The sequence below is a fragment of the Geotrypetes seraphini genome, chromosome 3 (assembly GCF_902459505.1).
Source record: "Geotrypetes seraphini chromosome 3, aGeoSer1.1, whole genome shotgun sequence".
Classification (NCBI taxonomy): Eukaryota; Metazoa; Chordata; class Amphibia; order Gymnophiona; family Dermophiidae; genus Geotrypetes; species Geotrypetes seraphini.
Genome location: NC_047086.1, coordinates 399,853,978 through 399,998,156, shown reverse-complemented (window position 1 = coordinate 399,998,156; position 144,179 = coordinate 399,853,978). Strand labels below are relative to the sequence as shown.

The 144,179-nt window shown below is 44.1% G+C and overlaps 3 protein-coding genes across 6 annotated transcripts in view; 1 reads left to right on the top strand and 2 right to left on the bottom strand.

Annotated features, from left to right (window-relative positions):
- Positions 1-62,153, bottom strand: part of BTBD9 (BTB domain containing 9) — a 493,330-nt gene extending 431,177 nt beyond the window's left edge. For 2 of the 4 annotated variants that reach the window (XM_033936335.1, XM_033936334.1), the window contains exons 1-4: positions 61,747-62,153; positions 47,868-48,079; positions 12,433-12,796; positions 10,187-10,451 (exon numbers count right to left, since the gene is read on the bottom strand). In XM_033936335.1, coding sequence (XP_033792226.1) covers positions 10,187-10,451; positions 12,433-12,796; positions 47,868-48,052 — 814 coding nt within the window. In that variant the 5' untranslated portion in view covers positions 48,053-48,079; positions 61,747-62,153. The remainder of the gene's footprint in view (positions 1-10,186; positions 10,452-12,432; positions 12,797-47,867; positions 48,080-61,746) is intronic. The other 2 variants (XM_033936336.1, XM_033936337.1) reach the window with 2 other exon arrangements.
- Positions 62,154-62,316: 163 nt separating this feature from the next.
- On the top strand, positions 62,317-64,466 carry KDM8 (lysine demethylase 8). The gene has a single exon (XM_033936338.1). It carries the CDS (start codon positions 62,471-62,473, stop codon positions 63,671-63,673), a length of 1,203 nt encoding a protein of 400 aa, XP_033792229.1. The 5' UTR covers positions 62,317-62,470; the 3' UTR covers positions 63,674-64,466.
- Positions 64,467-74,570: 10,104 nt separating this feature from the next.
- GLO1 (glyoxalase I) lies at positions 74,571-138,922 on the bottom strand. The gene is made up of 6 exons (XM_033937416.1): positions 138,767-138,922; positions 133,589-133,671; positions 123,681-123,821; positions 109,052-109,116; positions 89,889-89,978; positions 74,571-75,725 (listed from the first exon to the last, which is right to left on the bottom strand). Exons 1-6 carry the CDS (start codon positions 138,845-138,847, stop codon positions 75,637-75,639), a joined length of 549 nt encoding a protein of 182 aa, XP_033793307.1. The 5' UTR covers positions 138,848-138,922; the 3' UTR covers positions 74,571-75,636.
- Between the last annotated feature and the right edge of the window lie 5,257 nt (positions 138,923-144,179).

The following is a 144,179-nucleotide window of genomic DNA, read 5'->3' as shown; positions in this document are numbered from 1 at the left end:
ACCATAGTGACATGCAATGACAGCATCTTAAAATACTTTTTTTTGAAAAGTCTACACTAACAGAATCAATTAGGTGATTTCATTCTACTTCATATAAGAAACATATTATTTGGTGGCAAAAGTAAATATATATGAGATATATCAGAAGAAGTCCGAGATACAATTTTCTGTATTTTTCTGGGTCTAGAAAGAAAAAATATCAAAACATTTCTCTTAATTTCTTCCCAGTCAGTAAGATATTTTTTGAAAGATCTGAAATCCTATCATACTAAGACATCACATAAAGGCACCGATGTGTTAATAAGAAAAGGCAAACGATAATGGCCATTCCTATGTGTCTTTAGAAACTACTACACAAATCCTGCAAACATTGTGCTGACATTACATCTGCCCAAGCTCGACCTTAGCTCTTCCCTTAAGCACGCCTGATCTAGAAATACACACCGTCTTGCGTCAGACCTACTTTTATGCATGACCTAATTTTATGAGGCATTTCATACATATAAAGCAACATTTTACACAGAGAAATGTTTATAAAATTCTCTCTTATAAACCTTATTTCAACTTCTTATTTTGCTGAATAAATTATATACTATTCAAAATCAACAATTCGGTTTAGTGTCTTCTTATTGAAATATATCACATACCAGTAAACCCTTCTCTAAGAGTACACGGTACTCACAGTGACATGATGGAGGAGAAAAGTACTTTTTACTAACTTAGTTTTGCCTTTCTAAATTCGAGGCTGGGATTCACTGGACACTAACTGAAATCAATTGGATTTATTTGCACTCATAAAGCCTTTAATTGGCAGATGGTGAAACAGCTGGTTTACGTAATTTGATGTGCCAAGTAGCAGGCATTTGGCGATGCAGATCTCCCGTAAGAGCCATAGAAGACACATGTTGCTTCTGAGCAACAATGCCAAATAAAAAGTTAAGAACGGTGCTAGAGAGAGAGTATGGATCGCCTGGCCATAACTTTCGACTTAAGGTCTTCATATTTACAGAAGGGTAGGAGCAGTCTGACCTTTGAGATTCTAGCTGGACATTATACAGGAAATACAGAAGAAAAGAGCGACGAGAATAGTTTTTAGAAGTCAGAAGAAAATTAAAATAAATGAGCTACTATATTTCTAAAACACCTTATATAAGGTATTTGTTGTCGGACTTAATAGTAAATGTAAGATTTTCCGGGAAGTCTGAATTCTCTAACTTCAAAGATTCCAGAGAGTATGACCGACGTTGAACACTCTAGGACAAGGGTAGGCAATTCCGGTCCTCGAGAGCCGGAGCCAGGTCAGGTTTTCAGGATATTCACAATAAATATGCATGAGATAGATCAGCATCTCATGCAAATCCATCTCATTCATATTCATTGTGGATATCCTGAAAACCTGACCTGGCTCCGGCTCTCGAGGACCGGAATTGCCTACCCCTGCTCAAGGATAATGCTATATGTATAATTAGGCAGTACAGGATGATAGGGGCGATCCCAAAATCCAGAGAGCAAGAAAGTCCTCGAGGCAGTAACATATAAGAATTTGAAGTTGGTATAAAACAATGCATGTAGGCAGTTACTAGTGCTAAAATGATGCTACACTGTACTGATGGACAGACTTTCGATGAGACTACACATATAAGTTTATTTCCAGATCTGGAGGCTGTACCTCCAAAAAATATAAACAGCATGGTGACGGCCCAGAGAAAATCTACCAAAATGGTGCAATCTCCACTAAAAATGCTATGAGACATAGGGGCCTAAATGTAAAAACGCTACAGGAGAAGACAAGGGAGATTTAAAAAGAGGACGTGCATAACAAGCAAAGTTTATCAGTGGAAAATGAATTGTAGATCAAGGTTAGGACCCGACATAGGGCTCTGAGGGGGTCGAGTTAAAAGCAATACTAGACATAACTAGACCCAGAGGTCCTAGCAGAAGCATTTATGCTTATGAAGCAGTGTCTTGTTGATCAGATAAGTGTGGTAGGGCATAGTCCAGAAAGGCCATGGGAACCTAGGTGGTAGGATGATCATGTGACAGTCACACAGATGCTTGCATCTGTTTGGATTACTGTGGGATCTTGGGGAGGAGAATGCTAGTTATAAATCAAAGATGAACTTCATGTCAAGCTACCCAGAGTACCCTGGAGGAAAATGACAAAAAATAGCAAACATATCTTATGGCTGACGGATGGGATTTACTCTTGCCAGTGTAGCCAGGAATAGCTAGGATAGACTGGATGGCCCATTTAGTCTTTTTGTTAGCGTTAGTGCTGGTGATCCCTAAAAGATAATTCATGAGCTACTCAAACCTAGTTTTGCTGGTAGAAAATTTAGAACAAAGTTGCAGGTGACCAGAGAGAAAACAGAGCAGGATAGGCTGGAGTTTCATATTTAGAATATTAGAAAATTTGATGGAAAATTTTACAATGTTGTAGGTGACTGTGAAAACGTCACCGTTTTTCTTTATTGGATGTGAATTCAGCTTATTATTACATGGAAAATGTAATGTATACAATTTCTCAACAAAATGTTTAACAAAACTGGGGCTCAGGCTTGCTCTAGAAAAATATAAAATTACCCTCATGCAGACACATTTACATTACACTAGAGATTTCTATTTCGCCAGTGCCTTGCGGTTCAAGGCGGATTACAAAAGAATTACAAAGAACGTATTACATGAAGAAGATATCTGGTAATTTCTAGAGGAGATAAGGAGTAGATGAGGTTGCTTTGGGGAATCGGGAAGGGGGAAGTAGCTAGCGGTATTAGGGGGAAATTCTGTAAATAGTATCTAAAAAGAGAGGCCTCTCTCTTGTCAATCACACTTAGATGTCTATTATGGAATCACTCCAAGTTTCCAAGTTTATTAGGTTTTTATATACCGCCTATCAAGATTATCTAAGCGGTTTTACAATCAGGTACTCAAGTATTTTTCCCTACCTGTCCCGGTGGGCTCACAATTTATCTAACGTACCTGAGGCTATGGAGGACTGAGTGACTTGCCCAGGGTCACAAGGAGCAGCGCGGGGTTTGAACCCACAACCCCAGGGTGCTGAGGCTGTAGCTTCAACCACTGCGCCACACACTCTTCCTCCTAACTTAGGCACCTGTAATATAGGCCAGGGTTTTATAGGCACCTAAGTCATTAAGAAAATCGCGCCTAGCTGAGTCTAAGTACTGTACGTCTCTACCCTAAACACACCTACTTTGGATTTTACCGCAAAGCTCATAATTGAAGCCAATCTACTAATATACTCCTTTTACAAAATCACACAAGAGGTTTTTAGCGCACACTGAGGGCTCCTTTTACTAAGGTGCACTAGCGTTTTCAGCGCACGCAGATTAGCGTGCGCTAACCCTGCGCTACGCGGCTAGAACTAGCGCCAGATCAGTGCTGGCGTCAGTATCTAGCGCACGCGGCACTGTAGCGTTAATTCCCTAACGCAGCTTAGTAAAAGGAGCCCTGAATGTTTTCCCCTGCTCTGGGTATTGGTGTATACATTATGCATGTTTTATAGCGTGACTCACTCAGAATAGTAGGATGTAGCAAGTCATACATTTTTTTAAATCAAATATGAGCTTTGGAGCAGTAAGTTAAGATGCCTGACTTCAGGTGCCTCTTACAGAATTTCCCCCTTACTCTCTCTTATACTTTAACATTTGTGAAAGCTATAATGCTACTATTTAAAATTATAAGCTCTTAACAAGAAAAATATTTTTACAAAATAACAATTTGTCCTGAAGAAGATATACTATGATAAAGATAGTACAATCTATCCTACGCTTAGAATATTAATAAGACAGAAGACATTATAAGAACATAAGAAGTTGCCTCCGCTGAGTCAGACCAGAGGTCCATCGCGCCCAGCAGTCCGCTCCCGTGGCAGCCCATCAGGTCCATGACCTGTAAGGTGATCCTTTGCCTAATACCCTTCAGTCCCCTATATCCTTCAATCTATACCCTTTCATAATCCTATCTCTACCTCTACCTATGTCCCTCAATCTCCGCATCCTTCAGGAATTTATCCAATCCTTCTTTGAAACCCCGTAATGTACTTTGTCCTATCACAACCTCCGGAAGGGCATTCCAGGTGCCCAGGTGGGGCTCATTTTCAAAGTACTTAGTCCCATAGGTTTTATATGGGACTTTGTGTGTCTAAGTGCTTTGAAAATGAGCCCCAGATATCAATAAAACCTGAACTAATTACACGTCAAGATTCAAGATAGATTATAATGTAAAAGTTTGAAATGATACTATTTTGACCTTTCAAAGTCTGATAGAATCCAATCTGCAGGCTACAGTCTTACCAATTAAAAAGCCTCCTACCAACAGAGGGAGCAGTAACTTATTTCAAGGAAGTATGTCAGAAATAAAAGGGTACGGGTCAAGTTGAGTAAGGATGGCGAGAGGGTAAGAAAAGCTGAATAAAGAATGGAAGATCCTGGTCTTGGTTGGGCAGGGAAAATTGTAGAAAACCAAAGGGGTCAATAATAATGCTGACCTGTAGAGGCAGTACAGAATTATGCTCTCAGAGAGGTGGCTATTATCAATCAGCAAGAAATGGCTACAGCACTTTGATACACTCTCAGCTCTAACTGAGAAAAGAAAGCAAGGTCATCAAGAATGGGTAGTGACAATCAATCCACACCTGAGGGAGTGGGAAACGTAAGAAGTATTTCACAAAAATTAGAAGAATGACTAAGGTTTGGCAGCAAAACATGAATGCAAAGAAGTGCACAGTGATGCACTTAGGGTATAGAAATTCAAAGGGCTTGTATGTGATATGGTGCAAAATGTTGATACGCATGCACCTACAGAGGGACCTTGAGGTCAGAGGAGCTCAAGGTGGTGAAAACAGTGTTACAGAGCGGTAGCCATAGCCAGAAGACTGCTAGATTACATAGAGAAAGGCACAGCCAGCAGAAGAAAGGAGGAAGCAATGCCCTTGTATAGGTCGTTGATGAGACCACACAGAGTATTGTGTTCAGTTTTGGAGGCCATATCTCACCAAAGACATAAAAAGACGAGGTTGTTCAGAGGAAGGTGTAAAAAATGGTATGAGGTTTGTGCCAAAAGATGTATGAAAAGACATCTGAAGACCTGAAGATGTACACCCTAGAGCAGTGTTCTTCAATGCAAGGCCTGGGGGCCAATGGCGGCCTCTGGAGGCCTCTGAGTTGCCCCCCCCCCCCCTGTTTTTCTTTGTTGTTTTTGTACTGCTAGTTTCTGCCTTTCTACCTAAACTCAGGACAAGAAGGAGGAAGTGGATGGTAGGAAGAGCTACATGTTTGAAGGACAAGATATTTCTCAATAGATGAAGAGAATGCATTTGGAAATGCACCTATCCTTGAGGATACTACCAATGAAAAGTTTAAATATGGGCTAGAAGGGATGGATGTAATTTGACACACATTGGTTAGCAGTATAAAAGCCCCATATAGGAAGATACTCGGGGAGCTCTCTTTCAGCTCATTTGGATCCAGAGTGGCTCTCACTTAAAAAATTAGAGAAGACCACAGCCCTAGAGGAAAAGGGAAATAAACAAGGAAAAATCCAGTGCTGTGAATTTTATTTTTTGCTATAACTTCCAATAAAATTTTCATACCATGGAAGCAATCATTAAATATATAATTCAGATTTCATGAAAAATATATTTACTTTTCCTTGACCTCAGCGATGAATCATTTAACGTAGGGAATATAGCCTCATAACTCGCTCACTTCATCACAGGTTCCAATTTAGGAAACATTTATTTTCAAAATCTTTGAAATCTTTAGGTCTTAAAAATAGTTGTTCAACTGACAGGAGGACTCTATGCCTTGCCAACATGTGCCATGTTCCACAAGAAACTTCTTGCGGCTTCAGGGCATGGTCCTCCTCATGAGACCTGCAAAATTCTTCCATACAGCTTTCAAAAAGCTGCATCGAAAAATGTTACTGGTCTCATGAGGACCATGCCCTGAAGCCGCAAGAAGTTTCTTGCGAAACATAGCTCATGTCGGTAAGGCAGAGCGTTAAGTACAATTATCACAATCACGTTGAGCAACTATTTTTAAGGCCTGAAGGTTTTAAAGATTTTGAAAATAAATGTTTCCTAAATTGGGACCTGTGAGGAACTAAGTGAGTCACGAGGCTCCGTTCCCTGCATTAAGGTGCGCTAAATGCTAACATGTCTATTCTAGTCTATAGGCGTGCTAATATTCTAGTCTATGGATGCGTTAGTGTTTAGCGCACCTTAGTAAAAGGACCTCTAAACAAGCCACTGCTGAGGTCAAATAAAAAAAATAATATTTCCTTAATACTGTCTATGTTTCATGAAATTTGCATCATATATTTAAAGATTGGTTCCACGGAAAGAAAATTTCATTGGAAGTTCTAACAACGTTTTTTCAGCGCTAGGCTTTTCCTGTGTAATAATACCCCCAGTATTTAACAACAAAGACCCTTTTAAAAGTTTGGTCATTCAGAGGAAAAGAGTATCAGGGGAGATATGATAAAGACATTTTAATACCTGAAAGTTATTAACATGCAAAGAAATGGAAACAGTAGAACTTTAAGACATGAATAGAAATTACAGAGTAATAGAAGTTATGGGTAATTGGATTTGATATTAGGGAAATATCTTTTTATGGAGAGGATAGTGGATGTCTGGAATACCCTCCCAGTGAAGGTGGTGAAGACCAAAACAGATAAACAGAGGATTCTTAAGAAGACGGACTCAAAACTAAACTTAAATGACCTCAATGTTATCAACATATTGTGAAAGGTAGGAATAGTGTTTTACCAGAAACCTGAATGACAAAGGATGAAGCAGGAAACTACAGGCCGGAAAACCTCACTTCAGTTAATGGCAAAATAATTAAAGCATTGCTGAAGGAAAGGATCGTAAAATTCCTAAAATCTAATGGGTTTATAAGATCCGAGACAACATGGCTATACTAAAGGTAAATCGTGTCAAACAAATCTGATTGAATTCTTTGACTGTGTAACCAGAGAATTAGATCAAGGAAGTGTGCTAGATATAGTTTACTTAGATTTCAGCAAAGCCTTTGACACGGTTCCTCATAGGAGGCTCTTAAACTCCATGGGCTGAAGTTAGGGCCCAAAGGGGTGAACTGGATTAGAAACTTGTTGATGAACAGATGTCAGAGGGTGGGGGTTAATGGAATTTGCTTGGAGGAAGGAAAGGTGAGTAGTGGAGTGCCTCAAGGATTGGTGCCGAGGCTGATTCTGTTCAATATGTTTGTAAGTGATATTGCTGAAGGGTTAGAAGGTAAGGTTTGCCTTTTTGCAGATGATACCACGCTTTGTAACAGAATGGACACCCCAAAGGGAGTGGAAAACATGAAAAAGGATCTGCAAAAGTTGGAAGAATGGTCTAATGTCTAGCAACTAAAATTCAATGCAAAGAAGTGCAGAGTGATGCTTTTGGGGAGTAGAATTTCAAGGGAGATGTATGTGCTGGGAGACGAGAAGCTGATATGCACAGTCAGAGAGAGGGACCTTGGGGTGATACTGTCTGAGGATCTGGTGACAAAAACAGTGGCACAATGCACTACCTGTAGCCAGAAGGATACTAGGCTGTATAGAGAGAGAAGTGTAACTAGCAGAAGAAGGGAGATGTTGATTCCCCTGTACAGGTCTTCGGTGAGGCCCCACTTGAAGTACTGGGTGCAGTTCTGGAGATCATATCTGGCCAAGGATAGAAGAAAACTTGAAGCAGTCCAAAGATTTTGCACCAAAAGTGGAACGAGAAGAAACTAGAAGACCTCAACATGTATACAGTGTTCCCCCGGTTGTTCGCGGTCAGCAGTTCGCGGTCCCGGTCATTCGCGGTATTTTCAGACCGCGAACCACCGACAAGGAGAGGGCAGCGGGACAGGCAGGAGAGAGCAGCCAGAACGCTGCAAGTGCAGGAAATCACTCGCGGTTCGCTCCAACCACCTCTTCCTGCATGAAGTCGGGCCTTATCCAATCAGGAGCTGCTTTGACACGCAGCTCCTGATTGGATAAGGCCAGACTTCGTGCAGGAAGAGGCGGTTGGAGCAAACCGCGAGTGATTTCCTGCACTTGCAGCACTCCGGCTGCTCTCCTGCTGCCCTCTTCAGGCTCCCTCATGAAAAACCTTATTTGCGGTTTTTTGAGATTCGCGGGGGTTCCTGTAATGGAACTCCCGCAAATCTCAGGGGAGCATTGTACTCTGGAGGAAAGGAGGGACAGGGGTGATATGAAACAGACATTTAAATATTTGAACGGTATTAATATAGAATCAAATCTTTTCCAGAGAAGGGAGATTGGTAAAGCTAGAGGACATAAATGGAGGTTGAGGAGTAGTAGACTTAAGAATAATGTTAGGAAATTATTTTTCATGGAGAGGGTAATGGTTGCCTAGAATGCCTTCCCCAAAGGACATGGTGGAGAGGAGAATCTTGACAGAATTCAAAAAAGCATGGGATGAACACCGAGAATCTCTAATTAGGCTATGAATGGGCCATCTTTCCCAGTCTGAATCCCACAAATGAGATGATTTGGATAGATGGCGTGAGCTTCGATGGCAACTCCAGTAGCTGGAACGTAGGGACAGTACTGGGTGGACTTCTATGGTCTAGGGCCCAGAAATAATAAAGAAAAAAGACATTTTAATTTAATCATGAAACTTCAAAGCACATTGTAGGGCAAACTGGATGGACGTTCAGGTCTTTATCTGCTGTCATTTATTATGTAACTATGATATCAATAATGCATATTTTATATCACATTCATACCGTATGTTATAATTGCAGGTGCTGTGTATCTCAGTGGGGAAGGGGAAAACTTCTCAAGGTTGAAATTAATGAGTAAAATTTTGTTAGGGAGCAGTATTGTTGGATTGATGGTTTAATCTTGTAGTGATAATGAATGTGACTATGCTGCATACATATTTATAAAACCACTCTTCAAACGATGTATTATTGTGTTTCAAGACTGCATTATATAAAAGTAGCTATACAGAGCTGGCATGGTGACAGAATGCCAACTGCCCTGTTTGTCATACCAGTGTTTAATCATGAAAAAGTGTAACTTCCATATAATGGCGGGTATGGCTCTGGCCTTGTTGGGCAGCCTAGATTGGACCTTGCAGGTCTCTCATGTCTGCCATTAGTAACACAGTAAATATCTTTTCCACTGAATGGTAAAATGAATTAGAAGCCACTTCCAGCGGGCAGTCGGGACTGGGAGATCTCATTTAGTGCAGAAAACTGTAGGAAGCATAAGGAAACTAATTATATAAATAAAATGCACTCCTATTCACTCTGAGGTTGCCTTCAGTTGAAAATGTGCATGGTGTTTAAGTGATGTTTCCTCAGGGTTTATCTTGTTCTTACAGTATACTTATGTTTTTTTGGCCAAGACAGAAACACAATAAACACCAAGATGGGATAATTTAGCCAGCTTCTTCTCTCAGTATTCAAAAATCGCCATAAAGGTTTCAATTTCCTTAAAGAAGCAAAATGGCCTTTTACACGGCTGGTTGTGCTAAATGCTATTACGAGTCATCCACAGTAAAGCAATACTGTGTATCTATATTAAGGAAGTAATGAAACAGGACTCGATAGGCATAACACAGAAAACGGACCGCTTTGGATAGGAAATTGGTTTTATTTTATAGTTATGCCCAGTGAAGAGGGGGGTTTTGCCACTGTTTAAAAATGTTAATATTTATATGTACTGTATATGTAAGTGAAACCTGTCAGAACAACACTGGGCTGTACATGTCTGGTCTAAATGGAAAACTGTGTGACAGAAATCATTCTAATTTCCTGATAAAAACAGCTGGTTTCATAGCCACTGGTCACTAACAAGCTTGGCTCTGGATGCAGACTACCTGCAGCTAGCAGCCACCCTGCATACGAAATGAATGTGTGTGTATGTATGTGTGTGAGTGGGTGGGTCGGTGTTAATAAATCATTTCAAATGTCCAGCTGACAGTGCTAGTTAGGTGAGATGGTCTCATAAACAGGTTACATCATGATAGGCATCTCGTTCACGTTGCAATGATGACACTTCATGGAACTGGGATGGTATTTCAGACTGCAAGTTTCAAAGGTCGCTGGCATGTAATTTCAATTTGTCAATGCTTGCGAACACAAGCAATCTGAAAGTGCCTCCTCCTTGTGCTGAAGAAGATACCAGTGCTCACTTAGCATGCCCCTGTAGTTGAGATCCATATCCCGGCTTTCCGAGCGGATTTTAATGGCATCCAGGATGGCATCAGGGGACAGCAATCCAGAGGGTCTAACCACATTCAGCAGCTCAGTCAGGCTCATCAATGGAAGACGTATTGCATGCATGACTTCGGTGTGGTTCTCCTTCCCATTGCTTTTACACCAACTGGTTAGGGCTTGGAAAATATCCTTTTCAGGAGCAGCAAAAGAGTCCCTCATTACAATATTCAGAAGAGCAGCCTGCAGAAAAAAAGAGCCTTATAAACAGATCTGGGGAGCAATAAGATAGCAAATTTACTTTTTCAACCAGTCTTATACTAAAACTTTAACTTCATCATTTTCTTTACACGTTTGTATATACTTAATGCTGTATTTTGAAGACTACACAGGTGACAGTGTATATCAACTTTTCCGCCCTCTCATGATGATTTTTATAGTAACACAATAGATGACAGCAGATAAAGATCTGCATGATCCATCCAGTCTGTCTTAACAAGATAAACACCTAGTATATATATGTAAGATATGATATGATAACAAATGGATATACGATCTTGAGCTGCCCTTGCCATTTTCAGGCTACAGGCCATAAAGTGTGCTTGACACTGGCTTAATTTCTATTGATGGATCAAAAGCCGAACTTCATTTTACTGCTTCAGTGGTAGAAATTTACGGACGGTCCAAGTGAATTTTCCTTTTCCCTGTTAGAAAATCCATAAAGCCTAACAGCAGACATTGCACAGCAATAAGGATGGCCTTATTTCTCTAATTACATATGTACCACAGGTGGATAATCTGAAGTGGTGACCCAAAAATAAAACCAAGCTTGCAAGATGTGACCCTGAAAACATTGTCATTCCAAGCATATGTTAACAATGATAACAAGCTAAGCTCACCAGCAATTTAAAAACTGTAATTAAACTTTATAATATACCAAAATCTATTATTTAGAACATGAGAAAATAAAATCACAGTTTCTTTTTATGATGATTCACTTCATTGAATACAAAATGGGCTTAAGATTTCAAAACCTCAGGAGTAAGATTGTTTAACAAATACATACTGATGATCTACAAATCACTGACAAATCCAGTTTATCCTCTTTTCACTAATTATCACTTTTTCACATTACTTTGAGCAGCCCTTTGCATTCCAGTAATCTTTTGAGGTAAAGGCAAGGGAGGGTATGGAGCAAAACTAGATTAGAATAGGCAAGCGCAACTGGATCAAAAGGCAACATTTTGGGAGGAATTAAGAGCTCCTTTAAAATACAGCAGCATCTCAGTTAATCGGTATTCCATTAATTGACACTCTCAACCAAAAAAAAAAAAAAAAAAAAGCCTCCCGCGCTCCTCAGACAATGTCCAAAGTGGTGCTCCTGACCCAACAACCCCCCCTCCCTCCCTCCAGCCTCAGAGGCATCAGCAGTAGGCACAATCTCCCTCCCTCCAGCTCCCGAAGCATCACAGCAGCCATAAATATCCCTCCCTTCCCTACATTCGTGAAACAGCAGGTGCTGACAACCCCCCCTCTCTCCCCCCATTTCCGAAGCTATAGTGGCATCTGGCGATCAGAGGAAGCTTCTGGCCAGACCAGGCAGGGTCTTTCCTCTGCCATGTTGGAAGTGACGCAGCAAAGGAAAACCTGCTGGGGCTGACCGGAAGCAGCCTGTTTACCGACACTTCCTCTGCTTGCCAGCTGCTGCTACAGCTTCGGGAAAGGAGGGAGGGAGGAAGATTTGTCAGATTGCTCTGCCGTTTCGGGAGGAAGGGTTGTCAGGACTGGTTCTACTGCTTCAGGAAGAGGGAGGGAGGGAGTGGGTGAGAAAGTGGAAGAGAAGGGGGGAGAGAAAGCAGAAGAGAAAGAAGGGAAGATGATGGACCTACAAGTGGGGGAATGATAAGAGTGAGGTGGAATGGGAGACCAAACTTATTTTTATAGTAACTATCAAGCAACCAGAAACTATTATTTATTTATTCAATTTTCTATACCTTTCTCCCAGAGGAGCTCAGAATGATTTACATGAATTTATTCAGGTACTCAAGCATTTTTCCTACAGTTATCCAACATCCACCAAGCCCAATGGGTGCCGGATAACTGAGATTCTACAGTATATCTTCCTGCAATATTACTCCCTTTGCTTTGTCCTCGCTCGCCCCTCAAAAAAAAAAAATTAAAAAAAGTTATAACACAGAGGCAATCTTTAAAGAAGTATACATACCTTGGACAGTGTCAAAAAGCCTTCGCTGGAGAGCACTTCTTGGGCATTTCGATCAATGAACATACAACAGGTACAAGTAAGTTTTGGCAGTGAGTAAAGACTGGCAACATCATAGATCATGCAAACATTCTGAACATTAAGGATGGTGCAAAGATACTCTGAAGTAGAGTCCTCTAGTTCTGGGAATCCATACTTATGAGCAAGACTCAGGAAGTCCAATAGCACCTCCTCTTTCTCATCTCGCAATGTCACACGGCCTGTGTAAATGTATTTCAGCAGCATGGTGAATGCTTCTGGTGTAGTGTCTTCCAATGGAATTTCTGCTTTAGGTTGCGATTCTCGCATTCCACCATATAACAGTGCTCTGCAGGTGAAGAAAAGAGTATAAACAAAAAAAGTCTTCAAAGGCCCAAAGCATCAGTTTAGTTGATGCAATTAGCATCAAATAAAGATTATTATAAAGCAAGCTCAAAATGGACCTAGGATAATGGGAAGGAAATTATCCTACCCAAATTTTAAAGAGCTGTTGATGGAAAATTTGCTAACAGTAACACTCAAGAACCTTGAGACATATCTAAAATTCAAATAACTGAGTCTTTAAATCCCAAACTGAGCAAGGAACAATGATTTATTTTTGTACAAACAAAAATGCAATGGAACCATTATAAGGAGAGTTTTCAGAAACATAATATAATATAATGGTAGATAAGGACCAACAGAATCATTGAATCTGACCATTCTTCCCTACCCAGTCTTTTTGTTTCAAAAATGGCCATTTGGTAGATATTTTTGAGCTCAGTGTGTCTTTATTTTAGGACCATTAAAAAAAATAAATATCCATGAGAAAAATACACAAAAACAAGCCATTGTATGTGGAGCTGGGTCTAGGATGATTCATCGTGGCTGTTTCGTCGTGGCCAGTTCAGCACGGCTTTTTCAGTGTTGAACCGTCCGACGATGAAACAACCAACCCCCCACATACACAAACACACAAACACCAAATAGGCTGCATGCCCCCTCTCCTCTCAGATTGCATAGATTCAGTGTTTGGAGGGATACACCCAACACCCCCCATAAAATTCTTCCTTCCCCCCACCAAGATCAGAGAGTAACTAGGCAGTAGTTCTGCCATAGCATGAGAGAAGAGGACCTCCAAAAACAGATGTCCTGGGAGTTGACAGGCATGAGTCTAGTCGACCGAAAGTTACAAACTGGTGCTCTCCCGGCCAGTGATACTGTGGAGTGACATCTCCTACCAGACCAACTTCACGACTGAATGAAGAGGCTTGCAGTTGGAGGATTTACACACTCGCCTCCATTCACTAGGACAATTCATCGAGGTTGCAATGCGACATCCCACAAAGAATCAGCCCATTCCATGAGGAGCCAGAATTCTTAGTAGTCTGACCACACAGACATCCCAGCTGAATAGCACTGCACTGCAGTGGACATCACATAAAAGGTCCCAGAGACACTTCTCTCCATTATTCCCTTACACTGTTTGGGGCAACCAAACCTATTGTAAACTAAACTAAACTAAAACTTAGTTTTATAGACCGAGTCGGTCAACAATAATGTAAAACATAATACATAAATTTGACAAGGAAAAGTAGACTGAAATAGTTAATTTCCAAAATGTTTAGCAAACAAAAAAGTTTTCAGAACTTTCCAGAATAAAGCAAAAGAACCTAAACTTCTTAATGTAAGCGGTAAAGCATTCCAGAATTCGGTTAATTTAAAAGCAAAAGAAAAACTAAATCTCTTAAAGGTTCTGTTTTTACCACTGAGAGAGGGAAATGTAAGTTTTAATTTTTGAGAACTTCTGGCAAGATGAGATCTATGACCATTCCAGTCTAAAGGAATCAAAGTAGTGAAAATGCCAACCAGGCTCTTAAATGCAATACAAATGCACTTCAATTGAATTCTGAAATACACTGGAAGCCAATGTAATTCCTTGAGCAGAGGGGTTACGTGATCAAATTTACTCTTACCGAAGACAAGTTTAGGTGAAATCTGTTTTTATTAAGCAGCAAACCACAACAGGTACAAACAGCAAGCAAAGTCATACGTAAAAAAACAGGGCTCCCCTCCCCAAGAGGACTGGACTCTTATGTCCTCTCAGGTTACAAAACACCCCACCCCCCTATGCCCCCCCCAAAAGCAGTCCCCTCCCAACACCCCCCCAACCCCCCCAACCCCCAGCTCAGACAGGTGAAAGGGAATACAACTGCAGTCTATTCAAGATACGACTACGAACCCGGGGAGACAAACTGTCCAAATAAGGAGTCCAAACATGAACAAAGTCTCTGCTCCGTCGACGGGAGGAAGAAGCCAGCGCGGCCTCCCATTCCAAAAGAGCATGTAATTTATTCCTCCAGTACCAGAAGGAGGGAGGGACATCCGCCAGCCAGAAATTCAATATACACTTTTTCCCCAAAATATAACATTTGCTCAAAAACAGTTTTTCCGCAGAGGTATACACAGAAAACAAAGAAAAATGAGCTAACAGCATATGGAATGCAGAGACAGGAACAGAAACTTGTAGGAGACCCTGAAGAAAGGAAGCCAGAGCCCCCCAAAAGCTTTGAATACTCTCACACTCCCAGAGACCATGAAAATAAGAGTTCACCTCCGCTTGACAGGTGAGACAGTATTGGGTATCAACACATCCCATATGGTAGGCCCGGCTCTGGGAGGCATACGCTCTCAACAAGGTCCTGAAGTGGCACTCTCGAAGCTCCGCACTATACACCAAAAGAGGAATACGGCGAACTGCCCGAAGCAACGAACCCACCCCGAGCTCCCGCCCCAAATCCCTCTGCCAAGCCCTCAGCACCAAGGTAAAATCCTTCAGAGGCCCAAGAGCCCCAAGCTGTTTATGATATAAGGAGACCGAGATCCCCGAGACAGAGTCCTCCCCCCCCTCCAAAAAGGCGCGAAAACTAATCCCAAATTCCAAAGAAAGAGAACTCCGCGGAAGGGACTGTACATAATGCCGGAGTTGACAATGAGCAAAGATAAGACCCGAAGAAGGCAAACCACAACGCAGCAACTCATCGCAAGAGAGCAATGTCCCATCATCCCGCATCATATGAAAAAGAAACTCAAACCCGTGAGCTCGCCAGCGCCCGAAGACAGAGGGAAGGAGCCCCGGAAGAAAGGAAAGATTACCGGTCAGAGGCAACAGCACACTAACATGAGGATCCTGCCTCCAAAAAGGCAGCACCCGTCGCCACACTTCCCAAAGGGGGCGAAACAAAACACTACGGCGACAGAAAACCGGCAGAGCCGCCAACCGAGAATGCAAGAGAGAGAGGAGATGAGAAGGATAAAAATAATCTCGCTCCAAGAAAACATCAGTATAAAGGGCAGTCCCCATGACCCAGTCCCTTACGTGGCGTAAAAGACACGCCTGATTATAAAGAGCAATATCCGGCACCCCAAAACCGCCCCGGCCCCAGGAGCCCACCAGAAACTGCCACCGCAACTTAGGTCTCCGACCTCCCCAAAAGAACCGGGACAACAAGGAGGAGAGAGCCCGGATATCCTTACGCAAGAGAAACAAAGGTAACGTCTGTAAAACATAAAGCCACTTAGGGAATAAAACCATCCGAAAAAGTTGCACCCTCCCCATCAAAGAAAGAGGCAGATTACGCCAGGCGGCCAACACGGAACCTGTAGTGGAGAGCAAACGAGCGACGTTCAACCGGTAAAGCTCCCGAACATCCATAGACAGCTGAACGCCCAAATAGCGAAAGGAGGAATCCGCCCAGTGCAAGGGAAAGGCCCCCTTCCAAGAACGCCGCAGATTTTCGTCAGAGGCCAACGCCTCCGATTTCTTTAAATTTAAGTTGAACCCGGAAAAATCCCCATACTCCCGAACACTCTCCAAGAGAGTAGATAACGAATGCTGCGGGTCAGTCAGAAAGACCAAAAGATCATCGGCGAAGGCCGCAATCTTAAAATGAGAGGCCCCCAGATAAAGACCACTAATATCTACATTGGATTGCAGCTCCCTGATCAAGGGATCCAAGGAAAGCACGAACAACAAAGGCGACAGGGGACAGCCCTGACGGGTCCCCCTATTGATGGAAAAGGGCTCCGACAAGCCCCCATTCACCGAGATCCTCGCCACCGGATCACTATAAAGCGCTAAAAGAGCATTAAGAAAAAAAGGGCCAAAACCATATGCCCGCAGCGTAGCAAAGAGGAACCCCCACCGCAACCGGTCAAAAGCCTTTTCGGCATCAAAACTTACAAGTAAAGCGGGGGTGCCATCCACTCCTGACTTCTCCAGGGCCAGCAAGATACGACGAAGGTTCTTAGATACCGGCCGTGCACTCACAAAACCTACCTGCTGGTCCGACACCAAAGAAGGCAGCACGCGGGCCAAGCGATTCGCCAACACCTTAGCCATCAATTTGGTCTCAAAGTTCAGCAGGGAAATGGGTCTATAGGAGTCCGGCAGAGTGGGGTCCCTCCCCGGCTTAGGGAGAACAATGATCTCAGCTGAGTTCAAGTAACGGGGCAAAAACCCCTTAGCCACATTCAAATTAAAGATTTCAGACAACAACGGAGCGACCTCATCCACCAACAACTTATAAAATTCACCTCGGTAACCATCGGGTCCCGGAGCCTTGCCCAATGGGCTAGCACGAATCACCCACGCCACTTCCTCCGCCCCCACCGGGCGCTCCAACAACGCCGCGTCAGCAGGAGAGAGATGGGGTAAATCCAAGCTGTCCAAATAGACCTCCCCAGCAAGATCATCCGGGCCCGGCGAAGCATACAAGTCAGCGAAAAAGTCCCGCAAAATACGACTAAGATCCTCAGTCTTATGGTGAAGCGTGCCCTGTGCATCGCGCAAAGCCGTGACCCCCGCAGACCCACGAGAGGAGCGAGCTAAACGCGCCAACATCCTGCTACTCTTATTGGCAAACCGGAAAAGCTGAAAATGATAATGGTCCCGGGATCTCTGAGCCCCCCTATGCAGAAGTTCATTCAAGGCCTGTTGCGCCTCCAAAAGCTGCGTCTTAAGCGCCAAAGTGGCGGCGCGAGCAAAACGGCGCCGCAGAATCCGAACCCTATGCTCCCAGGCCAGAATCTCTCTATGACGCGCTCTAGCCTCAAAGGCAACAAACGACATGATTTCCCCACGCAACACAGCCTTCGCAGCCTCCCAATAGAGGATGGGATCCTCCCGATGCTGCAGATTTGTGGTTTGAAAATCCCTCCATTTAGCCAACAAAAAGTCGTGAAAGCGGGTATTACGGTATAAATGACAGGGGAACCGCCAAGAAACACCTCCCCTCCGAGGCGCACCCCAAAGCCAACGCAAGCCCACCCATGCATGATCCGAGATCTCAATCGGACCCAAGATGGCCTCCCGAACCATAGGAAGGAGATCCCTGGAAAGGAGAATAAGATCGATGCGTGAAAGCGTCCCATGTGCGCGAGACAGATGAGAATAATCCCGCTCCACCGGGTGAAGAACCCTCCAAACATCCAATAAGTTCAAAGAGGAAGCAAGCAGGCCAGCCCCAGTACAGGCCCTCAAGGACTCTCGTCCCACCGAAGAAGAACGATCCAGCCGTGGATCAGGGACCTCGTTGAAGTCACCCCCGAGAATCAAAGGAATATCCCCAAACTGCAACAAAAGGTTACGCAACTTCTGAAAAAATTTGGCAGAGGGATTGTTAGGAGCATACAGATTACATAGCAATAAGGGTTTATTGTTGAGAGAGACCGAAGCAATAAGGTACCGACCTTCAGGATCCCGAAGCACCTTGCGAGTTTGGAGGTGAAGGCCCTTGCGAAAAAGTATCACCACCCCACCCTTCCCCCCCAGAGCCGGAGCCTCCAAGTGTGTACCCACCCACCAAGAACAGAGCTTAGCATGCTCCACAGAGGACAACCGGGTCTCCTGGAGAAAAGCAATAGAGGCCCTCCTACGATTCAAGGCTTGCAAAATTTTATACCGTTTAATCGGTGAGTGTATCCCCCCCACATTCCAAGATATCAAATTAGGTTCCAGAAAAGACTAGAAAAAGAACCAATAGCAGATACAAAATATCCCATCTGAAAAGGCCAGAGGAGCATCCCAGCCACCACCCCTCTAACCACACACACAAAAAATACCGCCAATCCCCCACCTGTCGAACCCAAAAGAATCCCCGTCCCCCCCGCTCCCCCCCACCCCCTCCCCCAGATCCCCCCCATCCGCCCCCCACCCCCTCCCGTATCCCACACCAAACCATATACCGCACCCCAATTGGTGCCACTTCCAGAAAGCAGGCACGCCCACTGCAGGCCCCCCACAGAACACCTCAGCCCCCAGACACACCCCATAACTGGCAGGCCCAACTCCACCCCAAGAAAAACAGAGCCAGAGAACAGGATCCCCAGACCAAAATTACCACCACCCGCACCCCAGGCATCCAACAAGCAAACAGAACACCCACCAGCCCCCCTACACACGATCAGACTGAACTCACCGCCACCACACCGCAAGACCCGACCCAGACCCGACCTGCACGCTAAAGAACATACCCCCCACAATCCACTGCCACTCCAACCCCCCCCCACAGGCACCAGGACACCAAACACACAACCCCCCCCCCCCCACACGCACACAGCCAAGAAAAACAAACTCATAATGCAGAAACCCCAACAAGTGAAAAACAGTGGGCAACATGGGGGAAATCAGCAAAAGCCCCCACATCCATGGAGGAAGGCCCTCGAGGGAGACAGTGCAGCACTCTTGAAGCCCAGGACCACAGCATCCAACTCCCAGCAGGGACAACTCTCCCAACGAAACTCAGCAGAAGATCACGGCGCCACCTCCGGGAACTGCTCCTCCACAAACCGCTGAGCCGCCTCCGGAGTGTCAAAATGGTGTGGCCTGCCGGAGTGCAACACCCGCAACCGTGCAGGGTATTGAAGAGAGAAAGGAATATTGCGCCGGGCAAGACTGGAACAAAGGGGAGAAAACTTGCGTCGAGCCTGCGAAACCTCCGCTGAGTAATCCTGGAAACAGAGGACCGGTTTGTTGTTGTAGAGCAGCTTCTTCCCCTGGCGCAGCGCCCGCAGGACCGCAATCTTGTGGCGATAGTTGAGCAGGCGGCAGATAACCACCCGCGGACGCTCCACTCCATCCCGCCGGGACCCAAGACGATGCGCCCGCTCAATATAGATGGGACCCAATTGTTGCGGAAGGGCCAAAGACTCCAACAGCCAGCTCTGCATAAAGTCCCCCAAATCAGCGTCCCCCAGAGACTCAGGCAAGCCCACGAACCTCAGGTTATTCCGGCGGGACCTGTTCTCCAGGTCCTCCACCTTGGCCCGGAGCGCCGCCAGAGAAGTAGAGTGGTCCACCTGCTCCTGCGAGATCCGCTGCACCGCATCCTCCGCAGAACTGATCCTCTGCTGCGTCTCCCGAACCTCCGAGGTCAGGGTTGCAAACCTCTGGTCCAATGTGTCCAGCTTGTCGAGGATACGCTGCAGTTTAGCTCCCAGCGTGCCCTCCAGCGCGGCCTGCACCTCAGCAGTGACCTCCGCGACCCACAAAGAGCTGGGGGTTTCAGGCGATTCCGGCGATGCTGATGCCACGTGCACCGCCATCTTGGAATCGGGTTGCTTTCGGCGCTGACGGTCCGTGGCTCCCTGACGCGCGGCCATCCCCCCGACAGCCGCGAGATCACAGCAGGAACGCCCGACCGCACTCCCCTGCACGCCGACACCGGAAACTGAGTTCTTCAATGCAGATTATCGATCGAGTCTGCAGCGGGCGCGCCGGAGCCACGAGCCCGTCCTGCTCACAGCCCCATGCTTCCGCCGGAAGTCACCGAAGACAAGTTTAGCTGCAGTATTCTGTATTAATTGAAGTCTTATTTAAAGATGCTTATGATTGCTAATCGATCTCTGGCTCTTCCCTTGCCACATTCTGTTACTACTCATATTCAACATCAATGATTTCTCCCATTTCCCTTTTGTTTTAACCTTAATTGTATTCTTTCCTTTTAAAAATTGTATTTCTCCCCACTTTCCTGTTGTTTTCATGTAACTAAAGTTGTGTCTTAATAAGTCCGTTGATTGTTCCCCATTATAATTTTAATTGTCAAACGCTTAGTATTTATGATTAGCGTTTTATCAAATTTTAATAAAACTTGAAATTCTGAAGACTGACCTTTGAAAGACCCAAATACACTGTATTACAGTAATCCAGCCTTGACAAAATGATTGATTGAACCAATACAGAGAAGTGTTGTTGGTGAAAAAGTGCTATCATTCTTCTCAGAGCATGGAGGCTGAAAAAACACTTTTTAATAAGCGAGTTTAGTTGGCCCTTAAATGTAAGTGAAGAATCGATAACAATACCTAGTATTAAAAGGAAAACTCAATTTTCAAAGATTCTCCCAAGTCTAAGATCACAGCAGAAGGGAAAGAATCTAAGTTTGGGCCAAGCCATAAAATCTGGCAAAGAAAAAACAGAACCATGGTCCAACCCATGTGGGGTAACCCAAGGATCACCTTTGTCTCCCACACTCTTCAACCCTATACATTGCCTCCCTAAGCTCCTACCTAGACAAACTACCTAGACTCCTATAGTTACGCAGATGACATCACCATACTCCTCCCCTTCGACCAACCAGCTCCCTCCATAGTAGGCACAATACAAAGAACACTCGAAGCAGTAGCAACATGGATGAAAGAACACAAACTAAAGCTTAACCCTGACAAAACATCCTCCTAGAAACAGCAAAACTCCAACCTTGACTAACCTAATAATTAACTTTATCTCATACCCCATTCAACCCAAGCTAAAACTCCTCGGAGAGCTGATAGACAGAGGCTGTACCATGCAACCACAAATCAACAAAATAATAAAAACATAATTTGCAACTATGAGAAACCTAAGACAAGACCGAAAATTCTTCGACAGAAAACAATTCCAACTCGTGGTTCAATCACTAATCCTAGGCCTAATAGACTACTGCAACATACTATATCTCCCCTGCCCTGCAACCACAATAAAACAACTACAAACCATACAAAACACAGCCCCAAGACTCATCTATTCGCTGAAAAAACACGACCATACCACATAGGCATACCACAACTCACACTGGCTCCCAATACAAGCCAGAATACACTTCAAATTCCACTGCCTACTATTTAAAGCTATAAATGGAGACAGCCCAACCTACTGGAACAATCGACTAATTCAATCTACCTCAACCAGACACAGGAGATCCCACACAATATTCACTCACCCGCCATCCAAAAACATCAAACGAAGAAAACTGTATGACAAACTACTGGCCACCAGAGCAGCGAAACTGGACAGAAAACTCACCAATCTGCTGATTTCGACCACAGACTACCAAACCTTCAAAAAAGAAACAAAAACCCTACTCTTCAAAAAATACATAAAACCAATATAACACAACCAGACATGCCCCAAACTCCTCCTACAATACTATCTACTTCTTAGCAAATTAGAAAATGTTCAAACTATTCCTTAAGAACTTCTTATTACCTTAACAATATGTACTTCTTAATATCATAACAATTCTTATGTAATCCGCCTTGAACCTCAAGGTAAAGGCGGAATAGAAATCACTAATGTAATGTAATGTAATTTAATTTCATCTGGACCATTGTTGCCCAGGACTGAAGTTTGGTAATACAATGGTTACTATTGGGTATCAAATTATCGAGATGTGGATCAACCTCAAGTAATATGAAGATATTATCAGCATATGTTAATAAAGTTTCTTGGGTATTAAAATCGTAATGTTTCAATGAACTCATGTAGATGTTAAATAAGACTAGAGACAATAGAGAGCCCTAGGGGACACCACAGAGGGCTCTCCATGATTTTGAATTGGAACCTTTCATATTGACTGAATAAGAGCGAGAAGATAGAAATTTGTCAAACCAGTTTAGAACAATTTGATCAAAGCCGATTTCTTAAAGCAGGTAATGCAGAATATTGTGATTAACTACATCAAAAGCTGCAGAGAGATCGAACTGAAGTAAGATAGCATGTTTCTTACTAGACTGTAGCTGTTGAATCTTAGAAAGAAGTGAAACCAGAAGAGTTTCAGTACTGAAATTCAGGCGGAACCCCTGCTGAAAAGGCAAAAGAATGGACAATTTCTCCAGATAACTTGAGAGTTGGGTGGCAACAATTGATTCCATAAGTTTAGTTAAGAGAAGTATATTAGCAATCAGTCTACAGTGGGAGGTAACAGTTGGATCGAGATCTTATTTTTTCAGAAGGGGAGTAAGACTTATTATACCCATATCATGCGAGAAAAATCCTGTTTCCAAAGCGTAATTTAATAATATAGTCAGCCAATTGAACGCCTGAGTTGGAATATTGGCAAAAAGATAAGAGGGAAAAGGATCAGGAATACAATTACATCTCATCAATTTTGCAGAAAGTTTTGAGACTTGAGACTCAGATACTGAGTCAAATGAATACCAGAAGCGATCAGCTGGCATCAACATAGAATTATCCTTAAAATCCCTTAAAAAGAGGCCAAGGTTCACTGCAGAAAAAGAATTCCTAATAGTAACAATTTTATCTTTGAAAAAAGAAGCAAAAGAGTCTGCTGTGGGTAGTAAAGCCTGAGAAGATGTATGATCATTATTGGTCAGTTTGCGCCAGAGTCTAAATAAGATACTACACAACAATAACCTTTATGCCTGCAGGTGTCACCTATATGTAGGGACAGTAGGTTTCTGGTAAGTTTTCCACCACAAGTGTAATGCCTGGCTCCCCCTTTCTATAATCCACTGCACCAATCACTAGGCTACTCCAGGGACCTGTTCTGCTCTAAGAAGACTGGTCATAAAATCCAAAGCTGTCATACAGACTGGTATGTACTGCTTCTTTCACATCTTGGGGGCTGGGGGGGGGGGTTAGTGACCACTTGAGGCATAAGGGGGATCATGTCTTAATCTCTCCAGTGTATAATATTGTAATCACAGCTATAGTCTCTTGTTAATGATATTGCTTTCTTTAATTTATTTTAAATATTATTGTGAAGTGCTCAGACCAAGTAACCCAAAATATAGTGAAGTCACTACAATGAGGTTAACAAGGGGACCATCATTGCCTTCACCTGTCCCCTGCCCTCCCTACGTAACCACGAACTAATACAGATCAACTTGGTTACTTGGTCTGAGCACTTCACAATAATATTTAAAATAAATTAAAGAAAGCAATATCATTAACAAGAGACTATAGCTGTGATTACAATATTATACAGTTATTTCTGCCACAGAAGATTAAGATTTATCTCCCTATTAAGTAAGAAAATTAATCTCTCCAGTGGTCATCTGGTCCGTTTGAAAAACCTATTTGGAACTCATTCATTAATGATACAGGTCTAGCCTCAAACGTCCAAATTTTGCCCTGGATGTTTTCTACAATGTCTCATTATTGCAGAAAAACATCCAAAATCATGAGTCCATCCAAAACAACATGACCCCCCCCCACCTCCTTGTGATTTAGATGTACTGCATGTGAACTGCATAGAAAACAGTCTAAAACTGGATTTTGAAAATAGCAATCTGGCCATTTTGATAAAAAAACATGAATCTGACACTTTTTAGACTTTTTTTCTGGTTTGAAGATGAGTCCCTTAGTGGAATTAGAAAAGCTTCAAAGAAGAATGATCAAAATAATAAAGGGGTAGAACACCTTCCATATGAGGAAAGGCTAAAGAGTTTGAAAAAGAGACAGCTAAGGGAGGGATATGACCGGGATCTACAAAATCATGAGTGGTGTAAAATGGATAAAAGTGAATTGACTTTTTTACTCTTTCAAAAAGTACAAAGAGTGGAGATCCAAGATGGCCGTGTGAATAGACGTGACCGCAGAAGCTCTTACTGTCTAGCAGTTTTACTTTACTCTTCAGACATCCTGGACCTCCTTGAGAGTAATGGGAAGGAAAATGAAAGGAGTTCTTCACCAGGTTCCCCCATCGCCAGAAGCTTCCTCCACTGCCATCTTGCTGTCAGACTTCAAGGCTCTATCCTGGGACCACTTTTTTCCATCTGCACTTCTTCTCTTGGTGTTCTAATCTCCTCCCATGGCTTTCCATATCACCTTTATGCTGACTCGCAGATCTCTCTCTCTACACCTGAAATCTCAGCAGACTTTCAGTCCTGGGTTTCAACTTGCTTGTCTGATATACCAGGATGTCTCATCACCATTTAAAATTAAACACTGCAAAGACTGAGCTCCTTATCTTTCTACCTAAACCTGTTTTTCCTCTTCCCCTGTTCTCTATTTAAGAACATAAAAATAGCCTTATTGGGTCAGACCAATGGTCCATGAAGCCCAGTAGCCCATTTCACAGTGGCCAATGCAGGTCACTAGTACCTGGCCAAAACCCAAGGAGTAGCAATATTTCATACTACCGATACAGGGCAAGCAGTGGCTTCCCCCATGTCTTTCTCAGTATCAGACTATGGACTTTTCCTCCAGGAACTTGTCCAAACCTTTCTTAAAACCAGCTACCACCCTCCTCATCCTCCCTGTCTCATTGGCTCGTAACCTTGAGATAATCTATGATTCGTTTCTCTCCTCTTCACATATCCAACAGACTGCCAAAACCTATCATTTCTTTATCTACAACATCGCTAAAATCAGATCCTTCCTTTCTGAGTGCACTGCCAAGACCCTCATCCATATCTTCATCACCTCTCACCTAGACTACTGCAACCTGCTTCTTACTGGCCTTCCACTAAACCATTTCTCTTCTCTCCAGTCTGTTCAGAACTCTGCTGCACATCTCATACTCTGCCAATGTCACTATGCCCACAATACCCCTCTCCTCGTCTCTTAATTGCATTTATGCATTCAGTTCAAACTTCCCTTACTGACCTACAGCTCCTCAGTATCTCTCCTCTCTCTCTATACTGCATCCCCCTAGGCACTCTGCTCATCAGAAAAGTCTCTTATCTGCACCCTTCTCCTCTGCAGCCAACTCCAAACTCCATCCCTGCTTCCTTGCTGCACCATATGCCTGGAACAAACTGCCTGACTCGGTACGTCAAGCTCCGTCCGACAGTATTCAAATCCAGACTCAAAGACCACTTCTTTGAAGATACTTTCAATTCCAAATTCCAACCCACCTTCTAAGCACCAATATCTGCCTTATCATTCCCTTTGTAATTCCCTTAACTGAGCACTATGGATGCACCTTCTTGCCCAGTTTGTCTGTGTTAACTAGATTGTAAGCTCTTTTGAGCAGGTGCTGTCTCTTCTATGTTTTGATATACAACGCTGCGTATGTCTAGTAGCAGAATCAAAAGAATTAGGTTCTTACCTTTGCTAATCTTCTTTCTTGAAAATCCACACTCTGTTCCTGGACTATTGGGTTATTTTCCCATATTCACCAGAGCTTGTATGAAGCCTCTTACCTTAGGACTGTCCCCCAGGAAACCAGTTGTTGACAAAGCAGCCAGGAACATCTGTAGAGGGCAAAGGCAAAAGAGAGGGGTCCGGGGACACTCCCTGAGAAGGTGACCAGAGAACCGGATAGAGGGAGTGCGCTAGATGTGGTGTATTTAGATTTTAGCAAAGTCTTTGACAGTTTTCCACTCAGACATCTAATAAATAAACTGAGTACCCTGGGGATGAACCCCAAAGTGACGGGCTGGGTCAAGAACTGATTGTATAGGAGACGACAGAGGGTAGTGGTCAATGGAGATCGTTCTGAAGAAAGGGATGCTATCAGTGGTGTGCCTTAAGGTTCTGTACTTGGGCATGCTCTTTTTAACATTTTTATAAGCGATATTGCTGAAGGGCTGTCAGAAAAGATTTGCCTCTTTTTGGATGATACCAAAATCTGCAATAGAGTAGACACCCCGGATGGTGTGAATAACATGAAGAAAGACCTAGCGAAGCTTGAAGAATGGTCTGAAATTTGGCAGCTAAAATGTAATGCTAAGAAATGCAAGATCATGCATTTAGGCTGCAAAAACTCAAAGGAACAATAGGGGGTGAAGAACTTATGTGCACTACAGAAAAGCGGGACTTGGGTGTGATAGTATCTGATGATCTTAAGGTGGCCACACAGCTTGAAAAGGTGACATCAAAAGCTAGAAGGATGTTAGGTTGCATAGGAAGAGGTATGGCCAGTAGGAAAAAGGAGGTATTGATGCCCCTGTATAAGACTCTCAGAGACCTCATTTAGAATATTGTGTACAATTCTGGAGACTGCACATTCAAAAGGATGGCATTGGTCCAGAGGAAGGCTACTAAAATGGTGTGTGGTCATCGTTATAAGGTGTATGGGGACAGACTTAAAGATCTCAATATGCATACTTTAGAGGAAAGGTGGGAGTGGGGAGATAAGATAAGAGACATTTAAATACCTATATGGCGAAATGCACATGAGTTGAGTCTCTTTCATTTGAAAGGAAGCTCTGAAATGAGAGGACATAGGATTACATTACATTACAAAGCTTTTTATATTCTGCCATAGCCCTTATAAGTTCCAGGCGGATTACAATAAAGCAGATGACTGGAAACAACCTGGTTAAACAGGTAATATTGAAAAAATCATAAAAACAATCAGTTCAAAAATTTATTGAATAAAACTGTTTTTAAAAGCTTGCTAAAAACTAAATAATTATTTTCTGATCTAACAGTGAGAGGAAGTTTATTCCAAATAGTTGGAGCTTGATAACTAAAAGAAGCACTAAATTGACGAAATAGCTTAATTGATTTAGTTGTATATGATCCTATCAATCATTAAGGAAACTAAGGGGTCCTTTTACTAAGGCACTCTAGAAATTAGCTAACACATCCATTATATCCTATGGATGCGTTAGCATTTAGCACGCGCTAAGATGTACTAGCATGCCTTAGTAAAAGGACCCCTAAATCCAGCAAATAAGGAGGAGCTAGGCTGTGTAAAATATTAAAAAACAATTCACAGAGCTTACAAGTCATCCTTTCATATTTGGGAATCGAGAATTTAACTCTAACTGCAATATTTTGAACAATAGGTAATTTCTTTAGGAATCTTGTAGTACACCCAAGATAAACTATGTTACAATAATCCAATTGTGAAATAATTAATGTCTGGACCACTAATGAAAATGCTGAAATATCAAGACATTTTCTAACTAACCTTAATTTCCTTAAGCCCAAAACCTTTTTTACTCATTAAATTTACCTGATATTCCATAGTTAACATTATCTTCTAGTTGAACTCCCAATACTCTAGTTTGCATCTCAAACTTATAACCATTATGATAGAAAGAGGACAAAAGACCTGATCTAGCCAAACCTTCCGGACCCAACCAAAGGAATGTGGTTTTTTTCTCTGTATTTATCTTCAATTTACGAGCAATATAATCCATTGCTCTGCTGTAGTAACCAAACGTTTCAATATCCTCGAATCAGAATCATTAGTATTGAAAGGTAAAAGAATGCTGATATCATCAGCATAAATATAACTGGAAACATATCTTTCAAGATCTAAACCTAACGAGTGCATCATAATATTAAACAATATTGGGGATAGGGGAGAGCCCTGCAGTATTCTTTCCTTGACTGAACTAAATTAACTTTATATTTCTTAATCATAGATCTCCAATTAAGTCTATCTTCCATGTTATTTGATTTCTTCCAACATCTCTCCAATTTCCTACACTCTCTTTTTAATTTCAGTAATTCCTCAGAAACCAAGTTAAGAGGTGATAGGCTCAGGAGTAATCTAAGGAAATATTTTTTTACAGAAAGGGTGTTAGATGCATGGAACAGTCTCCTGGAAGAGGTGGTGGAGACAGAGACTGTGTCTGAATTCAAGAAAACATGAGATAGGAATGTGGGATCTCAGAGAGAGGAAGATAATGGTTACTGCGAATGGGCAGACTGGATGTGCATTTTGGCCTTTATCTGCCATCATGTTTCTTTGTAAGTCAAATCAGATCAGAACAAGAAAGTTAGAACAATCAGAAACAATTGAAACAGGTCAGCAAACAGGAACCTGAACAACAAAAGGAACAGTGCTATAAAAAGACACAGTCTATACAGATAGAAGGGAGCACCATACCGAGAGACCTCCACAAGACAAAGTGCTAAACACATTTGCATGGTACTCTTAGAAAGGCTGGTCAGGCAACTGAAATCCAGCTACCAGTACTTGCAAAGGCAGACAATCGGTGAATCAGCAAATCACAGGGCAGGTTCCAGGAACAGAGTGTGGATTTACAAGAAAGAAGATTAGCACAGGTAAGAACCTAATCTTTCATTCTTGTACAATCCCACTCTATTCCTGGACTAGTGGGATGTAACAGAGCAGTCCCGTAGAAGAAAGGTGGGACTGATGAGCCTGCTGTCAAAACAGAGGAGCCAAAAGCAGCATCGATCCTGCAAAACTCGGTGAAATTATACAAAGAGGACCAGGAAGCAGTCCTGCAAATTTCCTCCAACGAGAGCGCCAACAACTCTGAACAAGAGGAAGATACGCCTCTGGTAGAATGAGCTCTCACCAAGAGGGGAAGCTTCTTATCGGCTGCCACATAAGCATGGCCAAGCAAATCCATCTGGAAATGGCAGCCCTGGAAGCAGGCCTGCCCTTGCGAACGGGACCCACCAATACAACAATAAATAAATAAACACAAGCAGAAAAGATGATCTCTTACAGTCTGGCTTGTAGGAAAGAAACTGGTTTCCTGGAAGGCAGTCCTGAGGTAAGAAGGGAGGATTTCAAGACTTCAAGTTATGAGGCTTCCTACAAGCTCTGGTGAGTATGGGAAAATAACCCTGCAGTCCAGGAATAGAGTGGGATTACACAAGAAATGATTAGTAGTAATAGTAGCTTCATTGCCAATGCGACAAACAGTTTTGGAGCAGGTTGGTCTTTCTGCAGGAGGTACTCCACTGACTGCTTCTTCGGTGATGCCAGGAACAGGATCCTCCGGTGCCAGCATGAACAGGGTTTCTCTAAATCCCCCATGTGGGCTTGAGCAATGGCAGCCTAGGAGTTTAAGCAATGTGGTTACATGCACAACTAAATGAGTTAGAATTTCTCTAACAATGCAGATGGAGGGTTTGTCTCTAGTCATTTCCTCACCCCATTCTTCCAGCACTCCTGTGGAAGTCGAACAATCTCGGCAGCTGCAAAAGACTGGAATAGTCACTATGGACTCTTTGTGGGATGCTATGCAGATGTTTAACACCGCTTTAGTTTCTCTGGTAAAAGTTGTGGGAGAGTTAGCTAACTCTAAAGAAATGGAGAAAACCCAGTCCGATGAATTAAGTCAACAAGCTTTAAAGATTAGCTCTCTTGAAAACAAAATAGAAGATCTTCAGGAGCGGAATAATAATTTCTTGAAGGATAGGGGATTTCCTTCACAGGGAAATGCAATATTTGGAGAATCAAATCTGTAAAAACTAATATACCTAAAAACATTTTGTCTCCCTTTTTTATATTTAGAGCCATTTGCTCTTCCACTTTTGCCAGACGTATCTCTCTTGACTTCTTTCAGTTTCATCCAATATTCCTTTCTGTACTCCTCTTTTTGAGTTTTTTAAAATATTTCACAAACGCCAATTCTTTTGCCTTTATTTTTTCTACCACTAGTTTGGAGAACCATATCGGTTTCCTTTTTCACTTATTTTTAATTATTTTCTTCACATAAAGGTCAGTAGCTCTTTTTATTGCACCTTTCAACTTGGACCACTGTTTTTCTTCTCTTATGTCTTCCCATCCAATCAGCTCTTTCTTCAGGTACTCTCCCATGCTGCTAAAGTCCATACATTTAAAATCCAGGACTTTGAATTTTGTGTGGCCATTCTCCACTTTGGCTGCTATATCAAACCAAACTGTATGATGATCGCTACTTCTCAGGTAGGCCCCCACTCGGACATTAGAGACACTTTCTCCATTTGTGAGCGCCAGATCCAGTATCGCTTTTTCCCCTCGTGGGTTCCGTCATCATTTGTCTGAGCAGAGCCCCTTGAAAGGCATCCACGATCTGCCTACTTCTTTCCAGTCTGCATCCGGCAGCATGAAATCACCCAGCAACAGCACCTCACCTTTCTATCTAAACTTGTGTATTAGTGCTGCCCAATTCAGGAAAAAAAGATTCAATTCGATTCAGCCTACTGAACTGGTTTTTCGATTCGATTCGATTTTCCTGCCCAATTGGGTGGTTTTTTTTCAAACATCCTAGTGGGTTTATTTTATAGCCTCTTCACCCCTTTTATAGCCTCTTCACTCCCTTTGCCTTCTAACCACACTGGCGCTGTGCTGTAAACAAAATAAACAAACAAAAAAGACTTTTCCTCTCTCTCTTAAATCCTAGCTCACATTTGCGGTATAACACCAGCTCTGGCAGGATACACATTTCAAATCTGACATATTGTAATCAGAAAATGGAAAATAAAATTAGTTTTTCTACCTTTTGTTGTCTGCTCATTATTCAAATCTTGTTGGTCCCAAGCTCTGGTTGTCTTCTGATAACTTGCTTGCCAGGGTCTCCTTCTTTCTTCTTTCTCCGTTCTAACCATCCATCTGCCATCTCTGTCCTCCCCTTCCATTTCCCTTCCCTCCCCCGGAGGTCTGGCATCTTTCTTTTTTTCGTCTCCATCCACAGATCCATCTTTTCTTAACTACCCTTTCATCCAGCATCTCTCCCTCCTTCCCCACCACCCCAGGGTCCACCATCTCTCCCTTTCTTTTCCCAACTACCCTCCTATCCAGTATCTCTAAAAATAGAGGAGAGGGAGAGAGATGATGAATAATGGGATTTAGGGAGGGAAGGAACAGAGGGGGGCACCACAGCATTCCTTGTGTCCAACTTCTCTCCCTTTCTGTTCCTTCCCTCCCTAAATCCCATTGTTCATCATCTCTCTCCCTCTCCTCTATTTTTAGACCCATTATTTCTTCCCCCACAAAGTCCAGCATATGCACGTCTCTTTGAACCACCCTTCCTTCCCTCCGTGTACTTCTACACCAGGGCCCCCCTCCCCTGAAAGTCTACACCTCCCCCCTGAAGGCCTATCCCCCCTTTGAAGACTTGTCCCCCCCTTTGAAGGCCTGTACCCCCTTGAAGGTCTGTCCGCCCCCCTTGAAGGCCTGCCTGTCCGCCCCTTAAAGGCTTGTCCCCCCTCGAAGGCCTGCCTGTCCTCCCTGAAGGCCTGTGCCACCATCCCTGGCCTGTCCCCCCTTTAAAGGCCTGTCCCCCCCCTTAAAGGCCTGCCTGTCCCCCCTTAAAGGCTTGTCCCCCCTGAAAGCCTGTGCACCATCCCTGGCCTGTCCCCCCCTTTGAAGGCCTGTCCCCCCCTTAAAGGTCTGCACACCACCAAGGCCTGTCCCTCCCCCTGAAGGACTGCCCCCCCCCCCAGGGAAGGCCTCCGTGTTCCCTCTTGCCTCCCCGCAGCGTTTATCTTATAGCTGCAGCCTGCAGCGAAGATCGCGGTTACAGCGTCTTTACTAAGTGCTTTCAGCTGTTTCCTCCGCCCCGATCCTGCCTCTGATGTCAGAGGAGGGGCTGGACTGCAGCAGAGGAAACAGCTTAAAGCATTTAGTAAAGACGCTGTAACCACGATCTTCGCTGCAGGCTGCAGCTATAAGGTAAAAGCTGCGGGGAGGCCAGAAGGAACAAGGAGGCCTTCCCAGGGGAGGGGGGGAGGCGATGCGATGTTCTTCGGGAAAGCCACAGCAACACTTCCCGACTGACTCTCCCTCCTGCCCTCTAAAGCAGATGCGGCAGTGGCTGGCCAGCAAGAGCAGCGCTGCCGCTCCTGCTTTAGGGGGGAGGTCCAAATCGGGAAGCCAAATTTTTAAAAATTTAAATCGATTCGAATCGATTCACCTGAAGTGAATCGGTGAACCGATTCGAATCATGACTCGGGCAGCACTATTGTGCATATCCATAATCAGATCTTTGTCAATTTGCTGCGATTGAATCGGAGGTCTGTAGACAACACCCAAGTGGAAAGAAGTTCCATCTTCTCTTTTCAAAACAATCCATATTGCTTCTTCCTTTCCCCAGGCCCCCTGCATTTTAGTCGCTTCATCTCTGTACTTCCTAAAAAGATTCCTAAAAAGCCCGGTGCGTTGGTGTTCCATCCATATGAATCAATGAACCATGTCTCTGTGATAGCAACAATATCCAAGTCTGCTTCTAACATCAGGGCTTGCAGATCCTGATTTTTGTTGCTTAAACTGTGGACGTTTGTGGTCATTACTTTCCAGCTACTATTCCTCAACAATCTCAAAGGTTAGAACTGTAAACCAGGCATGGATGTTATTTAAAAATACTATCGTGGAAGCCCAGACCAGATGTATTCCACATATCAGCAAAGGTGGAAAGAAGAGGAAACGAGAGCCGGCGTGGTTAAAAGATGAAGTGAAAGAGGCTATTAGAGTCAAAAAAAATCCTTTAAATAAAGAATGGAAAAAGGATCTGAATGAAGAAAATAAGAAGAAACACAAGCACTGCATGTTAGATGCAAAGCATTGATAAAGACAGCTAAGAAAGAATATGAAGAGAAACTTGCAAATGAGGCAAAAACTCATAATCTTTTTAGGTACATCAGAAGCAGAAAATCTGTGAGGGAATCTGTGGGACCGTTGGATGATCAAGGAGCAAAAGAGGCACTCAGGGAATAAGGCCATAGCGGAAAGACTGAATGAATTCTTTGCTTTGGTCTTTACGGAAGTAGATGTACGAGATCTACCTGAACCGGAAATGGTTTTCAAGGGTGATGATGCAGAGGAACTGAAAGAAATTTCGGTGAATCTGGAAAATGTAATAAGCCAAGGAAGCGAAAAACTTCAAGCCATTCTTTTGATATATTAAGGGGAAATGACCCGCGAAGGAAGCAGTAGAATGACCACGGATGACCATGGAATAAAGGGAGTGCTAAAGGAGGACAAAGCCATCACTGACAAAGTGAACACATTTTTTACATTTGTATTTACCGAAGAGGATATACACAACATACCAGAAGCCGACAGGCTATATGCAGGAAACGAGGACGGGAAACTGACAGGATTGACGGTCAGCCTAGAAGAGGTATGCAAGCAGATTGATAGGCATAAAAACGATAAATTCACAGGACCGGATGGCATCCATCCAAGGGTAATGAAGGAACTGAAAGGGGCTATACCTGAACTGCTTCAACTAATAGCCAATATGTTGATCAAATCGGGAAGATTGGAAAGTGGCGAATGTCACGCCGATCTTCAAGAAAGTTTCAAGGGGAGATCCTGGAAACTACAGACTGGTGAAATCTGACCTCGGTACCAGGAAAGATGATAGAGGCGCTGATAAAGGACCGCATCATTGATCACCTTAATGGATATAATCTGATGAGGACCAAACAGCACGGCTTCAGCAAGGGAAGATCTTGCTTGACGAACTTGCTGCACTTCTTCGAGGGAGTAAACAGGCAGATAGACAAGGGCGAGCTGGTCGACATTGTATATCTGGATTTTCAGAAGGTGTTCGACAAGGTCCCGCATGAACGACTACTTTGAAAAACTGCGAGCCATGGAATTGAAGGTGAAATACTCATGTGGATTAAAAACTGTTTGGCGGATAGGAAACAGAGAGTGGGGGTAAATGGACAATACTTGGACTGGAAAAGCGTCACAAATGGAGTGCCGCAGGGTTCGGTGCTTGGACCCATGCTCTTCAACATATTTATAAATGACCTGGAAATTGGTACGACGAGCGAAGTGATTAAATTTGCAGACAATACGAAGTTATTCAGAGTGGTGAAGATGCAGAAGGATTGCAAAGACCTGCAACGTGACATAAACACGCTTGAGAAATGGGCTGCGACATGGCAAATGAGGTTTAATGTGGATAAGTGTGAGGTGATGCATGTTGGTAACAAAAATCTTATACACAAATACAGGCTGTCTGGTGCAGTACTCAAAGAGACCCCCCCCCCCCCAGGAAAGAGACCTGGGAGCACTTGTCGACAAGTCAATGAAGCCGTCCGCACAATGCACGGTGGCTGCGAAAAGGGCAAATAGAATGTTAGGAATGATTAAGAAGGGGATCACAAGCAGATCGGAAAAGGTTATCATGCCGTTGTACCGAGCCATGATATGCCCCCACCTGGAATGCTGCATCCAGCACTGGTCGCCGTAAATTAAGAAGGACATAGTACTACTCGAAAGGGTCCAGAGAAGAGCAACTAAAATGGTTAAGGGAGCGGAGGAGTTGCCGTACAGTGAGAAATTAGAGAAACTGGGCCTCTTCTCTCTTGAAAAGAGGAGGTTGAGAGGGGACATGATCGAAACATTCAAGAAAATGAAGGGAATAGACTTAGTAGATAGAGACAGGATGTTAACCCTCTCCAAGGTAGAGAAAACGAGAGGGCACTCTCTAAAGTTAAAGTTAAAAGGGGATAGATTCCGTACAAACGTAAGGAAGTTCTTCTTCACCCAGAAAGTGGTGGAAAACTGGAACGCTCTTCCGGAGGCTGTTATAAGGGAAAACACCCTCTAGGGATTCAAGATAAAGTTAGACAAGTTCCTGCTGAACCAGAACGTACGCAGGTAAAGCTAGTCTCAGTTGACCTAAGGGCCGCCGTGTGAGCGGACTGCTGGGCACGATGGACCACTGGTCTGACCTAGCAGCGGCAATTCTTATGTTCTTATATAAGCCAAATCAACAAGTTAAAAAGTGATAAATCATCTGGACCAGATGGTATACATCCCAGGGTTCTAAAAGAACTCAAACATGATATTGCTGACCTGCTGTTAATAATCCTTATCCTGTCGCTAAAATCATCTATAGTACTTGAAGACTGGAGGGTGGCCAATGTTACCCCCAATTTTTAGAAAGGGCTCCAGGGGAGATCCAGGAAATTACAGACCGGTAAGCCTCACTTCAGTGCTGGGCAAAATGGTAGAAACGATTATAAAAAATAAAATTTTGGAACACGTAGACAAACATGATTTAATGAGAGGGAGTCAGGATGGGTTCAGCCGACGGAGATCTTGCCTCGTCAATTTGCTTGACTTCTTTGAAGGTGTGAATAAACATGTGGATAAAGGTGAGCAGGTTGATATACTGTACCTGTATCTAGATTTTCAGAAAGCTTTTGATAAAGTTCCTCAAGAGAGGCTCCTGAGAAAAGTGTCATGGTAAAGGTGGCAAAGTTCAGTTGTGGATTAGGAACTGGTTATCGGACAGAAAACAGAGGGTAGGGTTAAATGGTCATTTTTCTCAATGGAGGAGAGTAAACAGTGGAGTGCCGTGGGGGTCTGTACTGGGACCAGTTCTATTTAACTTATTTATAAATGATCTGGAAATTGCAACAACGAGTGAGGTGATTAAATTTGCAGATGACACTAAACTGTTTAAAGTTGTTAAAATGCATGCAGATTGTGAAAATTGCAGGCGGACCTTAGGAAATCGGAAGACTGGGCATCCAAATGGCATATGAAATTTAATGTGTACAAATACAAAGTGATGCACATTGGGAAGAATAACCTGAATCACAGTTACCGGATGCTAGGGTCCACCTTGGGGGTTAGCGCCCAAGAAAAGGATCTGGGTATCATTGTAGACAATATGATTAAACCTTCCACCCAATGTGTGGTGGCAGCCAAAAAAGCAAACTGGATGCTAGGAATTATTTAAAAAAGGATGGTTACCAAGACTAAAATGTTATAATGCCCATGTATTACTCCTTGGTGTGACCTCTTCTGGAGTATTGCGTTCAATTCTGGTCTCCTTGTATCAAGAAGGCTATAGTAGTGCTAGAAAAGGTTCAAAGAAGAGTGACCAAGATGGTAAAGATGTAACTCCTCTCATATGAGGAAAGACTAAAATAGTGAGGGCTCTTCAGCTTGGAAAAGAGATGACTAAGGGGAGATATGATTGAAGTCTACAAAATCCTGAGTGGAGTAGAACGGGAACAAGTGGATTGATTTTTTACTTTGTCAAAAATTACAAAGACTAGAGGACACTCGATGAAGTTACAGGGAAATACTTTTAAAACCAATTGGAGGAATTTTTTTTTCACTGAAAATAGTTAAGCTCTGGAATGCATTGCCAAAGGTTGTGGTAAGAGCGGATAGCATAGCTGATTTTAAGAAAGATTTGGACAAGTTCCTGGAGGAAAAGTCCATAGTCTGTTATTGAGAAAGACATGGGGGGAAGCCGCTGCTTGCCCTGGATCGATAGCATGGAATATTGCTGCTCCTTGGGTTTTGGCCAGGCACTAATGACCTGGACTGGCTACTGTGAGAACGGGCTACTGGGCTTGATGGACCATTGGTCTGACCCAATAAAGCTATTCTTATGTTCTTGTATTGTTTTTAATTTCAGCTCATTTCCTGCTGCATCACTAGGAAGTGAATTGCTAATATTGTTGTTTTCATTGCTATCTTTATTATTATCAAATCTTGCCTTTTGCTGGGGGTGTCCACCAGAATTAACCTCCATACATATGGCACCCCCACCTTCTAGTTTAAAAGCCTAGAAACATATTGCCTGAATTTCTCAGCCAGCATTCTTTTTCCTGCCATGGTAAGGTGCGCCCCATCATTATAATACAGTCTCTTGTTTTTCCATGTATTGCCCCATCCTCCTATGTTCCTAAAGCCTTCTTGATGACATCAGGCTTTGAGCCACCTATTGAAGTTCTCAGTATTTTGTACTCTTTCCTCTCCCTTTCTAGTTTTTACAAAAAGGTTTTATCCCTTCCCTCAGCTCCCAAAAAGCTTTCTGCACTGCAAGTCGATTATTGTTGGCTAGGTCATTGGTTCCGAGGTGGATAATAATATCAGGGTTCAAATTCTTTGCTTCTTCCCTAATTACTGTCAGTATTTATCTGGCATTCCTGGTAGCTGAGGATCCAGACCAGACTAATCCTCACCCTGGGCATAAGGAGAGAATGATGGAAGTCCTGAGAGGCCAGTGCTCACCTGGATAACAGAGCCTGCTGAAGACAATGCATGTGAGCCCTTGCCAACAGCATTACCTCCAGAGTTGCAGCTATGGAGCTCAGAAGATGAAAATAGTCCCAGACCATGGGCTATTGAAGCTCACTCAACTGGTACCTCTGCGCCCACAACAATCCTACTCACTGCTCCAGAAGAAAAAACATTCCTTAGCTTGTGTAGAAGTGCTAGACCCTTTCCCCCAAAATAATTTTTGTTTTTCCTCACATATAGTCATTGATCCCATCATTAATTCAGTACCTGAGATGGAGGTGGCTTTTGGATCAATTCACGACCCAGCCCAGAGTCTCCAAGCGAGTTGACCTGACTGGCCTCCACCACTGAATCTGCTCAAATCAGCCAGTCAGCTAGTTGTCCTGATATGGGTAAATCTGAACCCTCTGGCACCAAAGATGCATAGCCACCACCACCATCATTTTGGAGACCGTGTGTGGCACTGTAGCCAGACCCAAAATTGAAAATGTGCCCCAGCACACAGAAAGCACAGTTACTTACCGTAACAGGTGTTATCCAGGGACAGCAGGCAGATATTCTTGACTGATGGGTGACGGCACCGACGGAGCCCCGGTACGGGCACTTTTAGAGTGATTGCACTCTGAGAACTTGGAAAGTTCTAGAGACCGCACCGCGCATGCGCGAGTGCCTTCCCGCCCGACCCCGGCGCGCGGTCCCTCAGTTAAGATAAGCCAGCTAAGAAGCCAACCCGGGGAGGTGGGTGGGATGCAAGAATATCTGCCTGCTGTCCCTGGATAACACCTGTTACGGTAAGTAACTGTGCTTTATCCCAGGACAAGCAGGCAGCATATTCTTGACTGATGGGTGACCTCCAAGCTAACAAAAAGAGGGATGGAGGGAAGGTTGGCCATTAGGAAAACAAATTTTGCAAAACAGATTGGCCGAAATGTCCATCCCGTCTGGAGAAAGCATCCAGACAATAATGAGATGTAAAAGTATGGACTGAGGACCACGTAGCAGCTTTGCAGATTTCCTCAATAGGCGTGGAGCGGAGGAAAGCCACAAATGCTGCCATAGCTCTAACTCTATGGGCCGTGACAAAACCTTCCAGTGTCAGTCCGGACTGAGTATAGTAGAATGAAATGCATGCCGCAAGCCAATTAGATAGCGTACGCTTAGACACAGGGCGTCCCAATTTATTCGGATCAAAGGACAGAAAAAGTTGGGGCGATGATCTGTGGGGCTTAGTACGGTCCAAATAGTAAGCTAAAGCCCGCTTACAGTCCAAAGTATGAAGAGCCTGTTCTCCGGGATGGGAGTGAGGTTTGGGAAAAAAAACAGGCAGTACAATAGATTGGTTGAGATGGAACTCAGAGACAACCTTAGGAAGAAACTTTGGATGTGTACGTAGAACCACCTTGTCATGATGAAAGATCGTGAAAGGTGGGTCAGCAACTAATGCATGGAGCTCACTGACCCTCCTGGCAGAGGTGAGAGCTATAAGGAAAAGTACCTTCCAAGTGAGAAATTTGAAAGTGGTAGTAGCTAAAAGTTCAAAAGGAGGTTTCATCAAAGCGGTGAGAACCACATTGAGATCCCAGATTACCGGAGGAGCTTTGAGAGGTGGTTTCACATTGAAAAGCCCTCGCATGAATCTGGAGACCAGGGGATGAGCTGAGAGTAGTTTCCCCTGGACCGGCTCATGAAAGGCCGTAATGGCGCTGAGATGGACTCTGATGGAGGTAGACTTGAGGCCAGAGTTAGACAGAGAAAGTAGATAATCCAATAGGGTTTCTACTGCAAGAGATTTGGGGTCATGATGATGAAGGAGACACCAAGAATAAACCTCGTCCACTTTTGATGGTAACATTGCAGCGTGGCTGGTTTCCTGGATGCATCCAGAATGGAGCGAACAGGCTGAGATAGGAGAAGATCAGTTGAAGTCAGCCCGAGAGATACCAAGCTGTCAGGTGTAGAGACTGGAGGTTGGGATGTAGGAGGGTTTCCTGATCCTGTGTAAGCAGAGATGGAAACAGTGGAAGCAGAAATGGATCCCTGGAACTGAGTTGAAGTAGAAGGGAGAACCAATGCTGCCTGGGCCACCGTGGAGCAATCAAGATCATGGTGGCTCGTTCCCTCTTTAGTTTGAACAAGGTCCGAAGCATGAGCGGTAGAGGAGGGAAAGCATAGAGGAACAGATTGGACTAGTCCAGAAGAAAAGCATCCGCTGCCAGACGGTGAGGAGAGTAAAGTCTGGAGCAGAAGTGGGGCAACTGATGATTGTGAGGAGCTGCAAAAAGGTCCACTTGAGGAGTGCCCCATTGGGTGAAGATGGACTGTAGGGTTGATGGATCGAGAGTCCATTCGTGAGGTTGGCGAGTGGTGGCCCAAGACCAGATTCTCTGAGCTTCCTGGCATAAGAGGCGAGATCCTGTTCCACCCTGTTTGTTGATGTAGTACATGGCAACCTGATTGTCTGTGCAGAGTAGAAGGACTTGAGGAAATAGAAGGTGTTGGAAGGCCTTGAGGGCATAGAACATTGCCCTGAGTTCCAGGAAATTGATGTGGTGCTTCATTTCCTGAGGAGTCCAAAGGCCTTGAGTTTGGAACTCGTTCAAATGGGCTCCCCATGCATAAGGGGAAGCATCGGTGGTGATGACCAGTTGATGAGGAGGTAGATGGAACAGAAGGCCCCTGGAGAGATTTGAGGATATCAACCACCATTGTAGCGACTGACGAAGAGATGATGTCACAGATATGTGTCGTGAACAAGAGTCTGTCGCTTGGGACCACTGGGTAGCCAGGGTCCATTGAGGAGTGCGCAGGTGAAGACGTGCCAGGGGTGTGACATGAACTGTGGAGGCCATGTGACCCAACAGAATCATCATCTGCTTTGCAGAAATGGATTGCTGAGGCAGCACCTGCTGACAGAGCGATTGGAGGTTGTGAAGACGGTTGTCCGGTAAGAAGGCTCTCATCTGGACAGTGTCCAGCACCGCTCCAATGAATTGAAGTCTCTGTGTAGGAAGAAGGTGAGACTTGGGTATATTGATTTCGAACCCTAGTAGTTGCAGAAAAAGGATGGTCTGGTTGGTGGCCAGAAGGACAGTCTGAGATGAAATGGCCTTGATTAACCAGTCGTCCAGGTAGGGAAAAACCTGAAGGTGGTGCGAGCGTAGAAAAGCTGCTACGACAACCAGACATTTTGTGAACACCCTTGGAGAGGAGGCAAGACCGAAGGGGAGCACTCTGTATTGGTAATGACAGTGATTGACCATGAAGCGAAGGTACTGTCTGGAGGCCAGGTTGATTGGAATGTGAGTGTAGGCCTCTTTGAGATCGAGAGAGCATAGCCAGTCGTTGTGATCGAGGAGAGGATAAAGCGTAGCTAGAGATAGCATCTTGAATTTTTCTTTGACCAAGCATTTGTTGAGGTCTCGTAGATCCAGAATTGGTCTGAGGTCTCCTGTTTTTTTGGGAACTAGAAAATAACGGGAGTAGAATCCCTGCCCCCTTTGATCTAGAGGAACTTCCTCTATGGCGTTTAGAAGTAGGAGGGATTGAACCTCCTGAAGAAGGAGGGCAGAGTGAGGAGTGTGCAAAGCAGACTCTTTTGGTAGACTTTGGCCCGGAAGGGTGTGAAAGTTGAGAGAGTAGCCGTGGCGGATGATGTTGAGGACCCATAGGTCCGAAGTGATAACTTCCCACCGGCTGAGAAAGAAAGAGAGTCGTCCTCCTATCGGTTGAGGGAGGAGTGGAGATGTTTGAACGCTGGCTATGCCCTGGAGAATAAAGTCAAAAGGGCTGAGTCGATTTTTGCTGAGGAGGCTGCTTGACTGGTTGTTGCTGCTGAGGTCTAGGCGCTTGCCTCTGTTGTTGGCGCTGCCTCCTAGGTTGTTGAGTGGAAGACTGCAAGGGACGAGCCACAAAACGCCGTTGATAGGCCGATTGCTGTCTGAATGGCCGTGTGGGTGGAGGTTTCTTCTTGGTCTTAAGAAGGGTATCCCAGCGGGTTTCATGAGCCGAGAGCTTCTGGGTCGTTGAGTCCATAGATTCTCCAAACAGCTCATCCCCCACACATGGGGCATTAGCCAACCGGTCTTGATGATTAACATCAAGCTCGGAGACTCGGAGCCAGGCCAAACGGCGCATGGCTACTGACATGGCTGTTGCTCTGGAGGTAAGCTCAAAGGTGTCGTATATAGACCTTACCATGAATTTCCTGAGCTGGAAAAGAGATGAAGAGCATTGATGGAAAGCCTCACGTTTCCCCACAGGAAGGTACTGCTCAAAAGAAGCCATGGTGGTAAGGAGATGCTTCAAATAAAAAGAAAAATGAAAAGCATAGTTTCCAGAACGATTAGCAAGCATCGCATTCTGGTAAAGTCGCTTACCAAATTTGTCCATGGCTTTACCCTCTCTGCCAGGAGGAACAGAGGCATAGACACTAGCTCCTGAGGACTTCTTGAGGGTGGATTCTACAAGGAGAGACTCATGTGGGAGCTGTGGTTTGTCAAACCCAGGAATAGGGATCACTTTATACAGGGAATCCAATTTGCGGGGGGCTCCCGGAACAGTAAGAGGAGTCTCCAAATTCTTGTAAAAGGTTTCCCTCAGGATGTCATGTAAAGGGAGTTTCAAGAATTCCTTTGGAGGCTGGTCAAAATCAAGGGCGTCTAGAAAAGCTTTAGACTTTTTAGACTCAGTCTCCAAAGGAATAGAAAGAGATTCACACATATCTCTTAAAAAAGAGGAGAAAGATGTGGAATCAGGTTTTGATGAAGTGTCCTGAAGAACAGGCTCGTCTTCCTCTGATGAACACTCCCCTTCTGATAGGAAAGGTTCCTCAGAATCTCCCCACAGATCAGGGTCCCGAACATGGGAACCACGGTCCCGACTCTCAGGAGTGGATGGTTCTAGGTGCCGGGACTTGCGTACCGACTTACCCAACCTCATCGATACGGTACCGGGAGATGTTATCGGTTGCACTGGAGCCGAAGTCTGCACCGGAGCCGAAGTCTGCACCGATTGGTGATGAGATCTGGACTCCGGCGCGAGAATAGGCATCGATACCGATGAGGCCGAGTGTACCGGTACCGAAAGAGTGGATGCCGACAATATAGGCTGTGCCACAATCGGTACCGGTGCGGGGACCGACACCGGAAGGCTCGGTGTCAGGAGAGCTGGAAGGAGCTTTTGGAGTTGATCCTTAAGCTGCGTTTGTAAGATGGCCGCAATGCGATCATCGAGGGAGGGCACCGGTACCGCCTTTTTCTTCTGCGGTACCTGTGGTGCCGCTCTACGCCCCGGAGATGAGGAGCCCGATGTCGAGGGACTCACCTCGATAGGGGCGGAGCGCTTCCGCTGGCGCCTCACGGTCGGCAGGACTGGACTCTCTGCAATGGAGACCGGAGGACGTTCCAGCGGGGACGGCTTCTTAGCCGGCTTACCTGTATGCTGCGACGCCGGCGCGGTATCGCGCGGCGTCGATGAGGTGGGTGCCGACGAAACAGGTACCGGGACCGGTGTCGAGGACGCGGGGTCGGACATGTCGGTGCCGAAAAGCAGTCTCTGTTGTATTTCACGGTTTTTCAGAGTCCGCTTTTTTAAAGTGGCACAGCGGGTGCAGGTGGAGGCCTGATGTTCCGGACCCAGACACTGTAGGCACCAGTTGTGTGGGTCTGAAAGGGAAATAGGCCTTGCACACCGCTGGCACTTCTTGAACCCGGGCTGAGGGGGCATGAACGGAAAAACGGCTTCTGCCAAATCGAAGGCCGAGGCCTCGATGATGGCAGCAGGCCCCGCCGAGCCAAATCAAGAATAACTCGAAAGAGTATAATAATTTTTTTATTTTTTTTTACAAATAAAAGAAAAAAGGAAGGGCAGAAAAAACCCAACAAGTTTACGCGAGCGGGAAGGCGAAGGAAAAAATTTTTCAACAGCCGTTGAAAATGCGACTTCTTAGCTCCGCGGAAACTAAGAAACTGAGGGACCGCGCGCCGGGGTCGGGCGGAAAGGCACTCGCGCATGCGCGGTGCGGTCTCTAGAACTTTCCAAGTTCTTAGAGTGCAATCACTCTAAAAGTGTCCGTACCGGGGCTCCGTCGGTGCCGTCACCCATCAGTCAAGAATATGCTGCCTGCTTGTCCTGGGATAACCACAGATATTTCCTGTGATGGACTACAGTGGGAATGGGGAAACAAGCTTCCATGAGGTCCAAGGAAGTCAAAAACTCCCCCAGATGGACTAATGCGATCATCAAGCACAGTCTCCATCCAAAAGTGCTACACATGCATTGAACCCTTTAAGGTTTAAGATTGGCTAGAATATGCAACCCTTCTTCGGAACCATGAAAGATGGAATACCTGTCCAAGCCATGCTCTGCCGGCAGAATACTTTTCCACTGATCATAGAGATACTGAAGGGTAATAATGACAGTATGGAACTTTAGAGCCAACCATAGGAAGAGGTCACGAAGGCATCCAGAATTGGATGGGTGAACTCCATGGAGTACCCCCACTTGACCACTTCTGGAATCCACTGATATGAGGTGAAGCAGACCTACTTATTGTGCAAGAGAGAAACAGCCTGCCTCCCACCAAAAACTACAAGGGACCCAGCGTACCATCACTGGGCAGGCAAAGTGAGAAACCCAAGGGCCCAGCTCACTTGGAGCCCCAAAAGGACACCTGTTTAAAGGATCTATTCTGGACCTCAACCTGGGTTAAAGAGTGCTGAACTTCTCATACCAAAAGGTCTGGAACCAGAGTTCACAGGGGACTGGGAACCCAAGAGGATCTCTGAGTCCTCCTCTGCTCCCTCTGAAGAACTTGGAACCCCCAGAACGACCAAATACATTCTACAGCACTGGGGGATGCAGGGCCTGCTTAACCATCTGGGTAAAGCTCTGGAACCAAAAATATTTTTTTAAAAACACCAGGGCCCCACTGGGACCCCACACAGAGGGACTGGGGTGGACAGGAATGAAAAAAAAAAACAACCCATCACATGACCAGGGATTTGTCTGAATGAATTGAGAGAGAAGAGAGGATTCTAACTGCAAATATGCCTAGGCAGACACTGTGTGAGAGAGAAATGTATTCATTTGAGCTGAAGGGGCAAAGGACACATGTAAAATGCTCACCAAGACAGATAAAAAGGAATTGGGATTTGTATACTGCCTTTTTGTAGTTTAACAACCACACTCAAAGTGATTTGCATACAGACTGACTGAATGAGTCCACATTTATACACTATAAAATTAATCCATTATCCCTGTTTAGTTGCTGGCTCTGAAAGCCATGCAATGCACGCTGCCAGCATGCTCTACCACATGGCAGATGCCCACAGGCATCTCTGCTGTCCCTGGCTCTCTTTGGGTGTGCCTAAAAGGGAAGTTCCCTACTTAGTTCTTTACCATAGCATTAGCTACAAAGCTAACCAGACCAATTGAATTATATTTTTGGTATATGTGCTCAAGGATTTTTATTTAGCATAACAGCAGCCTTCTTTTACATCTTGAGATATCTCTTACCTGAAATACTTACACCTAGCAGCCAAAATTACCCGGTGAGCAGGGAAACACTGGAAAGCCTGAGAGCTACAGTAGGAAGGAGTAAACCCAAACAAGCAAGAGGGGGTGAGGGAAAATAGACCTCCCAGGCAAGCTCTGCAGGACCGAGCCACAATCTCACACAGTGGCACTAAGAAGTGCAACTGGGGGCTTTGGAACCAAGCTCCGAGCTCAACCAGGTACGGTCTTGAGGCTGTGACCTGGGAGAGGTCATTAGGCTTGATCATGTGCGGCCATGGCCAGCAGAGCGGAGAGCTAAGCCAGGGACAGGAGCAGCGTCAGCACAATCTACTACCTGCTGAAGGTAGAGAAAAATACTGAAATATTCCAGGGAGCACCATAGCTAATGCTGATGATGTCACTGGAAGACTTCAGTTTTATCTACCTTCACCTGCTAATAGGAAGGGATAACACCCACAGGCTAGATGAAAAAAAAAAAAAAAGTACTATTTTGGTAGGTTGAACTGTTTGGTTGAAATAAATATATAGACAGGCTACATACCTGCCTCCTATTTCTTCCATATAGTCCTCAGTTCTTAATTCTATCTCAGAGGAGATCAGAGAAAGAAATTGCCCACAAGTGTGGTTAAAATAGTCAAAGCTTTGAGGAGAATTTGACTGCTTACTGAAATTGGTAAGCTCACAGTCAAAAGTCTCATCTTATTACCAATGGCTGGTCATTTTTATTGGGATCATGACATCATTAGTTAATTCATTATTAAACATACGAAGTGAGTACATCTTCCAATTACAATCCATTTATAAATATTCTATTGGTTTCCATTGAAATCACATGGTTTGGTATTAATTTTAATTTGTTAGTAATTTCCTTAGCAACAGTGACTTAACTCATCACATGCTATTTGTCTCACCTCTTGTCAGCAATAGAAGGAAGTGCACAACAAGCCCACCGAGGTCAGGCTGACCCTTGCAGACATGTTCTCCTCTATTGCAAACATGTTTACCAGAAACTTTCTTACTTGCTAAACACTACATTCCCGTAGGCCGTAACCACATGGCCACAGTCACATGATTTTCCACAACTACAAGCTCATCAATATTTGCCCTAACTATGTAAATGGAAGAAAAATATGTTCTTATAAACAATTGTTTTTCTCTCTAAACCATCTAAACATCTTAATGATATTCTAGGTCAGCCTGGTCAGCTTATTTTCAGATATTAAACCAAAATATTTTGTTCTATAAATATGTGCTCTGCAAACTGTCTTTGCTGTGTCACAGGTTACTGAAGGATTTCTATTATTCAGCTACATCTTTCATGTCATATTAGTGTCTTTTAAAGTCTTAACTAAAAGTGTATCTAATACATATTGGTTATGGCCCCCCCCCTTGTATTCGGCATAATACAATTATCCCCATCAGCTCATTAATTTAAAAGAACTGAAGCTAGTCAATGCAGCAGGACATAAAATTGTAGTTTCTGGGATAAATATTCAGACAGCGGTGGTGAGCATTTTGCTGACTGTTGCCAATGCTATTCCCAGATATTCAATGCCAGGCCACGTCTAGCTGAACCGACATGCAGGCTGTGCAGAGGGTGCACTGACCGTCAGCCAACCCCCCTGGAAACAGACTTTATGCAAAGTCTGTGTTCTCCCACAGTGAGTGCTGTCCCCGTGGGGAACCTCCGCAGCACAAGGGTAGAATTCACAACGAAAACTATTGAAATTAAAGAAAAATAAAGCTCCTACAGTCCTGAGGTAAGAGGCTCAAGACTTTGTATAATGAGCTCCCTACAAGCTGTCTGGCGACCATAGGAAAATAACCCACTAGTCCAGGAGTAGAGTGGGATTGTACAAGAATATCCGGTTTATGCAGCACCAGCTAATACACAGCTGGTTAAGTCGATATTCAGAACTTATTCATTATAGCCAATCTGGTCAACAAAGTGTCCCTGCTAATAAGAATATAAGATGTGTCATAACAAAGAAGCCTTATAATGTGAACCTAGGCACTACTATAATCAATTTGAATGAAGAATATTATCTTTTATCAGTCAGCATCAGCAAGATGTTATCTCACCAATTTGCCAAACTTCATTCTATATGGTTTAACAATGTTTTCAGATCCTCAGCGGGCCACCACACACTCAAACCATCTCATTGTGCGGGGCTTTATGCTCCCACTCTTCATCAGACCCAGTATACGTTTTACTATGAATGTTTTATAAATATTTTTAAGAAATTTTTTAAATATATGCTAAAAGTACTTAGCTTGTGAATTCGACGCTAATCGGGAGGGTAGAAACATCGATCGCCAACATGTTTCGCCCCTATGATTCAAAGGGCTTTATCAAGGCTCACTCTCCCATTCAAACCGCTATCTCCAACCATTGCGTCTGAAACGAAACCATTGCGTTTCAGACGCAATGGTTGGAGATAGCAGTTTGAATGGGAGAGTGAACCTTGATAAAGCCCTTTGAATCATACGGGCGAAACATGTTGGCGATCGATGTTTCTACCCTCCCGATTAGCGTCGAATTCACAAGCTAAGTACTTTTAGCATATATTTAAAAAATTTCTTAAAAATATTTATAAAACATTCATAGTAAAACGTATACTGGGTCCGATGAAGAGTGGGAGCATAAAGCCCCGCACAATGAGATGGTTTGAGTGTGTGGTGGCCCGCTGAGGACCTGAAAACATTGTTAAACCGTATAGAATGAAGTTTGGCAAATTGGTGAGATAACATCTTGCTGATGCTGACTGATATACGATAACAAAGAAGCCTGGCATCCTGTCTGTGACTGTAGCCAATCCAGGCTAAAAAGTACCCACAAAGATCTCATACCTAAAAATCAGATCTGGCTTATCGCTGGGTATAAGCTATAATGTGCAGCCTTCAATTTGAAAAGAGCTCTGAAATCCCCAGGGACTTTTATTTAGCATAACATCAGCCTTCCTTTATGTCTCTTACCTGAAATACTGACACCTGGCAGCCAGAATTACCCGGTGAGCAGGGAAACGTCTTTTGTCCACCACAAAGGTAACATCGCTGTACTCTTCTCCATTTATCAGTGCACCAACATTCTCAGACAAAATATGCACATGGTCGATTTCACCCACTGATGTGTATGGACGGAGTGGGTGGCTGTTACTCATGCTGAAATGATGATGGGATCAATGTCTCTACGTGAGTAAAAAAAGAAAGACATTATTATTAGGGAGAGGGATTTACCAACTGCTTCCCCCTTCTTCTATGAATTTTCAGTTCAAATAGAGCTGACTTTTAGTGAGGTTATGGCAACATGAGCCTCCATTTTCTCCTATTTTTAACCCCTTCTCCTATAACTCAGCCCATCTTCTGAAATTTGTTCTCAACATTACTGTATTGTGTTTAAATGTTGCATTCTTCTGCAATGCCACATGCCAATCAAAATCTGCTCCAGCATGAAGAAATGCCATAGGCCTTTATTCCAGCGATAAGCCCAGACACAGCTCTCTTGTTAATTTACCTATCATGTGAATGATCAATAACTTATAGCAGCATCATTAGGGAAAGTGTCTCTTAGTGAGTTTAAAATTCTTTATTACAAAAAAATACTGCAGCATGCTCTAATTAGTGAGCATGCAAATTACTGTTGCATTAAAATCATAGCAGTAATCCTCAGTTCATTGCTAATGGAACTTTTCCTGAGTTTAGTGCATGTGCTTCACAGTCTCAGCTAAGGCTTACTGTTTCACTTATTTATTTAATTTGATTTCTATCCCATCCTCCCAGGAGCTCCGAACGGGTTACAAGCCAACATTCACAGTAGAATACATTTGGACAGAACAATGACTTTACAGCAACTTAAGCACAAGTTTAAAAGAATAGAGAATAGAGGACAGATTGAAAAGGGGACCACATTGGTTAGAAACATATTACATCCTATGAACTCAGAAGGAAGCTCTCTGGCACAATCTAAGTACTATGGCAAGTTTTAGCAATAAATTTGAGACTGACATCAGACTCCACATACTTTGGCTTCGAACTGTGGATAATTATATAAAGTTATTGTCATCAGTATATGCTAATGTATGTGCATATAATTCATCTTATAAAATTACCCCATTCATAAAAGTATGTAAGCATGTTCTGGGGCCACATATAGGTAGAAGTCTAATTCAAACATATACATTTACACCTGAATATTGGCAGTTGGCCAATTCACCTACTTAAACCACATTAAATATCAACTCCCAAATATGAAATCACAGCAGCCTTAACTGTAAAATGCATTAAGGTTCAGCAACTTTACTTGCTACAAGAGGTCATTTGTATTTTTATAGTGTCCATTATAACAAAATTTGTATTCTTATGCTTGTTTTGGGTCACCTTAGCGAGCTTATGAATTTTCTGTGGTTCAACTACTTCAGTTAAGAAAGCAACCAGGCATTTAAGGCACTTTGAAGTGTGTCAGGTACCTCATCCCTCTCTCTCATGACTTTGTTATTTCAGAAAAGAAAATAAAGACTGCCATCCATTGGGTAAAAAGGACTGTTCAGTTGGCTGTATAACCAAACAAGTAGATGTGACAGAATTTAATCAGAATGGTACACTTATTAAATTAGCTAGACTTTTTCCATATATAAAATGTAACAAAATACAAGAATGAGTAGTAAGCAGAAGGATAAAAACCATACCTTCATCTAATAGACTTTAATTATACTCATCAAATAAGTTAACGCACATTTTAAAAGAGCAACCAATGAAAAATTGTCTTACCTGATAATTTTCTTTTCTTTAGTCAGCGACACTGTTCTGAACAAATGGGTTGTTATCCCCTCGTACCAGCAAAGGGAGGTAAAAAACCTGAATTCTACCAGTGACATCATTGCATAACATGTGATGTTCCCTAGAACTATCTAGTATGCATTAGTGCTTTCCAATTCACCGATTCAAATTGATTCACCAATTCACTTTGGTGAATTGATTCAAATCGATTTGTTTGCTGTAAAAATCAGACTCGCCGATTCAGTGAGTCCTGACAATACCTCTGGGCCTCCTAAAGTAGCAGTAACAACAGCAGTGTCCAGAGGGCAGAGGCAGCACTCTGAACAGGCTGCTCCTGGCCTGCCCTGCAGGGGCCTTCCTCCTGCCGTGTCTTTGATGAAATCACCAATGATGTGGCAGAGGGAAGCCATGGTGGGCAGACTGAGAGCAGCTTGTTCACCGCTGCTGCTGCTGCTTTGGGAGGCCCGAAAGTTGAGGTCTCATGGTGGTGATGGTGGTGGGGTGGGGGAAATGCTGCACAGGGGGATGGGAGCGAGGGAAAGGAAGCTGCTGTACAAGGGGATAGGAAGGATGGAAAACTGCTGCACACAGGGGGGAGAGAGGACAAAGGAAGAATTGTTGGACATGGGGTGGAGGAGATGAAGGGAGAGATGCAACAAAGAAGTAGAAAAGGGTGAGAGGGAGACATGCATGTAGAAGAGAGAGAGAGAGAGAAAAAAAAAATGTTGGACATAGGGTGGAGGGCAGGGAGAGATGGTGCATGGGGAGAGAGAAAGAAATGTTGCACATGACAATGGAGGGGAGGAAGGGAGAGATACTGCATGGAGGGGAATAAAGAAGTTTGACCCAGGCCACAAGGCAGGGAGAGAGAAGGAAGAGATGGTAGACAGCGGGAAAGAAATGTTGGCTATGGCAGTGGAAGGGAAGGTACAGAGATGGAAGATGGATGATGAGCACGGAGAAAGAAGAAAATGTCAAATGGGCAGGAGACCCTAATGAGTGAGTTAACAGAAGACAAACAGAAACCAGAGCCTGGGACCAACATGAATTTTATTTTCTGTTTTGTGATTACAATATATCAGATTTGAAATGTGGATCCTGGCAGAGCTGGTGTTAGACAGCGAGCGTTAGCTAGGACCTAACAGAGAAAGGAAAAGTCTTTTTTGTTTTGTTTACACCACAGCACTGGCATGGGGGTCGGAGAGGGCAGAAAAATAAATCCCTCAGGCCATTTGAAAAAAATGCCCAATTGGGCAGGAAAAGTGAATTGAATCAAAAAAAATCAATTCAATAGGCCAAATCAAATCAAAAATTTTTTCTCTGATTCGGGCAGCACTAGTATGCATCTAACCAAACAGCAGAAGGTCCCTCTTTGTAATGCACACAGCCCCATCAACCACTGCAGCTTCAATAATAAGCAAGCAAGCAAATAGCTCTCACTACCCCTGCATATACCAGAGAATAGCCATCTCACAGGAACTCTGTATGGCTGCCAATCAGAATTATAGTTTGCTTTGTCTTTTGTCTTTTTTTTTTTTTTCTTTGTCAAGAGAACACAGAGAACACCCAGAACCCTGGGTCAGACCAGTGGTCCATCGTGCCCAGCAGTCCGCTCAAGTGGCGGCCCCCAGATCAAAGACCAGTGCTCTAAATGAGTCCAGCCTCACCTGCGTACGTTCCAGTTTAACAGGAACTTGTCTAACTTTGTCTTGAATCTCTGAAGGGTGTTTCTCCTATAACAGACTCCAGAAGAGTGTTCCAGTTCTCTACCACTCTCTGGGTGAAGAAGAACTTCCTTATGTTCGTACGGAATCTATCCCCTTTCAATTTTAGAGAGTGCCCTCTCGTTCTCCCTACCTTGGAGAGGGTGAACAATCTGTTTTTATCTGCTAAGTCTATTCCCTTCAGTATCTTGAATGTTTCGATCATGTCCCCTCTCAATCTCCTCTGTTCGAGGGAGAAGAGACCCAGTTTCTCTAATCTGTCACTGTACGGCAGCTCTTCCAATCCCTTAACCATCTTAGTCGCTCTTCTCTGGACCCTTTCGAGTAGTACCATGTCCTTCTTCATGTATGGCGACCAATGCTGGACGCAGTACTCCAGGTGAGGGCGCACCATGGCCCAGTACAGCGGCACGATAACCTTCTCCGATCTGTTCGTGATCCCCTTCTTTATCATTCCTAGCATTCTGTTCGCCCTTTTCGCCGCCGCTGCACATTACGTGGACGGCTTCATCGACTTGTCAATCAGAATTCCCAAGTCCCTTTCCTGGGAGGTCTCTCCAAGTACTGCCCCGGACATCGTGCATGAAATTTTTGTTACCAACATGCATCACTTTACACTTATTTGGATCTATATTTACATTATGGCCCATATTTTATAAATGGCACCTTAACTTAGGGGCCGGTAGGTGACCTATTGTCACCTAAGTTAAATGAAAAAATGCCCTTTAAAAGACATTTTAAAATTATTATCAAGGCACCTATAGGTGTCTAAAAAACAGCGCCGGAATCACACCTAACACCACTGTGTACATGGCTCATGCCGGAAGTGGCGTTAGGTTTCGTAAAGTGCCTACATAGGCGCCAGAAACGTAGGCCTTGAAAACCCTGGCCTATATTTTCGGAGCCTACCTTTGCCATAGGCGCAATTCTCTAAATGGTACCATCACATGATTAACATGCAAACAGCGGCCACCGACATCTGCTCTATTTAGAGAATCCAGGCCTAAGTGCCTCCGTTTAATCCATATTAATGCTGAACCCACATACATTACATCACATTACCAGTAGTTAACTCAATTTTAAGTTCCGTTGCTCTATTACTACTTCCTTAACATCCTGGTTAGATTGAATCTTTGTGCCAAAAGCTCTACTATCAAAGCAAACAGGGGGGGCAGAAAGCAGCCAGCAGCCCTTAAAAGTCCTCTGAATGCCCCCCATTCACCCTGATGCAATCCTCCGGTGCTTCATATAACTTTTGCACCCAAATAGAGTTTTCCCCCACCCTCACCTTTTGGAGAACAGCAAAGTAACAGCTCACACAATCAAATGTTTTCTCAACACTTATCACAAGCAGCTTAATTAATAGGCTCATCTCCCTGTTAGCTGTCCACATCATACACAGGGTTCCTTTAATATTATAAGCCTCCTGCCTGCCAAGAATAAAGCTAGCCTAATCCATGTGAACTAGTTCCAGAAACACTACAAATAACCAGGCAATATTTTGATATCCATATTTAACAAAGAGATTGTCCTACAAGAACCACAATTAGAGTTATGTTTCCCTTCTCTAGGAAATACTACTATCTCAGCTTTGCACATGGATTGGGTTGGAATTCCCCTTGTATCACAACAAAGAAAGACATAAACTATATTTAAAAAAAAACACTGCTCAAGGTTGTTTGATACATTTCCCTAGGCCAGGAGGGCAACTTACAAATATTTTATTAAAAATTTTTTTTTTCTATATAGAAAGATGGATTCCAATACTAAAAAAAACAAAGCGTTATCACAAAATTTAATTTGAGTATATCCTACTTATAGTATCGAAAAAGCTTAGAAACAAAGGTTATTTTTAAAATAATTTTATCTTCTGTTTATTCTAACAGCTCTACAAAGTGTGCCTAAAGTCAGGTGTTGATATGAGAACCGATTCTATAAAACTTAGGCATCCATTACAGAATCATGCTTAGGTGGTGCTCAGCACCCTAACATTTAGGTATCCCCAATTTTTGTCAGGGTTTTCGGTGCCTAACAGCACCTAATTCACAAAAAGGCACCTAACACACAAACACAGCCATGATCCTCCCCTCACCATGCCCGCTTTTAGTGTAGGTGCCTACTTTTTATAGAACCACATTTTTTGAGTTAGGTGCCTAATTTTCAATTAAGTCCAATTATGAGGTGACGAGTGCCAATATCAGCACCGATTAAGCCTATTGCTTAAAGTAGGTGCCAATATTGGTGCTGAACCTTAGGCGGATTCTCCCAATCTCTCCATAAATATCCAAGGTGATACATAAAAAAACAATGGACAATGACAGCTTTAAATTTTGCTACGTCATAAAAAGCTGTTTCCACAAACTTCGGCTCATTCGTTTTTTAACCTCAATTCTTGAAACTGATGCTGTCACTCACTGGTCATTTCTCATTTAGATTACTGCAATTCCATATATAATGGAATTACTCAAAAAGAATTACATTGTCTACAGCTCATTCAAAATATGGCAATCAAACTTATCAATAAGGTTGGAAAATATGATCATGTCACTCCTCTTTTGCGAGAAGCACATTGGCTACCCATGACCCACCGTATCACTTATAAAACTTTATTGCTGGTCTTCAAAATCAAACTTTCACGTCTCCCATCTTTTCTTGATAAACTCATCATCTCCTTTTGCTCTTCCTGAACCCTAAGATCGGCTGATCAGAATTTATTGACTATACCTTCCATCAAAGAATTCTACTATACTAGAAATACAAACTTTTCCGTTGTAGCTCCAACTTTATAGAACGCATGCCACCTCAACTCCGCTTCAAAAACTCCCTCGACAAATTCAAGACTAAACTAAAAACGTTCTTATTCCAAGATGCATACCACAGCATCTAAATATTTCCTTTCCAACAGCATAGCAGTATATTACACAAACCGCTTTTAAGAAGTGATCCCCATTCCTGGTGTTTTATTCCCCCCCCTTCCCTTTAATTATTTGTTTTTAATGATGTAATTATTAACTTCCCCCCTTTACCCTCAAACTCAAGTTTGTGTTTATAATTTGTCTATTTAATGTTCACAATGCAATGAATCTTTTCTTGACTTTTGATAGTAAATGGCAATGGACCATTTCATACTTATCCAATGCTCTACAAGCTGCAGAATTTGTAAACCCGATAACCTCTCACAAAAGGAGATGGGATTTGATATACCACTTTTTCCATGTGGTTACAATCAAAGCAGTATACATACTTTAGACAGGTACTATTTTTTACCTGGGGCAATGTTCATTTATTGTGTTACAACCTATACTATTTGTTTTTCCTTGCATAACAATGTGTGCTGGAAAGACAAAATGAGGCTTGCAAACATGCATTTTGGAACATCAAAGCTGCCTTAAACTTAAGAAAATGGAAGCACCACCAGTATCTTACTGAACTCAATTTAATCATATAATTGAGTTACTACATTTGTTTATAATAAATCATGTCAAGTTCAGTTTAAGTGGAAGGCACAACAATGGTGGGGTGCGTTTTAAAAATAATGATTTATCATCTGCAATCCACATCAAGAAGTGGCAGAATTATATAAAGGAGTCATTAATATTATTAATCTTATCAACAAGGTGTAACTCATGAGAACAAAAGAAGAGACTATAATTCATTAACTGCAATACATCACCTCTCTAAGTGTACTTCATACACACTTGTCTACTTTCTTCTTCTATAACCCCTTTTTCATATGCATCTCCTTTCCTGTCCCCGTCCCCCCCCCCCCCTTTTTGCTTGGATAATAGCAAACCCTATAAATTCAAGAAAATACATTGCTTAGATATTATTCTATACTCTGGCCAAAAAGCTTTTACTGATTGGTCCATTTTGAAAATGTTTTTTGATTGGCTGATTTAGCAGGCCTTCTAAAACAACACTACTCACAGAGTCTTAATAACAATATGCATTTGTTTGAGAAAAAAAGATAAACTATGCTGAATAACTCAGTTAACTCTCCTTCAAATGAATCAAATAGCCAGGATCTGGAATGAGCCAAAAATTATTTTTTGGAATAGTACATGTATAAGCCTGGTACCAGAAAAACAGCTTATCTTTGCTTTGCCAGACACAATGGAGCCACCTAGAGGAGGAACAAGGATTTGACCTACCATATTAAAACATTCTGACAAGCAGCCAAACAAGCCTATCTTATCCTTCCACCTCCCATGACTGGTGATAGCAAAGTTTCTTTAATATTTATTAGGACTTATGTATTTTATATATGCAGATGATATTCAGATGTTAAATGGCCTGGATATTATCTCAAACATCGGCTATTACTGATCTAAATAATAAACTTGACTGCATCATAGATTGAAATTTCACAAAAATTAAGTTAAATGTAGATAAGACATGGGCTCTGATTTTCACTAGGACCCCTCAAGGCTCCTTTCTAATACAACAATGGCCCCCTTTTACTAAGGCAATTAGAATGGGCTGGCGTGGTATCCACACCAAAGCCCTTTAAATCCCTATTGGCTTCAGTGCAGTTGCCACACACAACTTGCTAACACTGCTTAGTAAATAGGTGTCTATATGCTAAAACAGATTCGCTCTGTAAAATCCTGTTTTCACCAGGCTGCCCTACAGAAATTGCTTCATTCCTTAGTCCGGGAGCAACTGGACTATTCTAACACTCTTCTCAGGTTTGCAATTAATGGATTTTTAAAAAAAATTGCAAATATTTAAGAATACTGAGGTTAAAGGGGGAGACTAGGCTTTGGGGACTAGTGATCCCTTTACTCAAAGAAGAACACTGATTGCTGCTATCAACCAGAATTCCTTATAAGATCCTAACATTTGTCCATAAAGTATTTATATTTATCTTGTCTAATGACACCCAATGACAACCAATATGTCAATTCATTAAGATCATGTCTATATTTATTGAAAGCTTCTATACTGCTACTAGAGAATGACACAGGAACAAATTTTTCCCTGTGGAAACTAATTTTCCCTTCCCATCCTCGCAAGTTCTTTTCCTGTCCTTGTCCCATTCCTGCAAGCCTCAAACACTAAAATCATAAGTGTCCGAGGCTTGTGCGGTTAAGGCAGAGCTTATAGGAATGGGACAGGGACAAATTTCAAGGGATGGGCCAGGAAAATTGAGTTCCTGCGGGGATGGGGACAAATTTGCTCCCCTGTCATTCTCTAACTGCTACTAATGACTGGGGAGTCAATTCAGAGCGGTTTACATGAGCTTCTGTAAAGGTATTACAATACAGAGTTCGTGTTTTCTAAGATGGTTTTCAATACAGACAAATTTATACCATAATCAATCATACCAATAACATCTCTTGCTCATTCCATTCTTTCATCAAAATATATTTAAATACTATCCACTCGTCTATTTTTAGTGGTGTTAGGCTTTCCCTGTGGAATAAATTGCCTTTGTTCTTACATAAGGAGGAAAACGCAGTTGTGGAGCTTTGTCCCCGCAGTAACGTGTATGCAGGGGGCTGCAGCATGCAGGACACAGGATCTCTGTTCTTTCTATTATTGTAATTTTTTTAATCATTATAAATCACCCTGAAGATATAAAAGTCACCATATTCAATTGTTTTTGTGACTGTGAAATACCCATTGGACTTGAGGAACCCTCTGTAAAACTAACCTCAGAAAGCATAGCGAGGGTCATGAACTTGGGCTGCAAAAACCCAAGGGAGTGGTACCATGTAGGGGGGGTAAAATACTTCTGTGCATGAAAAAAGAGCAGGGCATGAGGGCAATTGTATCTGATGATCTTAAAAGTGGTCAAACATAAAAAGTGACAACCAAAACCAAAAGAATGCTTGGGAGAGGAATGATTTGTAGGAAAAGGAGGTGTTTGTGTATAAGTCTCTAGTGAGGCCCCATTTACAGTATTGTGTACATTTCTGGAGACTGCACTTTCAAAAAGATATACACAGGATGGAGTCCTGGTCCAGAAGGTGGCTACTAAAATGGTCAGTTGTATGGGGACAGACTCACTGACTTCAATTTGTAAGATATTTAAATATCTCTATGGCATAAATGCAGAAGAAGAGAGTATCTTTCATCTGAAAGAAAACTCTGGAATGAGAGGATATTATAGAGTAATTAATTTCCCTACATAGATAAAGGTAACTACTGTACCACTAGAGATGGAATGCAGAACTAAAGGACAATCCCAGAATGTTTAAATTGAAGAAAAGAGTGTCTGTAATCATGCTGGCAGTCTAATTTCCAATGCCAATATTTAAGCACTCTATGGGCAGAGCACACATGCTCAAAACAAATTGAAATAGTGTTACATCATAAATCTCCAATCCAATAATTATAAGTAGGGTCAGCAAAAGAGAGAGAGTGCTCTGTACAAAGTGGCATTTAAGTGCCTGAAGCAGATATGCAAACTAGTGCTGCCTGATTTAGGGAAAACAATTTCGATTCAATTCAGCCTACTGAATTGTTTTTCTATTCTCCCTCCTATCCCCCTGTGCAGCAGCTTTCCATCCCTCCCATCCCCCTGTGCAGTATTTCCCGACCACCACCACCCCCCTCCCTGAGATCTGACATACCATTGGGTCTCCTAATGCAGCAGCAGCGGTGGACCGCTAGCAGATAAAGGCTCTGAACAGGCTTGATCGCAGCCTGCCCCACCAGGGCTTCTCTCTGCCATGTCATAAGTCATGTCATAAGAGAGAAGGCCCTGGCACGGCAAGCCACAAACAACCTATTCAGAGTCTGCATCTGCTAGCCGTCCACCACCGCTGCTGTTGCTTTAGGAGGCCCTGGAGGTATGTCAGGCCTCTCCGGGTTGGAGGGTTGTTTACTGAATTGGTGAGTCCAATTTGAGGAGGGGAGGAAACGAATTGATTCTGCAAAATGAATCGGTGAATTAGGCAGCACTTGTGGAAACCTTGCATCTTGTCGGACCATTGCAGCTCAGCAACACATATTACCATTGTCACATTTAATTTAAGCATTATGCCTACATATTAAATGACAGCAGATAAAGACCCAAAGGGTCCATCAAGTCTGCCCAACAGTACCCTCTTTAAATTAATTATTTAGTTTAAATTGTCATTTTTTTTCTAGATATTTCTATGTCAGAAACCCAAAGCTCTGCCCAGTACTGTGCTTAGGTTCCATCTTCTGAAGTCTACGTCAAAACTCACTCCAGCCCGTCTAAACCATCGCTGCTGTCGAAGCCCTCCCTAGCCCATCCTCAACCAAATGGCCTTATAGGGGACACAGACTGTGTAAATCTGTCAAGTACTGGCCTTAGTTCTTCAACATATACCATGACAACTCACCTGACAATGAAATACCTACAGACATGATCTGGAGTTCCTTTCTAGATCCAGAATGGAATACCTACACCAAACTCTACAACAAATACTCTAAATCTCACTGCATCCTAGATACGTGCCCTCCGGAGATTATGAAAGCAGCACCACCAGAATTCAAAATATCACTATTACACTACCTAACCCACAACTTAAAAAATGGGACTTTCCTCACTAACAACGGCCACATAATAATAACCCCCATCCCAAAAAATAGAAAAGAATCCTCAGCGCTAATAACAAACTACAGACCAATAGCATCTATCCCATTCATTGTAAAAATCATGGAAGGACTAGTACACACCCAACTAATGGACTACCTTAATCAATTCTCTTTTCTGCATGAAACTCAATCCGGCTTTAGAACCCTATTCAGTACGGAGACAGTAATCGCTGCCATCCTAGACTATCTGCGCCTATTATTTAGTAAGGGCCTCAACGCCCTGATCATGCAATTTGACATGAGCTCTGCATTCGACTTGGTAGACCATGAGAAAATGATGCGATGCTTAGACACCATTGGTATCAGAGCTGAGGTACTAAACTGGTTTCGTGGCTTCCTCACATCCCGTTCTTACCAGGTACGCTTTAACAACGAACACTCCGACACCTGGAGCAACTCATCCGGAGTGCCACAAGGGTCACCGCTTTCCCCAATGCTTTTCAATATCTACAGGTCCTCATTAGGTGTGAAACTAACCCAACTAGGAATAAAACTATTCAGCTACGCAGATGACTTTACGATCATCATCCCATTCGCCAACTCCATCTCGGAAACCATTCCCAAGGCATCCGATGCCATAAATGAGATGGAACAATGGATGACAGATTTCAAGCTCAATCTTAACCCAGAAAAAACAAAATTCTTCGTTGCCTCCCCTCACCCGCTTGATAATAAAATCCCACTATGCACCAATAAACTCAACTACCCTATTCAGCCACCATGAAAATACTAGGTGTTATTCTAGACCAACGCCTAACAATGAAGGAACAAGTGGATTCCCTATTCAGAAAAGGTTTCCTTATTCTCTGGAAACTCAGAACCATTAAATCATACTTCGATACGTCAACATTCAGAATCCTAGTGCAATCCCTCATACTGAGTCAGCTTGACTACTGCAACATCGCCTATCTAGCAATCTCACAAAAGAATATGAGACGTCTCCAAATAATGCAAAATGCTGCAGTCAGACTTATCTTCGGGCTGAAGAAATTCGACCACGTGACACCCTACTATCGGCAGCTGCACTGGCTACCAACGGAAGCCCGAGTAAGGTTTAAATTTGCCTGCCTCTGCTTCAAAGTACTATACGGCCTGACCCCCAAGTACATAACGGACCTTTTCGCATTTTCGAATAACAAACTCAAGAGAAACACACACCCAAAACTCATTTCCCCTCCAGTTAGAGGCTGCAAAATGAAAAAACACCACGAACACCTTCTCTCTCACCAAGCTGTCCTATGGGGCAAAGACCTAGACCAACTGCTTTCGCCCACTACATACAGGGAATTCAGGAAACGCCTAAAAACATACCTGTTCCAGAAATACCTAAACAATTGACCCGCTCTCCCTCTCCCTTCCCCCTCCCTATTCCACCTGAACTTACAGCACTGTTATAAATATAATCTGTTATCTTCATCTTATCGTAACTTTACGTTGCTATTTATCCCCAACAGGTCCTGTCGGACATTACCTACTAAAATGTACATATTACATTTTCGCTCAGCAAATTGTATTTCTATACTATTGCCTCCTGAGGTCTCTGATCTCTGTATTTCCTCTGAATATCTACTTATTGTATTTCGCTGAATGTCCAGCACTCTTGATTGTAAACCGCCTAGAAGTCGCAAGATTGTGGCGGTATAGAAGAATAAAGTTATTATTATTATTATTTTCTGATTAGAGATTAGAGAATGACACGGTGACAAAATTCATCACCGTTCCCGTCCCTGCGGATAACCACGGTAAACCATCTTCATGTCATTCTTTAAGGAGAGAGGGAAGAATCGGAGTATGGAATGGCCACAACCACTGACCCTCAAGCTTTGCTTTGAAGAATGCTGGTGTAGAAGGAACGAGGCTGAAAGACACTAAAAAATGACATGGGATTATTTCCCGCGGTTATCCGCAGGGACGGGAACGGTGATGAATTTTGTCACCGTGTCATTCTCTACTAGAGATTCTCTGTGTTCATCTCACGTTTTTTTTTAAACTCTGTCACCGGCAGACTTGGTTAAATATCACTTAACAGCACTTCTAATTGTTGTATTGGTGAGTTATGATGTAACAATTTTTCACTTTCTCGCTGCCTAGAGCCTGTGACATTTGGAAATTAGACTACCAGCATGATTACTAAAAAGTCTCCTTTTCAGCTGAGATTGGCCTGTGCTTATTCTGCATTCCATATCCTGCGTTACGGGGAGTTCATTGATGTCTGATGATGCCTTTCTTCCAGACTTGACTTACCCTGGCATCTTCTGGCTGATGGACCTGCTTCCCCCCTCACCTTTGGTCTTTACTATCTAAATATTGTACTTCTTCCCAGCTTCCTTTTTGTACCAGTAAGTCATTGTTTGTCAGTTGGTATTTCTGTTGCTGTTTGATAATTGTTTGTTTTTAAATCTTTATTAATTTTTCAAAGCCAACACAATTGCAAAACAATATAAATATATATAACAATCATAATAAGCATTTATAATCAATCAATAACAATACAGAAAAATGAACCCCATTCCCATCCAATTCTTCCATTATTGATAACTGTTTTTAATGTATTTTAAAACCGCTTTGATAAGGCGGTATATGAAATTTTTAAGAAACCTGGAACCTGAAATTCACTACCACACTCCCGTGCAATGACCCACTGAGAATGTCAGTCCTACAGCGGACCATCCCCCCGATAGATGATAAAACATCCCGACGAGCCTCTAATCCCAAGAGAACCGGTACATGTAACCCCCCAAGCCACGCCCTTCTCCCTCCCCCACCCCGGTACCAGCACTCACCCAGCCGGAGAGCGTCGCCCTCCTTCGCCTCCTCTGCCGCCAGGGTCCCTGCTCCTCTCCGCCGGCCTTCCTCCACGGCAGCAGCAGGTCTAGCCGCAGGCAAGCGCTGCCTGATGACGTCACATAGCAACCGCGCTAGGTCTTTGCTACCCGGAAGAGCCGTACGGGTCGCCGTAGCGGCCAGAAAAAGGGAGCTGCAGTGTTTGCCCGCCGCACGCGGACTGTCTCGAGCTGGGCCTTTCTCACGTCAGCGCACTTTCACACTCTTGCTGCCATCGACAACATTTTCTTTAATGCAGAAGAAACGTTACTGTGTAGTCGATGTATTTCTTGTGTGTCAGTTTAATATCGTTTTAACACGATTTCCGCAGGTCCTGTATGTGCAAAGCGCCATAACATAGTTTCTCACCGAATAACCGCTCGGCCTGTGGCATTGCGCTTTGTACGTAACGGACGGGCGAGCTGTGAACGAGAAAGAGACTCGGAACGCATTGATCGTGAAAGCGAGGCTCGAAATGCACACGCTGCGGCAAGGGCCCGACTCTGAACGAGTCTTGGAATGCAGCGGAACTGGCGCGAAAACGAGGCTCCAAATGCACACAACGAAGCAACGAGTCTTGCAACGCATTCCCCCGAGCTCGAGCCCCGCTCGAAACGCATTGTCTGTGGCGGGAAGCCTGCGCCGGCTTGTAACTAGACGCCCAAAGGAGAGCCGGGAAAAGATATGAACTCCCTGTGGTGCGAAGTGCAGGAAGTGCTGCCAAGGACCAGGGAAGGCATGCAGTTTGGCTTTAGCGAGACGGTGAACGACAGCGTGATCTATTTGCTGCAGCAAGCTCGAGAGCTGCTGTACGAGGGGAGCGAGGACGTGTGCTTGGCCGTGAGTGAAATGATCCTAGACTTCTCATGGGAGAGACTGAACAGTGACACCTGGAAAAATGTGGCCAAGGAATGGAGGCAGGTCTATTCTTATGGCTGCCTTTTTAAGGCCGTGTGCCTTTGCCGCAAGGAAGGTGCCCTGGAAGAAGCCATGAGGACCTGTGATATGGGACTGCTGATGGGAGCAGCCATTTTGGATAACGTTATTCTTCGACTTGGAAATATTCTTCAGAACCGTCTCACTTGTAGGAAGAGGATTGCTGAGGACGGAGCTGATGGCTGTAGTAGAAAGAAAACCAAGCATGACCCTCTCCCAGTTCCTCTGCTGAGCTCTTCTGAGTCATTGATTCCACACCTTCACTGTCCTTCTCTAGAACACTTCAAGGAGAATTACTTGATTCCCCAACAGCCTGTGGTTTTGAGTGGGATAACTGGGCATTGGCCTTGCATGAAGAAATGGAGCCTGGCTTACATACGTGAAGTAGCTGGGTGCCGAACGGTGCCAGTGGAACTTGGTTCCAGATATACTGATGATGAATGGTCCCAGACCCTCATGACGGTAAACGACTTTATTGATAAATATATAGAGGATCAGCAGAGTGGTGTTGGATACCTGGCCCAGCATCAGCTTTTTGATCAAATACCAGAACTGAAGCAGGATATTTGCATTCCAGATTACTGCTGCCTTGGTGAAGGGGATGAAGAGGACATTACCATCAATGCTTGGTTTGGCCCAGCAGGAACCATCTCGCCACTTCATCAAGATCCGCAACAAAATTTCTTAGCCCAGGCTGTAGGGAGAAAATACATTCGTCTTTATTCCCCTGGTGAAGCAGAAAATGTATACCCACACGAAACCCATATTCTTCACAATACCAGCCAAGTGGATGTGGAAAACCCAAACTTGGAGAAGTTCCCAAAGTTTGCAGAAGCCACATACAAAGAATGTATTTTGACACCTGGGCAAGTTTTGTTTATTCCAGTTAAATACTGGCATTATGTGCGAGCTCTTGATATCAGTTTTTCTGTCAGTTTTTGGTGGTCATGATCATTTTTATAGTGCCCCTTTAAACTTACACTATTTTACAATTGACAAATAAGGAGGCTTCTTATTCAGAAAATAAGATGTGTGAATATTCTGTGATATCTGATTTCCTTCTTTCATTCAGCATTCATATCCACCTCAAGTTTCCATAATTAGAACAACATCTAAGCTTCCATTTCTACACCTGATTGTGTTCTGAGCTCTGGCAATTCCCAGGTGCTAGTCTGCTGCAATGGCTTAGTTGTTGCTATATCCTGACTCACTGTGCACAAGGACAGAAATCGTGGAAGCAGACATGGGGGATAGATAAAACATAATTAATCAGTATATCAATTAAAAGTAGGATTTCTGCACTGTTATGCAGAAGAACATCATTTTATCTTAGCAAGCTGTAGGAAGGAAATAGATGGGGGGGGGGTTTCTCTGTTTCTGCTGCTGGGTGACAGAAAGAGAACAAGATCAGTCTCACAGTTTGAACTTTGATACCTTGCATGACCTGCACTGTTTTCCGACTCTCAAACTGAACTGGTGAAGTAGGCTGATATGAGTATGAAGACCATGGTCCAGCTTGGCTGTGTAAAATGAGTGGAGAAAAATGCAGAGATTGGGACGTGAGTAGGTATCGATATCCACATCAGTCCCTCAAATTTGGAAGTGGTTTCTAAAGTGAGAGCAGATACATGTAACCTTATGTCTATTTTTTGCTCTGCTGTGTATGTTCTTTTGTAAACCGCCAAAAACTATGGATTGTGCAGTATATAAGTATACAAATAAATAAATACATCCATGCCCTCTACTGCCATATACCTTGGGATCCTGCTTAGCAATGTGGAGGGAAAATTCAGGGATACAAGGAATTTTATTAAAAAGAGATCAAGTGGGTGAGGGGAAAAGTCTCAGCATATTGCTAAAGGAGATCAGAATTAAAGGGGCAAGTAGTGGTGCACTTTAATTTTAAAAGGAATCGGGTGGTTATGAGTTCAGGAGAAAGTTTTTTTATTTATTTAATTCATTTTCTCTCTTGTTCTCACCAATGAGCTCAGAACGGGTTCCAAGTTAACATGTATACACTTCCCCCTCCCCATTCGTGGTTTCGGTAATCGTGGTTTCACATATTCGTGATTTTTTGGGGAGGGGGAAAAAGAAAAAAAAAACATTGTTAAGTCTTCCCCCCAGCATCCCGGCCTTACCTGGTGGTCTAGCAGGCTTTTGGGGCAGGAGCGTTCTTCCTACTCTCCTGCCCCGTGCAGATCGCCATTAGGAAATAGCTGTAGGGAGTTCCCGTCGTAGTCTCAATAGACTACGAGAACTCACAACAGCCATTTCCTAATGGCGATCTGCACGGGGCAGGAGCGTAGGAAGATCGCTCCTGCCCCGAAAGCCCGCTAGACCACCCGGGAAGGCGGGAGGGATGCGGGAGTGGGTCAGAGCCGGATATTCATGTTTTTTCGCCATTCGCGGTCTGGCTCTGCCCCTATCCACCGCAAATCTGGAGGGAGAAGTATAATATACAATTAAGGGGTACAATTTTCTAAAGTTATAATGTAAGATTTTTCAATATAAGTTTTTATCCTAACTTGACACATACTAGGGATTTAATATCAATATAGATAATATATAGTTTACAATTTGCCATTGTTACAGTCCAAGATTTTTCAATACACGTTTATATCCTAACATGACACTTAACAAGAATCTAGTACACTTCCTCCCGATTCGCAGTTTTAGAACTCGCAATTTTGATTATTCATGATTTCCTAAAACCAGAATCACCCTCACCTCCCGGACCTTACCTAGTGGTCTAGCGGTCTTTTGGGACAGGAGTGACCTTCCTACGTTTTTGTCCCGTGCAGATCACTCTTCCAAAATGGCTGCCGTGAGTTCCTGTCATCTCAACAGAAACTCACGGCAGCCATTTTGGATGAGTGATCTTCACTAGAGGTCTGCATGGGAACGGGGATCCCCCCCCCAGTCTACAGGACTCCCACGGGGACCCTTCCCAGGCCCACGGGGAGGCCTACCTAATTTCAAATTCAGTCCGGGTCCAGCACCGCAGCGGGAACATAGAGCTTAGCACGTAGGCAGTGAGCTGAGCACGTAGGCACGCATCATCCAGGGGAGGAGACTGTGTGCCTATGAACTGCGCTCCATGCTCAGCATAGACATTCCCGCCATGGCACGGACCTGGATTGAACTTGATCGCCGGGGGTCTCGTTAAGGGGGGCAGGAATGATCCCTGGTGTCTCCTCTCCTAATGGTTGCCTCATTCAACATCACAACTCCTCTTCCACGCCAACCAAACTCAACACAGCAACACCCTTCTGCAGACTGAATAAAAGAAGGGTATGCACTTTCTGTTCACATACTTTTTATGTGCAAATGAGGGCACACATGTTTTTTAAAGCCCTTTTGTGCATGTAAAATAGCCTTCTCTACAGTATGTATAAAAATACATTTATTCAGTTATCCCCACATGTATAGTTTAGAAATGGTTTAATACCTCTGAGTTCTCTCTCATTCATTATACTTTGGAATAATATAAAAATATTTTGTTGCATGTGGTACATCAGTAAACTAGAAATGCATAGCTATTCTAGTATAGAGACTCCCCCCCCCCAAAAAAAAAAAAAACTTTCTGAAGTAATTTTATGGGGGCAGGTAACTTATGGGGTTCAGGCGGGACGGAGGGGTTTCCTTGCGGGGAAGGGTGGGGACGGAGGAGATTATTGCAGGGACGGAGGGAAGTCTAGGGTCATAATCTGCTCGTTGTGATTGGTTGTCAGGTTGCGAGTTGGAGTCATGACATCATAAGATGGGAGGGTGTATTTTAGCGCTGTTACAGAATGCCGCGGCCATCTTATGGATTGCCAGTGGCTGGTTTAAATAGAAGCTCAGTTTTAACTTTAAGATAAAAAAATAGGGAATGTATGGGTATTAAAAATTAAATTTAAGATTATGAACTACTTTACTGTGTGGTAATATATCTGCATTCTCATTTGATTTTCTATTTTTTACAGTTCCCCCAACCTTGATAAAGCTATGTGAAACGCGTTGGGAAGGGGAATTGGTCATTATTAAAGCTAAGTTATGCAGCTAAATTACAATTAGCATAATCAAAAAACTAAAATGTCCAAAAAATGGTCTAAGTTGGCACTTGGACATTCTAATCACCGGAACATCCAAGTGCTGATAATCAAAACAGTCCTGGATGTCTTAGCGGGACGTTTCGTCCACTATGTTTCCATAGTTCAAGGAGGTGTGTTAAGGCATCTTATGGGTGGGCTTGGGACATCTTGCAGGGATAATCAAACCTTTCCCAAGATGTCCTGGACAGAACTTAAGACGTTTTGGGCTAGACCTCTTTTAGAAGAATTTAAATAGCAAAAAGGTACCCACACTGACCACTACTGGAGAGATTATAACCCCAACTATGAATGAAACACTACATGCTTAGCTCTGGCGTAGCAGCATCTAGTATGGGAAATCCTAGTAGAGCATCACACAGGTGTCTTAAATAGCCAGGTAGGTGGGTGGGTGGGTTAGTGAACCATAGAGAGGAGGAGCCAGAATCTTAAGGCACTCTAACCACATCTATGGTATTAAGTATGAATCCATCAAAACCCTACTTCTTAGCGCAATGTGTTTAGTAGTCCTGAACACTGGGGTTATGCATTTAAACCTGTAAATTACTTGCAAAATGATATCACTCATCTTTCAATTCCACCTCCTTCCAGTAGGCTTGCTTCTGCAAACAAGTTGTTTAGATTTGTTTTGTTTCTGATCTGCTCTACAGCTTTAGTTTTTTTTCCGTTGTAAGGTTGAGGCTCAGTACCTGGAGGTTTCCTGTTGTTAGGACCTCTGCCTGGAAGAAAACGCACTCACACAGTGGAAGCCTGCTGCTAGCAGGAGCAGTCCTTGGGGACACCTGTCAAGCCAGCCTGCTGTAATATTTTTGGAGTGTGGGGCCAATATCTGATTTATCAGGAGCTTGAGTGTAGCTGTTTGGCTGTTTCCCAGCTTGGCTGGGATTAATAGCAGGCCAGCTGTGTGGTCCTCCCCCCAATCACGGCAAGGCAGTTTCAGAGGGTCGAAGTTCAGTCCAACTGGCAGCCCAAAGACCAGGTTTGTAGAGCAAACCTCTGAGGTAGAGTTCTTCTCTGTTTGTACCAGCAGCACTTCTGAGCTGAGGCAGGCAGGCACCACATGGCACAGTGAGTAAGGCTATTATAACTTACTAGTCTTTAAACCCGTTACATTAATGGGTGCTAGAGTAGATGTCTGTCTGGGTTTTTTTTTTTCTTTGTCTCTCTCTCCTTGCATGCTGCCTGTCCTTTTTTCTTTCTGTGTCTCTCCCTATGTCCTTAGTGCCTCAGTGCCTCCTTTCTATGTCCTTAGTGCCCCTTCCTATGTCCATAGTGTCCCTAGTGCCTCCTTCCCATGTCCTTAGTACCTCTTCCTATGTCCTTAGTGCCCCCATAACCTCCTTCCTGTGTCCATAATGGCCCCAGTCAGTGTTCCCGCTAAGCTGCGCTGGGGTGCGCTGGCGCTCAAAATATTACCTCGCAGCGCACAAGTTTCTCGTCACAGCGCACACAGTGTAGAGCACAGTTCTTCAACCGCCGGTCCGCAAACAAAATCTTGCCGGTCCGCGAAGAATTCGGTCCCCGCCGCAACGAAAGGCCGGCGTCAGCTGACTTGCAACTTCCTGTTGCAGTCGCTGTGCCGGGACTCCTGCCTTCGCCGGGACTCCTGCCTTCCACCGCGTTTGCCTCCTGCCTTGTCTCCGCACCTCCAGACCAGCAGCGGCAGCTGTGTATGCTTTTAACTTCGGCACAGAGCTGCCCCTAATCAATAGTTTAGCGCGGTTTCATAAGGCAGCCTCGGGGCCTTTGCTAGGCCGGCCCACATCGCATCATCGAAGCGGGCCGGCTATCAAAGGCCCCGAGGCTGCCTCATGAAACCGCGCTAAACTATTGATTAGGGGCAGCTCTGTGCCGAAGTTAAAAGCATACAGAGCTGCCGCTGCTGGTCTGAACTCTTGGGCCGCTGAAGGAGGGCAAAAAGCAGCTGTCCTGGAGGTTTCCCTTCCTCTCGCCTTTACAGGTTCCTTTTTTCCACCTTTTTTTTTTCCTTCAAACGGCAACGGGCCCCAGCATCGACATCAATCAAGTAAGTTCCACTGTCAATCAAGCGGTTCTGCTCGGCCAAAGCTTCCCCTATGACATGAGCCACCCTCAGGGGAAAGAAAGTGACCCACAAAGGTGAGGGGAAGGGGGGCAGATGATGGAAGTTGGGGGGGGGGGGAGAGAGAGAGAGAGAGAGAGAGAAGGGGCAGATGATGGAATGGAGGAGATGAGAGAGAGAGAGAAGGGGACAGATGATGGAAGTGAGAAGAAGGGAGAGAGAGCAGAAGGCAGATGGATGTCAGTTGAGAAGGGAGAGCAGATGCTGAATGGAAGTGGGGAAAGAACACATACTGGATGGAAGGAGGAGATAAATAAAGGGGGAAGAAAATAGTAAGATAATGGAGGGGTGAGGGAAAGGGGTGACAAGCTGTGTGTAGACACAGTGAAAAGAGGGAAACGGGACTAAATAGTAAGAAAGAATTTAATTTAGATGGAGGCAGAAAATAGAGAAGGAAGACCAGAGAAGAAAAGGGAAGAGAGAGCAGAGAATGATCAGATCTGAGTGGAGGAAATGAGAAGAGAGATATGCTAAAAACCACAGGGGGGAGGGAAGGATAGAGATGCCAGACCATGAGGGGAACAGAAGGAAGATGATGGATGCTAGACCAAATTGGGGGGTGGGGGGGGGCAGGAGGAGAGATGGCAGGGAAAGACAGACAGTGAATGGAAGGGGCAGATGCTGGACTGAAGAGACAGAGAAGGTTATCATGCTGCTGTACCGGGCCATGGTACGCCCTCACCTGGAGTACTGCGTCCAGCACTGGTACTTTAAGAAGGACACGGTACTACTCGAAAGGATCCAGAGAAGAGCAACTAAAATGGTTAAGGGGCTGGAGGAGTTGCCGTACAGCGAAAGATTAGAGAAACTGGGCCTCTTCTCCCTTGAGCAGAGGAGATTGAGAGGGGACATGATAGAAACATTCAAGGTACTGAAGGGAATAGACTTAGTAGCTAAGGCAGGGAGAACGAGAGGGCACTCTCTAAAGTTGAAAGGGGATAGATTCCATACAAACGTAAGGAAGTTCTGTGGTAGAAAGCAACATATTTATTTGGCTCATAACTTGCTGGCGCCCGATATTTTTAGCTCACAGTGAAAAAAGTTTGCTCACAACACCCGCCCGCTTAGAGGGAACACTGGCCCCAGTGCCTTCTTCCCATGTCCCCCAGTGCCTCTGTACTGTCCTTAGTGCCCCAGTACCTGCGTACTATGTCCTTAGTGTCCCAGTGCCTGCGTACTGTGTCCTTAGTGCCCCAGTGCTAGCGTACTGTGTCCTTAATGCCCCCTAGTGCCTCCTTCCTATGTGCTTAGAGCCCCCAATGCCTCCTTCCTGTGTCCTTAGTGCCCCCAGTGCCTCTGTCCTGTTTAGTGCCCTCAGTGCATCCTATGTCCTTAGTGCCCTCATTGCCCATTTCTATGTCCTTAGTGTCCCCAGTGCCTCCTTATGTCATCATTATCTTCCAGACTTTGTCCCACCCCCGATACCAGCCTGCCTGCCTCCCATCTCCCTGAGCAACATGTTTCCTATTAACCCCCCGATGCCAGTCTGCCTGCCTCCCTCCCATCCCCCTGAGCAGCATGTTTCCATTACCCCCCCTGATGCCAGCCTGCCTCCCATCCCCTTGAGCAGCATGTTTGCATTGAAACCCCCCACCCCACCCCCTGATGCCTGCCTTCCATCCCCCTTCCATTGAACCCCTCACCCCCATGCCAGCCTGCCTCCCATCCCCCTGAGCAGCATGTTTCCATGGAAACCCCCCCCCCCCGATGCCAGCTTGCCTGCCTTCCATTGAAACCCCCACCCCTTCCGATGCCTGCCTGCCTCCCATCCCCCTTCCATTGAAACCCCCACCCCTCATGCTAGTCTGCCTGCCTCCCATCCCCCTGAGCAGCATGTTTATAACCCCCGCATCGAAGGACCGGCCAGGTAACACACTGCGACTCCCCCCCCCACTGACCCTACCCGGCACACTAGAAACCCCCGTTGACCCTCCCAGCCAACCCTCCCACCGCTACACGGCCGACAAACCTCGCAGCTCCAGCAGCGTCCCAGGCACAGTAAACACGCTACTTCAGCTCTTCTACTGGCCTAATTTTCTCTGCCGCGTCCCTGATGACGTCATCAGTTACGCGACAGAGGAAATTAGGCCAGTAGAAGAGCCAAAGCAGCGTGTTTAGTTGCCTGGGACGCTGCTGAAGCTGCAAGGTTTGTCAGCCGTGTAGCGCTGGGAGGGTCAACGGGGGTTTCTGGATGCTTTTAATGTATAAATTTTATATCCTAAAAACTTTTTTACTTTTCACTTTTTATTCTATATATTAAATATAAATTTTATTTGTTACCCTTCCTATTGTTTTTTCCTTAAATGTAATTAAATTAAATTAATATTGATTGTAATCCTTTAATAAACCTTCCTTTGCTTTGAAATGATATGTAGAAATTATGTATAGTAATGTCTGTAATTATTATTTTTAACTCACTTTGAATATTGTTTGTTATATTTGTCACCCCAAATGATTTCTAATGAGATTGTACATCGCCTAGGAAATGTGATAGGCGATTAATCAAATTTTTCTAATAAACTTGGAAACTTGGTGTGGCGAGTAGGGTCGAGGGGGGAGTCCTGGCCAGTCCTTCGATGTGCGCATGCGTACTCTGCCGGCCACATCCTGACAGATCAGATCTCATGGAACACGGGATAAGAGTGCGCATGCGCGCTTAGCATATTATTATTATAGATGGGGAAAATCCAGAGGTGGACGGGTTTGAAAAAGTGATTTTTGAAGGTTTCTGGGACCAGAGTTAGGGTCCATCTCCTCCAAAACCCCTTTCCCTGTAGGTTTTGAACTTCAGGAAAGCCCCTCCATGTCATTTGTGGCACTAATTTGCTGGTGGCATCCATCTTGAATTTTAAACAATCTTTTTTCTAAAGCCTCCAGCTACCTCAAAACTCCAATTTTGCCCAAAAACACAGGGTTGGACACATTAGTCCAGCCATGGCTGGAGAAGGGGCTCTTGTACATGTTTCACCCCTAGGTCAAGTCAGTTGCATGATCATAAGTCAACCAAGTGATTGTCATAGTGATCTCAAATATAATTTCTTGAATGTTTCCAATGGTATGAGAATCTGGCAGATCAATTTGGTTTGATTCCCCTCATCTATACTGTTTAATATTTTTCTCATTCTGGCTACCTTTTATCAAGCTGCAGTATATATGAGGGGCATCAAACCAAACCGATCTGCCAGATTCTCATACCATTGAAAAAACATCCAAGAAATTGTATTTGAGATCACTATGACAATCACTTGGTTGACTTATGATCCTGCAACTGATTTGACCTAGGGGTGAAACACGTACAAGAGCCCCTTCTCTAGACTGTGGTATGCAGACCTAGTTAGTCTATAGAGAGACAAAGGACTCAGGTTGTCAGATCAGATGGATCTCCTGACTCAGGGCCCTGTTCCCACAGAGAATCCGGAACACTTTAGGCTGACTCAGAGATGATCGCTTCCATTCTGCTTAGAGCCAAGAAGCCCTCAATTGTGACCTATGCCAAGACCTGGAAGACTTTCCAAGAGTGGTGTGTTAAGATCAATATAGAGCCCTTATAAGCCCCAAACTTGGTAGTCCTGGAATTTTTGCAAGAGGGACTTTAGAAGGTCCTGTCAATCAGATCATGGAAAGTACAGATAGCAGGTCCATGATGGCTGCATTTAAGTTTACTACCGCTGCTGCTAGTTCAGAATATCTCTGTCCTTCCATGAGTCCAACTTTTTCTTCTCCTCTCCCTGCCTGCCACCCAACATACTCCATTCTCTCCCCCAACTTTTTCTTCCTCTCTCCCTGCCCCCTCCCCTTTCTTTCTTTTTCTGTCTCCCTGCCCCTTTCTCTGTCTTTCTTTCTGTCTCCCTGCTCCCCTTTCTTACTTTTTCTGTCTTTCTGTCTCCCTGCCCCCCTTTCTTTCTGTCTCTATACTCCTTTCTTTTTGTCTCCCTGTCCTGTCTTTCTGTCTCCCCAAGCCACCACTGCCACTGAGTTCTTCCTGTTTCCCGATGCCGCAACAGGCCAGCAGCCGTACCCCTCGACGTCAATTCTGACGTCGAAGAGGAAGTTCCGAGCTAGCCAGGCAGCGATTGGCTGGCCCAGAACTTCCTCTCCAATATCAGAATTGATGTCTTGGGGGGGGGGAGGCTGGCATGCCCTGCGCTTCTGTAGTCACTGCTGGCAAATTGTGGCAGTGGGGAAAGGGAGAACGCAAAGGCAACTCGAGTCTATCGTGAAGCCCGAGATGGGCGCCGTGATCAACTCACATTGCCTTTGTGATCTACTGGTCGATCGTGATCTTTTGGGCACCCCTGTTCTAGTGCTTACTGTGTTGTGTAAGATGCTGCCTTTTCCTAGGTACACTTGTGTGAACTGTGGATTTTAACTAAAAAAAAAAATGTTTTTCAAATAGAGGAGGGGGGGTGTTTAAAAAAAAAAAAGATCGGCCCCAGATGTCACATATGCTAGGTTTGCCGCCAGAGTGATGAAATACAATCCAACAACTTTTTTTTGTACACAATATTTGCCACTGATTTGTGGCCAGACTGGACCACATTAGTTTTATTCTGTACTATTCTTGACTATTCACATTGTTTTTCGGGTGGGTACAGTACTTCAGTAGCCTCTCTTTTCTAAAGTGGTGTTTTTAATTAAAGTTTGGGGTTTTTTTCACTTTGACTTTGGATAAAGTAATAAATAGTTTTTAGAAGTTATTCCAAGTCATTTTGTGTACAACACAGAAGATAAACAGCAAAGCAAACGATTTACTCTATTCAGTGTGGAACAGAAGAGAACAAGCAGATCATATGAAGAAAAAACTTGTATTTAATCAAAATGCTCCCAGGAATAGTGCCTGACATGGCCACATTTTGCTTACAAGACTGCATTAGGGGCATATAACCAGTTGGTGTCAAAAACAGCCTTCACCAACGCTGAAAAAATAGTCCTGGGTCTGTAACAATTGGCAAAACTAAAGATATTCAGGCAGTCCCCGGATTAAGAATGAGTTACGTTTTTAAAGCTGTTCTTAAGTTGGATTTGTATATAACTCAGAACGTGTAGATTTTAAAATTTTTACTGTTTACCTCTGCTCCCAGCTAGCAAAAGGGTCAACTGTCTCAACCAGTGTTTCTTCTAAGGTACAGCATGCACAACCACACACTGTTCTTAATGTGGCCATGCGTCATTCCTGAATCTGCTACAGGAGAAGTATAGGCGTCAGTGACAACCGGAAAGACTGCTCAGTGAAATCAAATGAAGCTGCAATCGCGTTTTAAGTACGAGTCATACTTAAGATGGGAGTCTAACTCGGGGACTGCCTGTACATGAATATTCCATTTGCTAGACAAATACGAGTATGCCAGGCAGTTGAGAAAAAAGGCTCGTAGCATTCCAGCCAAACAAATCCATATCTGATTAAGGAGGCAGCCTAAATAAACAGAGCACTGCTGGGTCAAAAAAAAGGTGTGTGTGTGTTTAAGAAGCAAAATACCTCAACCGTGAAAATTTAAAACCAACTGAAATCCACCCGTAAAAAGAGAAAAATGTAACCACGTTAAGCGCTCCTTTTACAAAGGTGCGCTAGTGTTTTTTGTGCGTGCTAGCCGAAAAACTAAGGCCCTAACACAGCTTTGTAAAAGGAGCCCTAAAAGTAATATTGAGACATTAAAAGTGCCATTTTTCAACAGATATTTTTATTTTCAAAAATAACACTAAATATTGCTAATTATCATAATCAAATCTAGATGGTGATATACGTAAGAGTCCAATAGAAACTACAGTTGAAGGCACTGTATTATTGAATTTGATCACGTCGCATGGCTCAGATCTGTTCTGTCAGTCACGTTAGGCAGGGCGCATTGTTTTGGCGATAGGCTATGTTCTTTAGAAGTCTGTATGTTCAATGCCGGCAGAGCTTATTTAACTGTCAACAGCAACAGTCAGGGTGAACGCTAAATAAGTGCTTTAATTTTAATCAAATTTCTTCTGACAGCCTGCTCTTTAGGACTCAGAAAGGTTGGGATTCCATCCAAATAGTTTCCAGGGTTCACAGTCTACTGTCAGTCCAAAAAAAACCTGAGGTATGGATATGCATCTCTACTCAGATGAGACTAAATATATATAAACATTTATTTTGTTAAAGTGAAATTAGCATAAAAAGTCCAGTTGTAGAAAGTGGGCCAGTTGGGGGGAGGGGGGGCCTCACCTTTTTGGCCTGAAAGTATGATAAGAAAAAAAGCAGCATTTGAAAGCGATCAACGATGCTTAAAGATGACAGCGAACAGTTACAACAAATCATAACAAATGGGCAAAAAAAAAAATTGCTTGAAAAAATTAAGGCAATCTTAACAGCTCACACCATTAATTGTTATCCTAATATATCACATTTTTACTGAACACCACTATTAGCTTTTTGACGTTCTGGGTGGCAGTAGAGTTTGTCATATTTAATTATTTGTTTTATGTTACAAGTATTTTAAATGTTGACTGAAGTTTCTGTTCATGTTTTACCAGAGCAGATTGCCCTTAAAAAGAAGGGCAGGAGCTTAATTCAGCCTCAGAGTCCCGCTGTGAAGGGTATCCAGAATAGATCATCTCCCAACTGTGAGAACAAATTAAACTGGAGATGAGCAATACATAAAATCAAAATCCGAATACATTCTAAACAAAATACCCTAATTCACTGGTGTTTAAATAGCATGAAGTTGAAATCTTTTATCAATGTTGTAAACCACAGATTAAATGATGGACATCATATTATTAGGGCTAAGAATTTCAATCCAGTAACCATCAGGATCCTGAATAAATGCCAGGCCTTTCATCTTTCCTGCAATGAAAGAACAGATATAGTCTGAATTCAGAAGCAAAATGGGGAAACACCAGGTATGACGCACTAACCTAGAAATGTCAACACCAAGTAATAAATTACCCTACAGTTCTAATGTTGTATGAAAATATTGCTTGACAATTTCATCGCAAGACATACATTTGTAATGAACCATTCCAGTCTTTGAAAGTAATTTAAGCATGTCCAAGTTAAAGTCAAGAAAAAAACTGACTGGCTCAAACTGAGTAACACGTCTAAAAATCACTACTCACTTAGGGGGCAACATACACACTTATACAAATTTTCATTTATTTGTGACTTTCTATGAGTATACCACCTTTAGCTGTTTAAAACAGAACAAGATGGTCTACAATTTAAAAATAAGGGAAGGAACTATATTATATTCACTCAATCATTCATTCAAGAGTCTAACTTGTTTCAGCTCCTACCTAGAGAGCTGCATGGGGACAGGAATACCGCAGGTTCCCCTTTCAGGTCACGGGGATCCTGTGGGGATGCCCCCTCATGGTAATGGGGATCCCGTGGGGTTGGAGGCAGCTCGAGCCAAGTGGCTCATCTTCTTTTCCTGCCTTCCTGTAGCATACAGCGCTCCCAGCACTCCGAGTCCACACTAGAGAGTTGCACGGAGACAGAAATCCCACCCATCCCCGCCAAGATCCTCTCCGTCCCCACCCATCCCTGTCAGGATCCTCTCCATCCCCACAAGGAATTACCTCCATCCCTGCTTGTCCCTATAAAAAGCAGCAATTACTTCTGACAGGATCATCAATTCCAGTTTCTTTTGTGTTTGCGCTGCTGTTTTCCTTGTGGAATCTCTTTGGTGGAACCCTTTTTTTGTTTTCTGTTCAGGTAATTAACTTATAAATCCCCTCTTTTACTAAGGATGACATGTAGGGCCCGCTGCCCTGTGATTGTGAAGAAGTGCTGCTCTGAGTAACGTCGGGAGAGGTGGTGAGATGGTTCTGTCGTGCGCCTCACATGCCACAGAGGAGTGGAAAGAAGGAAGCAGAGAGTCTTGCGGGAGGGGGAAGAACAGGAGGGAACAAGCAAATAGGCATGCATGCATTGTACTTAGGAGGAAGTAGTTGGGACATGAGAGGGGCCCAAACGCGGGACACAGGAGAGAATGCATTTTTGAACTCAGAAGGCAGGGAAAAGAAGAGAGGAGCAACATTAATGGAAAGAGGACAGATTGGCTGCTTAAGTTGGGTTGTTTTTTTTGGGGGGGGGAGGTTTGGGGGGGTGTTCCTGTACATTGTACAACGAGGCAAGGAAGGAAGAGAAACTGTCTACAGGCCTTTGCTTTTTATAGCAAGCTAGTTAGCTAATTTTGACGTCCATAACCTTGTTGAATGGCATAAACTTGGGAGAGAGGACGTAAGGGAGGGAAAGTGATGCTGAGGTGGGGGAGAATAGAAAAGGGAGAATTGGGCATGAGTGTGTCAGTTAGAGGGAAAGAGATGGTGTACATGGGGAATGGAAGAAAGAGGAGAATTTTTGGTCATAGGGAGGGAGTGAGGTACAGATGAGAGAAATATTGGGGTGGATCGGACAGATTGAAATGGATGCAAGAGTGAGGAATGTTGGACATAGTGGTAAAGGGAATGGAGGGAGAGATGTGGCATGGTGCTGAAGAGGGGTGATAGAAGGAGAAATGTTGGGCATGAAGACTGGTGGGCAGGAGCGAAAGATGAGAAAGGGATAAATGCTGGACCATGGTAGGAGGAACCAATGGACAGCAACAAAAGAATTTACAGAAGATGGGAAAGCGGAAAAAAGAAACTTGTTGGAAAAATAAGTCTCCAGACACCAAAGGTAAAAAACATAATTTATTGACTAAAATATGTTAGCTTTGGGAAATGTATATAGCAGATGTCTTTGCATTGTATTTAAAAGAAAAGGAAATGCATTTCCGGTTTTATTTCTACAGTGTTGAAGTATTTGCTGACCCTTGCTGTGGCTGGTGGGGATCCCCAAGCACCACCAGCAGAGGACCTCCTCTAGAGATGGCCAGAACTCCCCTCCACCAAGCACAGCAGTCGCTGGCAGCATCCTTGAGCCACTAAGGTGCCAGCATCTGTGTCTCAGGGACACTACTGCTTCCTGCCAAGCTTGGCAAAAGGGACCTCTGGCCAACTGCAAAGGAAGTCCTCAGCTGACAGCTTGGGGGGTTCTCATCAGCTGAGATTTTATATTTACATTACATTACTGATTTCCATTCTGCCTCAACCTTGCAGTTCTGGGCGGATTACAAAAGAGACAACTGGATATTTCCAGGATAATTACAGAGAGAATTCTGGTCATTTCCAGGAGAGGTTACAAGAATAATGGAGCTGTATATTTCAAGAGCTACAAGATACTGTACAAATAGGAAATAGTGCAGATCCAGTATATATACCGTTAGGGAAGCAGTTGACATGCTTGATGCTAAAAAGAAGGGAACTGGTGCAGGGGGGAGGAGAGGGGAGTTGCGTTGAGGGGGGTCCGGTTGGGGTTAAGCCATCTGTATAAATTTTTTGAATAGGTGGGTTTTGATTTCTTTGCGAAAATATTTGTAGTCGTTTGTTGTTATCAGCAGGTTGGAGATAGTGTGGTCCAGTTTCGCTACATGCGTCGCCAGCAGACTGTCAAATATCTTCTTGTGCTGGATGCCTTTGAGTGGGGGGTAGGTAAAAGGGGTCTTAGTTCTTCTTTGCCTAGTGGTGGTGTTTTGGTACAGGCGGTTGTTTAGGTAATTGGGGGCTGTGCCATTTATTGCTTTGAATAATAGACAGTATAGTTTGAATTGAATTCGTGCTTGTATTGGTAACCAGTGTGAGTCCAGGTAGGCCGCGGTGACGTGGTCAAATTTTCTCAGTGAGAAGATTAATCTGAGTGCAGTGTTTTGAATTGTCTGTAGTTGTTTTATCATTGTTGCAGGGCAAGGCAGATAGAGTATGTTGCAGTAGTCCAATAGACCTAGTACTAGGGATTGGACTACTAGCCTATATTTACATTAGAGGTTCTGTTAGAAACCCGTTTACAAGGTAAGTATTCTTCCCAATTAATATTTCCAAATTAATAAAAAGTGTCTTTGCTTATTTGTAAATGGATCTCTACCAGAGCCTTTAATTCAGTAGCATAATTAAATGAAATAAGTATTTCTGAAGTTTATATGGACGGGCGGGTACGGAGGGGATTCCTCATGGGGACAGTGGGATTCCTCACGGGGACGGGTGGGATTTTGGCAGGGATGGGTGAGATTTCTGTCCCCGCGCAACTCTCTACTCCTAACTCCTCTCACTTTGGGTTCTGCTTCCTTAAGCCTATATGTTGTAAGTAGAGAATGATATGGAAACAAATTTTCTCCTGTTCCCGCGGGAACTCATTTTCCCATCCTGTCTCCGCCCCATTCCTGCAAGCTCCATCCTCATCTGCACAAGCCTCCAAACACTTTAAATTCATGTGTTCAAGGCTTGTGCGGTTAAGATAGAGCTTACAGGAATGGGATAGGGACAAAATTCACAGGGATGGTACAGGGAAATTGAATTCTTATGGGGACAAATTTGTCCCCATATTATTTTCCAATTGTAAGCTCTTCTGAGCAGGGACCGTCTATTAAATGTCAAAATATACAGCACTGTGTACTAGAGAGTTGCGCGGGGATAGAAATCCCACCCGTCCCTGCCAGGATCCTCTCCGTCCCCACCCATCTCCGCAAGGAATTACCTCCATCCCTGCCCGTCCCCATAAAAAGCAGCAATTACTTCTGACGGGATCATCAATTCCAGTTTCTTTTGTGTTTGCGCTGCTGTTTTTCTAGTGGAATCTCTTTGGTGGAACCCTTTTTTTGTTTTCTGTTCAGGTAATTAACTTATAAACCCCTCTTTTACTAAGGCTGACGTGTCCATTATATTATATGGACGAACCCTGCTTCCAAAGCCTTCCATCCCCGTGGAAGTCCCGTTGGCTAGAGGGGGGTCCCGTGGGCCAGAGGGGGGTATTCCTGTGGGACCCCCGCGATCCCTGTTCCCATGCAGACCTCGACTATGTACGCCTTTCAGCACTATATAAGTGATAAATAATAGTACTTAGGTCAAGGACTGTTTCATAGAAAGCCAAAACAAGGACCGAGCTGCCATTTCATCTTTCAGGAAATGCCTAGGTGAATAGTCATGTTGTAATAGCAGATTTAAACTTCTTAAGTTAGGGTTAATTTTGCATATATTGAGGCAGTGAATTCCATAGTGCTGGGGCTCTGAAGAAAAATGCAGAGTGCCTGGTGGATTCAAGATGGGGGAGTGGTAATACTACTCTATGATTAGATGTAGAGCGGAGACTTTAAAGATGGAGTATAGGAGACAGTTAATTGATAAAGATATTTCAGGTGACATATCTAAGAGCTTTGAAAGTAAAGAGTATTTTAAATTTAATTAGTTCCTCTATTGCAGTATATCACAAACTGTGTGCCACAAGACGCTGGGAAGAGGAGAAGCGCCAGCGTACAGGACATGCATCTTGCGGCAAGAGACACATCCTGTAGGGAGGCAGCTGCCGCCAGCACCTGTCCTCTCCACACCTCTTTTTTCAGTATACCCCGCTGGCAGTTCAGGGCCCCGTCTGGAGGGCCTTCGCTCATGCGTGGACATCAACGCGATGCGATGTTACGGTTGCGCATAATGTCATCACTGCAACATCTGCGCACTTTTGGGCCAATTTAGCGTGCCATGGCTCATAAAGTGTGTGAGACACTGCTCTATTGGAGCCCAAGGATGCTTTTTTAATAACAGGGTTACTTATGTATGTTTATCTATTGACCATAGAAATCAATCGAATTACAGTTTTGGAGGGTCAAATTTCACACATAGTACCTGCACCAATAGAAGCAGCAGATTTCTGTATGTACCTTTACCTAAGCCAATTTTCAAAGGAAAAAAGTACCATATATACTTGAATATAAACCCATCCAAATATAAACGAAGTAACTTTCCCCCCCAAAAAGGTTGACTCAAATATAAACCAAAGTTGCAGCAGTCTTGCAGGGTTACTTGCGTCAGGCATTTTCAGTAGTAAGGCTGCACTGGGAAGGAGTATAGGAGGATTGCTCTTGCCCTGGCTCACCACTGGACCAGCAGGGCTAAAGGTAAGCCCAGGGAGAGGCCTGCGATAGGTCCATGTCTGTTTTTATCATTTCCTCTTTGAGAAATTCCCTAACCTTTATTTGTCCTATTTATCCATTTTAAATAGATTGTAAGCTCCGCTGTGTAGGGATTCTCTCTTACATGTACATCTAGCAACGCTACAGAAATGATAAGTAGTCATAGTAAGACTCAAGTATAAACCGAGACCCCCTTTTTTTGCCCAAAAATCTAGGTTTATATTAGTACATGTGCAAATCCACAGCTATCACTGGGTTTTTGTTTTGGTTTTTTTTAACTTAAGTGCATTCTCCACTCTTATCCCACTCCCGCAGAACATCTCTCCAATGTGTGCCAACACTTTTGTACATATAGGCTGATTAAATTGAAAAACCTCCCTTTGCAAATAAAATTATGTTTTATTTATGGAAATGCCTTTGAAGAAGTCTCTCTGGGAGGGCAATTTTGGAAATTCCAGAGTACGTGCAGGCCTGCAGCTGTGAGCCAGTTCTCAAAGGAAACCCCTCCACTCAGCTTTATAGTTAATTAAAACTTGCTGTACCGCCATGGACTAACTAGGTTATTTACAGTTCTAAATAATTTAAAACAAGAACTGCCATGAAAGACCACAATCTGCAGTGAACCAAAATCCAAGCATTCTAGTAGGACACAAGGCAGGTGAGCATCCCTAGGGCAGGGCAGTGCTGCTTGGATTCCTTCCCTATGTATTTTCACCTGTCAAGTACAAGTGCAGAGGGTAAAGGACAAAAGATTTCTCAAAGCTGCCCTCCTCCTCCCACCCAAGACAAAGATGACACAATTTGCAGAGGAATTTGCTCCAAAGGTAAACACACCCACTTGCTCCAATCCCTTTGAAAATTACTTGCTTAAGGAGCCAATTCAGGACTTTTGAAGCATGTAACCCTTTCTCCTGCAGGGGCATTATGACTTCACTCGGGAGCATGTCACAGCTCATCAGCACAAGGCTAGGGCTCATTCAGTCTCCTGCCGACACAACTATCTGGGAGTAGATGGAGGAAAACACCCTTGATGTGTCCCAACTCTGAGTCCACCCAAACTAAGAACAGGCAAAACAATTCAATGGCACTGCCTGAGTGACTATAGACAAACGTACAATGATGCAGGCTAAATTTATCAAATAATTGAATGTGGTTAACATTACCACCTTAAAGCAAACCAAAGGGTCCGTGTTTCGGTTAACACGCCTTCATCAGGGGTTCCAGAGAGCGACTGTTTGTTGCACAAGCTGTAGTTGGGGTTTTTTTGCAGTTTCAATCGATACCTTATCAACCTGGGACTCCTGATGAAGGTGTGTTAACCGAAACATGGACCGTGTCGGGTCCCTTGGTTTGCTTTAAGGTGGTAATGTTAACTGCATTCAATTATTTGACATAATAAATTTAGCCTGCATCATTGTACGTTTGCAGTTTTTATTTGTTTTGCTTCCGTATTTTTTACTGCAGACCTTGTTGGCTTTTCTTTCTGTTTGTTCTTTTTTTTTTTATAAATTATTTATTTTTCAAACTTACAATAGGTGTATCAACAAGTACAATCATTTAAACTTAGATAAAACACTTAATATTCAACAATAAATCAAATTATAAAGTTTATCACCCTCCCTCCCACCCTTTTCATATTATATATTAAACACATATCATTTAATAAATACTTTCCTATCTTTCTTCCCATTAATAAAAAGCTTTTAAATTATCCCCCCTCCCCCTATCTTGAACTTATACTATTAAGGGAAAAATGAAATCTATTCATTGCAGTAATTTGTTAATGGCTCACACACATCTTGAAATTCTTTAAAATTCCCTTTCTGTATAGATATTTTTTTTCCCTTTTATATATGTGACACAACGAATTACACCAAAAACTGTAGTTAAGTCTCTTCCAATTACTCGTTATTTGTTGTATGGCAACTCTTGTTATAATTAGTAGAAGCTTGTTGTTCTTAGATGATATTTGGTGCCTAGCCCTCATTGACATGCCAAATAAAACAGTATCATATGATAACGCAACTGGGTTTTCCAAAAAGCAATTTATTTGGCCTCCTATTGATTTTCAAAAGGCCAAGATAAATTGACAATGATCTAGAATCCCTGCTTCGAGATGACAATGCCAACATCTATTAGACTTAGAGCAGGGGTGTCCAATGTCGGTCCTCGAGGGCCGCAATCCAGTCGGGTTTTCAGGATTTCCCCAATGAATAAGCATGAGATCTATTAGCATACAATGAAAGCAAGGCATGCAAATAGACCTCATGTATATTCATTGGGGAAATCCTGAAAATCCGACTGGACTGCGGCCCTCAAGGACCGATATTGGACACCCCTGACTTAGAGCTATCTAACTTTTGTAAACAAACTGGGGTCCAGAATGCTCTATGTAAAAGAAAAAAACACGTTTGTCTCATAGATGCCGACATTGTACATCTCAACCTCCAAGTCCAAATTCGTGACCATTGAGATGCAGAAATTTGATGCTTAATCTCAATACTCCAAATATCCCTAAGACCAGTTTTTGATTTTTGTTTATAAATCCAGCTATCAGTTTCTACCACTGTGCGGTCTGATGTCCCACGAAGTCTACCTGAAAGCATAAGAATTCTAAAATATATTGATTATTTAAATTTTTCCATTCAGGGAACCCCGCCTGAATGGCCTGCTTCAGTTGCAACCATCTAAAACTTTGTGATTTATTAAGTCCAAATTTGTGTTGCAACTGTGTAAAATCAAGCAGCTTACCATTAGATATAACATCATATAAAATACATATTCTTGCTATCATCCAATGCTTCCAGATGACCTTAACTCCGCCAATTTGAATCTTGGAGTTTAGCTATATAGTCTGATTTATTGATTTATGTATTGGAATAGGTGTTAAATTATTGACATATCGTGAGGTTTTCCATGTATCTACTAATATTCTGTTTTCTTTATAATAATCTAGGCATTTTGATACTGAGAACATGGCACAATCGCAAAGGAAACATGAGTCGCCAGGACCCAATACACACCTGGCGTAAAATATAGGCTTGATGATACCTATAAAAATTTGGGAAATTAACCCCTCCCTCTGTAATTGGTTTTTGTAAAGATACTAAAGCAATTTTAGTCTTTTTACCCAGCCAAATAAATTTTGTTCGAATACGATTTAATTTTTTATAAAAAGGACCCCTGAAAAAAAACCTGCTATCATACCCATTTGATAACCATGATAAAGCTTAACCCCCCTCTTACCATCCCCTCCCTAACCCCAGATCCTACTTTTCCCTCTCTTGGAAACCTTCTCTGATCTAACGTTGTAACCCTTCTTCCATAACTCATTTGTAATCCGCTTTGAACCGAAAGGTAATGGCGGAATAGAAATCTGTAATATAATGTAATAACAAACCAGAGACAATATCATCATTTTAATAGTATGAACTCTCCCGCACCAAGAAAGATGTAAAGGATTCCATTGCTCACACATTTCTGTTACCTTCTGTAATAAAAATTTTTCATTCACTTTCATTGTCTTTTCCAGCGTATTATTTATCCAAATACCTAAATATTTTATTCCATTCTCCTGCCATATAAAGGGGAATGAATCAAACAGACCTTTTGTACAATGTACATTAAGTGGAAGAACTTCTGATTTATTCCAATTTATCTTATATCCTGAAAATTTTCCAAATTTCTCTATCAATTCAAGCAAGCATGGAATGGTTGTTTCTGGATTTCTCAAATGTAGTAGTATATCATCTGCACATGCAGAGACTTTGTAATCCCGATCTGAGTAAGGGATGCCCTGTGTCTCCGAATAGCTAATAACAAGGGTTCTAATACAATATCAAAAAGCAAAGGAGATAAGGGACAACATTGTCTAACTTCCCTCTGCAATTTAAATCTTTCTGAAAAATTATTATTAATATACAATCCAGCAACAGGGGAACTATACAAAGTTTGGATCATTTGTATAAATCCTGAACCACTCCAATGCTTGATACATGAAGGTCCATTCCACCCGATCAAAGGCTTTCTCTGCATCCAAAGATACATGGCTTTTGATAAGTTTAACATATGAAAAGCCAACCTGGTGTTATTAGAAGAATGTCTCTGAGCAACAAACCCTGTTTGGTGCATACCAATAATAAAAGGGAGATGTTTGTTCTTAACTGAGTGACTGCACCAGGCTGCGACTAGAGCTACATCCAAATTAAAAAAAAAAAATAAGGTAGGGGGTACCTGAAAGATACTGTCAGGGTGAAAATCTCTTTGCATTTAAAAAAAATGTGGAAGAAGAAAACAATTCTCAGCTGTATAGGGATTGTTTCAAATTATTCAATTGTGTACTCCATCAAAAAATACAAAGGCTAGGGGACACGCAATAAAGTTACAGGGAAATACTTTTAAAACCAAGAGGAGGAAATATTTTTTCATTCAACGAATACTTATGCCCTGGAATGTGTTGCTGGAGGATGCGGTAATGGCTGTTAATGTAGATGGATTTAAAAAAAAGGTTTGGACAAGTTTCTGGAGGAAAAAGCCAGAGAGATATGGGAGAAGCTACTGCTTTTCTTGAAATCAGTAGCATGGGATATTGCTGCTATTGGGTTTTTGCCAGGTACTTGTGACCTGGATTGGCCCCTGTGGATGGACCATTAGTCTGATGTAGTATGCTCTTAAGTTTAAAATCCATTTAATATGAAATCAAGCATTAATTTGTAGATTAATGTATATTAGATGGATTTTGTTATCATTTTTCAGTGCAAACCATTAATGGATGTATGATTGTGTATGCCTATTGCCTGTACACACTACACCTTATTTTTGCACACTCAAGTGTAACAATAAATCCGAGTTTGAAACAGTGGCATAGCCACAAGTGGGCTCAGAACCACCCAGCGGTGGTGCATGGCTTCCCAGCATTTCTCCCTTCCCTCCTCCACAGGTGGTACTAGTGTCTCTCAACTCCATCCTAGCCCCCATATCTTTTAAAGCCTTGGTTTCTTTGTTGACAGTGAGCAGCAACTCATATCCACTGCACACGCTGACCCCGTACTTTCCCCTCCGATATAAATTTTTTTCCAAATATGTGGGACCAAGTCAGAGGGAAGACTTGGGGCGGCATGTGCACCAGATTTAAGCTGCTTCGGGCAAAGAAATGTAGGTTTATTTTTCTGATTATTTTACTAACCAAATTTTTCTCATAATTGCACCAGATATATTACAAATTCAATTAAGTTGCTAGAACACATGCATGTATTTTAGTGGCGGATTATTAAAACGGCTTACCATGGTCTTTCCAGAGTTTCCTAGCAGTCTCCGATACTGCCAAGCAAATGTAGTACAACGAGGTCACTAATATTAAAATGAGCACTCCGATCGACTCTCTATAATCACTGAATGATTCTCTAAGCTTGTGCCACATTTGCGCCAAAATTTACCAACAGATCTGAGCTGTCGTGGCCTTACTTTTTCATCAGTGCCTGCGTTTATTCTGCGCATGTGCCCATCGCTATCAGCAGCGAAGGGCACATGCAAATTTAGCAAATCTTCCCTCAACCTCATTTGCATGTGTGGTTTTTGCCTTTTTGAAATCGCTACAATAACGACTGTGACAGCGGCCCAACAGTTTTGAGAATCTAGCCCTAAAGTGAGGGGTGGGGGTGAAGTGGAGTGGAGGACTAATCTACTGGTTAGCACAGTAGGCTGAGAATCTGGGGAACTAGGTTCAATTTTCACCACAGTTCTTTGCACTTACTGTATTTTTACACATATAACGCGCGCGTTATACACGATTTTACAAACCGTGCATAACCATGATCGTTATATGTGTGAGCACGTTTTACAATTTTTTTTTTACATTCTGATCCAGTATTCCCCCTGCAAACCGGCATCTCCCCCCCCCCCCCCCGCTCACGTCACCCCCTCCCCCGCGATCCTACATCCCCCCCAGCACCGCAAATACAACTCTTACCCGATTGGACACCGGCACCAGCACCAATGCACAGCATGTGCCAGTGCCAGTGCCCGAAGATCCTCCCTCGTTGGTTTGGGCTGGGCTGGGCTGGGCCGGGCGGTGTGAGAGAGATCCTCCTTCTTCCTCTGCCGGGCTGGACTAGGCTTTGAGCATTACGAGATTACGAGTGCCCCCCCTGCGCACCGGCACCGTCCCCGCCGCCATCGGGCACCCCCCCCCCGCCGCGACCTGAGGTCCCCCCAACCCACCCAAACCCTCTTCTTACTTTGATGTAGCCTCCACACCTGCACCTGCACCAGCATGTCCTGTGCTGTGCTGGTGCCCGAAAATCTGCCTCCGGTGCTGGGCCTTGAGCATGTGCGCATGCTCAAGGCCTGAGAGTTCACGTCCAACGTGAACTCTCACATCCAATGTGAACTCTCAGGCCTTGAGCATGTGCACATGCTCAAGGCCCAGCACCGGAGGCAGATTTTCGGGCACCGGCACAGCACAGGACATGCTGGTGCAGGTGCGGAGGCTACATCAAAGTAAGAAGAGGGTTCAGGTGGGTTGGGGGGACCTCAGGTCGTGGCAGGGGGGGGGGTGGAGGGTGGGAACCTATCAAAGCGAGTTTCCATTATTTCCTATGGGGAAACTAGCTTTGATAAATGAGCATTTTGGATTACGAGCATGCTCCTGGAACGGATTATGCTCGTAATCCAAGGTACCACTGTATATAATTTGCATGCTACTGTGCTGAGCATCGCTAGTAAAAGAAAACTCGCTCCCACCACAGTATTTTTTTATTGTGGTATCTGGAGCTTTGTGCATTGGAGCCTAATTATTCTAACTTTATGCACTCAATATTTGCATGCCAACTGCAAGAGGATGGGGATGCAGGCAGGCCATGAGTATGACTAACACTTAAGCACTAAAGGATATAGCCTACCTATAGTTACATGCAGACGTTTAAATTTTGAGTAACAGCAACTCATGCGATCAGCAAGCATGAAAAGCTAAGTACAAAATATAAAGTTGCTTAAGTATTTGAATTTTTAGAATTAAGACAAGCACTTTAGAAGCACTTACATATATTACATTTTTAAGAATAAAAAAGTCTGATGAGGATCAATTTGCCTTGAAATACCTCAACCAGGAATCAGTTGGTTGATGGTAGGCATATTCTGAAGATTTACACTAAAAAGAGCTGGACAATCAGTGAAATACAATAATACAGTAAAAAATGCAAATATTTGTAAAATAGAATTTCAATAATAAAACTCACTAAGTAATTAATTAATTTACAGCAGCTAGGCCTAAATGATGAAACATAATTGCTGATATGGAATTAATGCTTAGCATGCAACAACCCTACACTTAATTACTGAAAGGAAATTCTATAAATGATAGGAAGATCCTCATTAAACTAGGATTCTGCAATGAGTGCTCTGTGCAGTATGCCACTTTGATCAAGAAATGCATTAAGTATGCAAGATAAGATATAGGCTCTCAAATTTACATCCTACCCATGCCAAAGAATTGCTAGAAAAGGAAGAGGGTAATGGGATGATTACAACCATATCATAAATTCATTATTTGGAAAAAATTTTAAATTGCCCAAATTATTTTTGTTTCTGCTATATTTTTGATATTTCTATCTCTTTTTAACACCAAAATATTACTAAGGGAGATGAGCATATCATAAAAATTTATGAGCTCAGATCATAGGACCTCCTATGATCAAATACCATCCAGGTCCGCTTCCGTGATCAATTTTTTAATCATGTATACCGATTCCTCCCACCCTTTGTAGAATACTAGCATAATGTGAAATCTCATGCCTAACTTTGGGCGTGGCCATTACACTTGTTGCAAACCAGTGCAAATGTTGGTGCAAAGATAACCCTAATTTCTTGGGCCACCCCTAACCTACCCACGCTCCTCCTATGGCCATACCCCCATTTGGGGGCAAATCTGCATGTAAACTCAAATGTATGCCAATTAGCACCAATTTTTAACAGCTCATTAACTAATTAGTTTACGCATCAATCTGGGATCCGCACCCAATTCTGAACGATATAAAATCAGGGCATAAATGTCTTTTAGGGCCCAATTCACTAAGCTCACCGATCGTGTTTGTGATCATGTATCAACCCAATTCACTAACCTTGTGGCTGATCAATCTCCGATCCGATCCATGCATGCAAATGGGGGAAACGGCATGCAAAGTAGGAAGGCAGCGATTCACTAGACAAAATTAGGAACTCCGACTGGGCTGGCCGATCAAAAAAAAAGTGACTACTGGAGGCCAGTCGCTCACGTTCTTTCTGACTGTCCTGCTCTCTGCCACCCTGATCTTATGATTTCAAAGGTGTGCCAGTACAAGCCTGTGTTTTTAACCTGTGGGTTTAAAGCGGGGCTCCAGACACATTGTGAATCGGTCGCCCGGCCACGGATCTGATCACCCACGGATTGGTAAGATTAGTGAATCTAGGCCATAGTACAGTTGCCAGAGAGATGCCTACCAAAAAGTTGTAAGGACATTTCATTAACAATGGAGAGAAAATACAATTATTAGAGTACAAACTGCTTGCTCCATGACTAATGGAAATGAAACAAAATTAAATCTACAAAAACAAATTTTTTTACCATCCATATCCCTAAAAGGCCACTACAAGCTCCAAGTACTAAATGTTAAAATCCTTAAACATCTGTAGATATGAGAACCAATCACTGAAGGATTAGCAGGGCCGGCTCAAACTATGGACCAGGTGAGGCCCTGGCTCAGGGCGTCTGTGATAAAGGATGCTAAAATTCTAGTCCAGCATCTCTCTCTCTTCCCTCCCCTCTGCAAGAAGAGAAATGCCAGATTAGAATTTGGGATTTTGGCACTATCACCAACATTAGGGAGATGATGAGATAGAGGGGAGTTATTGGATCATGGGATGGGGGGTACCAATGCTAAAAGTTGGCTCAGGGTGCCACAGTCCCTCGAGACGGCCCTGAGGATTAGATTTTGAAAATAAATGCATGGAGTGGGAGACAAAACATTTACCTTCATCTGGCTTCTTCACAAAAGTTACTCCTAGTTCTTCAAACCTCTTACAAGCTGCGTGTACATCTGGGACTGCCAGGCCAATGTGACCTGGATTAAGTAGAAAACAATGAAGTGACATTAAGAGACATCAAAATGTACCATTGCATCAATAGAAAACACTGGCAAAAATATACTCAAATCTCAGCAATATCTGACATACGCAGTCCCGTACGTCAGAGGAGAAGCAGGACTGCGGCAGAGGGAACGTGCTTCGGAGGCTGACGGCTGTTGTGGGAGGAATGTGGGGAAGTATTGCTGGTCGAACCAGAAAGGGGGAGGAGGAGTGAGAAAACAATGGGGCTTGTGTGCGATTGTGAAAGGTTGGAGCCGCTGCTAGGAGTTGCGGTCGCACACTACCGGGTTTGAGTCGACGTTGGAGTGAGTACGGGCCTGCACCCTGCAATGAGCGCTGGGTAGATTGGCGGCCAGTTTTCGATCCTTGCACGGTCCTTGCTGAAGGGAACTGTGTCTGGCCTGCCCAGGGAAATTTTCCAGAGCAGAGTTAGGAAGGGGAAGCGCGGAAATAGGAGGGAAAATTCCGTGGGCAGAAAACTGAGATGAGGAAAAAGGGAGATGCCAGATCTCCGGGGGAGGAAAGGGAAACAGAAGGGAAGAAGAAAGAAGGAGACCCTGGCAAATGAGTTATCAGAAGACAACCAGAGCCTGGGACCACAACATGATTTGAATAATAACCAGACAATTAAAGGTAGAAACAATAATTTTATCTTCTGTTTTGCGATTACAATATGTCAGATTTAAAATGTGTATCCTGCCAGAGCTGGTGTTAGACAGCAGGCGAGAACTAGGACCTAAAAGAGAGGAAAAGTCTTTTTTATTTATTTTGTTTACTTCACAGAGCCAGTGTAGGGTTGGAGAGGTTGTAACCTTATACTCCCCCCCCCCTAGAACCTCCCCGCCAAAAAAAAAACTGAAACAAGGCACAGACTGAGGTCAGAAATCAGATTGGTAAGGCAGAATACAATTGAAGTCGATTCAATATACGACTACGACTCTCAGGAGATAAAATGTTCAAATACGGAGTCCAAGTGTTAACAAAGTCTCTGCTCGAGCGTCGAGAAGAATACCCCAAGCGAGCTTCCCAGCCCATCAGCTCATGAAGTCTATTTCTCTAAAACCAATAGGAGTGTGGTTCAGAAGAAAGCCAACAAGTTAAAATACATTTCTTCCCCAAAATGAAACATTTACTAAGAAACAGTTTTTCAGCAGAGGTGTATACAGAGAGCAAGGAGAAGTGAGCAAATAACACAGGAAGTGCCGAGACAGGAACAGGTACATGTAAAAGATCCCGCAAAAAGGAAGCCAATGCTTTCCAAAAGTCCTGGATCCCCCGGCAACTCTAAAGCCCATGAAAATAAGAATTCACCTCAGCAGAGCAACACAAACACAACTGAGTATCAACACAGCCCATATAATAAGCTTGACTTTGAGAAACATAAGCTCTCAGGATGGTGCGATAGTGACATTCACGCAAGTCAGAATTATGCACCAGGCCTACAGTGCGTTTCAACACCTATAGCAAAAAAAATCCCCCTGTAGGTCCCTCCCCAAATCACGTTGCCAGGCCTGAACTAAGGGAAAAGCCCTGGGCGGCCGAAGGGTCATAAGATGTTTATGAAAATAAGAAATCGAGACTAGTTTCCGGATACACCTCCAAAAAAGCACAGAAGCGGATCCCAAAATCCCCATCCAAGGAACCCCCCCGGGAGAAAGCCCACATAATGCCGCAGCTGATAATAGGCAAAAGGAAGCCCAACCCCAGGGACTCCCTGCAGCACCAAGTCAGCACTGGAAAGAAGGGCCACATCATTCTGCAGAACATGCCTCAAGAGCTCAACACCCCAAGCCCGCCAGCCACTGAAAACCGAAGGGTCAAACCCCAGAGGAAATGCTAGGTTCCTAACCAATGGCAAGAACACACTCACCCAAGGGTCCTGATGTCACAAGCGGAGGATCTGCTGCCACACCACCCAGAGAGGCCTAAAAAGAACACTATGCCAACATAGGCGCAGCAGCCTAACCAAGGGGGCATGGAGGAGATAAAGAAGATGAAGAGGATATAAATAGTCCCGTTTCAAGGAAATATCAGTGTATAAAGAGGTACCTAGTACCCAATCACTAATATGGCACAACAAACATGCCTGATTATACACTAAGATGTCAGGCACTCCTAAACCACCCTCAGTGGCAGGACCCACTAGCAGAGACCAACGCAATTTAGTTCTCCGTCCCCCCCCTCTCCCCCAACAAATCCTTGATAACAGAGAGTACAAGGCTTTCACATCACTCTTCAATAAAGACGGGGGAGAGTCTGTAACACGTAGAGCCATTTCAGGAACAAGACCAGTCGAAAAAGGTGAATTCTACCCAACAAAGAGAGCAGGAGATCTTGCCATTTAACCAACAGCTGTTTCATATCAGCCAGAAGTTTATCGATATTAAGATGATAAGGGTGGGTTATATCCATAGTCAGCCAGATCACCAGATATTTAAAGGAAGACCTAGCCCATTACAACGGAAATTCTCCCCTCCAGTGCTCCTGAAGATATGCCAAAGAAGCCAAAGCCTCCGACTTAGCAAGATTCAGTGTAAAACCAGAAAAATCACCATACTCTCAGACACTCTCCAACAACGTGGGCAATGAGCTCTGGGGGGTCAGTCAAAAACACCAGAAGATCATCAGCAAATGCCGCAAGTTTAAAGTTAGCCGCTCCGGGGGTCACGTGATGTGTTGAGCAGGGTGAGACGCGTTTCACTCGTGCTCCGGGGCCCTGAATCCCTCAGCACCGTATTGCTTATTTTGGCCAGCCCTTACCCTGCACTGCATAATCGAGGAGGTTTATGGACCGTTTTTTACAGACGCCCAGCCCGGTAATGAGCACTAAATCGAGCCGCGCCGGCAAGGACAGGGAGACAAGATCAGCGCGACCCGAGCCTAAGATGGCGGCGGGAGACTTGGGTTCCGCGCTTCCCCTGTCGGAGGCACACATAGCGGCATTGTCGGCTTCCGTGGTGAGGGCACTGGACTCTCGCTTTGATCTTCTCTCCAGCCAGCTTACCTCTCTTGAATCCCTGTTGGGGGAGACGACGCGGCGGACGGGAGACTTGGAGAATCGAGTCTCGTGGGTTGAGGACACGTGCTCCTCCTCGGCAGCGGATCTGGCCTCTCTGCGTTCCCAGCTCCAGAGACAAGCGGAAAAGATCGAAGATCTTGAAAACCGCTCGAGGAGGGATAACATCCGACTGATTGGACTACCTGAAACTGTTCCTGACTCTCGTCTCCTTTCCCTCGTGGAGTCTTGGCTCCATCAGGAGTTGCCGCTTCCAGCGGGGATGGGGCCCTTGAAGCTTGACCGGGCTCACCGCCTGGGCCGGCGTTCGGATGATCATGACTGCCCCCGAGTCACCATCTTCAAAGTTCACAATTTGGCGGTGAAGTCTGAACTTATGCGGCAGTACCGGCAAAAGCGGAATACTCTCTCCTATGAGGGTGTCCCGGTGCGTCTGTTCCAGGACTACTCCCCCGCCTTACAAGAACGTCGACGGCGCTTCTCCCGGGTGTGCTCTGCCCTTTTTGACAAGAAACAGCGGTTCCAGCTACTCTATCCGGCGCAACTGAAGGTTTGGACTCCAGCTGGCTGGCGCCTGTATTCCACGGCGGAGGATGCCCAGGCCTACCTGGATTCCCTACCGGGAGAGGAGGGACCCTCTTCGGCTACCTGAGTCCTGGGGCAGAGTTGGTGTGGGGAGCTGTTCTCCTTTAATGAGAGGCTTTGTTCTGTTTCATCATTGCTGGCCTTTTGAACTTCACTATTGCTTGCTTCCTGTTTGGCTCTTAAGCCTTTTGGACTCTACTGCCCACGATATCTCACCCATAGTTTGGGCTGCTCAGTGGCCTACCTGTGATACCTCTTTGTTTCACCTACAAGTTGTTGTTTTTGTGGTTGAATATCTGGCTTGGCAGTTTCGCTCTTGTGGTTTCTGTTCTGGTTATTGCTGCTTGCAGTTTTGGTGGCCTTGGTTGGCTGTGGGTGTCTTGGGGGGTTGCATGGATGATACCTTTGGGTGGAGTTTTTTGTCCTGTGTGGTGCTGGGGTTTGCCTCCTCTTGGTGGGTTGGGGTATGTTAGTGGGGGTTGAGTTCTCCGTTGGGATGTGGACTGGGTGTGTATGGCTGGGAGTGGATGATTGGGGGGGTATTGGTGTGGTTGAGAGTTGGTGATTGTGTGCCTACCTCCTCTGTTCTAGTGGGGCTGCTTTTACTATTTCTTCTTTACTTATATGTTCTTTTCGGGGGTATTTTGGTGCCCATTTCAGGCCTCCTGGCTATTGGGCTCTATTATTCCCCGTGGTCCGGGTCTTTATGTTTCTAGCTTCGCTCCCCTATGCTTCTCCCGGTGGGTGTGCTGCATGAATGCGGTATTTGGTGTCTGTGGTGTGTATGGGGTTGAGGGATTTGGGGCCCTGACTACATTTTCTGTGCCTCATCTCTGTTCCACGTATGTGGGACGGGGTTTGTATTCTGGTGGGGTTTTTGGAGGGTTTGTTTCTGGGGGGTGGAGGGGGGTTGGGGGGAAGCGGGGGTTGGGATGGGCGGGTTGGGATTGGGAGGGGTGGGCGTTGGGGGGTGGGGGGTCCTCCTTCTCGATATTTACCTTTTAAGTTTGCTATGTTTCCTTATTGGTTCTTTCTGTTCACTGCATTTTTGGCGATTTCTACTGCTCTGGGGGAGGCTGGGCCCTTGGGGTAGTTTTCACCTACCTTTCCTTTTTTGGCATTGCTTCCTTCCTGCTTTTCAACTATGAGTACCCCTTTTAGAATTGCCTCTTGGAATGTTGGGGGGATCACGTCACCTGTCAAGAGATCCAAAATACTTGTTGCTCTACAACGTTATCGATCTGATATTGCTTGTCTACAGGAAACAAGATTGACTGATGCAGAACATCTTAAGTTGCGTCGTTCTTGGGTGGGGGAGGTGTTTTTTGCTTCTTCTTCGGGTCGTCATGGGGGCATTGCAGTGCTGGTCCGTAAGTCTTCTCCAATAGGTGTCCAGGTTCTGGATAAGTCGTCTGATGGTCGCTTCTTGCTTCTTCGCCTTTCTTTGGGCGGTCGCCCTAATTCTGGAGAATCAGCCTAATTCTGGAGAATCAGCCTTCCTACAGCGATTGCTTCATCTTCGTTCTCGCTTTCCTGATGACCCGCTGCTTCTTTTGGGAGATTTTAACTTGGTGCTGCATCCCGATCAAGATAAGTCTAGCTCTTCTGCTTCTTCTTTGGGTTCTAAGAGTCATCTCCTTTCCGATTTCTGTGACTCACTTTCGGTTGTAGACCCGTGGCGTCTTCTCCACCCTGAAGTTCGTGACTATACCCATCTCTCTCGTGCCCATGGTACTTGGTCCCGTCTCGATTATATTTTCTTATCTACCTCTTTGTTTCCTTCTGTCCACTCGGCGGAGATTGGACCTTTGTCGATTTCGGATCATGCCCCGATTTGGGTTGATGTTGTCCTGGATCCTACCTACCTCCGCGCGCCGTCTTGGAGGTTTCCCTTTTATCTTGCTAAGGATGAGGAATTTCGTGCTTTTTTGCAGACCCAGTGGGACGAATATTCTACAAATAATGCTTCCCACATGGCTGATCCTGTTTTGTTTTGGGAGGCTGGGAAGGCGGTGATTAGAGGGCATATCATTTCCTTTCTCTGTGCTCGTCATAGGCGTATTAATCAGGGGATTATTACCCTGGAACGGGCTTTGCGTTTGGCAAAGCGGTCTTTTTCACTTCACCCTTCTCCGGGGACTCGGGACTGCTACTTGTCTACTCAGGTGGCCCTGAACTCCCTTCTCCATTCTCGTTCCCAAAAATGCAAAGCCTTTTATCATCATCGTTTCCTTCGCTACGGTAACAAACCCGGCCGTCTTATGGCTCGTTTGGTTAACGCTACGACTGGCAGGAAGCCGATTTTATCTCTGCGTACCCAGGGCGGAGGTGTGGTGTCTCGGACTTCTGAGATCTCTGGGGTCTTATTTGATTTCTTTAGTCGGTTATATGAAGCTCCGGAAGACGCTTCTTTGGATATGATATCGGACTATCTTCACTCTTCTGGGTTGCCTCGTTTGTCAGCGGATGCGATTGCCTCTCTTAATAGTCCGTTTAGGGCGGTTGAATTGGAGTCTGCTATTAAATCGCTCCGCTCTGACCGGGCTCCGGGTCCGGATGGGTTCTCGGGTGATTTCTATCGGCTTCTTTCTCCGACACTTTATGGACCTTTATTGGCATATTTTGATGCTGCCACGGCCCGTGGTTCTTTTCCACGTTTTGCAAATGAGGCCCTTATTACCTTACTCTTGAAGCCTGGTAAGACTGCTGATTTGCCGGAATCTTATCGTCCCATTTCATTGATCAATGTGGACCTTAAACTTTTTGCTCGCATGTTGGCTGATCGTCTTGCTCCTCATTTACCTCAGCTTATCCATGAGGATCAAGTAGGCTTTGTTCGGGGCCGACAGTCTGTACATAATGTCCGCAAGGTACTTCTTGCTCTTGCTCAGTGTCAATCTTTCCGGATTCCGACCTTATTTGTTAGCTTGGATGCTTCTAAGGCGTTTGATAGTATTCACTGGTCCTTCTTATTTCGTACCTTGGAGTATGTGGGGCTCGGGGGATTCTTTCTAGACGCTGTGCGTTCCCTATATTCCAATCCCTTGGCATCATTGCTTGTTAATGGGACTCGTACTGACTCCTTCCCTATTCTTCGTGGCACCAGACAGGGCTGCCCTCTTTCCCCTCTTTTGTTTCTTCTTTCTTTGGAACCGTTGTTATGCACTCTTCGGGGGTTTGCGGAGGTACGAGGTCTCTCGGTCGGTGACTTCGAACTTAAGACCCTGGCGTACGCAGACGATATGTTTCTAATTCTTACCCGACCTGAAGATTCTCTCCCGGCAGCTCTGGATCTCATCTCTGAATTTGGGTTTTATTCAGGGCTGTCTCTTAACTTAGATAAATCCTTGGCCTTACCTTTTCCACTAGATTTACGTACTTCGTGGTGGGGTGTATTCCCTCTTCGGTGGGCAGATTCTTCTTTGCGGTACTTGGGGGTTACTATTCCACTCGACTTGTCTAGTTTGTACCGGTTGAATGTAGCCCCGTTGTTTCAGACGTTACAGAATAGGTTGCACCTTTGGGAGTCTCTTCCTTTCTCACTTTTGGGTCGAGTACACCTGTACAACATGCTACTGGTCCCCTGTTGGCTTTATGTTTTCCAGGTCCTTCCCCTTTATTTGACGTTTCGGGACGAGCGCTGCTTGGAACGACTGGTCCAGAAATTTCTTTGGGCAGGGAAGAGGCCTCGCTTGCTTTATAAGCGGGCGGCAACTCCCTGGTATAGGGGTGGCTTGGGATTACTGAATCTCCGCTATTTGACAGTTGGTTGTGGAATGAGGCATATTAATGATCTTTTACGGGGTACTTCGGCATTCACTAACTCAGCTCTGGAACTTTCCTGCTTTTCTTCTACTCATTTCAGTGCATATCTTCATTCTGTTTCTTCTTCAGAACCTGAATCTCTTTCTATGAAAGTTTTACATCGACCCTTAAGGAAGGTTTGGCGTTGGGTCTGTAAATTTCACTCTCTTTCTCCTTCTGTCTCTCCCTTCCTTCCTATTCGTTTCAATGGTTCTTTCTTACCTGGGATTGATGGGCCGAGCTTTGCTCGGTGGGAAACAGGGGGCATTCATTATCTATTTCACTTGGTTAACGATGAAGGCGCCATTAAATCTTTTGCTCAATTGCGAGCTGAATTTGATCTCCCTGCTACTGACTATTTTGCTTACATGCAAATCCATCATTATATCTCTTCCTTACCTTCTAGCTCCTTGAAGGCCGCTTGTCATGAGACTTTGTCCACGGCCTTTACCCTTGGTTCTCAACAATCGGTCCCTCTCAAGTTTCATCACCGCCACTTGAAGGATGAATGCCCTTTGTTTGACCATTCTAAGCTGCGAGATGCTTGGTCCGGTGATCTTGCTGTTGATTTGCCTTCTGATGTCCTTCTTCAGGCTGTCCGGCGACTGCCTGCATTTCGTAAATACACTACCTTTTGGGAGCAACATTTTAAATTGATTTTTCGTTTATATGTTTCTCCTAGAAGGGCTTATTTGGCTCACTTCCGTCCCCATGCAGCCTGTCTTCGTTGTCAGGCTCCGGAAGCCAGCTTAGGCCACATGTTCTGGACTTGTCCTCAGATACAACTTTTTTGGACTGCTGTATTTGCTTTTGTGGAGTCTATTTGGCATGTTACTGTTCGCAGTTCCCCTTTGCTTTTATTTGGGACTGTTCCTCACTACTTTCCACGTTTCAAGGGAGTTGCAGCTTTCCTCAAGTGGTCTATCCTGATTGCCTTGAAATGCATCCTGCTGAAATGGCTTGAAGCTGAGGCACCGGACTATTCCCTTTGGAGGAGCCGCATGATCGCTCTTTTGATGTGGGAGCGACGGGATGTGACTGACTTGGCTTCTCGACATGGTCGTCTTTTCCAGACCACTTGGGAACCTTTCTGGAATACTTTGACCCCTCTGGCTCGTAGCCGGATACTTAATTGATGCTTTGTCTGTACTTCCCTTTTGTGCCTTTTTTTTTTTAATAGTTTGTTATTCAATTCTTTGTTAATTTGTGTTTCGAAGGAGGACCCAGGGGTGGGTATGGTGGGGAGGGGGGTTTGGGGGGGGTGGTTCTTTTGGGGACTGTTTCAAAAAACAAAATTTTGAGCTGTTTCTGTACTTTGTGTTCCTATGTTGTGTTCTTGCTTGCTCAATAAAATATATTTGACCATAAAGTTAGCCGCTCCCAGATATAACCCGCGGATATCAGTATTCAATTGGATTTCGCATAGTAAGGGATCCAGAGATAGGACAAACAAGAGAGGCGACAGAGAGTACCCCTGCCTAGTACCATGGCGGATCCAGAAAGAGTCTGATAATTCCCCATTGACCTGGATCTGTGCTGCTGGATCACTATACAGCACCCTGATCGCGTTAAAGAAGAAGGGACCCACGCCATATGTGTAAAGCACTTCGATGAGGTAGCCCCACCTTACCCGGTCAAATGGCTTCTCGGCATCAAAGCTAATAGCAGAGAAGGGCTACCCTCCACATGCACCCTTTCCAATGTCAGCAATATTCGCCGGATATTCTTAGCCACCGGTCCCTGACAAATCCCACCTGGTGCTCTGAAACCACCAAGGGCAACACCTGTGCCAAGCAGTTAGCAAGAATTTTTGCCATTAATTTAGCCTCATAATTCAAAAGGGGGATTTGTCTATATCACAGTTCTTCAACCGCCGGTCCGCGGACTGGTGCCGGTCCGCAGGAAATTTTTGCCGGTCCGCACAGGGCCAGCAAGATTGACTTACTTCAACTTCCTGCCGGTCCGCGCAGGGCCGACAAGATCAACATCTGAAGTCTGCGCTGGGCCGGAGAGATCTTGGGGAGCCTCCGACAGTGGCTTTCTCCCCTCTCTGCAGCTCTCCTTTACTTCCCAGCGCAGTGATTCACAAAGGCAGCCTCGGGGCTTTTGCTGAGTCGCGGCTGCCTCTGATGATGCAACTTCCTCTTTCCTCAGAGGCGGCGCGACCCAACAAAGGACCCGAGGCTGCCTTCTTGAATCGCTGCACTGGGAAGTAAGGAGAGCTGCTGGGAGGGGAGAAAGCCACTATCAGAAGCTGCTGGGCAAGGGAAAAAAAGGGACAGCTTCTACTGGAGAGGGAGAGGGAGAAGGAGAGATGCTTCTGGGAGGGGAGAAGGGAAACGAATCTGGGAAGCTGCTGGGCAAGGAAAAAAAAGGGACAGCTGCTACTGGAGAAGGAGAAGGAGAGATGCTTCTAGGAGGGGAGGAGGGAAAGGAATCTGGGAAGCTGCTGGGCAAGGAAAAAAAAGGGACAGCTGCTACTGGATAGGGAGAAGGAGAAGGAGAGATGCTTCTGGGAGGGGAGGAGGGAAAGGAATCTGGGAAGCTGCTGGGCAAGAAAAAAAAGGGACAGCTGCTACTGGATAGGGAGAAGGAGGAGGAGAGATGCTTCTGGGAAGGGAGGTGGGAAAGGAAAAAAAGAGACAGCTGCTACTGGAGAGGGAGAAGGAGAGATGCTGCTGGGAGAGGAGGAAGGGAAGAGAGTTACTGCTGGACAGGAGGAGGAGGGAAGGGAGAATGGAAAAAAGGAAGGAAACAGCTGGCAGAGAGATTAGAGGAGGGGAAGGGGGAGACACAGGCATGAGAAAGTAGAGAGATTGATGATAGGAAGGGGTCAGCAGAAAAATAAGCAGAGAGTGACAACGATGATAGATCTGGTGTAGGAGAGATAAAAATGAAGAGAGCAATGAAGCTGGAATGAATCATGTAAAAAGGAGAGAGGGGTACAAGCTGGATGGAAAGGGGAGAGAGGCATAGAAAGAAGACAGATACCATATGGAAGGGGGAGAGGACAGACAGTGGATGGAAGGGGCAGATGCTGGATTGAAGAGACAGAGAGGGCAGACGCTGGAAGGAAGAGAGTGAAAAGAAGATGAAAGCAGAAACCAGAGACAACAAAAGGTAGAAAAAAATAATTTTATTTCTATTTTGTGATTAGAATATATCAGATTTGAAATATATATCCTGCTAGAGCTGGTGTTAGACATAACTGGGCACTGCAAAACCTAGGAAGTGCTTCTTTAGCTTCCAGCTGGCTTAGGGCGCTCTCTGACCAGGGGGCAGTTGCCCTAGTTGCACTCCCCTAAAACTATTTCTGTCATGTGTGACTGCAGTATTCTGTTAGCATGATATTTCTGTGTAGCATTCTGTAATAATTTGGCTTGTTCAGTTTTCTTGATAGTAGAGGGGATATATGTGAAGGGGAGGGGAGACAGGGGTTTTGTTGATCCTTGCTCTGAATTATTTGTATTTATAAAATGACAATTGTACAGAATATTGTTTCTTTTTATACTTTAATAAAATACATTCAATATAAAATCATAACTGAGGCTTGTGTGGATGGGATCAGATGATTTGTGGGGACCGAGCTCGTGGAGATGGGGCGGAAACGGGGTTTTTAAATTTTAGTCCTAGTAGTTTGCCGGTCCACAAAATAATTCTTTTTTTTTCTGCCGGTCCACGGGTGTAAAAAGGTTGAAGAACACTGGTCTATATGATTCTTGTAAGTGAGGATCCTTACCGGGCTTCAAGAGAACATTGATTTGTGCTAAGTTCAAATACTGAGGGAGGAAGCCCTTGAGAACACTAAGGTTGTAAACCTCTGCCAATACTGGTGCAATCTCTTCCACCAGTAACTTATATAACTTCCCCCTATACCCGTCTGGCCCTGATGCTTTATCCAAGGGACTATCCCTAATGGCCCACTCCACCTCAGCAGCCGTAAATGGATGTTCCAGAGCTCCAGAATCCCTGGGAGACAAACTGGGCAAATCCACACTATCAAGGTGCACCTGCCCATCTAGCACCTCCGAACCCAGATCTGCATAGAAGTCCGCAAAAAACATCCGCAAAATCTCACAGATCTCCACTGGGTTATGATGTAAGACAGCGTGAGAATCCCGAAGAGTTGTAATGGCCTCCCATCCCCTATGCATATTGACCAAACGTGCCAATAATCAACTACTTTTATTGGCGAAACGAAGTAGTTGAAACTTAAAACGCTCCCTTGCCCTCATTGCGCCCTGGTGTAATAACTCATTCAATTCCTATTGGACCTCCAATAGCTGCGTCTGAAGTAAGAGGGACAGCTGACGATTATATTGATGTCTCAACACCGTCACTCGTCGCTCCAGTCCAAGCACAGTTTGGTGTCTCAGCTTACGTTTGAGCCATGTAGGCAATAACCCCTCCCCGCAGCACAGCCTTCGCAGTCTCCCAGTAAAGAACGGGATCCTCGTGATGTTGCCGATTAGTGTATTGAAAGTCTTTCCACCGTTGCATCAAAAACTCCTGAAATCTGACATCATGGTAGAGATAGCATGGAAACCTCCACCCCCTCTGAATGCTTTGGGAAGCATCCCACTTCCAACAAAAGCCCACCCAAGCGTGGTCAGAAATTTCAATGGGTCCCATCTCCACCCCCTGAACCTGAAGGAGCATCGCCCGGGAAATACGAACCAAATCTATATGGAAAAGCCTCCCATGGGCCCGAGATAAATGTGAGTAATCCCTTTCTAAAGGGTGTAACACTCTCCAAACATCAATGGTTTCCAAGGTCTGGCCACCCATACATGTCTTAGTAAGATCTGGAACAGTCCAGCTGGGGATCAGGAACTTAATTAAAGTCCCCCCCCCAGAAGTAGTGGAAGATCATCAAATTGCAAGAGCTGGTTGCGGAGCCCCCCAAAAAAAACGAGAAGTAGGATTGTTAGAGCCATAGACGTTGCACAACAATAAAGGCCGATTATTGAGCAAAACTGACACGATAACATAACGACCATTAGGATCATGAAGCACTCTATGGATCTGCAGTGGAAGATCTTTACAAATCAGAACAATCACTCCTCCTTTCCCACCAATGGCAGGCGCCTCCAAATGAGAGCTTGGCATGTTCTGCAGAAAATAAGTGGATCTCTTGTAAGAAAGCTATAGCTGTTTTAGAGCGATTCAAGCGTTATAGAATTTTATAACGTTTTATTGGGGATTGTATCTCCCCTACATTCCACGAGGTTCCTCCAGAGAAATCTAATCAAAGGGAAAATACAGAGATGACTATCCCCCATAAGGGTACCAGAGGGGCAGCCCAGCCTCCACCCCTCCAGCTCCAACCAAAGCCCAAAAAGATGTCAATATTCCCCCCCAGCCTGTACAAAGTCCCCCAACACTGCCCCATCCCCCTCCCAACCACCTAGGGTCCCCTCGATGGCCGTCTGCACCTCTGCAGTAACCCCCGCCACCCACAGTGAGCTGGGTGACTCAGACAATGGGGGAGTCAAATGTGCCGCCATTTTGCTCCGATCGCGGTCCCTGCTGATCAGTTTAGACGCCATCTGATGCCAAAAGAAAAACAGAAGCAGGGACCGTCAGACTCGTTGCACAAGCGCTAATACAGGAAGGCCACCAGGTAGGTTAAAATAGCTGATTGTATGCCGATCCGCGGTCAGGTTTATCAGAGCTGCAGTTCCATGCTTCTGCCGGAAGTCCCCAATATGTTAATTTTAATGCACGTTAACATCCATTTGTCTCCTTAGCTCTGCCCTGCTACTGCCCACTACCACCAGTCCACTATAATCCCCTCCTTCCCTCTAACCCAGGGGTGTCGAACTCAATCAGAGAAGGGGCCAAAATCTAAAATCCAGCCTAAATCGCGGGCCGAATGGTTTACTGAACAGTCATAAACTGACAATGTTAACCAGAAATGTGAATTTAAAATGAGTGGAACAATCTTTTCCTTAACAGTGCTGTTAACCAACTCACATGCTATCAAGCAAAACAGTAATATTGGTATCAAGCAAAACAGTAATATTGGAATGTACCTAAAATGCTCATTGTTTTGTTTTCTGGCTAGATGTCTGACACCGTTTTCCCTGTATCAATGAGTCAATGTTCGGTTTTATTTCTTGGGCTGTAGCAACCCGCAAAACAGCATGGAGGTTGTCATCGGTAATGCGTGATCTGTGCTTGTTTTTGTTCAGATTCATTATTGAAATTATTGTTCACAAAGATAGGTGCTCCCGAACATCGATAGAATACGGGCAGCATGAAGTCGGAGCTCTGGCATTGAGTCAGGGGGCAGTAGAGGGTAGAAGTCCTCAATTTCAATATCCTGAAACCTTGATTTCAGGCCACTGTCAGACTGAAGCTCGATTATCTCCATCTGAAGGTGATGGGGCACATTGTTGACATCAACTGTAAAAAGATTGGCAAAGATGTCAAAGCCTGAGTGCTGTGTTCTAAAGTCAGAGAAGCGCCTCTCAAATTCACTTAGTAAACGGCTAACTTTGGTAGCCAGCCGACTGCAAGGAAAAGTACCAGAAATAGTGGTTGAGATACTCAAACAAACGGGAAAGTGGGCAAGATTGTCCTGTTCCAGTTGGGACTTCCATAGTTGAAGTTTACGCTGGAATGCTGTGATCATGTCAGACATCTTCGTGATGACTTGTTTGCGTCTCTGCAGCTTCAGATTCAGTTGGGCGAGATGCTTGCATATGTCACACATCATAGCAAAATCACATAGCCAGGCGGGATCCGACAGTTCAGGCAAAGGCTTTCCTTTACTTTCCATGAAAAGAGCAATTTGTTCTCTGAGCTCAAAAAATCTTTTGAGGACTGCGCTCTTGCTCAGCCATCTTACTTCTGTGTGGTATGGCACATCTCCATGCTCTGCACCCACCTCCTGTAAAAACTGCTGGAACTGGCGATGATTCAGGCCACGTGCCCTTATAAAGTTAATAGTTTTAATGACTGTGGTCATTATGTCATTCATGTCCAGAACTTTTCCACACATAGCCTCTTGGTGGATAATGCAATGATAAGTAATCAAGGGTGTGTGGCAGTGACTTTTTTGCATTCTTTCCTTCATTAGTCCAACCAAGCCTTTCTTTTCTCCACACATTGAAGGTGCGCCATCGGTAGTTAGCCCCACCAACTTTTCCCAGGGTAATTTAAAATTATTTATAGATTTCTCCACAGCCTCAAATATATCTCTACCAGTCGTCGTCCCATGCATGGCAGCTACATCGAAAAGTTCCTCAGTGACAGAGAGGTCGGTCTTCGTAGCACGTTGTGACAGGGAAGCTCCTGTCACGGTGAAAACTACTACTAAAACTCCCCAGAATGCAGCACAAGGCTGGATAAAACCAGGCATGGAGTCAGGACAGCTGGCTCAGGCAAAGGAAGGCAAGCCCAGGCAGGTTCCAGCACAGCTGAAGAGCCAATTAAGAAAGGCTCTGCAGACCACTGATTTCCCCTATCACTCCTTTCCTGAAGTCAGGGAGAAACCTGAGGCTAATTTAGAAGGGGGTGGAGTCAGACCCCGGGGTTGGCCTTATAGGAAAGATCAATTTACTACAGAAGGGGGAAGGGAGGAAACGAGAGAAGGAACGAGAGTGAGGAGAGAGGAGAACCAGAAGGAGTGGTTGAGAAGCCAAACTACTCACGTGGGTTCCAGGTCACAGAGGGTGCCTCAAGCCCAGCAGGAACGTAGGGCAAGAAGCCCACACCTAGGGAAAGGTGTTACTGGCCTGGAGAGGTATTGTGCCTGGCAACTCAAGTCCCAAAGAGCAGGGCTGGGAAAGTCTCCCCAGAGAAAAGCTGCAGATAGTTTTGCAGACGTACAGAGAGGGGGAGGGGAAGCATAAACAGAAAGAAGTGAAGAAACTTCAAGCCAGAGTTCCCGGGAGTGTGAATGGGAAATGGGCAGCGTGCTAAGTAATGAGATAAGTGAAGAGGGCATGGACCTGGGAGAATATGATGTTTGCATGTCCTAAGTTAAACTCCTGAAGAACGGTCTCCTATTGTTTGTATACCCGACAGCATGAGCAGTGCGGGCCAAGTTAACAAGGTGCTAATAAAGTGTTAAACAAAGGCAGAGAGCTGAGAAGGAAAGGCTGGACGCAAGCTGTGCTCAGCTAACTAGGCTCGTAAAAGGTGAAGACCAGAGTGAGAGCAATCAAGCCCGGCAGGGGCTACGAGCCAAGGAAAGCATTAACTGACTTATACGTTTGCTGGTATTTTACTTGTGATAAGGAAGTACAATCTTGCTCCTTAATAGCACCTGGACTGTAAGAGTATAATGTGGGAGAAGCACTCGAAGCACTGTAACCAACTGAAGTGAATGTTTTATGTTTTTCCTTCTGCTGTTTTTTTTTCTTTGAACTTTGGGTTAGTAATAAACCTGATACTTTATTCTAAAGAATCCGGTATCCGGGTCTTCCTTCCACTGCCCTATAAAAGGCGTATCAAAAATCTTACTTGTGGTCCGGGCCGCAGTTTCCCACTTACGCAGGGACGGCCCGGCCACAACGTATAAAGATGGACAGCTGCGCTGTATCAGTGTTGTCTGTGCTTTCATCGATAGCAAGTGAAAAAACGAGATAACTGCATGCCTGTTCGGCCAGCTGTAATGATAGATTTCCTGAGAGTTCTTGAACTCTGTCTGCAATGGTGTTTCTTGACAAACTGACAGTTTGAAAACTCTGTATCTGGTCTGGGCATACTTTCTCACACACTTTTAGCATGCATTGCTTCAAAAAGGCACCCTCTGAAAAACACCTTGAAGTACGGGCAATTTCTTCAGCCACTATAAAGCTTGCTTTCACTGCAGCATCATTTTTCGCTGTAGCCTTTGTAAACATTTGCTGCTGTGATTGTAGTTTGCCTTTTAGTTCTTTAACAATTTTATGCTTTTCTTCCAAAGTATATTTGCCATACTTAACATTATGTTTGGTGTCAAAATGACGACGTATATTGTACTCTTTCATCACCGACACTGTCTCATAACACAATATACACACTGGTTTGCCCTCACTAAGCACAAACATGTATTCATTTTCCCATTTGTCATTAAATTGTCTGCCTTCACCGTCAACTTTTCTTTTCCTGGACATTTTGGCTCCCGTCTGTCCGGTCAACTACAGAAAGGTACGGGGAAGGGGGGTGGGGGTGTCGTGGGGGTCGGCCAGGGGGGTCGGGGGTCGGCTGGGGGGCAGTCGGAGGTTCTTGGGGGGGGGCGGTCGATGGGGGGAGATAGATAGCAAGTACGGCCGGCGAGATCACAAGCCTCCTATGTCACCGCGCGTCATTGTGATGGAACGCAGTGGCGTGCAGTGATGACAGCGCGGTGCGGGCCACATTGCAAGGCCTGGTGGGCCAGATTTGGCCCGCGGGCCTTGTGTTTGACACAAGTGCTCTAACCTTTTATAGCTTGCCGGCAGTGCTATGCCAGCAGGCTATAAAAGGTTAGAGGAAGGAGAGAGAGAGAGGAAGGAGAGAGAGAGGAAGGAGAGAGAGAGAGAGAGAGAGAGAGAGAGGAAGGAGGGAGAGAGAGAGAGGAAGGAGAGAGAGAGAGAGAAAGGAGGGAGAGAGAGAGAGAGAGAGGAAGGAGGGAGAGAGAGAGAGAGAGAGAGAGGAAGGAGAGAGAGAGAGAGAGAGAAAGAGAGATCGCACGTGCATCCCTTCCCTTCCCCTCTACACCTTTTTAACTTCAGCCTGTCGAAGATAAAAAGGTATAAGGAAGGGGTGCCACTGCCCCAGGCGCTGCTCACCCCTACTACGCCACTGAGTGTGGAGGCACTTTCAGGGTAATTTGTGGTGTAAACGCTGGCACCCAAAGTTAAGCACACTGAGACAGTATTCTGTGCACCTCCCCCTTTTAAGTTATGAGCTACTGGAGTTAGGCGCTGTGCCTTATAATAGAACAGTCTTTAGTCTTTGCACATGCAAATTTTAATGGGTACCAATTAACGTCAATTGATTGTTAGTGCCCAATTTACATTAATTGGCTTTAGCCAACTAATTTGCATGCACACATCTTGGGAGCATGCGCTAATTTAGGAGATAAATATTCCCTTGCTAACTGTATGTCATCACAAAGGGCTAGATTCACTAAGCTCACCGATCGTGTCCTGACCAATTTGCAAGCCTTCTCCGACTCCAACCTGATTCACTAACCTTCTGCCAGATCTGATCTGCACATGCAAATGAGGGGAAATGGCATGCATAAGTAGGAAGGCTGTGATTCACTAAACAGAAAATGGAATACCAATTAGGCTTGCCGATCCAAAAAGAAGCGACTGCTGAGGACCAGTCACTTATGTCCTTACCGACTGTCCTGCTCTTTGCTGCCCTGAAATCCCAGCCCTGCAGCCCTGAAATTCCAGGATCAAAAATAAAACCATGAAAATAAAAAACTTCTCCCTTGTACAAAAAGTGCCCTGCTTTCTGCCGCCCTGCCTCTCTGCGAGGCCATGATTTTAACCTTCGGGTTTAATGCGTGATCTGTTCCGTAGTATGGCTGCAAAGCGTATTCTGTTCCATTCTGCCTGCACAATTTCCTTTGTTTTGACCTCACCTGTGCAGAGAGCAAGCGCATGCACGGATCACAGCTACAGTCAAAGTGGATGGTCTGTGCATGCGTCTGGATCACTCTGCAGCGAACCATGGAGTTTGTGTGGGGCATGCCTCCGATCAAATAATTTGCATGAGGACTGTTTAGTGAAATCGGTTGCCCGGCAAGACTCAGCCATGGATCGCCCACCAACGGTGAGCTTAGTGAATCTAGGCCATAGTAAATGCAGCTCATTAATTGCTGTGCACTCTCCCATGCCCATTTTAAGCCCATATCGTGCCTAGTTCTGCCCCACCAACAAACAATTCCCTTAACACAAGTTAGCGCACAGAAATCTTTAAAATACTGCAAAAGCAGTTAGTGCATTTGTGTATTAGTTATATCACATGTTAAACTACAAATTAATAGTCTAATGCACCTCAGTTAAAGGGCCCCCTAGATGACTTGAAAATAAACTAATTCACATTATGTGCAAGCAACGTTAGTCAAACTCAATGTTGGCAATGTGACAATTGCATTTTATGGAGTAAACGGATCCAGGTTCAGTTTATTTGATATACCAAACCTGAACCTATTTACTTCCATCTTTGTCTCAGTCTTGCAGAGTTAAGCAGGGGAGTGGGCAATTATTAGAGACAATATGGTAACTTAAGAACTGAAACTGTAAAATTTGGTCTTCAGATCAATTCAGGATTCGCAATAAACACCCCACCCCCCAGCAAAGACAAGATCTCATTTCTTACTTCACCTTGAGGTTGTGGTGTTGAGCTGGTCCAAAGACCTTAAGTGTGTGCAGACACTCAAGACTCAGCACTGTCTCAACACCATAACCCCAAGACGAGGTAGAGAGAAATCTGGTCATCACGAAGAGAGCAATGCCAGGTATTGAAGGCAGAGAAGAGAAAAATTGTCATCACAGAGAAGAGGACTGGGGGAAAGAAATGGTACCTCCCTTAATAGTCCACACTAGACTTCACAAAACCTAAGCGATTATTAGAGAGAATACGGTACATCCTAGTGCACAGCATTTCTCAACAGTGCAAATAAACTTTTTCACTACAGCTTGGTCCACATACCAAATCCTCTGGGGTCAGAGTTACCATTATGGTAGCCTTTCTCTTCATTTTCTGTTCCCCAATTGCTGTCAAAGAAAAAAAATAATCAATGCAAGTTTTCCCCAATTTATACAAATAAATCAATCTTTACAATATTTAGTTAATTGTTCCCAAACTTCCATAAATTTTTTATAATAACCCTTCTGAATGGCCATAAACTTTTCCATTTTAAAGATATAACATAGGGATTCCTACCAGAATGAATAATTTAATCTATCCCAATTTTTCCAATTCTTTAAAATAAGCTGCATGGCAACTCCCATCATTATAAACAAGTTTGTTATTTTTTGCCGAAATTTGACTTTTTGCCCTCATAGATGTTCCAAATAAAATGGTATCATATGATAGTGCCACTGGATTTTCTAATAAATTATTAACATCCGGGGAGGGGGATATGTTTTGGCATTTGTTAAGAAATATAGAAGGGTTGATTACAAGTATTTTTATGAGGTGTTTGTAAATTGGAAAGTGGGTGGGAGAAAATAATTCTTGTTTTTATTCTGTTTAAGTATATTGTGCTGTAATGATAATAATTTATGTAAATACCGTATTTTCGCGGATATAACGCGCACCATTGTAAAACGCGCACAGGGGTATAGCGCGCAGAAATCACGATGATATGTACAAAAACTTTTCTATACCGCGCTCAGGCATATAACGCGCATGCTGCCCGACTCTCCTTTCGCCCGCCCTGACTTTCCGTGCGCTGTCCCGACTCTCCGTTCACCCCCCCTGACTTCCGTGCACTGCCCTGACTTTCCGTGCGCTGTCCCGACTCTCCGTTCACCCCCCCTGACTTTCCGTGCACTGTCCTCCCTTGAAGTCCTGTCCCCCCTTGAAGGTCTGTCCCCATCCTGAAAGCCTGATGCCCCCCCCCCGACGTCCGATACATCCCCCCCCCGGCAGGACCACTCGCACCCTCACCCCGAAGGACCGCCGACTCCCCAACAATATCGGGCCAGGAGGGAGCCCAAACCCTCCTGGCCACGGCGACCCCCTAACCCCACCCCGCACTACATTACGGGCAGGAGGGATCCCAGGCCCTCCTGCCCTCGACGCAAACCCCCTCCCCCGAACGACCCCCCCCCAAGAACCTCCGCCCGTCCCCCAGCCGACCCGCGACCCCCCTGGCCGACCCCCACGACACCCCCACCCGCCTTCCCCGTACCTTTGTGTAGTTGGGCCAGAAGGGAGCCCAAACCCTCCTGGCCACGGCGACCCCCTAACCCCACCCCGCACTACATTACGGGCAGGAGGGATCCCAGGCCCTCCTGCCCTCGACGCAAACCCCCCTCCCCTCCAGCCGACCCGCGACCCCCCTGGCCGACCCCCACGACCCCCCCCACCCCCCTTCCCCGTACCTTTGGAAGTTGGCCGGACAGACGGGAGCCAAACCCGCCTGTCCGGCAGGCAGCCAACGAAGGAATGAGGCCGGATTGGCCCATCCGTCCTAAAGCTCCGCCTACTGGTGGGGCCTAAGGCGCGTGGGCCAATCAGAATAGGCCCTGGAGCCTTAGGTCCCACCTGGGGGCGCGGCCTGAGGCACATGGTCGGGTTTGGCCCATGTGCCTCAGGCCGCGCCCCCAGGTGGGACCTAAGGCTCCAGGGCCTATTCTGATTGGCCCACGCGCCTTAGGCCCCACCAGTAGGCGGAGCTTTAGGACGGATGGGCCAATCCGGCCTCATTCCTTCGTTGGCTGCCTGCCGGACAGGCGGGTTTGGCTCCCGTCTGTCCGGCCAACTTCCAAAGGTACGGGGAAGGGGGGTGGGGGGGTCGTGGGGGTCGGCCAGGGGGGTCGCGGGTCGGCTGGAGGGGAGGAGGGTTTGCGTCGAGGGCAGGAGGGCCTGGGATCCCTCCTGCCCGTAATGTAGTGCGGGGTGGGGTTAGGGGGTCGCCGTGGCCAGGGGGGTTTGGGCTCCCTCCTGGCCCGATATTGTTGGGGAGTCGGCGGTCCTTCGGGGTGAGGGTGCGAGTGGTCCTGCCGGGGGGGGGGATGTATCGGACGTCGGGGAGTCGGCCGGGCAAGAGGGCTTGGGCTCCCTCTTGCTCCGATCGTGGATGCGGGTGCGGGTGGGAGCGCGTGCGAGCGGTCGTTCGGGGTGGGGGTGCGAGCGGTCCTGCTGGGGGGGTGAATCGGGCGTCGGGCGGGGTGGGAACTTAGTTTAAAAACTTTTCTATACCGCGCTCAGGCATATAGCGCGCGAGGGGTATGCGCGGTACGTAAAATCACGTATAACGCGCGCGTTATATCCGCGAAAATACGGTACATCATCTTTTGTGCACAATTGAAATTTTAAAAAAATGAATAAAAAATATTTAAAAAAATAATAATCAATGCAGGTGCCACAGAAATATAGATACAAACAAAAGAGATCAGGAAAAAAATACCAGAATCAAGAGGAAGAATAAGATGGAGGACAAGAAATGTAAAAAAAAAATAAATAAATAAATGTTAAAGTGAGGAGAAAAAATGTAAAGCTTAGCTCATGGAATTCTTTCCAACTCCTCTGCAAATCTGTGCTATCTCTGACTTGGAGGGGAAGGGCAGAGCAGTTTGAATGGGATGGTATCTGAACACCAGTGGCGTAGCTAGGGTGAGAGGCGCCCCATCCCCACCCCCTTCTTCCCCATCCCTTCCCTTCCCCAGTACCTCTAACATTCCCAGCACAAGCAGTATCATCAACTTACTTCCTGCGTCGGCTGTCGGCTCTCCCTGATGTCACTTCCTGGCGTAGGTCCAGGAAGTGACATCAGAGGAAGAACTGATGCTGGCGTGACAGCAGGTTGGGGTTGCTGTTTGTGCCAGGAACGTAAAAGAGGTATAGGGGAAGGGAAAGGGTGTGTGGCAGTGGGGGCGGAGAGGAGGATGGAAGCCGGCACCCTCATCAAGACTGTGCCCTGAGCGGAACGCCCCCCCCCCCTTCTTCGCCACTACTGAACACAGTAACAAAAGGTTCTCCTTTGTTACTGCTATTAGAAACATAGAAACATAGAACATGACGGCAGAAAAGGGCCACGGCCCATCTAGTCTGCCCACACTAATGGCCCACCCCCTAACTACCTCCATGAAGAGATCCCACATGCCAATCCCATCTTTTCTTAAAATCTGGCACGCTGCTTTTGATACTGCTCCATTGGATATGCCTCTTTGCTTTGGCTGACTGTTGTGGGACCTATAATCAAATCTTTTGCTCTTTCTCAAATTTAAATGAATGGATTTTGCAGTTGAACCACAGGGAGCCGCTATCCTAAGGCAACAAGTATTACCCAGAGGAGGGCGACAAAAATGATAGGAGGCTTGCACCAGAAGATGTATGAGGACAGACTGGAAGCCCTGAATATGTATACCCTAGAGGAAAGAAGGGACAGGGGAGAAATGATTCAGACGTTCAAATACTTGAAGGGTATTAACGTAGAACAAAATCTTTTCCAGAGAAAGGAAAATGGTAAAACCAGAGGACATAATTTGAGGTTGAGGGGTGGTAGATTCAGGGGCAACGTTAAGAAATTCTACTTTACAGAGAGGATAGTGGATGCCTGGAATGCGCTCCCGAGAGAGGTGGTGGAGAGTAAAACTGTGACGGAGTTCAAAGAAGCATGGGATGAACACAGAGGATTTAGAATCAGAAAATAATAGTAAATATTGAACTAAGGCCAGTACTGGGCAGAGTTGCACGGTCTGTGTCTGTATATGGCCGTTTGGTGGAGGATGGGCTGTGGAGGGATTCAATGGCTGGGAGGGTATAGATGGGCTGGAGTAGGTTTTAATGGAGATTTCGTCAGTTAGAACCCAAGCACAGGACCAGGTAGAGCTTTGGATTCTTTCCCAGAAATAGCGAAGAAGAAAAAATTTACAAAATTTAAATTTAATCAGGTTGGGCAGACTGGATGGACCATTCTGGTCTTTATCTGCCGTCATCTACTATGTTACCCAGGTTCCTCCTCTCCTAGTTGAGAATTCTTAGAGCAACTAGTAGCAAATTACATGGTTCAGTCCTTATGTGTCACTCCACTTAGCAGCCATTAAGAAAGCTGTACAGTTTAGCCACTAAATTTCACAGTTTAGAACAACAAAAACAAAACACACATCTAAAAGGTGGGATAGGGTGTGCCAGGGAAAGCATTCCTTTGGAATTACTGCTTTCCATGTGTCTAGAGAAAAAGGGCTGAGGTTGTGTGTAAGGAGCAGTTCCCTAATTATGTTTCCAAGTAATAAAAACTTCTATGCTACAGAAGCAGAAACTGCTTCTCCCAAATAATGTATTGAGTCATTTGAGAGGAGCTATTTTTCTGGAAACTATGACAGGGAACACAGGCTTGGTTCAGCAGTAGTTAAAGGGACATACTGATTCTTCCTTTAAAAGGGGTTGGCATCCCCAGGTGTGGAGTATAAAAATCCCAGTTTGTTTGTTTTGGGGGGGGATTGGAATTGCCAAGATAAAAGCCAGAAGTTGAAACTTGGATGCATTATGGCAGAGAAGCTTTATGAAGAAGCTTGTTTCCCCAGAACCAACGTGGATTTTTGTACTGTAAACGGGAAAGAAAAAGGAAATGTTCCATTTCAGTTTAAAAACTTACTTTGGTGAGAAAGCCAACAAGAGAAATTGGCTGTAACTTCTTTTTACTATTTGATTTTTTTCTTTTTAACAGCTGGGGTGGAGGATAGGATGAGTGATGTTCTATCCAGGGTGTGGAGGCTGTTGTGCTCAGACTGATAAAACAAAGGAGCCAGTCTTAAGAACATAAGAATAGCCATTCTGGGTCAGACCAATTGTTTCCAACTTAGTTTGCAAATGTGATACTTAACCCCACCACCACCAAAACAGCTCAACTGCTCAGCTGTCTAATGGGCAAAGTGATAACTGAGGAGACTTTTTGTTTGGTTTTTTTTAATACTTATTTTATAGCTCTAGTCCTGAGGTCTCAAACTCCAACCCTTTGCAGGGCCACATTTTGGATTTGTAGTTACTTGAAGAGCCACAGAAATAAAAATTAATGTCTTATTAAAGAAATTACAATTTTGCATGAGGTAAAACTCTTTATAGCTTATAAATCTTTCCTTTTGGCTAAGTCTTAATAATATTGTAATTTATAACTAAAGAGACATATGATCAAGAAACTGCTTTATTTTACTTTTGTGACAATGATAAACATACCAAGGGCCTCAAAATAGTACCTGGCGGGCCGCAAGTTTGAGACCACTGATCTAACCAGAGAAGGAACTGACCATGTGCACACTGGGAAAACTTCTGGTTGCAAGAAGGAGAATACACTTAATCCACATATAAAGTACATGAGGAAAAAGTGGTTGTAGCACTCTTACAAAAAAGTACTGTTCCATATTGAAGATGGACATCGATATATCTTTCTCACCCTGAGAGCACAAGATACAGGGAAGAACCTGTCCAACACTGGGCCTTGTTTGCTTGGACTGCTATATTGTTTAAAGGTGTGGTGGAGTTGGGGGCAAGATGGTGGATGAGTAAGATGCTGGAAGGCGCTTTATCTTTACTCTTGAGGCCTAAATGGGGAAGTTGCAGGCTACCCTAGCACACCTTCGGGAGCTCGCTCTCTCCGCAGCGGAGATTCTTCAATATTTTCAGCAGAGTGCAGATCTGGGCATTTCTGCTATGCAGGGCAAAAAAACGAGCTCTGCAATAGAAAGCGACGTTTTACTCAGCTGCTCGGCAAGCCCAGCAGCCCCTCTTAGTCCCCAACTTCTGACAGTGCCTGGGATGTTGCAAGCGGAAGGAACAGCACCATCACGTGTTGCCTCATTTGGGAGGCAGATACCGTCCTCTACTTCGAAAGGAGTAACATCTGGGACACAGAATATTCCCCTGCTTCCTTTAAGAGGAGCAACGGACGGCCAACACACAGGCTCTCTCTTCCTCCCCTGGTGAATCTGCAAGAGGTAACCTTCCACTATCTGGAGTGCATTGGATTCAATATAGATTCAATATAGATTCAAACTAGAATTCAAAGACCATATCAACAATATAGTTAAAATATGCTTCTGTAAACTACGCTTAATACGATCCATTTCCAAATTTCTTGAGCCCAAATCACGCAATATTTTGATTCATTCATTAGTAATAACCAAAATGGATTATTGTAATTCTTTACTGCTTAACATTACTCAAAAAGAAAAACGACGTTTGCAAATTATTCAAAACACTGCTATCAAATTGATTTATAACGCCAGGAAATATGATCACGTAACACCATTACTTATTGACGCTCATTGGCTCCCTATTAGCCATCGCATAATGTTTAAGGTCTTGTTACTTAGATTTAAAACCTTGGTTAACAATGAACCTCAGTTTATATCAAAAATGCTAATTCCCCACAGTTCCGCGCGTGCACTCAGGTCATCTTCTCAAAATTTACTAGTTGTTCCCTCTTTAAAAATAATAGGCACACGAAGATCAGATATGTTCTCTGTAATTGGTCCCCAGTGGTGGAACTCTTTGCCCCAACATATCAAAAACGAAAAAGATATCCCTTCTTTTAAAAAATCCCTGAAAACATACCTTTTTATGTTTAAATATGTTTATTGATTTTACAAGAAATTGGCATCACACAAGACAAACCATTATCCTCCCCCCACCCTCCCCCTCCCTATCCCCAACACCCTCCCTCCCAACATCCCACAGTAACAATGATCAACCTCCATCTATTGAAGTATTACAAATTCAATAAGTGACTTCGTGCTTTATGAGTCAATGTTAACCAGAATGGTTCCCAAACAGAACTAAATAACCGGCCTCTGGGTGAGTCCAATGAAGTCAAGGACATACGCTCCATCGAGGCTTGACGAAGCATAAGAATTCTCCAGAATGACAAAGTTGGTGGGTCTGATACAATCCAGCAATGTAGTATAGTTTTCTTTCCCATGAGGAAAGTCCTGGCCAAAAAACCTCGGAAACCTCTCGGAGACCCCCGAGGAAGTGGGTCCATCGTGAACAGCAATTCCGGACGACTGACATATCCCTGATGCCACATGGAAGTAATATGCCGCTGTAGTTGAATCCAAAAGTCCACTATCAATGGACACGACCAGAACTGGTGTCCCAGCGTTGCTCCTGGATGAGCGCATTTAAGACACGTATCCGATGTTCTGAGGTTAGCTCGATACAGGTACGTTGGTGATCTGTAGAGTCGTAAGTGGAACTTATAGTTCATTTCAAGAAGGGTCACATGTGAGGTAAGAGAGTGGATAGAGTGAAGACCCTGTTGTATATGATGGCCAGTCACCTCACAGGCCAGATCCTCCGTCCAGCGGGCCGCATAGGCTTCATAAGAGATTGACCCCAGACTGTCCCGTAAAAAGCGTAAGTGGAATTTCAAGGGGATTTGTGTCTGTGCTGTTAAACATAAGGCTTCCGAAATTGTCTCCTGACATTGGTTCGTGAGCCCCTCCGGCGGGAGAGATCTGACATAAGATGTCATCTGAGCATATGCCAACCAGTCCCGAGGCGTCCAACTATATTCAGTCTGCATTACCGCAAAGGATGGCACCATGCCCTGGGCTGTTACAACCTGTGAGATATAGTGCAAGTTTGACGTTTTCCACACAGACATCGGAAACCGAGACGTCCCAGGTGGAAAGTCTGGATTGTCCAGGAAAGGTAAGTATGCTGTAGCGGTATGGTTAATCTTTAGCATTTTACACAAACGTCTCCACACTTGACGTAACGGTTGAAAAAGAAACTTTCCAAGAGGTGGTGGACCCCCCGGGAGACGCAAAGCGTGCAGCAGATAGCTAAAGTGGTATGGGGAGCATAGGACTAGTTCCGAAGAAGTAGCCGAAAAATGGCTAGTCCCCCGGAACCAATCACTCAGGTGTCTCATTTGACACGCCTGAGAGAACAGTCGTAAACTATGAAGACCCAGTCCCCCCTGCGCCCTGGGAAGCATCAAAACTGACAGTGAAATTCTGGCCCTTTTCCCATTCCATAAGTAAGAAGTGAGGTATTTCCCCACCTCCCTCTCATGTTTGACAGACAATAATATAGGGAGCATTTGAAATATATAGAGCCACTGGGGCAACAGCACCATATTATATAAAGCAATTTTACCCATGAGTGATATCGGAAAGTCCCTCCAAAGTAACAGTTTCTGTCGTGTAAGCGTCATGAGTGGTAGGACATTCACTGAATATATGCTGGTAATGTCTATTGGTATTTGTATACCTAAGTATTTCAGAGAGGTGGTAGCCCATTGTAATGGAAAAGGTCCCCTCCACTGAGCAGGGAGTCCTCGAGACAGAGGAAGTGCCAATGATTTCTGCAGGTTGAGTATCAATCCCGAATATAGACTAAATTCATCTAGGATGGCTAATGCTCTTTTCAGGGAATCCTGTGGGTCGGCTAATGTCAGTAACATATCATCAGCATACGCCAATACTCGTAACTGGGAGTCTCCTTCCGGGAGCCCCACTATACCATCATCTCTCTGCAGTGTTCTCAGGAAGGGATCCAGATAGAGCAAGAACAACATGGGAGAGAGAGGACTACCCTGTCTCGTACCTCTCGCAATTTGAAAAGACGACGTCTTCGTACCATTCACCAGAATGCTGGCAGTGGGTGACGTATATAACAATCGTATCATATCATAAAACCAACCGGTAAAACCCATATAGGAAAGTACCGAGAATAGGTAGTTCCAGTTGACTTTATCAAAGGCTTTCGCCGCATCTAAGCTAACCAAAATTCCATCTGTGCGTGTTATGTGAGCTCTGTGCATGGCCGTCAAGAGTCTTCGTACATTGAGTACCGAATGGCGCTGCTTGACAAAGCCAACCTGTTCAGGAACTATCAGTTGGGGAAGCAGTGGCGCCAGTCGATTGGCCAATACCTTATCCAATATTTTAATATCTACATTAAGTAGAGATATGGGCCTATAGGATTCTATATCTGTGTCTCTTTTCCCCGGTTTTGGAATTAATGTTATGTATGCATGGTTTGCTCCCTCCGGAAAAGCTCCCTCCTCCTCTGCCGCTTGATAATATGCCTCCAAGGGTCCACAGATTTGTGTAAGTAATAATAATTTATAAAATTCCGGGGAATACCCATCAGGGCCCGGAGATGTTCGACTTTTCAGTTGTTTCACAGCTGATTGTATTTCCTTCCCCTGTATTGGCCTATTTATAGCGGCACGCATAGGAGAGGACAATCTTGGCATCCCCGCATCCTCCAAGAAGTCCCCCGCCTCCGGTCCCCGTGTGCCCTCCACCGAAGAGTAAAATTGTTTATAATAACGCAGAAAACTATCAGATATGTCCCCTGTGCCCGTCACCTTCGTTCCATCAGGTAAGTGCAAACAAGGAATATATCTATCAGGCCGTCTAGCTTTGGTGAGTGATGCAAGTAGTCTACCCGGTTTGTTCCCATATCTATAGTATTTATGTTGGACGAAGTATAAGTGTTTTTTTGTTCGTTCGTGAATCAGAGAGTTTAGGGCGGCCTGAGCTGATATCAAGAGTTCATTAGAACCTCTTGTAGGATGTGCTAGGTGTTGCTTCTTAAGCATCTTGCATTGCCGCTCAAGATGTATAATGCCCTGAGATACGCGTTTTCGATACGCCACTACATAGGCGATAATGTCGCCTCTAAGAACTGATTTGGCCGCTTCCCAAAATAAGAGAGGTGTCTCCCTATGCTGAGCATTAAAACGAAGGTAGTCCTCCCATTTCTCCGTTAGGTATGTTATAAAGTCTTGATTATCCACTAAATAAGATGGGAACCGCCACCCACTAAAAATAGGAGACGTGTCAGTAAGTATATCTACCCATATCGGGCAGTGGTCTGATACGGAAAGGGGACCTATCTCCGAGGCTTCAATCTGGGAAAATAATGAATTTGAGACGAAAATGTAATCTATTCTGGAAAAGGATTGGTGTGCCCGAGATTGATGTGTAAAGTCCCTCTCTCGTGGATGTAATAATCTCCAAGGGTCTACAAGATCCAGTGCCTCACACAAATAGGGTAAGCCTTTGCTCGGAGGCAAGCTTTGACTGAGGCCTGGCCCCGTACGATCCTGCTCCGGATCCAGAACTTGATTAAAATCGCCCAAAATCAGTAACGGTATTGTAGGGTCATGTTGACCTAAAGTAACCAGGCCCTGAAAGAATTTGTGATCGTATTGATTAGGGCCATAAGCTATGAGAATGTGGAATACCCTGTCTGATGTGGTCACCTTACAAAGTAGGGCTCTACCCTGTGTATCTGCATGTATCTGTTCCACCCGTCCCGGAAAGCCTCTACGCACCAAGAGGGCCACTCCAGCGTGTTTAGTAGTGGCCGAGGCAGAAAAAATCTGGCCCACCCAGCCCTTTTGTAATTTAGCATGTTCAGTCATAGTTAATCGTGTTTCCTGCAAGCAGGCAAGATCTACCTTGTGATGTTTTAACCTGCTCAAGATCTTGGTCCGCTTCACTGGAGAAGTTATGCCCCCGACATTCCAGGACAATATTCTAAATGTCCTACCACTCATCGGGACCACCGAAAAAGAACATGGTCAGCAGTGTGTCCTGACATCCCCCAGGCGCCCAGCCCTCGCCTGAGGAACCACCAGCACTGAAATCAACATTGGACCCATACATATTCTCTACTTTTCGTAACCATGTCACATGAGAGGATAGATCATAAAGTACACACTTCCCAACATTCAAACCCCCCCCTCCCTTCCCAATCCCCCCCTTTTCCCCCCAATTCCCCCCCCAAAACAGTGACCCATCCTGCAGCACTACGATACAGGAAGGTAGAGCACGTCTAGGATGCGTGGAAACTCGTCCCCCCCTTATACATAACTTGAAAATTGACCCATAATTGGGTAAACAGCATTAACCATGACTTGTAGTGGCGAAGCCCACAGAAGTATGTAAACCTTGTCCGTTATGTTCAGGTTGTTGATGACCCAGGGGCCCCCAGCTTATTAATAAAGTCCCCAGCCAACATCTCTGAGTCAAACACATGCCATTTACCCTCTAGCTGTATTTTCAGGACAGCAGGATAGAGAAAGAGGAAGCGGCATTTAAGATCAGCCAGCCTCCTACAGAGAGGGTAAAATACTTTCCTTTTTTCAGTTAATGCAGCCGAGTAGTCCTGGCCGATACGGATGGGGCTAGAGTCATAGGTCAGGTTTTCTCTTTTAAGTCGGAATTCTCGGAGTATCTCCACCTTATGTCTATAGTTGTGCAGTTTTCCAATCACTACCCTGGGCCTCTGATCATTCCCGGACCTAGGTCCCACACGGTGGACCCGTTCAAAGCGCGCTGGGCCCAGGCTAGTCGGCATAGGCAGTTCGTTGGTTAGCCATGTCTCCAGCACAGAGAGGAGAGTGGAGTCTGGAATCGTCTCAGGGAACCCCATAAAACGTAAATTCCCCCTTCGGGACCTATTTTCAAGGTCCTCCAGCTTGGCTTGCTGTTGATCCAGTTGCACTTTCATGCGTGCCACGTCCGTTGTGAGAACACGTGTCTCATCCTCCGTTGTGGAAACACGTTCTTCCAGCACTGTCACCCTGGCCGTCTGGTCTTCCATTATAGTTTCAAGTTTTGTTAATTGGGCAGACAGTTGCTCCATACTCGGAGAAATCGCTTGCGTTATTAAGGCTTTCAGTTCCGCCAGCGTCTCCGGCGTGAACTGCTTCAGCACGCCGCCTGTGGGATCCGCCATCTTGTCATCTATAATTTTACTCTTGTCCTTATCTTTCTTCGCCGATTTAGAGGACATGGCTGGTTGGTTCACGGTCAGGAATCTGTCCATATAATGGCCCGAACAAATCGCCGAAGTTCGCTGTCGTGCGCTCGCCGTTCGTCCCGATTTTGACGAGAAAGGGGGGAACGAGTTCCGGAGCTGGCTAGGCTACGTGCGCGCCGGCTCACCGCATCACGTGACTCCAAAAAAAACATACCTTTTTAAAGATGCTTTTAGCGTTTAAACTTTCTTGATTTTATGATTTTTCCTTTTAATATTACCTAGTTTCCTTTGGTTTTTCCCTTATATGTTTTCTTGATACAACAGTTGTAACTTTTTACCCTCCAACTAATGTCTGTCCTGTCTTAATCTTAATGTTTATTTATTTTGTATTTATTTTTAATTCTATCCAATTTTATAATTATGTACATCGCTTTGTAATCAGATTTAGCGATTCATCAAATATTTAATAAACCTTGAATATGTAAAAGCTGTGGGCTCAGTCTTTACCAGCTATTGGTGAAAATACAGTTAAGATCCAGAAGCTGGAGGAAAAAGTGAAGTTCCAAGAAGGGAGTCTGGAGGAATTTTTAGTTCAAATTTCAGTAACTAAGAAACTCTCGAGGTATTCTTTTACAAGATGACATCTTTTTCCACATATGGTGCAGCCCCCCCCCCCCCCAGCCAGCTCTTCAGAAACTCTGGGCTATAGACACATAACAAAACTGATGCACCTGGACAGCCTCATGGTTTTTGTACAGCTCAAGGAAAGACGTAAAAGGGAAGGACAACTGCAGAGTGCTAACTAAGGACTCTTAGCCAAAGCAGTGAAACCAGTTTTACGTCAAAGGATGTTTCTGATTCAAGTGTTTGCAGCCTCCCGAGGGGAGCTAAAACTTGTGCAAAATTACCCCCCCCTTTTTTGTTCTTTCCTTTTATGTTTTTTCTTCTCTCCTATCCAAACATTGTAACCTTTTTCCCACTTACCCACACAATTCTTGTGAGTTTTAACCCATAACAAAAGTTATTTTTGTTAACACCTATATTTTATTTGTATATTTTATTATGTTGTACATCGCCTAGCAATTTAAATAGGCGATTCATTAAGAATAAATAAACTTATACTTGAACTTAATTTCAGAGACAGCACTGCAGTCTCAGAGGTTATAATCATAGACTAGAACAGGGTTAGGCAATTCCGGTCCTCGAGAGCCGGAGCCAGGTCAGGTTTTCAGGATATCCACAATGAATATGTATGAGATGGATTTGCATGCACTGCCTCCTTGAGATGCAAATCTATCTCATGCATGTTTATTGTGGAGATCCTGAAAACTTGACCTGGCTCTCGAGGACCGGAATTGCCTACCCCTGGAATAGAACAAAGCAGGGATTCTGTGGTTGATGGACTGAAAGAAACACATCCAAAGAAACCAGCTATATGGAGGTAGATGCACTGACATAAGAATTGCCACTGCTGGGCCAGACCAGTGGTCCATCATGCCCAGCAGTCTGCTCACGCAGCGGCCCTCTGGTCAAAAACCAGCACCCTAACTGAGACTAGCCCTACCAGCGTACGTTCTGGTTCAGCAGGAACTTGTCTAACTTTGTCTTGAATCCCTGGAGGGTGTTTTCCCCTATGACAGCTTACTGTGATACCTGTCCCAATTGAATGAGAGTTGCCTTACCTACCCCCCCGTTGTTCTAGTCTTTCCCCATCATCTCTTCTTGGAATATGCTGTAATTCCCCCCATCCTCCCATTGTAGAACTCTTTTGTTTACTTTCTGTGTTTTATGCCGTCTACCAGATGCCATTATTATTACAAAAAAAAAAATAAATAATAAAATCAATAACTCTTTCTTTTAAAGAATACACACCATCGAAATACCTAATGTCACTAAATCTACTCAAATGTTATCCCAGTGCAGTCAAAGACCCTCCATTCTCCCTCCTCATTTCTCCATTCAATACGCTGCCCTCCTCAAAGTGCTATAATGTAGAATATGCATTCATAAGTCGCTTTGAACCTTTTTAGGCATAGCGCGACTCAGAAATACTAGATAAGAAAATAAGATATCTTTGAAAATTATACTTAGCAATTAAATTTGCATTTGCTGAATTTTCTGTTTATTATACTATATCACATAGGGCTCCTTTTACTAAGCTGCGCTAGCAATTTTAGTGCGTGCTAGACGCTAACGCCACCATTGAGCTGGCGTTAGTTCTAGCCGTATAGCACAGGGTTAGTGCGCACTAATATTCTGTGTGTGCTAAAAACGCTACCGCAGCTTAGCAAAAGGAGCCCCTAGAGCGGGGGTAGGGAACTCCGGTCCTCGAGGGCCGTAATCCAGTCGGGTTTTCAGGATTTCTCCAATGAATATGCATGAAAGCAGTGCATTCACATAGATCTCATGCATATTCATTGGGGAAATCCTGAAAACCCGACTGGATTACGGCCCTCGAGGACCAGAGTTCCCTACCCCTGCCCTAGAGTGTTTTATAAATATCTCCAAGAGGTGTTTAAATATACCACTAATGAGAATCTATTATCTCCCAATTGTTAAGAAACAAACACCTGATAGAGAATCATCAGCTGTAGATGTTTCCTCAGACAGACTGGATCTGACTATATTTTAGAGAAGATTCATGAAGAAATTAGAAGCAGGATCACCTTATTAGTGACTGTTTTCAACCAAGACAGCGAACCATTATTACGGCTCTACTTTACAACTAAAGATTCAGATTTTCTTAGTGAGAAAGTTCCAAACACAAGAACTCTTGCCGATACTAGGCTTTCACTGAACCATCAAGGAAAAAGTTCAGATAGAAAAGGCTCTTGAATAACGTAGCCCAATGAGCAAAACACAAGAGATCGGAATTCTCACTCACTGCGTCAGTTCAATGGTAGCTTTTCTGGAAAAGGTCCAAGCAATTCGTTCTTTTACATCTTTTGGGATATCATTCTTATCCTCATAAGCCAGGAAATAAAGGGAAAATTTCATTGACGGAAAGTCATACTTTTGAAGCAGTCTAAACAAAAGAAAAAATTAGAATGGAATGAGCCATTTTACATTACATACTGTAATTTAAACAAGAGACGCAACTAAGTAGCTACTGTTTAAGGCCATAGTAAAATAGTTCACATGTCAAACATAGGGCTGTGGAGTCAGTGCACCAAACCTTCAGCTCAGACGCCTCTATTTTTCTACTGTCCGACTATTTATAGCAAATCCTAAGAGAAATGTGATTAGTTACAGGAATATTTCTTTATGCACAAAATTAGGACCAAAGACAGACTGTCCCTACGGGGGAAAAATGGTTGCTTAAGTTGAGCAAATTGGCCCAGATGGAATGAATTGCTGCTAAGCATTATGGTCATTATGGAATGAGGGGGGGGGGGGTGGAGGGGCCTCTCTAAAGAAACTACAGAGGGACCACCACATGGGATGCACTATGATAAACAGGAGGTGGAGATTACATTGATGATTGTAGGGTTTGTTATTTGGGTGGCTACAGTGTTGGCGCTTCATCCACCTTTAGTTTAGCTAGCTTCTTGCATTCAATATCATCCGAGTACAGGTCTTGCCTATCATGCGGGGAGAGAGAAGGACATCTTATAGAGGAACTTAGCGAGTAGAATGAATAATTACTAGATTGTTGGTTCAACATTGCCTTGATAATGAGTGTAACTTGGGTAGACTGGATGGACCATGCAAGTTTTATTTACTATGTTACTATGTTACATAGAAACATAGAAATAGAGGGCAGATAAGGGCCACGGCCCATCTAGTCTGCCCACCCCAATGACCCTCCCCTACCTTTCTCTGTGAATAGATCCCACGTGTCTATCCCATTTGGCCTTAAAATCAGGCACGCTACTGGTCTCAATAACCTGAAGTGGAAGACTATTCCAGCGATCAACCACCCTTTCAGTGAAAAAGAATTTCCTGGTGTCCCCGTGCAGTTTCCCGCCCCTGATTTTCCACGGATGCCCCCTTGTTTCCGCAGGACCCTTGTTAGTTGTGAAGAAAGCTGGGAAACAGCTTGCAGAACATCTGGATGGTTGGTCACAGTCTTCATTTGAAGCACGAGACACTTAATGGCAAAGTCATAGTCACTCTTGCCACCACCCTCTCTCTATATCCACTGCCACACTCTATATCCACAACCTGTATGTGGTTCCAGCATAACCCCCCCCCCCCCCCACTCTTGAAACCCTCCCCCCAGTTTGCTTTAAAAACCAGCTACTCTGGGGAACCTCGCAGCCCAGCCTGTCATTCCTTTCTCTGCACCCTGCCCAAGTCTTCCACATCTTCCCTGCAAGCAGGGAGTCACCAGTGGCAGCAACCGATATGCTGCTGACAGCCTTCCTTACACTGTTCTGCTGTGGTCTGCCTCAGAAACAGGAAGATGCATCAGAGAAAGGCAGACTGCAGCAAAGGGATAGCATCAGGAAGGCCATCATCAGTGTATCAGAATTGCTGCCGCTGGTGATTCCCTGCTGCACTGTAGGGATGAAGAAAGGGATAACAGGCCAGGCCGCAGGGCCCTGTGCTGCCACTCTTCTCACCCTTGCCTAAGGCTGGCCCTACTTCCAAAAGGATTCAAATTAAAGGTTTTCTTCTGTATATTTTAAATCACTTTTGTTGTTGTAGAAAAAAAAAAGATGTCTTCTTTTAAAAAATCCCCCATACAAATCATTATTGTTAGATTTAATTAGATTGTGAGCCCACCATGGCAGATAAGGAGAAATACTTTTGAGTACCTGAATGTAAACTGCTTCGAATAGAAGCAGTATACAAGACATGTAACTAAATTAAATAAAAAGCTGTAATGTGGGGAGCCAGGGCATTCTGTGGGGAGCAGCTGGTGATTGAGAAGGAGGCTTACTTATCTTCCCTGTTCTCTCTAGGGCCAATGATATACCTTGGTGTCCCAGATGAGAAGAGCGTATTGGAGTGATGTTATTAAAGCGGAGACCCAGAACAGCTAAGTCTATGCTCCCTGTGTCATATGGCCACAGGAGTGTGCTTAAGGGGCCACACCTTACCCCTTGGAACGCCATAGACAGTTGGACCATACATATATATATGTCCTCTAAAGAAGAGGAACACTCAGGTCAAGAGTATAGCAACTGTGAGTACCCTCTATATATGGGATCCTATGGACAAACATTACAACTTCACTGGTTACTAATTCTCAGCTTGCTGTGTCTCCTTCCATTAGTGGAGTTACTATAAACTCACCAAAGAGAACTCCTCCACCAATGCCTAGCACTTCTCTTTGCTTGGAAAAAAAAAAACAATGGAAGTAAAAGTGAACCACAAGGCAAGGAAGATTTATCTGTTGCCTCATCAGTTAGTGTTTCCATGCCTAAACTTGTAACTTTTTCCCAAGATTATTTCTTCTACCCCTGATGTGGGTCATGCAGACTGAGTGCATGAAGTCTCAAGTGCAACAGTGATGCATCTTTACTCGATAAACTCTCCAGAAGTTAGAAGCAGTTGATTCTATGTGTTCTTGTATTCAGAAAAGGATTCAAGTTATGGAACCACAGGATTTCCACATTACAAGTTTCTAATGTTACTTTTATAAAAGATAGTTTTGTCAGTCCAACGTACTACTCGAAAGGGTCCAGAGAAGAGCAACAAAAATGGTTAAGGGACTGGAGGAGTTGCCGTACAATGATAGGCCATAAAAACTGGGCCTCTTCTCCCTTGAGAAGAGGAGACATGATCGAAACATTCAAGATATTGAAGGGAAATGACTTAGTAGAGAACGAGATTGGTCACCCTCTCCAAGGTGAAGAGAACGAGAGGGCACTCTCTAAAGGTAAAAGGGGATAGATTCCGTACAAACGTAAGGAAGTTCTTCTTCACCCAGAGAGTAGTAGAAATCTGGAACGCTTTTCTGGAGGCTGTTATAGGAGAAAGCACCCTACAGGGAGTCAAGAAAAGGTTAGATAAGTTCCTGCTGGACCAGAACATTTGCAGGTAAGGCTAGACTCTAGTAGGGCCCTGGTCTTTAACCTTAGGGCCACCGTTTGAATGGACTGCTGGGCACGATGGACCACTAGTCTGACCCAGCAGCGGTAAATCTTATGTTCTTAAGTGTTAAAAATTTCAGAAGAACTTTCAATTGCACAAAGTTACTATATTTCTCAATTGAGTAGAAGGTCCCAGTGAGGGGGCTATAGATTACAATATGAGGCCCCAGTTTGGATCTTACTAATTTTCTTTAAAGTTCTAATGATATTATGTCTACTTGTGTCCTTCGACTCGGAAAAGACTACTACGTATGGTTTTAAAAACTTACTTTAAAAATAAAGATGTCCAGTTTTGTGGACAGAGGGTACAAGTCTTTCTATATGTGGCCAAAGCTACTCATTACGTTGAAAACTTTCCTACAGCTTAAATCCCAACCTTGGCATTGGGAGCCAGCTTTTTTTTTTTTTACGGTTCCCATGCAAATGTCTAGTGGGATAGCAGGGAAAGAGAACTTAGCATTTTTTGATCCAATTCAATTAGAGAGTTTTCTTTATACTGATAAAGATATCTCAGTAGATGCTGCTAGTTAAATAGCTGGAGTAGTTTTTGTTCTCAAGAGATAAATATATTCTCCCCTTCAAGTTAGTTAGAATAGGGCCCGATTGCTCTAATTTTTGACTATTTAAAAATTATTTCAGTTTAAATTTATATGATGCTTTCCAATTGATTTTGACGTCGCCTAAATGGACATATTTATTTCTAATTTTTTTATTGTTGTTGCTTCTAACATTGTAAACTTTGGTAGAATTTCTGTTCCATATTTCTGATCCTGTTTAATGCATGTGTAAATTTCAAAACCAAAGAAATAAACCTCCCTTTTACAAAACTGTAATGCAGATTTTAGCACCAGCTACAACATTAACAGCTCAGATGCTCATAGAATTCCTATAAACGTCGGAGCTGTTACTGCCACTAAATGCCGTGCTACAGTTTTATAAAGGGAGGGGGTTAAATTAAAGAAGAAAAGAAAAAAAAAAAAAGCTGTTTTGTGAACCCACTGTTGGCTCTACTTCATCTCACAGAGAGATGGTTTCCAAGTTTATTAAAATTTTGATAAAACGCAAATTAAAACTTCTAAGCGTTTCACAATTTATAATTAAAAAGGGGAGACAGAAACAAATAAATACTCGCAAAATAATACATGACCAACTAGAAACGATAGGATAATGGAGAAAACTACAAATTAAGAGTAAAGAATACATTGAAGGTCTGATATTTCACTATAAAATCTTGATAAATCAGCTTCCTGGTTCCCATCAATGATGACACACCATCCAAGTCACTGTATTTCCAATGTCAGGGTGAGGCTCTACACTTTGAAAGGCAATGTTGGTTTATGCTCAGAAAAATGTTATTGTAACCGAGAACTTAAAATTTTGTACAGCAAAACCTTGGTTTACAAGCATAATTCATTCCGAAACCATACTTATAATCCAAAACTCGTATATTAAAGCAAATTTCCCCATAAGAAATTATGGAAACTCAGACGATTTGTTCCACAACCCAAAAACTTTAATACAAAATACTGTATGTAATCGTATTGCAAGACCTCGCTCATTTAGAGCAGTCACTACACTCTTGCAGTGGCAGAGAGAGAGAGAGAACCACCATCACCAGTTGTGATGATGAGACACGTGTATCCTGTATGTACTCCTATTGCAAGACCTCGCTCGTATATCAAGTTAAAATTTAATAAAATGTTTTGCTTGTCTTGCAAAACACTTGCATACCAAGTTACTTGCAATCCAAGGTTTTACTGTATATCTGTCCAGAGCAGCAGCAGCAACAGAAGACCAAAAAACTTCACGAAACACGAAGCAGAAAAACAACAGTGGAGAAGACAATGAAATACAACCAAATTATAGTGTTCCCCCGATCATTCGCGGTCGGCGGTTCACAGTATTTTCCGACCGCGAACTGCAGACAAGGAGAGGGCAGCGAAAGAGGCAGGAGAGAGCAGCCGGAGCGCCAGCGAGTGCAGGAAATCATTCGCTGTATGCTCCGACCGCCTCTTCCTGGACTAAGTCGGGCCTTATCCAATCAGGAGCTGCTTTGACACGCAGCTCCTCATTGGAAGGCCCGACTTAGTGCAGGAAGAGGTGGTTGGAGCATACCATGAGTGATTTCCTGCACTCGCTGGCGCTCCGGCTGCTCTCTCCTGCCTCTCCCGCTGCCCTCTCCAGTCTCCCCCATAAAAAAAAACGTATTTGCGGTTTTTAAAGATTTGCGGGGGTTCCTGGAACGGAACCCCCGTGAATATCAGGGAAGTACTGTATGTTCTACCACAGCGTATCGCAAACTGTATGCCCTGGAGGATTCCACCAAGGAGAGGCACCGGCTGACGTGAGGCATGTCCTATAGTCAGTCGCTGGTGCCTCTGCTCCTTCTCCATCACCCCCCCCTCCCCCGGGCGTTAATAGGAGGCTCAGGCAGTGCCTAGACACCCACTTATTTCCGGGTGCCCTCCAGCCGTAGCCCTGAGTTTAGTGTGCCAGCAGTTTACTAAGTTTGCAACACACTGTTTTACCAGGTGAATTTCATTGGTACAGAAAATTGACGCATCGACACAAATCGTGTTTCGGCCACAGCAGCCTGTATCAGGAATCTAAATTACACAGTACAAAATTAAACTTCTGACTGTGATATAGAGAATGACACAGGGGAAAAAATTTGTCCCCTTCCCCACGACCACCGTCACGTCCCCGTTGTCCCTGCCCCATCCCTGTCCCCACAACCATTGTCCCCATGACTACTATTCCTGCAGCACCCATACAAGTTTCAAGTTTATTCATATTATTTGATTGAACGCTTTTCCAAATTACAAAGCGTTGTACAAAAGATAAAAATATGATTTTAAATAAATCATTTATACATAATATATTAAACAGACCTACAAGGGTAATTACTTTTAAAACCACGGGAAACAATAGGAAAGAAGGGAAGAAATACAATTTTTGAAGAAAAAGTACATAAAAGGGAAGTACATTAGGAGGGTAGGAGGAAGAGGATTAGTGGCAGAAGTGGGATCGAATGAGAGAACTATTAGAAATCTTGTTTTGGGGATGGTAGAAATCATAAAGTATTACCTCTTGAATGAACTTTATTTTTTCAGTTAAAGGCTTCTTTAAAAAGAAGGCACTTTAAGCTACTCAATTTCTGCAAATCTTGTTCAAGTCTTATGTATAAAGGAAGAGAATTCCAAGTCATTGGAGCTGTGACAGAAAAAATAGAAGCACGGCGTGTTCCGATAATTTTCAAGGAAGGAACGTTAAGGGTAAACTGTGAGGATGATCTAAGAACTCTCGATGAGCTCTGTGGAATCAAAAGCCTATCTATAAATGCCGGTGTGTTGGTCTTTAATGTCTTGAAGACTAAAAGAGCTATTTTATATGTAATCCTATATGTTATGGGCAACCAGTGAGCTTTTTGCAGCAAAGGTGTGACATGGTCGAATTTTTTTGAACCTGAAATTATCTTTATTGCTGTGTTTTGTATAAGTTGAAGACGCCTTATGTCTTTTAGATATGCCCCTTTTAATAATGAATTACAATAATCTAGTTTTGATATTACTAGGGAATGAACTAGTGTACTAAGGGAAATTTTATCAAGGAGGGGGACAAGTGATCGAATCATCCTCAACCTGTAGAAACAATTTTTGACCAATGCACTGATGTGTGAACGAAACATGAGTTTATTATCTATTAGAACTCCCAAAATTTTTGTGTTGTTAGTTTGATTAAGTGGCTTATTATTGATTAAGACTGGGTTAATAAGTTGAGTCCCTTCTTTCCCTGAGAAGAGCACAGTAGTAGTTTTGTTGATGCTTAGGGATAGCCTCAGTACTGCAATATTTAGCTTATTCCTTCCTTATAAATCAAAGTTCTGGCTGCTGAACTAGAAAAAGAGATGTTCAGCTGGCAGGGCTTTGTTTATAAATTTTTATCAACACAACTAATATACTACTTTATCCTAAAGTAAGAAAAAAGAAAAGAAATAGAAAATTTTCTACCTTTGTTATCTGGTTTCTGCTTTCCTCATCTTCTCATTCAATTCCTTCCATCCACTGTCTGTCTTCTCTCTGCGTCTTCCATTTGCTCTGTTACTGTGCCTCTCCCGTCACCCCCCCCTACCTCCCAATTAGTCTGGCACCCATCTTCTTCCCTCCGCTCCCCCCATTTTCTGGCATCTCCGTCTTCTCCCCACTCTCTGTTACCCATTTCCTTTCAGCGTCTGTTCCTCTCCACCCCCCCTTCAGCGTCTGTTCCTTTCTTTTCCACCACCATCCTTCCCTCTCGCCACCTCACCACCCTTCAGCAACCCTCACGCGGTCTAAGAATCTTCCTCCCTCCCCCTTACCTTCACAGCACATTTTAAGTTACTTTTCAGAATAACTTGCTCAGGCCACCGGAACCTGCCTGCAGTCGCATGCGTGGGGGTGGAAGCTTCTCCTCTGATGCAATTGGAAGTTGCGTCAGGAGAGAAGCTTTCGCCCACACACGCACACGATTGCAGGCAGGCTCCAGCAGCCTGAGCATGTTACTTTGGGAACTAACGCACTGTGAAGGTAAGGGGAGGGAGATAGATTTGGCCAGTAGGTAAGAAGGAGGGAGGTGACCGCGCGCGTTCCCTCCCTTAACTGCAGGGACAAGGCCATTCACCACTCCACGGGGTGGTGGATGGCCTTGTCCCCATGCCCGCAGTGAGCAATTCCACCCCCCCCACCCCCGTTTCGGCAGGTAACAGCCATCGTGTCATTCTCTACTGTGATGACAAATGCTGGACACAGTCATATAAAGGTTCATTGAACAAATTTACAGTGTGGCGCATACCAGGTGCAACGTCCCTTTATATGACTAAGGGGCTCATTTTCAAAGCACTTGACACATAAAGTACCATATATCTAGTGTGTACCATCACGCTCAGAAGTACAGATTCCTGAGGCAGGCTGCTGTGGCCAAAACATGATTTGTGCCAAGTCTATTTTCTGTACCAATAAAATTATTGTGGTATGTTTTCTTTGTTAATTTTGTAAACTGGAATTATGTATGTGTACTTTGTGAGCCGCCTTGGACAAAGACGGATTATAAATATTAAAAAAAAGTTAAATAAAATTTCTCTCCGTCTTCCTGTTACCTGTCCAGAGAATGCTGTTCCAAAATGAACAAGAGTCATCCTGAGATGGGCAGCAAAAATCTGTTTAGAGGGCAAGGGCTATCCTCCCATTAACACCATTCACATTCATTATTCTCCTATTAGTTTAAGTATGAATCTTTCATATCAGCTGCAGCAAGACAGACATCTTTGGATGTTGGTCTGGGTTGATTTGTGACTTCATGGATTTTTCTTCCACTGGCTGTCGAGATCCTGGCAAGATTACTCCTAGACAGTCACTGGAATCTTCAAACTTTTTAATTTAAGAAATACCTTTGGCCTTTTCAAGCCTAGAAGTGAATAAACTGGATTAAATACTAAAATCCAAACAAATTATACATTTGTTTCAAAGTTTACAAACCTCTGGCCAACTGGCTATTACAAGGATAGGCAGCATGGTGGAAGTATTCAATACAGAGCTTGTTGCAGGTTTCTGGGTCTCGCTACGACTTTGTCAGGTAGAAACTGATGTTTCAGCCACCATGCTGTGGCTTTCTTCAGGGTATGCTCTGAAGTCTGCAGTGTGACTCTGGAAATAGTGGGTTCACTGACTTGATTGGGAACAGGGCAATCTACCTATTTGAATTTTGGCGGGAAAGTCAGATGGTCAGAAATTTGAATTTTGTTGTGAAAGTCCATAGAATGGAAAGGTCTCTGGTAGGTTTAAAGATGTTCTCCCCATGGAGCTGGGTTAGATGTTCTCTCAGGGTTTCCGCATCTAGCATTGTGCTTGTTGCAGGTTTCCGGGTCTCGCTGCGTCTTTGTCAGGTAGAAACTGACATTTCAGCCACCATGCTGTGGCTTTCTTCAGGATATGCTCTGAAGTCTGCAGTGTGACTCTGGAAATAGTGGGTTCACTGACTTGATTGGGAACAGGGCAATCTACCTATTTGAATTTTGGCGGGAAAGTCAGATGGTCAGAAATTTGAATTTTGTTGTGAAAGTCCATAGAATGGAAAGGTCTGTGGTAGGTTTAAAGATGTTCTCCCCATGGAGCTGGGTTAGATGTTCTCTCAGGGTTTCCGCATCTAGCATTGTGCTTGTTGCAGGTTTCCGGGTCTCGCTGCGTCTTTCTCAGGTAGAAACTGACATTTCAGCCACCATGCTGTGGCTTTCTTCAGGGTATGCTCTGAAGTCTGCAGTGTGACTTTGGAAATAGTGGGTTCACTGAGCTGATTGGGAACAGGGCAGTCCACCAATTTGAATGTTGGCAGGAAAGTCCACGGGGAGAACATCTTTAAACCTACCAGAGACTTTTCCATTCTATGGACTTTCACAACAAAATTCAAATTTCTGACCAACTGACTTTCCCGCCAAAATTCAAATTGGTAGACTGCCCTGTTCCCAATCAGCTCAGTGAACCCACTATTTCCAAAATCACACTGCAGACTTCAGAGCTTACCCTGAAGAAAGCCACAGCATGATGGCTGAAACGTCGGTTTCTACCTGACAAAGACGCAGTAAGATCCAGAAACCTGCAACAAGCACAATGCCAGCTGCGGAAACCCTGAGAGAATATTCAATACTGAGTTTGCAACAATATAAACAGTAGTGATTACACTCAAAACAAAGTGTAGCAGTTCAAAATGTTGTGCTTACGTCATTCCAAGAACTTTTGTATAAAACTCCAGAGACTTCTTGGGATCTTTAATTCGAAGCATGGTTTGCTGCATCATGAAGTCCTGAAAATAAGAACATAAGAATAGCCTTACTGGATCAGACCAATGGTCCATCTAGCCCAGTAGCCCTTCATGGAGGCCAATCCAAGTCACAAGTACCTGCAAAAACCCAAATAGTAACAGCATTCCATTGCACCGATCTAGGACAACTAGTTTTAAGGACCATCCAACTTCAGTGTGTGAAGTAGCGATGCCTTAACCAAGCTATTCTGCATCCACATCCAACCACCAGTTTAATTCTGCATCCACAGCAAACACCAGTTTAATATACAGTACTGAAATAGGCTATTTATTCCAACTTGATATTCCACTTATAACTTAACATGCTAGAATTTTTTCTTCATGTTCATTATCTGATCTTTCAACTGCTGTTGGAAATCTTTTTTGCTGAAATTACTACCTTAAAACACTCACGGACTATACACCATGAAGGAAATTCTATGAGAAATTGGGGTTTTTAAAATTAGAAATCCAACAGTACAAGATGACAGCAACAAGTCATATTTCCCCCCCCCCCTTTTACAAAACTGTAGCGCAGTTTTTAACACTGGCTGCAGCGGTAACAGCTCCGATGCTCATAGAATTCCTACGAGCGTCGGAGCTCTTACCGTAGTGGCCGGGGCTAAATAGAAAAGAAACCAGTAAAATATAGATCCAGCAGCATTATGAAACCAGTGAACTACCCCAACCACCATCCCATCAAGAGTTAACTGATACATTAAGACCTTTCTTGCACATTAAAAAAAACTCCCCCAATAGTATACATCAAACCTCGCCAACCCTTCCCTTGAAGGAAATTCTATAAATGGTGCCCTACTGGCACCTAAGTTAATTTGGAAATGCCAATTAACATTCAATTTAAAAGCACCTAAACAAAAGGCACCGGAATCACATCTAATACCACTATAGGTGTGGCCAACGCCGGAAGTGGCATTAGGCGCCATAAATCACCTATGTAGGCGTGATTCATGGCAAAAAAAACAGGCACCGAAAATGTAGGCCTTGAAAATCCTGGCCTACATTTCCAGTGCCCATCTTTCCCAGAGGCGCAATTCTCTAAACAGCGCCATGGTGGGACTGATGTGATCGGCGGCGGCCAATAATTGGCATCGTTTAGAGAATCCAGGCCCATGTCCTCTCTCAAATTCCCTTTTTATTAATACTCTGAAGAATAAGATGTATATTTAGTTATCTGTTAAACCAAGAAGAATTAAGACTACTGTACACAAGTAAACTCCATCTGTTTGTTAACTTGTAACCCATTCTGAGCTCTTCGGTGAGGACAGATATAAAACGAACCAAATAAATAAATACATTTACTTAATGGGAAAATATTTAAACACAACTCGCTTTCTTAGTACGGGTTAGCTCATGGGAAGACTACACAAACAACTGTTCCAAAGGGGCATTCTCTCCATTGAAGTCAAGGGATTTGTAATGTTGACAATTTAAATTACCTCTCAAATATTTTAAAGGAAATCAAATTCCTGTATGACCAGGCAGCAATGGAGCCATTCTTTCATTAGCACAACACAGTACAGTGGATTCAGACCACAGAGAATAATCAACTCGCGTATCTATAGGAGGAACCCAAGTTTTCAGGGTTACCAAGTAACAAGAGAAGAAAACAATATGCCACAGATAACAAATCTGCAAGACTCTTAGCCGTCAGTTCTCGAAACTTTCCAGTTCTCCTGCTGAACCTCCAGTATTTGACCACGTGCAGTAAACGCCTTTTTTGTGGTTGGCCCCCTCCAACCAGCTGCCAACCCTATCCCCACGCTTTCTAGATTTTGCTGCATTAAACAAAGTACAGGCCGTCCCTGTTTTACGAACATCAGACTTACATCGGACTTGTACTTATGAATGGTAGTCCTCGTTCCACCTTCAGTGTTTCAACGCACCCCTTTCCCTCCCTCACGAGTCTCAATGCGCTTCTCTCCCTCCCGTGTCCTAACGCACCCTTCTCCTTCCCTACCTCTCTTCATTCTGTGCCCCAAGTACGTGCCTCCCTTCTTTCTGGCCGACTCCCTTCCTTTCAGCCGCAGTCGTTCCTCTACACTAGGGGTGTCAAAGTCCCTCCACAAGGGCAACAATCCAGGAGGGTTTCAGGATTTCCCAAATGAATATGCATGAAATCTATTAGCATACAATGAAAGTAGTGCAATCAATAGATCTCATGCATATTCATTGGGGAAATCCTGAAAACCCAACTGGATTGTGGCCCTCGAGGAGGGACTTTGACACCCCTGCTCTACACAAAGCCACAGGCAACGGCTCCTAGGCACCGTGTCCTAATGCGCCCCTCTCCCTCCCTCCCTCCCTCCATTCTGTGCCCAAAGTACGTGCCTCCCTCCCGCAGGCATTTACCTTCCTCTGGCCGACTCCCTTCATTCCAGCCACAGTCGTTTGCACAAAGCCACAGGCAGTGGCTCCTACGCAAGTCCCGCAGCTGAACCGGAAGCCTTCTCTCTGACCATTAGTTAGTCACATTAAAAATTAACCTGTCTCTTCTTTGATATTTCTGGGCCATAGACTGTAAAGTCTGGTATTGTCCTAGGTTCAAAATGCTGAAGTTGCCATCTAAGCTCACTCCAGCTAGCATGGTGCTTACAGTGTGAAAAAAAATATGAAAGTTTTTAGGCATTTGGATAGATTTTCTTTTATCCATGAAGGATCAGGTTTTATATTAAATCTGCTTTCTTTCTGATTAAAACCAATGATGTCTCCATATGATTTTTGTCTTGTAGTTCAGTATTGCATTGCAAAGTTTGGATTACTGCAATGCTTTGTATTTGGTTATACCAAGCTATCAAATAAATCATTAAAAAACAAGAAAAGAAAAAGATCAAAGACTTCAAACTTAAAAAGGGAGAAAAAACCTCAATGTTATGTGAAGGACACAATTTCACCTCTACTATTGACAACTCTCTTATTGTATCAACTCTTTATTGTATCATCAGAAAAGGCAACACATCAATGGTCAAAAAAGCTCCCTTTTCACTTAAAACATATAATTTTTCAAAATTATAGCAACATAAGTATCTTCTTTATAAGAAAATAACATTTAAATGTACTTATCCTGAAAATAAAGATAGAAGTCCTTGATCACTTTGATGTAGCAGAAACTGTCTCTTTGCAAAGAGAGAGTTTCCCCTGTTGTGACCCAGGCTCTGTGGCTCAAGCTTACAGAGAAAAGAAACTGGGTTAAGACTGGTTGGGGGGGGGGGGGCACATGAGTGAGAGACAAGTTTGAATGAAACCTGGGGAAGAGATGATGCACAATCATATTTTGTCACTGTTTGATGAAACATGCAGCAAAATACAACAGTGCGCGTTATGGCCCTTCAAATGTTACATAATATAAAAAAGGCCCCAGATAGAAAAATAGGTTGGATAAGCCTGTTCTAGGACAGGGGTAGGCAATGCCGGTCCTCGAGAGCTGGAGCCAGGTCAGGTTTTCAGGATACCCACAATGAATATGTATGAGATAAATTTGCATGCACTGCCTCCTTGAGATGCAAATCTATCTCATGCATATTTATTGTGGATATCCTGAAAACCTGACCTGGCTCCGGCTCTCAAGGACCAGAATCACCTACCCCTGTTCTAGGGGATGCAAAAGAGCAACTGAAGTCAATCAGCCTCAGAGAGTCATCAAACAGTTATTTTAACTATTTAATGTTTGAAAGTATGACTTCCAATTATGTGTTTTTACAGGACCATTCTTGAAAGAATATTAGGGTAATTATTTATTTAAAAAATTTCTATACTGTTTACAGCTAAACAGTTAAAGCGTAAAGACATAATCTTAAAACATGTTAAAGACATACAAAGGGTCTTAAAATTCATATTTAAAAAGATGCTAACGTAGGTTTCCATAAAACACAAATCTTAAAACAAATAAGCATTAATATTGTATCATGAATCCAGATTAATATTGCAACTGCAGATCATAAACAGCTTATTAATTGTATCAAATAAAAGAATATGACTAAAAGAAAGCATCAGATAACTGTGCTTTGAGTAATTTTCTAAACATATCCCTTACAATAGTTCCACATCTGTCCTACCAGAGAATTCCAAATCTTAACTCCTGAAGTTTATTAAAATCTTGCAGGAGCCTGAAAGTTTTCCTAGGACAGTCCTTCTCAACCCAGTCCTTGGGGCACACCCAACAAGCTGGGTTTTCAGAATATGCAAAAGGTAGATTTACATATCAGGAAGCAGTGCATGCAAATCTCTCATGCACAGTCATTGTAGATATCCTGGGACTGGGCTAAAAACCACTGTCCTAATGTGTGTGCCTAATGCCCTCACACCAGCCTTCTCAGTAGCCCAAATAATTCTTAAGCCTGCCACTGTAAATCAACCAATAAAACCAACTTATGTGACATCACATTTATTCTGAAGTAGCAGCGCTTTAAGCAGTTCAGTCATCCTCCCAAGTCCATACAGTAAATCATCCACAAATAGCACCACCAAGCAACTAAATGCCAACAGCAACTGAAGGCGTCACCTCTCATATCCTGTTTCTCCACCGCTATCCATCCCAAGCAAGACAGAAAAATAAAGGCCAAAAAAATTCATATGAAAGAAGGGGCAGATCAAAAAGGAGGAATGCCCAACCTGTTGTGTATCCTATCGCCAAACGCAAGTGGCAACATTTCAAAGCCACTGGGAGTGCCAACCACGATAGTTACCCTTCCCTATACCCAGAGGGTGCTTGCTCAATGCTGGGGGTGCTCAGCACCCACTAACGACCACACAGCTGGCTCCTATATCACCAGACTAGAAACCTGAGCAGGGGGCAATACGGAATGCCCTTTCTGACATCATCATCATCTTTTCTCCAAACCATGCATTGCTGCTGCTACTACTGCGCTATAAATACGCAGCGCTGTACATTAAATAGGTCTAAAAGACGATCGCAGACAAAAAGGGAATTTCCCGCAGATGTTATGATGGCTCTAGAGATTTTATCACCCGGTTTGATTTCGCTTCCCCACAAAAAAAAAAAACAACAACAATTCGAAGTGCATAAAGTGCCACGATCACTCCCAGGACCCAAAGAAAGGCGATCGCTCCCGACCCTCACCTTGGTGCAGGGATCCGGGTCGGTGCAGCACGCGGCAACCGCCTGCTCAGACAGGCCACCGAGCTCCGGCTGCTCAGACATCTCGACGGGGAAGACGAAGACCGAAAGCCAGGAACCAGGAAAGCGTCAGGCCTCCGCCCAGGGGCGTGGCCCGAAAGGAGGAGCACAAGCAGCGAGCACCACCCAGGGGCGCGTTCTAAGGGTGCAAGCGCAATGATTGGCTGCGTCGCTCAGAGGGGGGGTGTCCTGAAAAAGAGCGGCGCGGGCCGCTTGGGAGGCGTGTCCGAAGGCGTAGAGATTGAGGGGAGGGCAAGGGGGGGGGTGGAGCACGTTGCAAGGGACACCTCCACGCGCATGCGTCGATAGAAGTCATTGTGGAGCGTAGAGTAGAAAAAAGGATGTAGAGGTCGTAAATGAGGCAGCTCTGAGGCTGTGCAAAGCTGCCCTAGCAAACTATGACAACACCGTGAGCTCAAACAGCAAACAACCTTTCACCTGCATGTGAAAAGGCAACACTGCAAATTATTAAACCCTAGAAGAAATAATACATCCCTCATAGAAACAGTAGAAGCCCTCATTTCAGTCACACAGGCAAAAACATAGACCCTTATCCAATACATAATAAGGACCATATCTTAACATGGACTAATAAAAGCTGAAATTGGATTCCTCAGAATATCATAATTTGCATACTAAATATAAAGCTGGATAAACACAAATATAAGACTAAGAATGTTATGCCCCTGTATCGCTCCAAGGTGCGACCTCAACTGGAGTGTTGTGTTCAATTCTGGCCTCATTGTCTTAAGAAAGATATAGCGGCACTAGAAAAGGTTCAAAGAAGAGCGACCAAGATGGTAAAGGGGATGGAACTCCTCTCGTATGAGGAAAGACTAAAACAGTTAGGGCTCTTCAGCTTGGAAAAGAGACGGCTGAGGGGAGATAGGATTGAAGTCTACGAAATCCTGAGTGGCGTAGAACGGGTACAAGTGGATCGATTTTTCACTACGTCATAGATTACAAAACAGGGAAATACTTTTAAAACCAATAGGAGGAAAAATTTTTCACTCAGAATAGTGGAACAGGTTGCCAGAGGATAAGAGCAGATAGCGTAGCTGGTTTTAAGAAAGGTTTGGACATGTTCTTGGAGGATAGACACCAGGGAAGCCACTGCTTGCCCTGGATTGGTAGCATGGAATGTTGCTACACTTTGAGTTTTTTATTCTTATGTTCTTTTGCACTGAGCAGAGTAGGGGATACAAATTGCTAGAGCTGACATATTAAAAACACAGAATTGAAATGCAATTTTTTTTTTCTACATTTGTAACCTGAACATCAATTATCTTGGTCTTGCTTTAATCTTCACTCTTTTAAAACTCCTTTTCCATTTTATATTTGCCCTTAATGCATACATCTGTCATATTCACTGTCTTTACTGCAACTAGAGAATGACACGGTGACAAAATTAATCACCGTTCCCGTCCCCGCGGATAACCACGGTAAACCATCTTCATGTCATTCTTTAAGGAGAGAAGGAAGAATCAGAGTATGAATGGCCACAACCACTGACCCTCAAGCTTTTATTTGAAGAATGCTGGTGTTGAAGGACTGAGGCTGAAATAGACACTAACAAATGACAAGGGATTATTTCCCGCGGAGACGGGAACGGTGATGAATCTTGTCACCGTGTCATTCTCTAACTGCAACCCTTTAATACAGTTCCTCATGTAGTGGTGACCCTCCAACCATAAAATTGTTTTTGTTGCTACTTCATAACTGTAATTTTGCTACTGTTATGAATTGTAATGTAAATATCTGATATGCAGGATGTATTTTCAATGTTACAAATTGAACATAATTAAAGCATAGTGATTAATCACAAAAACAATATGTAATTAAATATTGTGAAATATTTATTTCTAATTATAAATAAATGTATGTGGGCATATCTGCATGTGGGCGGACCCATCTGGAGACGGATGAAGGAGTGGTGTCTCGGTTCCTAAGACCAGTGTTCTTCAACTTTTTCACACCTATGGACCGGTGGAAATAACATAATTATTTTGTGGACCGGCACCGGTCCGCAGACCGGCAGTTGAAGAACACTGGGCTAAGTTGTGCCCATCTCCGTCCCCATAATAGTACTAATTGTAACACCATTTTTCCATTAATTTTTCATATATACACACAATATCAATGTATTAACAACACATAATGGTTAACCACAAAATTAAAATACACAAAGCACACTGTATGCTTTTTAACATTAATTTCTACCAGAAAACAGATAACCCCATGCAGGATCAAAAACTAAAAGTACTAATATTTACAAACAAACTCTAAGATACAAGACTATGCAAGCAGTACAACCCCCAGAGAAAAACAAACAAATGCATTTCTTCCTGAACAGACAAATCAGTCACTAACGGCCTCTTTTACAAAGCCGCGCTTGTGGCTGCGCTGCGCTAACAGAGATTTAAAGGGCTTCGGGGCTGTTGCCACATGGCAGCCGCTGATGCGACTTTGTAAAAGAGGCCGTAAATTTAAAAAAACCAAACAGACAAATCAATCACTAAATTAAAAAAAATTAAAGCATTTCACCTACTGTTGTTGTCTCTCTCCCTCCATGTGCCTTGCCTTCTGGCCTGCCCCTGTTATCTTTGGGCTGGTCCACTGTGCGATCAATGCAGCATCTTCAGGCCAGCTCCATGAGTGCTGCATTGCACAAGGCTGTGCGCAGCGGCTTCTCGCACGCATCCCGCGCCTCATCTGGAAGCCTTCCCTCTGACGTTACGATGTTAGAGAGAATGCTTCTGGTTCAGACGCAGGCCATGCGTAGGAGCCTTTTCCCACCGCTTTGTACACTGCAGCACTCAGGGAGCCGGCCCGAAGACCCTGCGTTGATCGCGCTGTCCTGGGCCCAATGGACATGCCAGCCCTGCAGACCGGTGGTTGAAGAACACTGCCTAAGACCATCGGAAATAGGTTGAGAACCATGGCCTACAGTCTGTTCCTGATTCCTATCTGCAGCCATATGAGTAGCCCCAGCGGCCCTTTGGGTTATGCTCTCATGATAAATAGGGCAATCTGTCCCAGAAGGGGTGATGCAGACTGGAAGACAATGGGCTAGACTAGATTCACTAACCCCCCCCCCCTTACCTTTCCGATCCGTGGCCGAGTCGTGCCGGGCAACCGATCCACTAAAGGCTCCCCATGCAAATTACATGATTGGACACATGCCCACAAGCGATCCCATGGATCACTGAAGAACGGTCGCAACGCATGCACAGACCATCACTGTTGATTGTAGATGCCATCCGCGCATGCGTTTGCTCTCCTGCACAAGCGAGGTCAAAACAAAGGGGGAGGGGTGGCATAGGAGGTTGTAGCTCCTGATATGAATCAATGTTAAACAGTGCTTTGAGTCGCAGCTCCTGAAAGGAATCAAATATTAAACAGCACTTTCAGAACACACTTTAAACCCGTCCTGACAATATTGTTCTTAGACTTTACATTCCACCGGAACGTGCAGCCCGGATGGGGATTATTGCGTCGCATTCTTGCCCGAAATGCAATCAGGCTCACGCATCTTTGAGTCACATGTTTTGGGCTTGCCCCGCAATCCAACAGTTTTGGAGACATCTTGGCCTATATACTACATCGCTTTGGGGAAGGCGATGGCTTCTGCAACCGAGGGCGTTATTTGGATTTTATAATATAGCCTCACCCAAACCCAGGGGAATGTCAGCATTTATCTCCAGAGCCCTTTTGATGGGAAAAAACCCCATCCTCACCAACTGGCTCTCCCGTGATCCCCCGTCATAAGCACAATGGAGATCTCTAATGATAGTGCACGCAACACTGGAGAGATGCATGGTGGAAGACTTGACTCTTGGCCCGGGTCGCAAATTTTGTCAGGTGTGGGAGCACTTCTGGCAGGATCTCACACCGCGTGCTCGCAGTAGACTTTTGAATCTTTAAGATTTTATTCCCACTCTCAGCTGTTGGACTGGCCATGGATTCTTGGGGAGGGGAGGGGAACTGATTATATTGTTGAAAATGTTATTTCCTGAATGGTACTACTGTTTGTATTTGCTTCTTACTGCTGGAATAATAAAAATCATTTAAACATAAACCCGTCCTGACTCTCCTGTTCTCTGCCGCCCTTCCCTGCAGTGTAAGCCCATGGTTTTAACCCATGGGTTTAAAGCAGGGCTGCACTGCAGGGAAGGGCGGCAGAACAGGAGAGTCGGTGCAGAGAGCAGGGTTTTTGCACAAGGGAAATGTTTAATATTTCAGGGCTGCAAGGATGGGATTTCAGGGCAGCAGACAGCAGGAAAGAACATGAGCGACTGGTCCTCAGCAGTCACTTATTTTTTGATTGTCCAGCCCAGTCGGTGTTCCTGAATTTGTTTAGTGAATTGAGGCCCTTCCTACTTTGCATGCCGTTTCCCCTCATTTGCATGCTCAGATCAGATTGTGAGGAAGGTTAAACTGGTCGAGACACGATCGGTGGGCTTAGTGAATCTAGCCCAATGTTAATTCACAGGATGACTAACGTAATATGCTGTGTCCTAAGAATTTGTACGGAAAATCATTGTGCCTTTTCCCAACACATCTAAAACACACTTTACTCCAGCTTTTATAATAGGGTGCCTATATGAGAAGTCAACAAAATTTTTTTTTTTACTGTTTTTATTTAAAACGGCCACAGAATTACTATGCGCCAGAAGGAAATTTCTAGTCACCCTGCAGCCAGACACCTGGTGTTTTCTGAACCCTGATATACAGTGGGGAGCAAAAGTTTGTGAACACTCACTCAGTCAGAAGTTATCGATACCATAAGTCTGATTAAAAAAAAAAAAAAAAAGGGGGGTTTAATGGTTCCTTTGCCTGGCCCTAGATAGCACTAAAACTGACACTCTCGAAGGGGGTTAAAAAATAAAAGAAAATGCAGATGGTCTGGAAAATACCTAGGGCTCCTTTAACTAAGCTGCACTAGCAGTTTTAGCGCACACTACATTGCCACGCATGCTAGACGCTAACGCCAGCATTGAGCTGGCATTAGTTCTTGGCACGTGGCAATGCAGTGCGAGCTAAAAACGCTAGCGCACCTTAGTAAAAGGAGCCCCTAGTATGTCTATATTTTAGATTTTGATGATGTTGTTGTTTTTTTTTTTTTTTTTTTAGCAGGGTTCAGTTGATCAATATGAATGCTCAAAAACTGAGAAGAAGACAGTCAATTTGATTTTATTGCAGAGCTTTTTTTTTTTTTTTTAATGAAAAGGTTAAACTATACACTATATTGCTGGCCTATCATTTAACATCTGTTTTCAGGTAAAACGTGGAGCTTGGAAGGCAGGTTAACCTATCCCAAGTCGAAGTTTCCCGGGCGGTCGCGGCTGTTTAAAAC

Excerpts from the sequence above, each read along its gene's own strand:
- KDM8 (XM_033936338.1), top strand. The coding sequence starts at position 62,471 with ATGAACTCCCTGTGGTGCGAAGTGCAGGAAGTGCTGCCAAGGACCAGG.
- GLO1 (XM_033937416.1), bottom strand. The coding sequence starts at position 138,847 with ATGTCTGAGCAGCCGGAGCTCGGTGGCCTGTCTGAGCAGGCGGTTGCC. Across the intron at positions 109,117-123,680 it reads GCTACCATTGAACTGACGCA|CAATTGGGGAACAGAAAATG; the intron begins GTGAGTGAGAAT and ends TTTCTTTGACAG. Across the intron at positions 89,979-109,051 it reads CTCTGACCCCAGAGGATTTG|GTCACATTGGCCTGGCAGTC; the intron begins GTATGTGGACCA and ends TACTTAATCCAG.